The sequence below is a fragment of the Ailuropoda melanoleuca genome, chromosome 2 (genome assembly GCF_002007445.2).
Source record: "Ailuropoda melanoleuca isolate Jingjing chromosome 2, ASM200744v2, whole genome shotgun sequence".
Taxonomy (NCBI): Eukaryota; Metazoa; Chordata; class Mammalia; order Carnivora; family Ursidae; genus Ailuropoda; species Ailuropoda melanoleuca.
In genome coordinates, this window is record NC_048219.1 from 65679266 (window position 1) to 65823444 (window position 144179).

Here is a 144179-nt window from a genome sequence, read left to right on the forward strand (position 1 = left end):
GTCCTTATTCTTTTTTTTTTTTCTTTTTTGTCAGTGTGCCTACAGTTCAAAATACTACTGGAGTTTATCCCATTTGAATTCTTAGTCATACAATAATCAAAACTTAAACCATCATGTTCCTTTTGCTATTTTTTTCTGTCTTATTCTCAGGGCCACTTTAATTCCCTAGTTTGACATTTAAACATTTTATGATAGCTATCACCAAAATATATGTTTAAGACTATGTCCCTGCAAACACTAACAATTTAACTCACTTTTTGTAATCTACTCCACCATGATCTGATTACCATATGTCAGTTTCTCCTGGCTCCAGAGAAATTTGAGATGGTGATTATGATCACAGAGATAATGTGTATTCGCTTTTGTTTAATATTTTGCAGTTCACAAAGTGCACTTGGGAGCATAAGAAATAGTAGTCCCAGTTGGGGATGAAAAGGAGAAAAAGGAAAGATTATTAAACAGCATTTATGAATGATCCTTCATATCAGTCAATCCTTAGGTTATCAGCCTGAAGATGAAGGATGAGAGGTCTTCGTGAGGGGCTGAGCCTAATGTTATCAGCCTTCCATGTTGGAAGAGATCTCAAAAAAAGAGACACAACACTGTCCCTCGGAAAGGGGTCAATGAAGGGACAGCAACCATTTCAAGCAGAAAACAAAATCATAGAGTTCTTCATATCAAGATCAATCATAAATAAAATTATTTTTCAAGGAGACAAAGTTGGTTTCCACATTTTTTTTTAAAGATTTTATTTATTTATTCGATAGAGATAGAGACAGCCAGAGAGAGAGGGAACACAAGCAGGGGGAGTGGGAGAGGAAGAAGCAGGCTCATAGTGGAGGAGCCTGATGTGGGGCTCGATCCCATAACGCAGGGATCACGCCCTGAGCCGAAGGCAGACGCTTTAACCGCTGTGCCACCCAGGCACCCCTGGTTTCCACATTTTAACTCAAACTCTCATTGTGGCAGTTTCTTCTCTGAGCCCATCGAAACTGTTTGACTTATTAATACAACCTTGAAGCTTACACTTCACGATCTTGCCCAGCTAATAAGATTGGATCCTACATGTGACAGAAGTCCGGAAGAAGACCCCACTAAAATATCTGTCACCAAACCAAATAGAGAAATCCTGATTTCTTTGGCTTAAGGCTTTGTTTGTCTGTTAAAATGCAAATATCCTGGGGCGCCTGGGTGGCACAGCGGTTAAGCCTCTGCCATCAGCTCAGGGCGTGATTCCGGCGTTATGGGATCGAGCCCCACATCAGGTTCTTCTGCTGAGCCTGCTTATTCCTCTCCCACTCCCCCTGCTTGTGTTTCCTCTCCCGCTGGCTGTCTCTATCTCTGTTGAATAAATAAATAAAATCTTTTAAAAAAATAAAAATGAATAAAATGCAAATATCCTTATGGAAGATAACATTTTGTTAATCACTTACATTTTATTATTAATGGTATTATCAGATCTTTACCTAATAACAAATATTAAGACACAGGTCTTAGAAGCCCATGGCGGAGAATATCTCAGAAAAATGAAGAATGTGTCACCAAACTGGGGAAGGAAGATAGGGGTAGCAGAGGATAGTGAGAAAGTTATAACAAAAGAAAGCTAGTGACACTGAAAACTCATTTCTTTGCTCATCATTATGCCCTGAGCTGTCCCTACCTGAAGTTGCAACTGCGGAACAGGTATTTCTAAAACAATAAACAACTATCGCTAAAATAAACAGTTTTCTGTATGTACTCTCCATTTGATTCAAAACTGAAAACAGGCACTAATTACTGTTTCCCCAGCATGGGACATTATGCCCAGAGGTATGGAGCACGGGGTGAAAATGCAGATTTCTCTTCTTGTGGTGTTTATAAGGAATGCTGGATTCCCTCTGTCTGTCTCCTTGTTCTTAGTCCCCTCCTATTTTCTACAGCAGATCAATTTATCATCAGATGGCAAATTACTGATTAAACCAGTCTTAGAATCAGTTTAAGTCTGAGTCCTCTAGAGACAGAATATGGCATTTGAAGGGCTATGGGTCTCATTCTCTCTCTCTTCCCCCAATCATTTTAAACAACTGAGAACATAAAGTTCTTAGAATAATGCTGCAAGTAACTTGAATTATTCACAAAACATTATTTCTCTATACTATTTTAATGCTTTTTTGCAACTCCATTTTTTTAATTAATTGTGCATAATTTGCTTTTCTTCTGACATTATTGAGGATTATGTAATACTTTATATCAATAATACCATATAAAAATAAAATGCCATTTCAAAGTGTCTGCATTAAATTAAATTGCCTGAGCAGTCTGGTAAAGAGGATGAGAACTGGATCTGTAAATCAAAGTGGACCCAGTCCCAGTTCTGCCCTCCCTTGGCAAGTCTCACAGCCTATCTAGGACCCAGTGTCCTCTTCTGTAAGATAAAAGGGCTGGACCTTTTTGCATCAACAAAATTGTTCCATTTCATCTGCCAACTCAGACCAGTTTGCTAGTTGACTATCTGAACTGCTGTGTTGGGGCGCTTGAGTGGCTCAGTCGTTAAGCATCTGCCTTGGCTCCGGGCGTGATCCCGGCGTTCTGGGATCGAGCCCCGCATCGGGCTCCTCCGCTGGGAGCCTGCTTCTTCCTCTCCCACTCCCCCTGCTTGTGTTCCCCCTCTCGCTGGCTGTCTCTCTCTTGCTCTGTCAAATAAATAAATAAAATCTTTTAAAAAAAATAAAAAATGAACTGCTGTGTTAAGAAGGACTATGATTCCCAGTCCTAGCTCTTCCGTTGATTGGCAATATCTGTCAGAAGCAAAGTAGTAGAGGGTAGCAGGACCTGGACCAAATTCTGCCACCCTGGAACTAGACGATCTTAAAATGTTCCTCTTACTTCTGGAATCTCCATTCTCAACTACAGAATAATTTACTTTTGTTGTTAAAAAAAAAAAACTATACACAGGTATAAAACCGAAAATTATCAATTTATATTTTAAAGAAAGCTGAAAATTATCAATAAATTACCTATTTAAAAGTTAAACAAGCTGTTAATAGGGTCAGGTAAGCTTTATTGTAGCCTTGAGCACATAGTGTATTTACATAAAAATTTGTCTTAGTATCTGCAGATTCTGCCCCATTATTTTAAACTATTTTGTCAATCCCCAGTGCTTAAAATAAAAAAGTCCTAGAGTTCACTTCTCTTTCTCAGTGCTGATGGCACTGTGGTGAAGTAATTCCATCTGAAAAAAACATATTTGTGTAATTTTAAGTAGCCTCATGTGTTTTCAGATGAACCATACTTTTCACCTAAAAGTACATGGTAATTGTCAGGAATTATGACAGGCAACGTGTAAGTCTCATTTTATACCAGCATATTCAATATGAAAAGATTATCATCTTGTGGTTGATATTAAATTAGGAAATCCCATGTGATCACACCATATCACAAGTTGGGAATGACTTTATGTTTAAGGGAACTTAATTATCATCTTGTCTTTCTTTTTTTAAAGGAAAAAAAAAAAGTCTTCTCTTTTCCTTAATCGGCAAAATACCCTGTAAATAATGTTGTTCCCTTCACACTGAAAACCATTTAATTCCCCATTATCTCACTTCATTAGCCAAATGTCCTGTTTAGGCAAACTCTGAATATAAAGCACATTATAATGTAGTAGGAAAATAATATTTAGAAACAGCCTTTAACTGAAAAGAAAAACCCAGAAAAACAGAAGTCAATGCAGATGATATGTATTCATTACATTCCAGGCTATTTCAGAGATCTAGCTCTATTATGATTGACCTTGAAAATCAACTGGGGAAATTTCCACATGTACTAAGTTAACAATGAATTCTGGGACAGGCAAAAGTAAGAAAAGTTAGAAATTAATTTTCAGTAAAGATTTTGAATATATGTAAGACCTTGGACCAAACTAGAAGGGCTTATGGACCAGGAAAATCTTGTTTCACCAGCCCATATCTCCATCCATCACTGCCCTCTCCCCAGCAAAATATCCTTTGAAATGTAAGGAAATAGGAATAAGGAGTACCTTTAACAGGAAAAATAGTTACAAAGAAGGGGCTGCACTGTGTGTATAAAGAAAGAAGGTGATCCCCAAAAAGGAGGTATGGGAGAGGCAAACATAAACACTTCAGACGTATGTTAGCCTTTGCTGACAAAACCACTTCCTTCATCCTCTCAGATTTCCATTCTCAGTTCACTGCTCACTCACTACATCAGGAGCCTTGCCCTAAAATAATGGGACCTAAGTCTACCTAACAGAAACGAGCCCTCACTGTCAAACTCAGGTAGGCCCCTTAAATAGGAGCAGAGTTGCAAACAACTGCTTTCCTCTGGAGGCTCAGAGAATGAGAGATAGCAAATGTCAGGTAGACCTTCCAGGTTCAGTTACTCCTCCTTCACACGAACTTGAAGGAGCTGTTTCAGCTGCTTTTCAGAGATGAAAAAAGATCACTGGAAAGTACAAACCCATACATACTATGAAATAACTCCATTTTTTACTTAGTACTGTCGTAGATGATACCCTAGTATCCTCCTCATAATGCTGCTTCTTTCTTGCTAGGCCTACCTTTAAAGGAGGACTAGACCTCTGATCCCACTGATGTCAGACTTAGTCACGTCTTCTTTGGCCAATGAGTGAGAAGTGGAAGTGTCAGTGCCATTTCTGAGTAAAAGATTTAAAAGCCTTCAAGAGGTCACATCATTTTTCTTCTTCTCTATATATGGTCCTGGCAAAGTGTTGCCAGAGGAAAAAAAAATCACCAAACAAACAAGCAAACAAAAACAAAGCATAGGACATGCAGTTAAATTTGAATTACATAAACACCAAATAGCTTTTTTGTATATGTATACCCCAAATACTGCATGGAACATGCTTGCACTAAAAAAAATCATTTATTGTTTATCTGAAATTCAAATTCAAATGGGTGTTTTATATTATCATTTGCTATATTTAGCAATCCTTGTTCTGCAGGATCCCGGATATCAGGTGCTCTATTGGTCTGTATTCCAGAATGAAGAGCAGGCGCAATAAGACCTCACTGGACTTGCAGCCAACCAGAAATGTGGTCAAGCTTTGTGGTCTCAAGCCACTTAGAGTTGGAGGTCACAGTTACTGAAGTGCAACCTAGAGAAATATAACTGATAAAATCATCATACATTCCTCACGAAGATAGTAGCAAAGCCCTTAACTAGGAGAAGCTAGGGAATGTCCCTCTGGTTCAAGTTTGAATCCCTTCAATGCTACTCTTCACATTAGCTTCTATGTTCACTGCTTATCTGCACTGGTCCAGTCCAATGCTCTTCCTTGTTGGTTTGCTCACTTCTTGTTATCAGAACCCCTTGTTAATGGCAGTTCTCAGTCTTCCTACCTGCAACTACTGGTAAATTTCGTCTCCATGGCACAGAGGTTTTATTCCCCTGACTATATGCATTTCATCAACGGTATTTCTAATACTTTACTAATGTCGATCAATCCCTAGTTGCCACTACAGAAACTAGATACAAATTCTGGACATGCTAGAAAGTGCGTGCAGTATCTGCAGAAATACTCACTACAAAATGTATTCTGGTTATGCATTGGTGGTTCCCACTAGCAGTTGAATTCCACTGGACAGAGAGCCAGGGACTGGCTTTTCTGTGATGAACAGAGCAGACGTGATAATTGGCCTCATGGAATTTATAGTCTAGAGGGCTAGAAAATGCACAGACTTCTTTTGATTTAGGAAAAATAGATAAATATCTTTTTTAACGGTTTTTTATTATATTATGTTAGTCACCATACAGTACATCCCCAGATTCCGATGTAAAGTTCGATGCTTCATTAGTTGCGTATAACACCCAGTGCACCATGCAATATGTGCCCTCCTTACTACCCATCACTGGTCTATCCCATTCCCCAACCTCCCTCCCCTCAGAGGCCCTCAGTTTGTTTCTCATAGTCCATAGTCTCTCATGCCTCATTCCCTCTTCCGATTACCCCCCCTTTTCTTTATCCCTTTCTTCCCCTACCGATCATCCTAGTTCTTATATTCCATAGATGAGAGAAATCATATGATAATTGTCTTTCTCTGCTTGACTGATTTTACTTAGCATTAGGAAAAATAGATAAATATCTTAAGTAAGGTTTGGATATTTTCTCCTCTTTAACCTCATTCCTCCCACTTTACTCACATGCTCTCTTACTTTCAGATTTATATCTGAAATTTCAAATGTCCCTGTATCTGTAGTAGCTACTGGTTAAACTTTTTTACCTTCTACTAATATGAACTTTTTAATTTAATTATTAATGCCCCTTTAAGTAAAATTTATAATCGGTTCCCTTAGGGAATATACCACATTTTATTCTTGTATGTTTTACTTCAAAAAAAGCATTCTACCAAATGCTCACTTTCAGTGGACACCGGGCAGGAGGAGGGTGCAGCTAAAAAAAAAAAAAAAAAAAATCGAAAGACACAGTCTCTACCTTCAAAGAGCTTACACTCCCAGAAAGAATTAAAACTAATACCTCAAAAACAGTTAATTAACTATATATGGCACAAATAGTAAAAGTTAAGAAAATGATTACAATAACAGCTACAAGATGCCAGAGAATGAAGAGCGCTCTGTGGGCTCAAGAACTTGGGAGGTGGAAATTAAATGTGGCAAGGGAAGGATAAGTAAGAGTTTCACTGGGCACAGAGATAGAGGGCAGGGCCTTGTAGGCAGGAAACATGGCAAAAGAACTTGGGTGAGAATCAGCAAAGAGGAACTTTACAGAAATGATGAAGAGTCCTTGCCAAAGGTATCCTAGGGGCAGCTTGTAATAGATCTGGAACACCAGACTCAAGAGTTTACATTCTAATGACAATGGGATACAAATAAACATTTTAAAGCAAATAATAAATAGCAAATATTAATTTGCCTCTTCTTAACAATTATGATATTTGTGGCCTTTATTTTTTATATAGGATAGAGTCTAGACCACATATTTTAGCATCTGTGTGGGGGTGTATGTGTGTGTGCACAGAGATAAGTGACTGTTTAACCATTCATGGCCCTCAGACTTGTTTCTATTCAAAACTACATTTTTCTCCCATGGATCTGCAAAGGCAGAAGGTATTCATGATACATATTTTAATTGGAAGTGGCAAAAAAAAAAAAAACCACAACAACTTGAAAGGCTTATAGAAACAGGAGGATTTATTGGGAGAATAATGAGATATCCCATGGAATTCAACAAAAATCTCCCATGGAAATGTCAATAATGTCGCAGGATTCAGGCATTACCAAAATTACCAGGGAATAGAAGACCATCTCCAATCAATGTACCTTTTTATTCATCTTTCCATTTCTCTTTCTCTTTGTATACACCAGCTGGTTCCACGGCATGGCATAAAATTGGCCACTGAAGGAGCTCTCAGGTTAATTGACGTTTAACATCTTTAATTACAAGAGAGATTGCCAGAACTCTCACCCTAAAATTCAGAATTTCACTAAGTAAAAAAAGTCAGAGAAAGACAAATACCATATGAATGCACTTACATGTGGAATCTAAAAAACAAAACAAATGAACAAACAAAAAGCCAAAACAGACCTATAAATACAGACAACAAATTGATAGTTGTCAGAGGGGAAAAGGGTGGAGGGATGGGCAAAATGGGCGAAGAGGAGTGGGAGGTACAGGTTTCCAGCTGTGGAATGGATAAGTCATGGGGATACTAGGTACAGCACAGGGAATACAGTCAATAGTACTATAATAGCATTCTATGGTAACAGATGGTAGCTACACTTATGGTGTAGCACAGCATAACATATAGACTTGATGAATATATTGTACACCTGAAACTAATGTAATATTGTGTGTTAATTACATCTCAATTAAAAAATTAATTAATTAAAACTCAAAAATTCTAAATTTCAGGGAAGAGGTTCAGTGGCCCAGTTTGGATAGGATTCTAACTATTGAGTCAATCAACTGTGGCACTCAAGGGCAAAGTCATATTGTATAAAATGGCCATTCTCATAAAAAGTGTGGATGCCAAGAGGAATGTCCCTAGAAAAGTTGGAGATAGGCCACATATACACAAAAAGAGTCTTATCACAGAAGTGATAATTACAACCATCTTTTTACACACAGAGAATGTATGACTTTCAACTAAAAAGACACCTATCACACAGGAATACTAAATCACTACTCAAAACTTGAACCAAACTGAAGTAAGTCTATAGACCACCAGAGTTTCAGTCCTGCTACACTACTACATTTAAGGGTCTGGGCTTCATCTCTAATATGAAAACAAAAAAGTAAACCCAGAAGACAGGACGCTGATCTGGAGAGGTGACTTGTGACTAAATAACCTCTGAATAAATACTGGTGTGCCCAACAGTTTCTGAAAAACTAGAAGGGTCCCCTCAAAATGGCCCTAGCCACATGTTCAGTATGAGCATGTACTATAATCACCCTTCTAATCTGCAAAGAGCAGATGGTGACATCAGCTACTACTACACAAGGTTTGCTGCCATTGCAAAATTGGTTGCTGTAACAAGCACACATGGGAAAGAACAGTGTTGAGATTATCACAAATGGGATTTTAAAGTCTTTTCAAACTATCATTAAGATTTACCATTAAACTAGAATTTTGAGGGGATGTATCATCTCAGGAATTTGAAGTGCAAAATGTCAAGTTTCTAAATGTACCAATTTGCATGTATAGGTACTCTTGCACTAAATTTTTAGTTTACTGCAATGTGCATTTCAACTGAAATACAAACTCTAAAAGTAAGGGCCCTATCTAAAACTTCTTTGGCTACAAATCCCCTTCTCTCCATGTCTCACCTCACTATTTCTATGTAGCAATTATGCCTAGAATATTGCCTTGTCCCAGGAATTGTTCAATTAATATTTATTGGTAGATTCATGACATAAAACACTGTAGAATCCCCAGATGGTTGTGTGCAAGATAGGTTGGGTAGTAGATAGAAAAAAAGACTAGATATGGCAAAATAAATTTGGCATGGCTTATTAGTCTACATACATACACTATAGTGTGATGGCAATGAATATGAAAAGAAATATTTTTTTTCAAAAAATATTATGAAGAAAAGGAATTGATAGCATTTAGAAAATGGAAAACAACATAAGAAATAAAAAGAAATAAGAAGAGGGCAATGTGAGTTTTTAAACTAGGAAAATCATCAAGTTAGATGAATCTGGAGGGGAATTTGGGGAAAGGATAATTTTTAGAAGGTAAAGAAATATTTAAATAAAAATATCTAATAATATTTTATTGCTTATGGTCATAACATCTTCCAAAAGGAAGCAACACATTGAATATGCGTTGAACTGAATACAGGATCAAATTGAGGCAAATTGTCATCTGAGATAATAAAGCCATAAGGTTTTATGCTTAAAAAATCTGAAGCAAATTTTATCTTCACTGTCACTTTCCTTTAAATTTACAAATACAAATGCGGTTGGAAAAAGTTCCATGTATAACTCATAATCTACCATAGTAAATAGACCTACAGTGGGTCTAGGGGGAAAAAATCTGGAATTGGAGTTCAAGTTTGGATTCTTATCTCTGCCACTAAATAGCTACATGATGTTGGTCAAGTCATACGACCTTGCTAGATTCATTGTCCATCTATAAAAAAGAGGATGTTTGCATAGATGTTCTTCAAATTTCCTTCCAGCTCTAAAATTCTAAGATTCTGCTTTCTATCTGGACTTGTAGACTTGGCTTTTAAGGGTTGCCATTCTATTTTCACGTAATAGAAGCTGCTGATTCAGTCTGACATCTAGAGGTATTACGGAATAAGGATTCAATTCATAAACAGAATAAACAACTTTGGCAAGGATGGTTTAGTAATTATATTTTTGCCTACGGTAATCCAAAATGGCTATCAATTTGACCCAGCCTGTCATGAGCAGAACAATAGATGATTTTGCAATATATCTTGATGTTCTACCTACAATAGTCTATGTTGGTATGACAATCGGTATGAGACATTTGGCAAAGTCTGGAGATAGTTTTGGTTGTCACAACTGGGAATGGGTGCCACTAGCATCTTATGGGGCAGAGGCAGGTATTCTGCTAAATATCCTACAATACCCAGAAGAACCAGCCCCACCCCACCTGCAACAAACAATTACCCACTCAAAGTGGCAATAATGCTGAGGTTAAGAAATCATTTCTCTTTTTCATCTTTTGTAAGTCCATTCCAAATTAACGGAAACCTCATACAATATAGCCATTTCATGGATGTCCTGCTCACAGTCTTCTTACATTTCCAGCCTTACAAAGTTGAAGGCACACAACCCTGTTTTTCCTAATCTCTGGGAGATGAAGAGGGAAGGAATTAAGAAATGGACCTGCAAGATGATTTTACAGTTGTGTCTATACTCACAAACTAAGTGATTAAATTATATTTGCAAAAGAAGTTTGGTGTCAGTAACATAACAGGCTTCATTTTTTTATTCTCTACTGAATTTTTCACTTTTGATCAGGTTATTTTGGCAAACAGAAACCAAGACCTGTAGGGGAAGCTAATGAATTTATTCAGGAAGCACAATGTAAATTAAGTGGCAGAGTTTTAAAAAATTATTGCCTCTTAGAAGAGGCTTATAAAAATTGATTAACAAGCTAGCAGTGACTATTGAAAGAACATGCTTTCACATCTTTTAGAAAACTGCTTTAAATTATTATGAAAGCATATACATATTCTGCATTAACATATATTTAAGTATTTCAGTGTTCTTTTTTCTCCTAATGTCCCACTTTCAGTTTCTTCACATTTGATTCACAATTATATTATCTGGAAAACAGAAAAAAGTGTGCAACAGCAAACTTCGGCTGGTGTTAAAGCAATCTGTGTTACATGGCTCCATTTTTTTCCTTTTTGTTATTGTTTATTGGTATTTTGCCTGTGGCAAAACACAGGCTTTAAATGTGGACTTCACGGTGTTGTGAGTCAATCTAGAGAAAGCAAGGTATTTCAAGGGCAACACAAAAGATAAGTATTTCTGAATTTTAAGCATTTAGCATATTTGTGCAATGGAGGTTTATTTATTGAATTTGAAAAATTAATTCCTTACAGCCTTGAGTGTATTTTGCTTTGTCTGCCCCTGGGTTTGTACATATTGGTGTTTTCTTTTTTCCTTTTTAATATTTCAACAGGTGAGGTTACCAAGACGGCTGATGATGCTGTTTTATACCTAGAGGTCTTACGGAACCAGGACTGCATCTGTAAGCGGAACAAACAACTTTGGGAGATAGTTTAATAATTGCCTATGGAAGGACTTGTCTCACATTCATTAAAAAGTCTAGGTGAGGCTGCTTCCTTGATCTTCATTTCTTTTCATTTGCCAAGCAAACAAAAATTCTTTCCTGAGAGTTGTTTAGTTATCTAACCTAGAATATCTTTGACTAGGGTAGAAGTTACACATCTCAAATATCTCCACGTTTAGATGTTGGAACTTGGCAGACATTTGCTGGAATGCGTGACTAATCTGCTTTTCTTGCTTTGGAAAGCATTTAAAGTAGTTTAGAATTTTAACCTTTATAGAATACCATCATATAACAGTTTTCAATCTTAAAAATATTTTTGTTTCCTCCTCTTGTGAATAAAAAATATCATGTTGCCTAATTATCTTTGATGTAGGAAATGACTAGAGAATCATTGATATAAAAGATCATGATTTTTATTATTTAGGAAACGATAAGGGAATACTAAAGTTCTCTGGTTTATAATTACAGATACTTGAACTCATCTATCTTCTTTCCTCATTTAGTTTTATAACTAACTCTGAACTTAGGCTTGTAAAAGTGAGAATATATACGAAGCCCACAGAAATGTATCTTGTATAGAAAGTAGACAGCAAGTATTCACTTTTGCCTGTCAAGGAAATGCCCATAAGAATTGTTGGTAGGCGTCTAAACGTGGAGGTAAGTAATAAGCAGGTATTGACTTCTGTTGAGATCAATATCAAGATTTGTTGACCCAAAGAGGTTAAAATTGACTGAAGAGTGGGACAATAAATCTTGTTATTGACTAGAAAGCAGAAGTCAATATATGTATTATTATAAACATTCTTCTTTTACTGTGGATGATAGAGGTGGAGTCATCTTTAAGACCTCAAATGCATATAGCCACATGTTGTTTATACCATGGTGGTGGCCAACATAGGCTCCTTGGCTTACTAAAAATGTGTTTACTCAGATGACATCAATAACAGTCTTAGATCATTGTTCGTGGTGTCAACCATTCTTCTCCCTGTACTTCAGGTACTTTCATCCTGATTAATTTCAAATTGAAATGTGGAATGCCCAAACCCGTATGATGTAAATTTGTTTGAAAGGGAAAAAAGCAGGAAAAAACACTTAATTTTTTTTTCTCTAGAGAGTAGTTCAGGTGCTCTCCAGATCTTTGGTTATCGCTCCCAGTGTGTGTGTGTGTGTGTGTGTGTGTGTGTGTGTACATGCACACATGTTTTTGTGGACACATGCACATGTTCTGTGTACCCACTTAATATTCATATATTTTCAGGTAATAGAAAGACTTCCTTCCAGGTTGCCCATTGCTAAGATGACTCGCTCTTCAAATGAGACATTATATTTACAAGATAATCTTAAAAGCATGTCAAGATAAAGACACTTTTAAAAAGGTATATTTAAAATAAAGTTTTCTGAAACCACAAAATATATGCAAACGGGGTGTTACCAGGTCATTTTTGAGTTTCTTATTCACACCAACCACCCACTCATACATAACCCAAATAGAGATTTTATATTACCATAGTTGAGAGAAGTGGAAATGGAAAACAATTTTCCATTGTTCCAAATAGCTCTCATGTTGATAAGAAATCAAACTCTGCACATCCAAGCTGAACAGAGCGTGCTGGGTTACACTAAGTCTCTGTTTGTCTAGTAGCTTTGCCTGAACTGAGGTCTGTACACATGGATCACGAATGCATGAAATCCTGGAGGAATATTCGGCCAGGACATTGATTTCAGACTACTAACCCAAAATTCTCTCATGCGATATGAATCCACCCTCAAACCCCTGTCCCCAGCCTCAAGGTAATAACAAAGGAAAAACACATAAAGTTTCTTTCCTTTCTAACCAGCTCCCAAAAGATGGTACTTCATAAGGAATATTCAAATCCATAAATGCTCTGTAATCTGCAAGTTAGGAAAGAAACATGAGAGATGCCTTCAATGTCTCACACTATGGGATGCCTCCAATTCCTCAATACACCCCATTGTGCCTCACGGCTGGAGAAAGCTCTGCACAACCCATTTCCTCCTTTAACTGTGAATTTCCTCGCTTCTATGGGTTTAGATTTTAATGGTTGAATTACATTTACATCTACTTGTGCATTTGCCATCAGAAACCAAGTTCCTGCCTAAAGCCTTTACTAACTTTGAGAACAAGTTTCTCATAAACAGCCTCATTTAGTTTATCTATATAAATTCACATAAGAGTTCTTAACTCCTAGGAAGCTCTGTGACACCTCTCTGTACTAAATGGCAGGTCTTCTTGGCTATCTATTGGTTTTAAGTACTTTACAATGAATTATAGCTCAAGACAAATCATTAATTATCCTGAAATGATTCCAATGCCACTGGAAATGTGGCAAAATGTTGGTTAGCCAGATGTACTGATCCACTAAATTAAGTCGTAGGACTCGTGGTCTTTAGTGAGAAGGAAATAGTTCTACAATGAGAACACACACAAATGGTACTGAAGGGTCATCTAATATAAAATAGTATATCAATAATACTATAGAAACACATCCATGTTCATATACCAAAATGTCTGCATTCCACCATAAATATGAGAAAGCACAGCATGAGGCAAGCATGTAGTTAGGGCATGGCTCTGAGTTACCACCCCACAAAAAATTATATTTTTAAGGGCTCCTTGGTGGCTCAGTCAGTTAAGCATCCAACTCAGGTCATGATCTCATGGGTTGTGGGATGGAGCCCCATGTCAGGCTCCCCCAGCTCACTGTGGAGTTTGCTTGAAGATTCTCTCCCTCTGACCCACCCCCCACTCTCATGCATGTGTGCTCTCTCTCTCTCTCTCAAATAAATTTTTTAAGTTATATTTTTAATCTAACAAACCCTGTTATACAAATTCTATGTATCTCCATATGTATGTGAATTTTCTACAAAAATTAATAAATTTCATTTTGACTCCTTACTAGTTGTAATTATTGTGATAATACACAATCTTGCCCTATGCCTCACACATATTCTGCACATAAAGATGTCAATAACTTAAGCCCTTTGTCTTTCTTGTGGTGACAGGTTTACAGGAGCCACCTGAACTTTCTCATTTGTCCTACTATTTAGTAACTTAGGTGGGGTAACAGACGTCCTTGAGTAGATGAAGGTCAAGGATATTCAGGTTATGAGACCAACTTTTTTTTTAAGTTTTGATGCCCATGACAATTATGACTATGACTAGGGCTCTACATATCTCATTTGATCCCTGGAAATGATTCATTCAATTGGCTAACCCATATCTGTTGATACTATGCTTATAGTTTTGACTAAGAAATTATCCCCCATCACTGCCTAAGATGATTTAATTGTTTCATTGGTAGATAAGCATTTTTTTAACTTGGAAGTTTAGAATTAATTTCAGAAATACTTAAGAGAACCATAGACATAGTGTTAATATTTATGTGTTAAGGAAGCATGATTAACTTTTGAGTATTTATAATGTTTAAGATATTTTAGTTTATTAGAGAACAGGTAAAATTTGCAATTCAACTTAAAATGCGTAATTAAGCAATTGATTTAGGCCTGTGAATTTAAGTAGAAATTTAATTTAGTTTATATAGTAATTACAGTAAGTATATAAAGTATTAAAACATTTAAGAGAACTTGAGGTTCACAGTATTTCTAGGTCTAATTTATTAGAGCCATTAGAGGTATTTTAAGTATTCTGGAAAGTTTGTTTTAATCACACATTTGAAGTATCTAAATAAGAAGTCACATATATTTAATTTATAAATTTAGTTTAAAATGTTTGAAGGAGTTTAATTAACTTAGTTTATACATGGGTCTAAACATTAATCAAAGGCTTCATAAAAGTGATTGCTAAATTTGCTAGACTTACAAACACAAGATTATGGAAGAGCTAAGTTTTCAAATTTTTACAACTAAAATTCAAATATATTTTTAACTAAACTCAACCTTTGAATAATCTTTCCTGTGCACAAAATCTGCCCTTGGAAATACGGACATTGACAAAGCAAAATAGGCATGAAAGAAGCAAAAAATCGACATTGACAAAGGTAGCATGTAAGAAGATAAAGAAGCATTAAATTATTGTACTATCCTACAACTACTGCCTACCACAAATCTCTTCAATACTCTCAATTTCTGGCAAGTTTGATGGTATTAGTACTGAGAAGCAGAACAGAGCAGTGGTCACAAGCTCAGGTCCTGGACTCACATCTGTGTGGTTTGTACCCAAGCTGCTCTGTGTACTGGCCGTGAAATTCTGGGTGAGTGTTAAACTTTCTAAGATTCACTTTCCTTATTTGAAAACTGAAAATATCAATACTGCATAGTTATAAATTATTGAGAGACTTGAAGGAGGTAATGCTTGCAAGTACTCAGCAGAGTACCCGGCATCAAAATAAAGGCTAAATAAATGTTAATTAGCACTAGGAGGAGGAATCTTCTCCTATAGGAACTACTCTCACTCTGGTTTTTAAACAGATGCCCTTAGAAACAATTCACGATAATTGCAAATTCAGTGAAAACCTTTCTAGAAATTTATGTACCTGGTAGTGTATACAGAGAGGAAAGAACAACTTTTATTTACTTACTTATTTATTTATTTATTTATTTATTTATTTATTTATTCTGTTGAATAGAAACCACAATAATCAAGAATTAAAAAGGATACTGTTTATCAACAATAAGCAACTTTTGTATTCTGATAAAAACTTACATATTCTTATAGCTTTTTAAGTGCACCCAACAAGTTTATGACCTATTTAGTTTAGACCCTGCCCAAGTGTACCATTATAAAATGAACTGAGAAAAGAATCATATCAGTACTAAAAATTGTACATTTAAAAATATTTAATGCTGTACTGTTTATAAATATAGGAAAGAATGGGAACCAACTTACCTTTATAACAATAACTAATTTACTAAATAAAGGATAATACCTCTATAAAAGGGTATACTATTCAGCTTTTAAGATCAATTATGGAAATGTATTTATGTTATCAGGGTAATGCATTTAGAATATACTAATGAATGAATTTTACAAACAAGTTGCAAAGCAATGTATATAAAATAGTTCATTTTTGTTAAAAAAAAAGCGGGAGAACTACCCCTATTTTACCTACGTATACCATAAATATCTGTAAAATATATAAATACATAGAAACAATCTAGTTCTATATGGTTACATGCATTGTTGGCAAAAGATCTTAATATCCATGTCTGAGGTTGTGAAAAAGGTCTCCCCTACATAATTTGCTAATAAAGGAATCACTACAACCAAACAAAAAAGTAACAGAACAGTTTCCACTGAAATGTTAAATGAGGAATCCTATTCTTAAGACTCTAAATAAATAAAAGTGCTAGCATATACAGAGAGATATATACTTTCAGTCTTTTTATCTGTTGACTAAAAGGGGGAACAGTTTAGATGCTCATTAGTGATACCACAGAAATGATGCTGTGAAACATCCATGGCTATGTCATAAAAGACAGTGAATCCTCTGCCTTGTTCTCTGTTGGATTACTCACCCAGGGGAAAGCCAATTGCCAGGTCATAAAGATACTAAAAAAAAACGTAAGCAGAAGTCAAAGTGTAAAGAAATAGAGGCCTCTTTCCAACAGCCAGCAAGAAGAGGTCTCCAGCTAATAGCCAGCTGCTTTGGAAACAGATCCTCCCACCTCAGTCAAGCTTCCAGATGACTGTAGCCCCAACCAACACCTTGACTGCAGCTTCCTGAGAAACCCTAAGACAGAATGACCCAACTAAGCTACTCCTAGATTCCTGACACTCAAACTGTGAGATAGTTATTATTTTAAGCCTCTATAAAATTTGTGCATGGTCATACAAACATTATAGTTTGTAACTAAAAAAGAATGATTTAGATATATAGATTATACTGTTAATTGAAAAGGAATGATTTTGGTATATGCATATGTATGTATATTAACATATTTAAATTTAACATAATAGTATCAAAAATATGATTAATAATTCATAGAGTATGATTCAAAATTTGTTTAGAAAATCTAATGTTATCTACTTTCTTGTCTATTATTTGTTTGAGTACAGAGGAAAGTACCAAACAACTCATACCCAACTACTAATATTGATTAACTTCAGTAATGTGTGAAAGAGAAGATTATAAGCTTTTTCTTAATATACGTTAGTGCTATTCACATCATATGAAGATGATATGTTACTTTTACAATTTTTAAAAATATAATAAACTAAAGAAAAGTGGGGGGAAATATCAGTAGCTGTATCTGGGTGCTAGGATTTTGAATTTTTTAAATTACTTTTCTTTCTCTTTGCGTCTAACTTTTGCCATGACCATAAATAAATTAGATAAATTTAGTTTTTAAATGTTTTAAATAAATTTTAAAAATCCCAAGTCCACTATGAAAGAACTTTGAAATGTAAACAAGAAAGCACTGCTCTCAGTGGAGCTTCACTTGCTAACCTCATTGTAAAGTTTGCTCACAGATCCATTTAAAATGGGAAACTCATCAGATGCGTTTCATCAGAAGAGTGCAGAGTGCTTCTAGTCTATGAAATGATTAATATTTAAAGCATTTTTTTATTTCTGAAGTGGGCTTGATGGGGAAAATAGTGAAGTACTATCCCTGGGAAATGCAGTCACAGAGAAGTGAAAAGCATCACCCAGGGCTATCCAACAAACTGGGANATTTCTGAAGTGGGCTTGATGGGGAAAATAGTCAAGTACTATCCCTGGGAAATGCAGTCACAGAGAAGTGAAAAGCATCACCCAGGGCTATCCAACAAACTGGGAATAGGGCACATCTCTCCATGTCTGTGCCATCCATTGACATCTTATTCCTACCAACACAGATTGGTACAGTTGAAAGAGGTATGTGTACACTTAAACACATCTGGGATAAAACAAACAAACACAAAACCTCACTGGTCACTTTACATCAGTTAATTTTTTGTAGTTTGGCAGACAATATGCACAAGGTCCAGCAGCCATTACTTTGACAACAGGATGATGAGCCAGAATTGGCTTATTCCATGGCAAACTACAGCTTTTACCTAGCAAACCACATGACGGGACTTAGTTGTCTCATGTTTCTATTTTCTGTCTTCGCAAAATTAGATTTCTTCTAGTCAACTTAAAGTGCCAAACTGAACTTTAAAGATATAAGTATATTTGCATTTCTTTTTTTTTTGAATACTTTAAAAAAATTTTATTTATTTGAGAGAAAGAGAGAGAGCGAGCATGAGTGGGGAAAGGGGCAGAGGGAGAAGCAGACTCCCTGATGAGCTATGAGCCCAGACCCCCCCCCGGGGGGGGAGTCTCAGGACCCTGGGATCATGACCTGAGCTGAAGGCAGATGCTTAACCAACTGAGCCACCCAGGCACCCCAATATACTTGCATTTCTTACATGAAAAATTTGTTTTGAAGAAGGTGAGAAGAGAGAATCATTAACCCTGATTATCTCTTCTGAGCCAAGATGTTTAAATCACAGCAGCAGCCACTAAAGTTAGGAGAAAGATATGAATAAGAAGGAAATGCATATATACCAATCTCACTGTAAAAATGTTTTTGAAATATCATGTCCCTAACAAATAAATATACCTTTAATGAAATCTTTTAATTTTTTTTCTAAAAATAGGAAGAAATCTGCTTTATTTCCTTTTTAATGGGTTCATTGCTGAGAATGATCCAAACTCATGTTCTTCTTAGGTTTTAATTGAAAATCCTTTTTTGCTTTAGATGACAAATCACTTCCACATTTGTGATCTGTCTAATTCTCACAATAACATTTTAAAGTCAGTTATCAGCCCTCTTTAACAGAGGCAGGAGATCAAGTGCAAAGAAACAGAGTGATTGACTCATAATGGCCATTGATGCCATTGACAGGACTCAAAATTAGGTCCTCTCTCACTCTCTAAATGCTATATACTTTTTCTCCTCTGCATCTGCCTTCCATGCTACAGCCTCTGTTGCAGGCTTTGAAAGCTTCACAAGAATACCTCAGCAGCCCTATTTTGCTTCTAAACACCACCTTCAAATCCTAAAATGGAAAAGCCAACACATCAGAATTAGTGATTCAAATAAACATTGGGCTATAACACTGATTATTGGCAACCTGCCCACATCTTTGATATGTGAGCAATTATTCAGTCTACACCCGTCACCTAAGAGAGGGGCTCATGGGAAACTGGTGACTCACTCCATGACGAGTTTTGGCAAAGAGAAAGGCCGAGGAACCACCTGCACATAATAATCAGGAGGTATTGACTTCTGCTGAGGTCAGGAACAAGATTTATTAACCTAAGAGATAAATATTGACTGAAAATTTGGACAGTTCCTCTTTTTCTTCCCAGAGACCTGGTAAATTACTCAGACTGCCACTCAGACACTAAAAACTTAAAGTTTTCCTCCAGTTTTATGTCTATCCTTAGATATAGACCTCCTGGGGGAGGAAAATCTTTTACTATATTTTAGAGAGATATTTAAAATCCTGCTAATTATTGCTTCATATTTATCTATTCTAAGACTCACTGGCCAGAAGCCTTTTATTATACAGTAATAGGTTTTCACATCCTTAGGGCTTCTTTTCGATGGTCTTCAGTGTCTGGCTGTGAGTCCAAATTTCTATTCATCTCATATGAAACCTTCTATTCTTTCCCCCTCTAGTTTTCTCTCATTCCTAAGAAGTGGTTTGCCCCCTGTGGAAACCCCTCCTAGGCCTGCTAATTGTGCAAATGATGCCTTGGGAAAGTTGTGTTCTGGAAGCCCCTTGTTGTCACATGTTTATCACTAAGTCAGAGCAAACTCTTTCCTCCTCAGATAAGTTATTCACAGATGCCTCAACCCAGAAGGCCTGGTTTGAACTGTCAAATATCCAGGTTTCTGTCCTTTTGCCCCATGGCTTGGAGTAGTTTGCATGTGTCTTCAGAAGTTGGTCAGATTTATTCTCTTCTCATTTTTGAGAGTGCATAACAGTCACCTCAGATAACCTGCTTTCCTTTTCAGACCCTTTTCCTCAATATTTCTTTTCTTTTCTTGGAGATCTTTTCCTTTCAGGAAATTTAGAGGTACATCCCCACATTATATTAAAAGCTTCAAATTATAAATCTGTGAGGCTTCAAAAATGTACTCTCCTCATTTAAATATACTCCTTCTTGATCAGAAAAATCAACACCTTCCACAGACTGTTCTTGCTAAGAATGAGTATGTCTAAAGCTCTTATCTCCTTGACTCCAATAAATTACTAAAAGTATTCATTCTACTTTGAAATATCTTAGAAACATTTGTGGCATTAACACAGTGTACTGCAGATCTTGAAATTTTATTGCTTTTCAGTTCTTTTTATTATTATATATTTAAACTCTAATCCCCTTTCTTTTCTTGAGATGACTGTGTTTGACAAAAACCTGCATAGAAGTATGCCTATCTTCATATACATTTTCCTCCCCCATCTCATTTCTTCGGAGACTGTTATGGATTTATAACTGCAGATTTACTAACATACTTTCTAATTCTTTCTGAGAGTTTCTACCATGCTTTGACATGACTGAAACCCACAAGGCACCGAATCCAGTGTGACGCCCAGGTAGGAGGTGGGAAATCTTGAGCAAGATCCTCTTCCTAGTAGCTACACATTTTCTCAGCAAGTAACATTTGAGTAAGTGACGACCATGCTGTGTCCTAAAATAGGTTTTAAGTTGCGTTGAGCTGAGGCTTATACAGCATTCTTTCTTGCTTCAATACTTTACATCATGCTTGTGGCTACTAAGGTTGGAAAAACAGAGCTGAAGAATCGGGTAAACTGGGGCCACCAGCTATAATGTACTTAATGTGCTCTCCTAAACTTGTGAATGGAGAATATCCTTGACACAAAGAGAGATGATTCTCAGGGCTAAATTCACATAGGAGTCCTTGCCTCAGGACAGAGTTGGGGATAATCAACAGCAAGAAAGCCCTTGAAATTCTCCCCAAATCTAAAGAGGCTGAAAATCAACCAGCAGCCACAAGGTGGCGTAATCACATTGATGTCCTTCTTACTGCTCTGATTTCCCCATAGAAACCTTTTAATGTCAACTATCTGAGGACAAAGGTATCATTTTTACATTTAAATAAAAACCACTTATCACGAAGATTTACAAACCATTTCAGTGCATCCAGACAACTATCTGCGTATACTGGATAGTGTATAAATAGGTAAGGTTGAGGCTGCTGAATAAAAAGAGAACCTGAGCTTTCCCCACATTTGATGACCATTTTTTTTCTGGATGTAGTCGATTTCATATGATACAGCATCCCATGAAAAATGTAATTTAAAGATTAAGAATGGAAAACCTTTAGAATATATTTTAGAGCATATCAGAAAACTTTTGTAAAGTGCAATTTACCTTAGATACAGGGTGAGCATGAACAAGGATGCAGATATTAGAGAAAATGTCTTAAGTGCCATCACAGGAGGAAAAAACGGCAGCATCTGGATGCAGTCACGGCCATGTATCCTGCTGTTACTGTTCACTGGGGCATGGGTTCTGTTCTGACTGGTGTTTTCAAATCCTGGCACATTCACTTGTATTCTTGGGGATTTCATTAAACTCTCTGTGCAACAATTGCCTCATATTTGAAAATATTTGAAAACTGTACTCCAAAGCACTGCTGTGGGGATGAAATGGATGAATTCATATAAACAGAGCTGCTAGTAGCCAGGAGCACATCGTGGAAATTAGATAAACGTGCCCTTCAGGGTGAACACATCCCCTCTCTAGGATGCACAGCATGGCAAAAAAGCTCCTGCTAGATTTCAGCCTACTCTCCCCCTTACCTGGCCACTCTTGCTTGGGAAACACTTTGTACAACTGTTATGTCGAGGTTCTGCACGTAAAGCACTTAAAATGAGGGCTGGTCCAAGTAACATAAACCCTTTAAAAATGTTTGCTGTTGGGGCACTTTCGTGGTTCAGTTGGTTAAGCATCTGACTCTTGGTTTCGACTCAGATCATGACGTCAGGGTCGTGGGATTGAGCCCCATGTCAGGCTCTGTGCTCAGTGCGGAGTCTGCTGGAGATTCTCTCCCTCTCTCCTGACTTGTGTTCTCTCTCTAGTAAAGCAATTTAAAAGATAAAGATGCTTGCTGTCATCGTCATCACCATCATTATGATCTCCCCTATGGCCTTCTTTTAGCCTTACTATGTCTAGTTTATTCTACAGATACATCAGAAATGTACCTATAGGTGGGCTAAGGTGGGGGAGCAATATTTATTAATGACTTTATAAACTTACTTGTTGACCTGATGGTGAAAACTGTAATGAATCAAACTTAATAGTGGGAGTAGTGTGGGAGAAAGACCATGAAAGAATACAGAAGTCCCAAGGGGTAGGACTTGATTCCCCAATTACACCAGAGTATAGATCTCCCTTCCAGCTCTAGTTCCCTGCCTAGCTTAAAGCTCACTCCAATGGGTATTGAGACTTGGCTACTCTTTTAAAATAGGCTTTTTGCTGTATTTACAGTGCTTTTGGGAACACCAGACCTCTCGGACCCAATACCACCACATGACCTCCTAGGTGATACCCATTCTACAGGGTCTGATGTGTCAGCTTGCCCAGATCAGTTTAGAATGACAACTACACTAACTGGTGGAGGATTACATGGCATCCCTGACTATCATTAGTGAGTATGCAGAGGATACTGGGCAAGGAACCAGTTGGCAGAATCAAGCTCTGACAAGCCACGGGGTTTCAAGGTGCCTTTTTATTAAAAGAGCATTGTTATTTGCTTTAACTGTGGCATTAGGAGCAGTGCCAATAATTTGCATTCAAGAGAGTGCATAATATAGGCGAGGTGCCTGACCAGGGATCTTTCAGTCTAAATAAAGCAAGTATTAACATAGGGGAGGTGAAGAATGAGATAATTTTGCTCTTACAGTTTGCATCCAGTTCAGAGGACCTTGGCCCCCTTTCAGAAGAGGAATAAAGAGTATTCATGCCACGTCATAGGCCACTTGACATTAATCTTGTTTTACTGATTTATTCTCAGAATGCAGTTGGTGATAATATGTATATTTATATTGCAAAATGAGAATTTCTAAAATATTGGTAGAACCTTATATGGGGGAAGGGGTTAGCTTAGAACTTAAACATGAATAATATGTTTTAGTAATATAACAATTAAGTCAGTTTTGTTGTTTTGGAAGTGCTAATTTTCTACTCATTCAAGGGAGAAGGGGGCTTTTGTTTTCTAAAACAAAAATTTTCAAACTGTCAGGTTTTATGCTACAAGCTGCAAGCCCTTTTGACATTATCTTTTTGTGAGGCACTTCTGAAGTAAATATGTTATTAGTACAAGAAAATTATGACTATTGTAAACAAACAATAACTACTAGTTTTTGTTGTGTTTGTCAGACACACGGTTATGGAGTTGTGGCAGCACTAAGTCACTTGAAAAGTCATTGATCCAAAGCACAGTATTTTCAGGGCAGCTATTGCAAATTCTTCCATAACAGAGTCATATTGGGTAGTTTACGACAAGCCCTGAAGCAGTCACTGGTTACAACCTGGAAACATTCACAGGGAAAAGGAGACATTATATAGGAGTCCCATCCACAGGGACAGCATGGGACCAATATGAAGCTGTGCTGGGGGATCTCTCAGAGAGCTGGTGGGGCCTCCACATCAGCCCAGGGAACTGCTGACATGGTGCCTTAGTGACATGGTGCTCACTCTACACGGAATAGCAGCTTGGAGAGTAAGAGGGTAGATGAAGTGAACTTCCAGGATCTCCACCCAAACTTCAGAATAAGCAGATGTGAACATCTGTTTTACATACTGGACTTCTGAGCAAGACTAGGTTTAAAGGAACTAATTATTTTTTAAACTGTTGTTTTATTTTTTAACTGATTTAATAGAAAAGGTTAGTGCTGGGAAAACAGAGAAACAGAGCTGAAGGGAGAATGAAATTAGGTCAAAACAAGAGGCATAATTCACAGTGAGTTCTTGGGGTATCGTTCCTGAGAAGTGGATGAGGATGGGGTGTAGAAGCCGGGTCAGAATGTCTTAACAGCTTTGCTGGGCTCAAGGACGGAATTAATTTGGATGATGAAGAGCAGGAACAGAAAGAAAAACATAACAAAACAAAATCTCTCCTGAATGGAACCTTTAATTCTAGATATACCAAGCTAAGAATATAGGTTATCTATTTTTTTTTCTTAGCAGAAACATTTAGTTTATTTCAGTTGACATGGCTAATTTGATGTGTTAACTTGGCTAGGCTATGATGTCCAGATGTTTGGCCAAACACTCATCTAGATATTACTGTGAAGGTATTTTGCAGATAGGATTAATACTTGCAATCAGCTGACCTTACGTAAAGCAAATCAGCCCCCATAATGTAGATGGTTCTCATCCAATTAGTTGAAGGACCCATTATTAGCAAAAAACTGAAGTTTTCAGATGAAGAAATTCTGCCTCAGTAACAGAAATCCTGCCTCAGTTTCCAGCCTACAAGTCTGCCCTACAAATTTCAGAGTTGCCAGCCCCCCTTATAAATACACAGACACATACGCACATAAATAAACATAAATCCTATTTGTTCTGTTTCTCTGGAGAACCCTAACACACCAGTCATCCTATTGAGGTTCTCATTACACTCTAGCCTTATACTAAGAGATAGGGGCATGACTTCAGGGGCCACACTGCCCAGATTCAAATCCCAGCTCTGCTAAATACTACCAAATTTCTATATAAGTTACTCAATCTTGGAATGCCTGGCGGGCTCAGTCAGCGGAGCATGCAACTCTTGGTCTTAGAGTTAAGTTCGAGCCCCACATTGGATACAGAGATTACTTAAAAAATAAATAAATAAAATCTTTAAGTTACTCAATCTCTTTTATCCCCAACTATAAAATATCAGTCATGTTCCTTATCTTCCTGGTATTGCTCTTATGAGAATTAAATGGGAAAATACCCATGAAAATAGACAAAACAAGATTTGGCATTTAGTAGATAATCATAAATGGCAAAAATGTGGATTATCTATTTTATCTAATATACTGAAAAAACATTCAGACTGCTTTACCAGCTATTCAGGTCTAAGAATACTAATCCTATCTCAGTCCCTACTTCTAAACATAGTCAATTAAAAATATCCTTAAGTATATATAAAAATGTCCTAATTTGGATTCCATGAAACAATAGTGCCATGAAATTATTGAAGAAAAAAGGGTCCCAGATTCAGATAAGAGCAACAGCCTGCACACTATAACACCTTTGGGAGATTTGCATTTTACATTAGTATATTAAAGACTGAGAAATTCTGCAGTCTCATTTAACTTAGTGTAATCTAATTACAGTAGTCATTAGGCCTGTTTACAAATATCCAAGTTTCCCTCTACTTTCCTAGGAGCATGGTAAGTTTTACTTCTACACTCTGAAATTAGATGTGGTCATATGACTTATTTTGGTTAAAAAAGTCTCAGTGGAGTGACATGTAACACTTCTGGGTGGACTGATCAAAGTGACTTCCCTTTTTCCATGGACACTGCAGAAACATGAATGAGATGGAACTTCAAGCAGTCTGTTGCTGAGTGACGACAAGAAGCAGTGCGCCCCTCTCTGCTGATCTGCTTTAGACATGGTACACATGACTGAGAAATCAATTTTTTTTGCTCTAAGCCAAATTTTGAGGTTGTTTGTTGCTGCAGTGTAAGTTGGCTGATCTCATGTCAAACAGGATTTTGGGGGGAAAAATGTTAGGTGTTGCTGTAAGAAAACCATAAAATATATGGCATGTGTTAGTAGTTAGGTTGCAAGTATTAATAAAACTGTTAGCACAATCTGAAAGGACAGCAAAATGTTTTGCAATATCAGAATGTATATGACCACGGAATCATTTGTCCTGGAATCTCTATTAGTTAACATACTTCAGAAAATGCTAATCCAGAACGGTTCAGGGCAATCCTTTCCTTTCTCTTTGCATGTGAATTCTCACATCTGCAGAGTAATAGCAGTTTGTCCCTGTTAACCAATTCTATCCCAAGTGACCCTCTCCTCCAGCCAAGGTTCCTGGGCTAGAAATGGGCTACTGGATACAACTGAGACAATCAATGATCTTCCTATCTTATTCTTTGACCTTACTTGATTTTTTCAGATATGATTGATCAGTTCCTTAACCAAGCTGAGTAAGAAAAAGAAAGTCAGGGAAACTGTCAGTCCTTTACTATGTAACTGGGAACTGTCAGCCCTACGTGTTCTGCAATGTGCACCAATTATTCAATCAAAGCCTATCTGCAGAGATAAAATACATACTAGAAAGGAGCAGATTCAATGCACTTGGCAGGCCCAGCTGTGCCCCTACCCTGAACTCCATAAGACACCCAGTCCATAAGACATCTTATGATAATTATGAATTCCCCCATTCTGCTTAAGCCAACCTGGTGGATTTCAGTCACTTGCAATAAAAATAATTTGACTCAAGACCTCAGGTGGATCTTGGTGATGATCTGAAGATGCAATGTTAAGAAAATTGGCTGAAAACCAGAGGGGTTTAGAGAAATAGGACAAATGGTGAGATACTGAAAAAGTAACATGGCTTAGGAAGTTATGGTCCAGACATGGAGTAAGTGTCCTTTTATACTGCACCTGACATGGTAACAGACTTTCTGAGCAGGTAGAGTTGTTAGAAAATATGGTTCTGAACTGATCAATAGCACATTGTCATGTTTTCACGGGGGTCTCCCCTGGGTTAAGAAGGAGTTGGAATGGGTAAGATGTTTACTGTGACAGCCGATGACAGCATAAATGGTAAAGGGTAGCAGAATATGCCACCCCAAAATATTCTACTTTGGCGTAAGAATTATTATGAGCTGAAGGTAACTGAAAAAAAGTACATAGAAGCAAAGCCCTCTGTACTCCCCCTAATTGCCCCTCTAAGCAGCACATAATTTTGTAAAGCTTTCTCCCACTCTCCTCTCTACCAGGAAGGATAAAAATTAATCACCAGAGACCACTCTAGATTCTTATCTGCCCAGAGATAGCACCAAAGAAATCTAGATACTGAACTTTACTAACTAGCCCTTATCTTCCATTAGTTCCCCCGTATCTGATTGCCTTCCCGTAATTTTCTGAAATTCAAAGTCCTTTTCCATTGTGTTTTGTCATTTGTCTAAAAATGCATTGTTCTTTTGTTAAGATACTATATAAGCCCAAGTTCTAACCACCTCTTTGAGTTACTCCTTGCTAAGTGCTCCCACATTTATGAGAGATGCGTATATTAATGAGCTTCTGTTTGTTTTTCTCTTGTCAATCTTTTGTCAGTCTAATTTATAGCACCCCAAGCAGAGAACCTAAAATGGGTAGAGGAAAGGATTTTTCCCTTTTCCTACAGTTTAGACAGAATTTGAACTATGGTTGAGAAAGTTATTCCATTAAGTGGAATGGAGATGAGGTGAGGCAATAAATAAAAAGATCACAGATTTAAATATGCAAGTGAGAAGACAGGGGAACTCCTTATGCAATTTGTTACTATAAATATTTCAGAGCTAACAGCATGGATGGGTAATACCAGGTTGGCAGCTGTTCATAATTTTGTTCTGTAGTTCACACTTTTTAAACCACATGTCATAATGGTTAAGAGCTTGGAGACCAGAGTCCCACTGCCTAGGTTCAAATCCCAGGTGTGCTACTTTCAGCTTTGGAACCACTGGCTAGTTATTATACCACTCAGTACCTCAGTTCCTCATTTATAAAATGAGTGTGTAACTTAGTCATGGCTATGTAATATAACAAACTCACTGGCCTGAGACAAACATTCATTTTTGCCCACAGCTATATGGCTTAGTTGGATTTTTTTTATGGTCTCAAACTTAGTGTTTCTTCTGATCTCAGCTGGACTATTCATGAATCTGACTCCAGTGTCCATGTTCTTAAACCATATGCTATTTGGCTTCACAACCATAAACCATATAATCTGCTGATCTTGGCTTGGTTCTCTCACATATTAGATGAAAGCTAACCTAGGATGGCATTTGTTGGCACAGATCTCCTGTTTGTAATTTCTCACCCTTTAGTGGGCTACCTCAGGCTTGTGCACATGATTCTGGCAGGGTTCTGAGAGAGACAGCAGAAATGTGCAAGGCCACTGAGTCCTGCACTCAGAAATGCCATAACATCACTCCCAATGCATTCTACTGACCAAAGCAAATCACAAAATTAACACAAATTCAGAGGGTAAAAATACAGAATTTACCACTTGACAAAAGAATCTGCAATGCCATATTATAAGGGATGTTTACAAAGAAGGATTGAGAGCATATTTTGCATTCAGTCTAACACAATGGGGATAATAGTATCTACTAGACAGTGTTACTGTAAGGATTAAATGAGTTTAGCACAGTACTTGTCCAATGATCAGTGCTACATAAATGTTAACTTTTATTATTATCTTAATACATGAAAGGAACCAGACAGAACAACACATATGCCACCTTCATAGCAAGGGACAACAATGCTATGATTATGGGGTTTTTTAAATCAGATTTTTAAGTTTAAGTCAAAGTGTGTATCCATTATTGAACAGAGTAATTTTCTCTCAGTGTTTAAAACTGTAGGAGGCAAGAGGTCTAATCTCCATTTCCATTTTTGCCATTGCTTTACTGTGACTTTGGGCAGGATACCACAAATGCCCAGGCTTCCACGCCTTTCAGTTGTAATGTGAGAGTTTTGGACTGGATAAATCTTAAGTATCTCTGTAACTGTTGATGAATTCTTCTAAGGATATTCTCCCCAATTTTATTCCAAAAACTAACGGGAAGGATGGGTTTTCCTATTGCATCAATGGCTTTTAACAAGAGAGAAAGCCAGAGGGAAATGGGCTGCTGAGAGTAACCAAGAGCCCAAAGTGAATTGTCAAAAACAAATTGACCTAAAACAATTTTCTCAAAGTCAAATTGTTGCAAAGGATAAATTGGTCAAAAAGTATTATCTGATATGGATTTTTCATCTTAGTAATTTTGATGCACTTGAAGAAGCTTGTGAGTTTTCATGAGCTATTAAAGCCTTTTTGTCATTTTTTAAAAAATTTTTGGGAGGGAACAAAAGTTTCTTTTCTTCCTCATTCCTAACTCACGTACAGTCAATTATGTGTGTTCTGCTCATTTGTCTGAAACATAATTGTTCAAAAATCAATGTTTCCAACTACCAGTTAACATTTTATAACTTTTTGAAACTTGGTATAATTTTTACAGCTTTTATCCATATTTTTGATTAAAAATCTTACTTTTTTCTATATAATTTTGCTTTTTAAAATGTTTAGGTTCATTTTTTAGCCAGTGATGTTAACTTCATTTACTCACCCTTATTTTGTGCTCCGTTTTGGTTGTACATCTTATGTATTTTAGCAAATTTTACAGAAAAGTATTTTTATTACTCAATGCTGCTGTCAGAATTAGAAGCTATAATGAAAAATATGCAGAGTCTCAATGTGGTTTCTCAGACAGCTTTAAGGTTAGGTTTAAATTTATCAACCTAACAATGTATAAAGTGATGTATGAATAAAACTCTTGATAGCAGATGACTCTGAGCTACTGATATCTTCACTACAGAAGGGAGAGAAGAGAAATACATGCTAGCTTTTCTAACCCAGTTAATCCTTACATTATTCTGATAAAAAGACTTTAAGATTGAAATAAAAAACTAAGAATATTCTAGGTGAATAAAGTGAATACAAACTTCAATGACATCCAATAACTTTATTTTCCACAACCAACCTTTACTATATCATGTCTTTAATTCTGCAGCTTCCCTGGGGTATATAATAATAGAACAAATGACTAATTAAAATAGATTTTAGACTTGCTTGTTTTGGACAATTTGGTATAAAATTGTTAAAGGTTTGTTAAGAAAAGCAAACATGATTGGATGAAAATGAATTAAAAATAAAAGTTTAAAGACTGGAGAAAAACCCCCAAAATTCTGAAAAATGTTTTATTACATTAAAATTCTAAAGACCTTCTCCAATGTTTCAACACTAATAATATACAAGTAACCAACTACAAAAAGAGTCATGTTTAATGATTTTTACCAGTTTGGTTTTAGGCAAATTGTTTTCACCAAGATGGTTGGTAACAAATAGAACTAGTGATCAAAGCCAGGACCCTTCAAATGTGGCTTGAGCTAGTTAGTTCATGGTGCTGCTTCCAACAAGGCACAATTTGGTCTGAATTTGTTGACATAGTTTCTCTCTAAGTCCTCAACTTCCTGCCCTCTGGTTCATAGAGTTTTCGGTTCTGACTTCCCCCATGTGTCTGATCTTGGGATTCTGGTCCTAGTCTGTTCCTTAATTTACATTATTTAGAACTAGGTCTTGTGCTCAGCTCTCTGCTTTTACCCTTAGTTTTGTTTATTGACTCCTTTTCTTTTTTGGGGAACTAAAATGGGCCAAGATGCTCACCAAGATTTCTCCTCTGGGTTATTTGTAGTCATCACCCTGTCTATAAAGCTACTGTCTCAGGGGTTCCCTCAATTCCCTCTGCCTCCTATAATCAAACCTGGGCCACAGCATCCTGGTCTCCAGGATCTGTCTGCCAGCTTCCAGTGGGCCTGATATTCTTACCTCTTCCTCCAGAGGCACAACAGTGAGCCAACCAGCAGCCATGTTTGTATGAGATGAACCACCTTTCTTAATCATACTTTATTGGACCAGGAATGAGCACTTTAAAAAAAACTGGGTCAGATTTCTAGAAATTCGGAAGATTATTATAGTCTTTTTAGGTGATTAAAATATATAAAGTCAGATGTTGAGGATGAGAGAACATTTTACATTATGTCAACAAGCAAATCAGAGAAAGCAGGGTTTTTGGGGTTTTTTTTCCCCACCTCATTCTTTATTAAGCAATATCCCTTCACCAAAAATCAATGCTGGACAATTTAACATTTATTGCTATCCACCACAGGCTGGCTTTCATTCAATTGTATGCAGTATGTGTTGACTACTTAGCATCATTTTCCTGCTTAGTAAATCCATGTGCACTATTACCAGACAAATTAAATTACCCATGATCATTTACTTTTTAAGAATTGTGGTTAAATATGCATAATATAAAATTTATCATCTTAACCATATTTAAGTGTACACTTCAGTAGTGTTAAGTACCTTCACACTGTTGTGTGACCAATCTTCAGAATTCTTCGTGTTACAAAACTAAAACTCTATACCCATTAAATAACAATTCCCCATTTTCCTCCTCCTCCTCCCAGCCCTGGCAAAATCATTTTAGTTTCTGTCCTTATGATTTGACTACTCCAGGTACCTCATATAAGTGAAAACATAAAGTATTTCTCTTTTGTGACTGACTTATTTCACTCAATATAATGTTCTCAAAGCTCATCCTTGTTGTATTACATGTCTCAATTTCCTTCCTTTTAGGGCTGAATAATATGCCACTGTATATTGTATGTACCAAATTTTCTTTATTCTCTCACCCGTTGATAGACACTTGGTTTGCTTCTCCTTTTTTTCTATTGTAAAAATGCTATGAACACGGAACACAAATAGAAACCCAGCTTTAAAATGAAGAGAAGTTTAAAAAAAAAAACATGCAGAGAAAATAAGAGACAATAAACAGAGGTTTCTCATACCTTTCTTATTCCTGATTCTTATTATCTTGGGTTACATGAGTCACCTCTATCCTTTTACAATAAATTCTCCTTTTTCACTTAAAATAGCTCAAGCTACTTTCTGTTATTTACAACCAAAGAGTATTGACTAATATACGGGTGGGAGAATTAAATAAAGACAAGTTCAAGTCATAACATATATTCCTTTCATTCGGTAAATAAAAAATACAAGAAAATTTCAGTATTGACAAAGGCATTAAAAACTCTAAATATCAGTATAAGTCAAAACACCAGTGAACTTCCAGACCTTTAGTAAACAACTTAAATGAAGGAAAAGTTTCTAGATGAAACCTAAAAAGGAAGGTCAATGAAATTTGAGATTTTACTATTAGTTTTTGTTGTGTTTTTGCTTTAATTTTTCACTGTTTGTCTGCAAAGCCAGAACAATCCAACAGGGATGGAATTCTCTGTGAGTAGTTTGTCCTTCATGAACTTCACAAATAAATGAACCATCAAAAGAAAAGCAGATGATACTATCACTTCTGCAAGTTTGAAACAGTTCTCCCAAATAGTTATTGTATCCCTAATTTTTGTTAATCCCTTAACTTCATCAATTTTGTAATTGCTGCTATAAAAGTTAAATAAAACATACTATTAATGTCCATGGTGCCCAAACAGAAAAGCTGCTCTCATCCCACATCTCACAGAAACAGGTGAAACAAAAACAAACAAATCTCAACACAGACTCTCACTCCTGTCTTGTGGTTTTTATAACTCCGTTAGCTTGGAAATTTTATCGAGTCTGAAAAATGCTGAGTCTCTTCCCAAAAATGGCAGTAAATTTTCCTCTTCAAGAGAAAATTAATTTCTGTATGTATTTGGCACAATCTTCTATCCATTTTCTCCAAAGTAATTTCAGTATTCAGACCTTGACTCCCCACCCCCACAAAATTCTTGATGTTTCCGCCTCTTGCTTTCCCATCACTCCTCTAATTTTCTCAGATGACCAGCTTCTTTTTCTCATCATACTTTGGCCTTGTATTTTCTTTAGCTTTTTTTTTTTTTTCATTTTTTCCACACTGTCTGTATAGCTTCCTTTCAAAGACTTGATTTCTAAGAGACAGTGCTAAAAAAAGTATATATAACATAGAGAGGGGAAAGAGACAAATTTTTTAATGTTTCTAAGTGCTCATGCTGGTATTCTCTCTCTATGCTGAGATGCAGCAACTTGAATTTATGGCATGTTTAGAGTTTTATATTGAGAAAGTATAAAGACCTTTGAAAATCATCCCAAAGGTCACCTGAAGAAATCCATTCATGCTGACATAGTTGAGCAGCCAGAGATCTAGGAGAACTGGACTCTTGCAAATTTTCTTCAAGTTGCAACCCTTGTCTGACTAAATTTCTTATATAAAATCAATGTTAGAAAATGCAACACAGAATTGAATAACTTCTCTTAAATGACTGTTCCCTAAAATAGCCACTGAAGAATTACTAAAGTTAAATCTACTTTTGGCCTTACAGAGATTACTTTAATTCAACAAATAAATGTCCTAGTTAGTTATATTTTCATATATATTCATGCTCTCTGAAGGCCAGGAGGAAAAAAAGAGTCTTGTGTAGATTTAAAACACAGATGCCTAAACAAAAGCAAAAATAAACAATGGGGTTACATCAAACTAAACTTCAGCAAAGGAAACAATCAACAAGATGAAAAGGCAACCTATGCAGACCACAATGCTTTGAAACTCAAACTCAATCACAAGAGGAAAGTTGGAAAGAACTCAAATACAGGGAGGCTAAAGGCATCCTACTAAAGAATGAATGGGTCAACCAGGAAATTAAAGAAGAATTAAAAAATTCATGGAAACAAATGAAAATGAAAACACAACTATCCAAAATCTTTGGGATACAGCAAAGGCAGTCCTAAGAGGAAAGTATATAGCACTACAAGCCTTTCTCAAGAACAAAGAAAGGTCTCAAATACACAACCCTACACCTAAAGAAGCTGCAGAAAGAACAGCAAATAAATCCTAAAACCAGCAGAAGAAGAGAAATAATAAAGATCAGAGCAGAAATCGATGAAATAGAAACCAAAAGAACAGTAGAACAGATCAATGAAACTAGGAGCTGGTTCTTTGAAAGAATTAATAAGATGGATAAATCCCTGGCCAGACTTATAAAAAGAAAAGAGAAAGGACCCAAATAAATAAAATCATGAATGAAAGAGGAAACATCACAACCAACACCAAAGAAATACAATTATAAGAACATATTATGAGCAACTATATGCCAACAAATTAGACAATCTGTTTGAAATGGATGCATCCCTAGAGATATATAAACTACCAAAACTGAACCAGGAAGAAATAGAAAACCTGAGCAGACCCATAACCAGCAAGGAAATTGAAGGAGTAATCAAAAATCTCCCAACAAACAAGAGCCCAGAGCCAGATGGCCTCCCAGGGGAATTCTAGCAAACATTTAAAGAATTAATACCAATTCTTCTGAAACCTTTCCAAAAAATAGAAATGGAAGGAAAACTTTCAAACTCATTTTATGCGTTACCTTGATCCCAAAACCGACAAAGATCCCATCAAAAAGGTGAATTACAGACCAATATCCCTGATATACATGGATGCAAAAATTCTCACCAAAATACAAGCCAATAGGATCCAACAGTACATTAAAAGGATTATTCACCATGACCAAGTGGGATTTATTCCTGGGCTGCAACGTTGGTTCAACATCTGCAAATCAATCAATGTGATACACTACATTAATAAAAGAAAGAACAAGAACCATATGATACTCTCAATAGATGCAGAAAAAGTATTTGACAAAGTACAGCATTCTTTCTTGATTAAAACTCTTCACAGGGTAGGGACAGAGGGTACATACCTCAATATCATAAAAGCCATCTATGAAAAACACACAGAGGATATCATTCTCAATGAGGAAAAACTGACAGCTTTTCCCCTAAGGTCAGGAACACGGTAGGGATGTCCACTATCACTAATGCTATTCAACATAGTACTAGAAGTCCTAGCCTCAGCAGTCAGACAACAAAAAGAAATAAAAGGCATCCGAATTGGGAAAGAAGAAGTCAAACTCTTACTCTTTGCAGATGATATGATACTTTATGTGGAAAACCCGAAAGACCCCACTCCAAAACTGTTAGAACTCATACAGGAATTTAGTACAGTGGCAGAATATAAAATGCACAGAACTCGGTTACATTTCTATACACCAAAAACAAGACAGAAGGGAGATAAATTAAGTAGTTGATCATATTTACAATTGCACCCAAAACCATAAGATAACTAAGAATAAATCTAAACAAAGAGGCAAAGAATCTGTACTCAGAAAACTACAGAATACTCATGAAAGAGATTAAGACACAAAGAAATGGAAAAACATCCCATGACCATGGACTGGAAGAACAAATATTGTAAAAATGTCTATGCTACCTAGAGCAATCTACACATTTAATGCAATCCCTATCAGAATACCATCAACCTTTTTCACAGAAATGGAACAAATAATCCTAAAATTTGTATGGAACCAGAAAAGACCCCAAATAAATAGCCAGAGGAATGCTGAAAAATAAAACCAAAGCTGGTGGCATCACAATTCCAGACTTCAAGCTCTATTACAAAGCTGTAATCATCAAAGACAGTACGGTACTGGCACAAAAACAGACACATAGATCAATGGAACAGAACAGAGAGCCCAGAAATGGACCCTCAACTCTATGGTCAACTAATCTTTGACAAAGCAGGAAAGAATGTCCAATGGAAAAAAGTCTCTTCAACAAATGGTGTTGGGAAAATTGGACAACTACATGCAGAAGAATGAAACTGGACCATTTCCTTACACCACACATAAAAATAGACTCAAAATGGATGAAAGACCTAAATGTGAGACAGGAATCCATCAAAATCCTTAAGAAGAACATAGGCAGCAACCTCTTCAACCTCAGCTGCAGCAACTTCTTCCTAGACACATCGCCAAAGGCAAGGGAAACAAAGGCAAAAATGAACTATTGGGACTTCATCAAGGTAAGAAGCTTTTGCACAGCAAAGGAAACAGTCAACAAAACCAAACTACGACCAACAGAATGGGAGAAGATATTTGCAGATGACATATCAGATAAAGGGCTAGTATCCAAAATCTATAAAGAATTTNCTACAACCGACAGAATGGGAGAAGATATTTGCAGATGACATATCAGATAAAGGGCTAGTATCCAAAATCTATAAAGAATTTATCAAACTCAACACCCGAAGAACAAATAATCCGATCAAGACATGGGCAGAAGACATGAACAGACATTTCTGCAAAGAAGACATCCAAATGGCCAACAGACGCATGAAAAAGTGGTCAACATCACTCGGCATCAGGGAAATACAAATCAAAACCACAATGAGATACCACCTCACACCGGTCAGAATGGCGAAAATTAACAAGTCAGGAAATGACAGATGTTGGTGAGGATGCAGAGAAAGGGGAACCCTCTTACACTGTTGGTGGGAATGCAAGCTGATGCAGCCGCTCCGGAAAACAGTATGGAGGTTCCTCAAAAAGTTGAAAATAGAGCTACCCTATGATCCAGCAATTGCACTACTGGGTATTTATCCCAAAGATACAAATGTAGTGATCCAAAGGGGCACCTGCACCCCAATGTTTATAGCAGCAATGTCCAAAATAGCCAAACTATGGAAAGAGCATAGACGTCCACTGACAGAGGAATGGATAAAGAAGATGTGGTATACACACACACACACACACACACAATGGAATATTATGCCATCAAAATGAAATCTTGCCATTTGCAATGATGTGGATGGAACTAGAGGGTATTATGCTAAGCAAAATAAGTCAATCAGAGAAATACAATTATCATATGATTACACTGATATGTGGAAGTTGAGAAACAAGGCAGAGGATCATAGGAGAAGAGAGGAAAAAATGAAATGAGATGAAACTAGAAAGGGAGACAAACCATGAGAGACTCTTAATTTCAGGAAACAAACTGAGGCTTACTGGAGTGGAGGGAGGTGGAAGGGATGGGGTGGCTGGGTGATAGACATTGTGGAGGGTATCTGCTATGGTGAGCACTGGGAATTGTACGACTGATGAATCACAGACCTGTACTCCTGAAACAAGTAATACCTTATAGGTTAATAAAAAAAAGGGGGGGGGCACCCAGGTGGCTCAGTCTGTTGAGTGTCTGCCTTCAGCTCAGGTCAGGATCTCAGGGTCCTGGGATCAAGCCCCACATTGCCCCCCCTGCTCAGTGGAGAGCCTGCTTCCCCCTCTCCCTCTGCTGCACCCAATCTCTCTCTGGCAAACAAATAAATAAAATCTTTAAAAAAATAGACATGATTTTTAAAAAAAGAAAGAAAAGGCAACCTATGGAATGGGAGATATTTGCAAACCACATATCCAATAAGCTGTTAACATCCAAAATGTATAAGAAACTCATAACTCAAAGCACAAAAACAACAAGCTAATGGGCAAAGGACCTAGCTAGACATTTTTCCACAGAAGATACACAAATGGGCAACAAGTAGATGAAGAGATGCTCAACATCACTATCATCAGGGAACTGCAAATCAAAACCACGAGATATCATAGCTATTATCAGAAAGGCAAAAGATAAATACTGGTGAGAATATGGAGAAAAGGGAACCCTTGCGCCCTACTGGTAGAATTTAAACTGATACAGCCAATATGGAAAATAGAATGGAGGTTCCACAAGAAATTAAAAAGTAGAACTGCCATATGATTCAGCAATCCCACATATGGACAGACACCAAAAGGAAACAAAACCATTATCTTAAAGAAAGGAGATATCTGTATTCCCATGTTAATTCACTGTTATTCATAATAGGCAAAATATGGAAACAACCTAATTGTCCATCAATAGGGAAATGGATAAAGAAAATGTGGTATATACAGATATAGATATATGGATACAATGAGATACTGTCCTAAAAAAGAAGAAAATCCTGCCATTTGCCACTAAATGGATGAACCTGGAGGGCATTATCCTAAATTATATAAGCCAGACAAATACTGCATGATTTCATTTTTATAAGTAGAATAAAAAAAAATGCAAACTCATAGAAACAGAGTAGAAAAGTGGTTGCCACAGTATGGGGGGTTGGAGAAATAGGAAGAGGTTGGTAAAAGGGTATAAACTTTCAGTTATAAAATAACTATATGGTCTTAGGATCTAATGTATAACTAGTAGGCAACTAGTTGATAACACTGTACTGTATAACTGAATTTGCTCAAATGCTATAACTTAAAGTTCTCACCAAAAAAGGGGGCAGAGGAGGGAGTAAAGAAATGAAGAGATGGATACGTTAATTAGCCTGAGGGCAGGAGAAATCCTTTAACAATGTATATGTAGAACAAATCATCACATTGCACACTTTAAATATGTTACAATTTGGCAATTATAGCTCAATAAATATGAAAAAAACTGCAGCCTAAGCCATATAAAAATTACTTTGATTTTTAAAAAATCATTACATATTGGTAATATATAATAACAATAATACATAGGAAATCATAGCATAACATCGTAATACAAAACAATACTAATACATAGCAATTAATATGATAGCATACTATCTAAGCTATATTTCCTATTTTAGTATGAACATGTAAAAGCAAATGCTGAATCTCAGGCATCACAGCCTCTATCAAAGCTAAAATGCACAGTAAATACATGAAATTTGTTATTTAATCAAATTTTTATCAATACCTATTATGGGCATTGTAGGGAAGAGATCCATACAAGACATGGGCAACTTCCCTCAAGGGACTCATTAGCCTAGTTGGAGAGACAACGTACATACACAAAAAAATTATTTAAAATACAATGTATAAACTGATAAATTTTAAAATTTCAAATGAAAATTATGGACAAAATTCTTAGAGAGATCCAGACAAAGGAAATATTCACTGACATGGATGGCATGGAAAGTTCCACACAAGGTGGAGGCTAAGCTTACTTTGGAAGAGTTTGTAGGGATCAAGAAGTAAAAACTTGGAGTTACTGAATTATAGGGACATAGCTACAGGATGGATAATATCAGTGATGACAAAAGCAAAATCATTCCCAGCCTGTTCAGGGGAGGAAAAAATAAAAGAATAGAGCAATGTGTTGAGACAACAGAGTTTTCAAGGGAAAGAAAGAAATCCGACTTCAATAAAGGAGAAAAAAACCTTTTCAACAAGTGAACTAGTTACAGAGGTACAAGTGTTCTAGCTTGATTCTGTTTTATTCAGAGAATGAAACAGGTATCTAACTAAAGCAATCTTAATGACTTCCAACAAATATTTCAGTCACTTCTACATTCACAGTTTCTAAGCCAAGAGATCATTTAATGGGAAAGGCACTTAACAAAAAATCAAAATAAAGCAAATTTCTCTGTAGTATATCTGTGGATATTTTTTTAACATAATATACATATATTACCATGAAAAAAAAAACACATACAGACGCACTCACATGCATATATGTTTAAATTAAATACTAATAAAGATCATATTGCTCGTATCTTATTTGCTTCTTTATAAGTAAAAGACTGAGATCTGTGAAAAGAACTTAAGGGTTTAAAAATCAAGAAGCAAAATTTAATCAGTAAGAAAGTTGAAAAATATTTCTTGTGCATCTTCATTAATGATTAGACATCAGACTTCCCTTATAGAGCATAAAGAAGATTATTACCTGGGCCTGATGTACTTTATTTTTATAGAGGTCTTCTCAGATTGGATTATGTGCACACATCAGGGTATGTGGTCGTGTGCTAGGTGCACAATGACATGAGATAAATGCAGTGCACCTTCCTAGAATAACAATTTTATCTGATGATTTAGAAGTAGGGTGGGCCAAGTAATTTAATAATAAATAACTGAAAACATAGTTTTTACATTAAAGCACATACAGAAAAATTATAGTGCAGAATGCAAAATGCTCCTGAAACTTCATGAAAAAAATATGAGGCATCAAATAAATTATCTCCATATTTGGTTGCATAAGCTATTTCCCCAAATGGCAAGAGGAGCAAAAAAGCTACTTAGAGGGGTTGAGGGCACGTTTATTCTCTTTAGAAGTTCTTTGGGAGAAACTTTTACAGTATCATTGCTCTAATTCCTTATTTCCCCCATACATATGTATCTTACTTTTTACTTAATATTATTGGAAGAGTAGAAAGATGATAGGCAAGTAAGGCTGTTTCCAGATTTTAAGGACAAGTATAGTAGCCCGTTCTATGTTTAGCAAGGTCCTTTAGTTCTTTTTACAAGGCCTCTGGAGCTGGAGGTTGGTGACAATCCCTCCAACTCTATCTCCATCCTGTTTAGATGGTCCTGGGTCCCAAACTCTGTTCTCTGGGGCCGTGGGTAATGCCAGACAATCAGTTCAGTCTGCACCATTAACCTACAGGGATTAGTAGCTCTCTGTGCAATTGAATGTTCCCAGATTAGTCCCTGTGGTGAGCCACCTGCCAGGACTCAGCACATCACAGGCAAGCTAAGAAGCTGGTAAAAGATTTAAAGCTCAAACTTGAGCTGAGCAATCAGGATATTTTTCTCCTACAATTTACAGCCACTGTGGCATGACCTAATTTTTCATTCCCAGTTTGACTTTTTTCTTTAAATTTTGTAGCCTGATTTACCTGATAGAATTTGTTAAAGGAAATTAATGGAAGTAATTTCACCATCAGAAAATTGGAAAACATACTACAATCCAACATATCCTTTAACCTTCATTAAGTTCCCATTGTGAATACTTGATATGTATTAAAATAAGGGTTCTTAGCCTCATGCAAGTTAAGGGCTAGCCTTTCTTTTGTGAGATAGAGACACTCAACCAATAACAGAAAAACGTGTAGGGAGCTCTGAGTCTGCAGAGTGTATCCAAAGTTACAAATCATAAAACTCAGGCTTGACTTGCCACTGCTGATACATTGATATGAAGTGGCATAAGTTTATCAATTTGCATGCTTAAAAAAGGATAACTGTTTTGCTATCAAATGAAATAGAGTAGGGAACAGATGTACTCTACTCCTGCCTGAAATAATGAAAATAAAATAGACAAAATATATAATAAAGCAGTTTTCATTATATTAGGCAATGAAAGGCAATAAATTCTGAGAGATGTAAAACAAGCAAGGAGTACACTGTGATTTCCCCAGCTTACTGCCTGAAGTGTCCTGAGACCACAGTTCACAAAGACTCTCAAGTAAAGCCTACAATTTCTCTGAGTAGAGTAGACAGAACTGGAAATTTGGGGTGAACAAAGTAGCTAGTTTTGCCAGACAGAATCCTGGAGAAGAGACAGCTTACACAGAGAGAAAATCCCAGAGACTTACAGCATCCTCCTCAGCTACTGATCAGTGCTACTGATGTGTGGAGGAACTCCCCAATGCTGGACAGAATCATCTCAGAGGAACAGAGGGAACTATGCTCAGTGAAAAGGGATAGCGCCTCTTTCTATCACACAAACCAGAAAACTTAATTCATGGCACATTGGGTAGAATGTTCAAAAGGGTCTAGCCTCAGCAGTGAGGAATAATTAGCCCTAGACTAAATGTTGCTCTGTTTCTACATTTAACGAGATACAGATCTTTTAAAAATCTTAAAAGAAAGACCAAGCTGGATCAAACTATTTCTTAGTAACCGAACTGTTTCAGAATAAAGCTCATGAATAGTTACAGGAATATAAAAATATCTAGCACTTGACAAAGGAACAGTCATAGCAGTCATGCAGAGGCAGGAAAATATGGAATCATAATGAAGAGGAAAATCAGTCTATTGAAACCAATTCAGAACAGAGCTATCACAATTAACCAACAATGACATTAAAACCATAATTATAGCCATATTGCAGATGTTAAAGAGACACAAATTGAACATCCAAAGATGAAAACTACAAGATCTGATATGAACAATACTCTGGTTGGGATTAATAGCAGATTAAATATTACAGAAGAAAATATTGGTGAACCTGAAGACATAGCAAGAGAAACTACCAAAATGAAACTAAGAGAGTACTATATGAAAGAGCATCAGTGATCTGTGTAACAACTTCTAACAGCCTAATATAAATGTTACTGGAGTTTCCAGAACACAGTAAAAGTATTTGAAGAAATAATGGCTAAAAGTATTCCAAATTGATTTAAAAACATTACACACACACACACACACGTGGAAAGAGGCGCTATTCCATGCGTGGAATAAACTCAAATACACACCATAAACTCAAATCCAAGAAGCTCAATGCATCCCAAGCATAAGACACATGAAGAAAACAATTTCAAAGTACTTCATAATCAAATTGTAAAAAAATAATAATAAAGAAAAATAACTTAAAAACGACTAGGGAAAAAAAGGCACATTAAATACAGAGGACTTAAGATAACAGATTCCTCATCAAAAACAAGGCAAGAGAGGAGTGGAGCAACATCATTAAAGTAGTCACAACAGAAAAAAAAAAAACTTGTTTACTCAAGAACTTTTTTCCTAGAAAAAATATCTTTCAAAACTGATGTGGAAAAAAAAATGAAATGAAGAATTTGTTTTCAGGCATACAAAAGCCGAAAGAATTCATTACTAGTGGATTCACACCAAAAGATATGTTAAAGAAAATACTCTAGGCAGAAAGAAAATAACATCAATTCAAAATATCTATTTACATAAAGGAATGAAGAGAACCAGAAATAGTGATGACATGGGTAAGTACAAAAGTTTTTTTTCTTTTTTTAATTTCATTTTTATTTATATTTTGCTTTATTTTATTTTAATTCCAGTATCATTAACATGCAGTGTTATATTAGTTTCAGTTATACAAATAGAGATTCAATAATTCCATACAACACTCAGTGCTCATCATGACAAATGCACTTCTTAATCCCCATTACCTATTTAATCCATCCCCCTGCCTTCCTCCCTTCTGGTAACCATAAATTTGCTCTCCGTAGTTAAGAATCTGTTTCTTGACTTTTCTCTCTCTCTCTCTCTCTCTCTCTCACCTCAGTTGCTAGGTTTTTTAAATTGCACCTATGAGTGAAATCATATGGTATTTGACTTTGACTGACTTATTTCACTTAGCATTACACTCTCTAGCTCTATCCATGTTGCTGCAAATGGCAAGATTTCATTCCTTTTTATTGTTGTATATATTGCTTACAGGAATGCAAAATGGTACAACCACTTTGGAAGATAGTTTGGTTGTTACTTATAAAACAAAACATACTCTACCATATCATCTACAATCATGTTCCTTGGTATTTATCCAAAAGAGTTCAAGATTCATGTCCACACAGAAACTGTACAGAGATATTTATAGTACCTTTATTTATAATTGCCCAAACTGGAAGCAACCAAGATGTCCTTCAGTAGGTGAATGGATAAACTGTGGTACATCTAGACAATAAAATATAATTCAGTGCTAAAAAAAGTGAGATATCAAGCCATGAAAAGAAATAGAGGAAACTTACTAAGTTAAGGGCCATCTGAAAAGGCTACATAAATTCCAACTACATAACATTCTGGAAAAGGGCAAACTATGGAGACAACAAAAAGATCCAGGGTTGGGGTAGGGAGGAGAGATGAATAGGCAGAGCACAAAGGATTTTTAAGAAAGTGAAAATACTTTCATGATTTTATAGTGATGGATATATGCCATTACACTTTTGTCCAAACCCACAGAATATAACACCAAGAGTGAACCCCAAGGTTAATTATGACTTTGAGTGATTATGAAATGTCAATGTAGATTCATCCTGGTTAAAAAAAAAATGCACCATTCTGGTGAGTGGTGTTGATAAAGGAGGAGGCTATGTATGTGTGGGGGCAGGGGGTACTTGGGAAATCTCTGTACCAGCCTCTCAATTTTTTGTAAACCTGAAACTGCTTTTAAAAATAAAGTCCCTTAAAAAAAAAAAAAGGTAATCATACTGGGAGAAAATATTTGCAAAGCCAGAACATACAAAGAATTCTCAAAACTCACAAGTAAGAAAACAACCCAATAAACAAGTGGGCAAAAGATTTGAATGGATACTTCTCCAAAGAAAATATAAAGACATATGGATGGCAAATAAGTAGACAGACACATATATAGCATTAGTCATTAGGGAAATGGAAATTAAACCACAATGTCATACCACCATTAGACACCTCTTAGAATGACTAAAATTAAGAGGACAGACCATAGCAAGTATTGATAAGAACTTGGAGAAAATGAGACTCAGACACTTTGCTGGTGGGAATTTTAAATGACATCACCACTTTGGAAAACAATTTGGCAGTTACTTAAAAAGTCAAACATCCAGTTTCTATATGGTCCAGCTATTCTACTCCTGAGTAGTAACTTAAGAGAAAAGAAAAGTACATGTCCTTACAAAGACTTATATACAAATAAACAACCCCAAAATTCCCATCAAAAGGTGAATGGACAAACAAATCATACTATATCCTTACAATGGAATACTATTCAGTAATAATTAGGCTGAATGAAAAAAGCCTGACTAAAAAAGAATACATTTTACATGATGCCATTTATGTAAAACCATAAAACATGAAAACTAATCTATAGTAATAATGGATTAGCAGTTTGTTGAGGAAGGGCAGAAAGAGTGGCAGTAGAGAGGAATTAAAAAGGGCATGAGAAAACTTTCACAGGTAAAGAATATGTTCATTATCTTATCTTGGTGATGGTTTCATGGGTTTATACATATGTCAAAACAAAATATGTTCAGTGTACTTACTGTATGTCAATTATAAAGCTCGTTATTTTTAAAGGGAGATAAATCATCCCTATGAAAAGTATACTCCTACCTATTTAACATATATTTTTCTATCCTTGAATGTATGAATCAAATAACAATCATTTATATCTGTCACAGTTGGTTCCCTAAAACCATCTACATAGTTCACCCAATAAAGTATATTCATATACATGCCAACTGTCCACAGGTTGAGGATTTAGATTTTTAGGTTGTCCCTTAATCTAACCTACTTTACACTCCTGAATATAAACCTCGATGCTTGTTTCTTTTTTATTTTTAGTTGACCTCCTCAAATTTCAGTTTGAAGTCTGTTCTTCTAGTTGTAACTGTAGCTCATCTCCAGACAATGATTTTGGGTCTTTATCTCAGCTACATTTCCATAAACCCCCTTAGATCAAGTCTTCTGGTCACCCACAACTTCTACATTGGTGGTCTACTCCCATTTGATCACTGACTCCAGGAGCAGAATCATGAAACCTTTGTCCTATAAGAACTTAAGGGAGAGAGTTAAATGACACAGGCAGGAATATGAAATGGTGGAACCACATGCTTGTTCCCCTAAAGGATTTTTAAAAGACTGAAAAAATTATTTAAAGAAACTATTCTTAAATAGTGATGAAGCATCAGAACCAATATGTTGATATCCTGAGAGACATGCCCATTTTATGAGATTACAGAGTCTTAAAAGCTGAAACAAATGGAAGTATCTGCTATCTAGAAAGCATAGTTCATGGGAACTGCCACCACTTAGAGCCATTACAGGCAATGGCCGAGGATGCTCTGGAGCCCAGACTATGGAAGCAACAGACCTGATGACTAACTGGGCAAATAGATCTGTTTGGGAGGAGAGTCCATTCTCTTTTTAAACTAGCAATCACTCAATATGACTTACTCATGAGTCCTGAGTCTGATGGCTTAAATTTCATTCTACTACTCAGAGAAGTAAGAACAACGGTTTCCTTTCAGGAGATCTGATGAAAATGAAAACCCTGACACTGTGATTTGGGTCTCAAGTCAGTAATGATTCTAAATTTATAACCAGGCCCTTAAAATCCCAGTGGAAGGTATGGCCCAGAAAGAGAGGACCCTTTAAAGACACTTAGGAATGTAATTGTCCCCCACAGGCCACTTCAGTGGCCTTATGGATCAAAATATACTCAACCATTCATCTAAGGTAACTAAGACATGAAGTCAAAAAAACTCAAAATATACTCAACCATTCATCTAAGGTAACTAAGACATGAAGTCAAAAAAACTTTCTAAGGACAAATATGAACCTGTGCTAAAAAATAAGCTATGAAATTATTAACTCGTAGATATTTGGGTTTCACTGAAGCCCCATGCCCACATATAAAAAAAGTAGCAAACATAGGAAATATGAAACAACTTAAATACAATAACAACGTTAAATAATGGATTTGACTGTATTTGGCTAGTTTTAGTTTAAATGACTACATTGATTACTTGACTTGGCAGCTTGGACAAGGAAAATAGACTGGGGTTATGGTTGCAGATTATGCAAAAAAAATCTTGATATAGAGTTAATGTTTTTAACAATGTATTATAGACTTCAAAACAAAAATTCAAATAATTGCTTTTAATTTTTCTCTGGTATACAGTAACACTAAAGTTAGATCAATTAAGAATCAACTTAGGGGGTATCCAGGTGGCTCAGTAGGTTAAGTGTCTGGCCTTGGTCATGATCTCAGGGTCCTGGGGTCAAGCCCCACATCACACTGGGCTTCCTGCTCAGCAGGGAACCTGCTTCTCCCTCTCCCTCTGCCCCTCACCCTGCTCATGCTCTTGTTCCTGCTTTCTTCTCTCAATAAAATCTCAGAAAAAAAAAAAAAGATCAACTTAGATTTTCCTTTATATACACAGTACTTGATCTATTTTTGCTCTGTGAGGCAGAAGGGGCAAAGAAGTAACAGAATGAGGGAAAGGTGGATAGTTAAACTAGCAAATTGTGGGTTACTGATTCCATGTGAAGGGACAGAGACAGAACAACCCAGTGCCATATACTTATTATCCAATTCTAAGTAGAACACATATACCTACAGCACATTTTTCCATGCTGTAAGTATAAATTCCACTAACTTCCACAGGTTTTTATTTTCCAAAAGAAAAATTTTAGGAAATATGAATAGCTGTTGGCTTTATCTTAGTGGATTTTTTAAAGAATACATGGCAGTACACTAGGGCAACACCTGCCAGGATAGCAAAGGCCAAAAGCTTAATTTGAGTCACCAAAGTAGTGTGAGAAATTTCAACAATCTATCCACAATGCAAGAGGCATTCACTGCCCTTTGCAGGGTAATAAATTGATTTTGCTCCCTTTAAAAGAAGACGTTTTACTTAAATTGTGCAAACACAATTTACAACAATTAGCAGCAGTGTGATTCTTAGACAGTGGGGCCACCTCAAAATGGGCAACTCACAAACCACAATTTTTTTTTCAAATCTATAACTTGTTTATTTGTAGGGAAGATCTTTTCCTTAGGAATGGTCACTAAATACATTTTAGACTTCAAAAATAGCTCATGGCAAGAGGAAAGTTTTGCAGGATATTAACATTTTTTTAACGATTTTTTATTATATTATGTTAGTCACCATACAGTACATCCCCGGTTTCCGATGTAAAGTTCGATGTTTCATTAGTTGCGTATAACACCCAGTGGCACCATGCAATACGTGCCCTTACTACCCATCACCAGTCTATCCCATTCCCTATCCCCCTCCCCTCTGAAGTCTTCAGTTTGTTTCTCATAGTCCATAGTCTCTCATGTTTCATTCCCCCTTCTGATTACCCCCCCTTCCTTATCCCTTTCTTCCCCTACCGATCATCCTAGTTCTTATGTTCCATAGATGAGAGAAATCATAGGATAATTGTCTTTCTCTGCTTGACTTATTTCACTTAGCATTATCTCCTCCAGTGCTGTCNGCAGCAAATGTTGAGAATTCGTTCTTTCTGATAGCTGAGTAATATTCCATTGTATATATGGACCACAGCTTCTTAATCCAGTCATCTGTTGAAGGGCATCTCGGCTCCTTCCATGATTTGGCTATTGTGGACAATGCAGCTATGAACATTGGGGTGCATATGGCCCTTCTCTTTACTACGTCTGTATCTTTGGGGTAAACACCCAGTAGTGCAATGGCTGGGTCATAGGGTAGTTCAATTTTTAACTTTTTAAGGGACCTCCACACTGTTTTAGAGTAGCTGTACCAACTTGCATTCCCACCAACAATGTAGGAGGGATCCCCTTTCTCCACATCCTCTCCAACAATTGTTAAAAACCACAATTTCTAACCCAGCAGATGGAAAATGATCCAAAATTTTATATATGCTTTTATACCCTTTGTTTTTTTCCTAACATATATAATGCAAAAATGTTTTAATATAAAAAATTAAAAATAAAAACACTGTCCTAATATATATGAAATATATATATTTGAAAAAACTGTCAATATTTAAACTATTATTTTGGGTATTAATTGTAACACACTTACTTTTCCTTCCTTTTATTACACTCCTGGAATGTTAATGGCAGAGATAGGCTCTGATACGCTCTGGCATTGCAAAAGACATTACCCAGAGCATTTTGCTCAACTATGGCACCCCTCACATCGATGGAAGAAAATCAAAGCCTCTGATCCCCTGTGCACTGTCCTCTCTCTCCTTCTCCTTCCTCTCTCCATGGTCAGGGCTCCCTCCCTTCCACAGCACCCACAATCCTTTTCTCCCCCAAATCACATCTCCATACCTCCTACCTTCCATGATGTGGCCTCTTCTTTCCCTCTAGCTGTGTAGTTTGTTCTCTCAGTCCTCAGATTGATTTCTTGGGTATTCAGAATGATTTGATTTTTATCTAGCTTTGTTCCAGGGATAAGGCAACCATAGGGTCCTCCTACTATTTCACCGTCTTAACTCTCCTTGTCTTGTAATTTTTTTAAAAGCCAGACATGAGGCACAGAGTAATAGGAACTAAAGTAAATAGGCCTTTAGTGTGAGATTTTATGTTCATCTGACTGTAGGTATAGGTTCCACAGGCTTTAAATTCATCTAGCATTTTTGTTTTTGTCTCCTTCCTTGACCTAGGTCTTCTCTGAACACTTCTCAGACACCATCTGTGTCTCACAGCTCTTTCACTTGTAATTCAGGATATATTAAATCAAAGCCCCATTGGTGTGGTGCTAAGGTGTGGGGAAGGGAAAGAAAGCATTCTATAATTTTATGATTAAATCTCAGCTGGCTCACATACCTGGCCCATGACCATCACAAGTGTTTCTTAGGTTACTTTTCCCTCTGCTTAGGTGAGACAGGAGGGCTAGAGGGACAGGAATGAGAAAAATGTCCCTCAAGTGAAATGAGGTTCTGGTAGTATTTTCTTTTGGAGAATAGACCCTTGTTATGGAGAACATGCTGGGCATACCATGTTATAATGCTTACTCCAACCTTGCCAGAGTTACAAGGAGGAGATCTTCAGATCTGCACAGGGAGAACTTGGTGGGGTTTCTGGAGGTAAAACCCTCGAAACTCTGGGTGTCTCCTAACACTGCAGTCTCAGGAGTTTCTCACAGTCACACTTGCCCACACTTACCTTAACAATTCATCAAAATATGGCTCCTGTGGCTTCTGCTCCCAAAAGGCAAATCTCATCTCTGACTCTAATCTCACCTAGCTGAAACAGATTTAAGGATACAGTTCGCCCTGTGACCTTGGATTTCCAGTGAATCAAGAAAAGTTAATTTTCAGTTTGTTCAACTTGTTCTTCTTTTAAGAATGGGAATGAGGATTTCCAAGCTCTTTTTATGTTGGGGTAGATTCCAGATGTCTACATAAGGTAATATTTTAAAAAGCAATGTTCTAAAAGAAATAACATGATAAATCCCTATAATTAACATGCACTGGGAAATGTATTATGTCCTTTATATGTGGTCTATTATTTAAAAGATATAAAAAAAACTTTAAGATAGTTTTCAGAAGATCTAGTTTCCAGTATTGTATGCTTTCCACGAATTTACGTTGCCTTGTGTTTCAGAAACCTTGGTCACTCACATTTAAATGGAAAAAATTATGGGAAAATGTTTTATTCAGTAAAAACTATTTTGTTCAGCAGTATTAAACTGTATTAATTACTGAAACACTGTTTGACAAGCAGACTCCATGTTGAGAAAAGGCCTTGAGGCTTCTATCAAACCCTCTTTTTTCTTCTGTTTGGTCTTTAAATGAATTACAATTTATTCATACACCTTTAGAATAAGAATAGGATATATTTTTTACAAAATGAAATGGCTGGGGAATGGGGAAATTCTGAGAATGGGAAAAACTTGCTTCTTTAAAAATATTTTCCAAATAAAGGGAATTTTGATAGGACAATTGTCAGGACAGACAAATCCTTAATAACATATGAGAACTATGGGAAAAAAATGTTGCAACATATGGCACTGTATTTTCTTTAGGAAAGCAAGCCTCCTGGGACCCAATTCTTTGATACTAATCACAGCAGTAATTAGAGATGATGTTGGTTAGTGTTCACGACTGTTCTCCACGTTAAGCGCAAATATACAACCAAAGTATCTTCCTTCTCCCACCCAGCTGGTGGCCTGACAAGTCCACCTCTAAGACTGGTTTCACTATCGCTGATTCCGGAAACTTGTCACACACATTTCCAAGGATGAAACCAGAAAACCACTCATTTGGAGGCAAGTGAAAGCTTTTCTTTAATTATAGTTGTTTATCCTCTAAATAATAGTTCTGAGATTTAAGGGAAAATAAAGGAAATAGGAGGCAGTCCTAAAGCAAATTTGAGCATGTAAAATTAGGTTTATCAAGTAAGCATTCCAGTAAAAGAACGCACATTGAGTCTCACAGAATTTTTTACCATTGTTATTTATGTGAATTGCGTCGTAAATTTAAGAGAGAGGAGAACATCTAAGCTAAAAAATTATATTAAGAAACACTGCTATTACAATGTTACATAGAATAAGCCTACATTGTGACCAGGTTGTTTTCAAGTGCCATGGAAAGATTTTTAATCAGGACAGCATGGGCAGTATTGCTGGCAGAATTTTGCGCTGGAAATACAGAGGCCTGTCTAAGCAGGCTAATGGCACAAAATGTGGAAATAAATTAGAAATAAAGAAACAAAGAGGGGCAATTTCTCTAATATTTCCTTTTTACTTTCTTTTTTTTTTTTTTTAAGAGAGAGAAGGAGAGAGGGCATAAGCGGGAGGGGATGGGAGCATGACAAAGGGAAAGGGAGAGAGAGGATCTTTTTTTTTTTTTTTTGAAGATTTTATTTATTTAATTGAAAGAGAGAGGGAGAGAGCACAAGCAGGGGGAGCAGCAGAGGCAAAGGGAGAAGCAGACTCTGCACTGAGCTAGGAGCCTGATGTGGGACTCGATCCCAGGACGCTGGGATCATGACCTGAGCCGAAGGCAGACACTTAACTGACTGAGCCACCCAGGCACCCCAGGGAGAGAGAGAATCTTAAGCGGACTTCACACCAGTGTACAGCCCAATGTGGGGCCCGATTCACTACTCTGACATCATGACCTGAGCCAAAATCAAGAGTCGGATGCTTAACTGACTGAGCCACCCAGGCACCCCTCTAATATTTCTAATGGAGGGTGGGACTGGGGGAAAAGCAGCATTAAATACACAGTATTTTTTTAATTAGGAGGTTTATTTGTAGTAATTTCTTTTGGGAGGTCTGTAGTATTCTTCTTATCCCTATCATTATTCACCTGTGAGAAGGTTAATGTCGCTTCTGAGTTTTATATGGAAGGCAGGAGCTGCAGAAGTTTCCCCCGCTTAATACAAGGAAGGCTAGCAAGTCATGGGGAAACTCACTAGCTAAGTTGTGGAACAAACTCACAGCGCTACTCTGACCACTGGGTTGAGCAGTCTCTGAGGAACAGGGTCAAACATACAGAAAAAGGAGACTTCTGTTGAATCACAAGGTTGAGCAAGCTGCAGGGTAGGCAAAATGAGTGCTACAAACAAGGACAAAAGGAGCCTATGGGAAAGGTGTACGTCAAAACTTCTAAAGGTTGCTTGTAATTTTTCTCCACTGGAGAAATCATGTTTCTAACATTTACAGAAGGTGAAATTTTAGCCTGGTTAAACATGCTTCTTTCCTTTCCTAGCTGTCACCAGGCATTTATAACTAGCATCAAAACAAAATAAGTTCACAAGAAACTTTCTGAAATATCTCTTATTATGGATGTTCCTCAGCACGTTGATTATTGTGAAGCTAGAAACATACTCAGGGTTGATTCTTGATTAGACACACTAACAGAGAGACAGGGAATAAACAATCTAAACCACAGAAATGCTTTCTTTGATATTCTCCAGAATACACACTTTTATAATTTCACAGTTTTCCTCCTTAAAAGCCTTTCAATTGTTCCTATAACCTATTGGATACAGTCCAAAATCCCTAGCATGGCCTTTGTGATCTGTGACCTTTGTTTCCATAGGTCTCTGTTCTCCAATCACACCAAATTATTTGCAGTTCTTTTCATCTCTGTAGTCTTTGTATCTATGGGCTAAAGTGTAGCTGAAATTCCCTACTCTTTTTCCACTTGGCAAATTTTTACTCTCCCTACCATCATAAACTCAGACTCTCCTCTGAATATTTTTCCTCCTTCTGACTCAATTCACTGGAAGATACTAATGAGCTCTACTCTCCATTCTCTCAGAATTTGGTCGCCACCTCAGAATTCATGGCACCATAGAATAATTACCTACATACGTAGACAAAAGACTGAGATACTTAAGGCCAGGAACCAGTCAGAATTCCCAGGGATCCCAAATAGCAATATGATGAATGGTAAATGACTGAGGGACTGAGTTATAAAAGAAAATGTAGATCAGAAGACTGCAGGAAGAGAGATAACTCTGGGATTAGTCTTTTACAGGAGATAATCCACACAGTACAAAATTTCCCCAGAATTAATTTATAATTAACATTTCATATGTGCACGTCCCCCATCCCCTAGACTCATGGAGACCAGAGAGAACATTTATACAAGTATTCTGCCCAAACAGAGTTCATTTTTCCAACACACTTGACAAGTGACTTCCAGAAAGGAAGAATTCACTGTCTCACAAGGAAGACATTCCTTGTCTTAAATGCTTCTGTTAGAAAGATTTTGTTTTTTACTCTAAATATCAAACTAAAATCTTTTTTCTGTTAATCTAGCTCTTCTCTCTCTTCAGAGTTAGAATTTGCACTGAAAGGCACAAATAATAAAGTTAACATAATTTCACATATAAAACAATCATGAAATATTTGAAGTCTGAGATCTGAGGAAGTTATCTATACTCCCTGAGACTCAGGTTTTTTTGTTTCTTTTTTACATCTTTCAATGGAACCATTATAGCACAACCTTACAGGGTTATAGTGAAGATCAAATGAAATAAGACAATGAAATATGGAATGCAGCTATTTTGTTATTATGATTTTGTTATTATTTGAATATTCCTATTATATCCCCTTCTCTTTCTCCGTTAAATAGCTCCTGATTCTTTCAAACATTAATCATATAAAACTTCCTCCAGCATCCTGACTGCCCTCTTCTTGATGCACTCCTGTTTATAAAAATCCCTCTGGTAATAGTGTCCACAATAGTACACATTATGACAAATGTGGATAGACCCGCACAGACTCCAGTGGGATTATTTCAATCCCTGATGAGACACCATTCTTCCACAGGAGCCACATTTACATTAGCTTTTTGGCAGCTCCACTAACACTATTGATTTATATTGAGTTAACAGTTGACTAAAACTCCTCAGCCACTTGTGAATGAAATGCTCTAACCCAGGTCTCTACCACTCTGATCTTGTACAGTCAGTCATTTTGAACAAATGTGTCAAATTTTAATTTTGATCCACTTATATTTCAGGATCTCTTTGTTAATCTCCTCAAAGTACAAGTTCAACATAACAATAGCTATCATTTTGTACTTTTGCTGAGAAACTAAAATATAAAATAAAGAAAATGAAATTCTGACCTGGGTTGTAGAAAGGATTAAATGACGCAACATATATAAAATTTCAATCATATTACCTAGAACATAGTAAGCACTTAATAAAATATACTTTCCCTTTATGTCATATTCAAATTTGATAATCGACATCTTATATATTCCAGGATAGGACCAAAATAGACTACTTCTCAGCAATAAAAATGAAACAGATATTAGTCAACCATTAATACTATTCGGGGATGGCTTTACAATCACCTACATGTCCATTTAATTATATTATTACACGTACTTTCTTATTATCTTACACTGACATAACTACCTTTGATTATGCTTTCCTTTACAAAATGGTTCACCAACAGTGAAGGTGTATTTTATGAGCTCCCCTGCTTTCACTGATGATACTGTTTGTGTGTGTGTGTGTGTGTGCGTGTGTGTGTGTGCATGTACACGTGCACATGTTTCCCAAATGACTGTCCAAGGCTACAAGCATTGGGAGAATGCATTCCTCTAAAGAATTGATTTTCTTCAGGCTCCTCTCCTCTCTGCAGGACCTCTGTCTTCTCCTTAAGCTTCTCTTTCAGTTTAAATTATGCCACTTTTCTATAAGACATTGCTTTGGGTGACATATACTGATTCTGTTAAACAGATTCAGGTTTTAATTCTTCTGAAAATATTTTCACTTTAATAAAAGACCACTGAATCTTTCATGATTCAAAACATCGATGATAATTTAACAGGACTCCAGGTGGCTTAACTTTAGCAAGGTCTTCCTTGCCGCATCCAAAAGAGCACCATAGATCTAACAGTGTATTGAGAGAACGAATAAAGGCAAACTATCCACCACATTAATTCATGCATTCAACAAATGCTTACTGATTACATACTACGTGTGCCAGGCACTAAAGATAAATGATAAACAAGACAGATATGGCCCCTATCTCATTATGCTCGCAACCTATTGAGGAAGATGGACCATAAACAAATTAGCCCAACACCGGTTGTGATGATACTTTGTAGGATAATATTTTAAGGTATTAGTCTTTTTTAACATTTTCCTTCCTCATTAGTGTCCTGGGGAAGTTTGTGGCAGGAAGAAAAGCTAAAACTAGGCTAATTTCTAGCTTTTGTTTCTAAACGCCAAGTGTAATTGAGAAAACTATACTAGGTGTTCTAAAAAGAAGGTCATTTTGTTTGAAAATAAAAGCAATACCTAGAGATTCAAGGCCGAGAAGAATATAGGCTCCAGGAGGAGTAGAGACAGGAACCTGCCCCTGGCAGCACCTTGGGAAGGAAGCTAGTCCTCAGAGAGGAGAGGCCATTTAGTCTTCCCACCTCTGGAATGAGAAATGGAGCAAATGGTTTGCCATGATGGCACGGCCTCCAGAGTACCTTGCATCTTTCCATTAACCTGAGGGAACAAGGCCCCAAGACTGACTGAGTTTACAATCCCCTCCATCCTAGGAAAATGACACCTTAAAATTAAAATGCATAGTTCAGGCATGTTCAAATTCTTATAACAAAATGAATAATTCTTTAAATACTCTAAATAAAATAAATAGGGTATTATGACAGAAAGTAAGTGGTCAGAATACACCTCTCTGGGAACATTTTTAATCCTAGATCTGAAGGATATGAATGAGTCAGCTAAATAAAGAGCTGGACGTAGAAAGAGTAAGCACAGGACCATCAAATAAAAAAGAGCTGGGCACATTAAAGCACCTGAAAAAAGACCAGTGTGGCCAAGACACAGTGAGTTAAGGAGAAAGTGGCAAGAGGTGAAGAGGCAAAGATCAATCTATGCAGGGCTTTCTAGACCGTGTCAAGGAATTTGGATTTTACTCTGAATGCAATGGCAAGCCATGGGGTATTTTATGCATGAGACTAGTTTTATCTAGTTTTCCTTTGAAAACTACCATTCTGACTGTTGTATGAGACTGAATTAATATACGGTTGGTAAGTGTGAAGAGATACAGATAAGAGCAATAGTCTAGATGAGAAATGAAAGTAGCCTAGACTACGAAGGTAGCAGTGGAGGGGGTATATTTGAAATATATGGAGGAGAAAGAATCAACAGTATTTACTAGTGGGTTGGACAGGGAGTGGAGGATATAACATATCTAGGGGATTTATGGATATCTCCTGGTTTCTGGCTAGTGAGCAGGGTGAACACTGGTGCCAGTTACTGAAATGGGGAAGACCAGAGGACGGATAGGATTGAAGGAGAAGAATAAAAATCTCTGCAATTTGCTACGTCAGGTTTAGAAACTCAGAGGCAGCTCTAGGGTGTTTGTATATATGAACTGATTCTATCCACTTCTGGCCCTGGCAGCTTATTGCTACAAATCCTTAAAGAGTTTTCTATGTCAGTGAAGGGCACAATATCATACAGGTTCAACATTTTAAGCTGCTCATTATGAAAATACATAAAACTCATAGCTAGCTGAGTGGGGGCAGCAGAGACACAAGCGCCAGTCTCTTCTCTGATAAACATACTAGCACTGTTTAACTTAAATATACATAAACCTTCAAATAATTGGGTGGAAATAGCAGAATTAACATGTTCACTAAACAAATATAAGACTGACATAACTGGGTTCAGTAAGCATAAAAACCTTATGTTTTCACAGCTCAGTGACACCTGCTCTTACCATGGGAACACAAAAAGTCCCTTCACTCTACTAATGCTAGAAGATCAAGCCTTTAGCCTCTAGTCTGAGGCTCTGGACCTGAGTCTGCTGAGAATCTCATACCTATCCTAATCTGCACTGGATCAGGAGCCCACCAGCAAGGGAGAGAGCACCCATACCCACAACAACAAAGGTCAGATGCCCACCCAGAGGCACTATACTTGTGTATATTAATAGAAAGGTTTGCTTTAGATATATTATATCACATTATATAAGTTTGCATTTGAAGTCTTTTATTGTGGGAACTAATTCTTCAATAAATAGAAGTAATGCGATCAGCTTCCAAATTATCACATCTATGCTGATGGAGATTATGTAAACTGTTCATTTTAGGTCTCAGACAACCCTGAGACCTATTTTGGCCAATTAGAGATGTCATAAAACACTTAAATACATGAGATTGAAATTCACTTTCTTATAGATGAAGGAGCAGATTCACAGAGACGTTAAGTCACACCTACTTGTAAATAGTCAATTTTCTAGTTTTTACTTTGGGAATTTGTTTTATAGATGTTTATTAGAATATTAGGGAAGGAGAAAGAGAAGGATGTAAGGAGAAAGAAAGGAAAAAGAGGAGGAAAAAAGGGCCTTTCATATCCAATAATGAGAGTCAGGAGCCAAATATATCATATCAAAGGAAATTGATATGTCATCTGGAAAGTATTAAAAATTTTAGGGTTAGTGTATGAGAATCATGTTAATGCAATTATGCCATGTCTTTAATACCTCATTTGAAATTGAAATTATTTTTAATTAGCATATCCACAACCACAAATTCAATTAGCTTCTATAAGCCAATGACTCACAAAAACTGTATCTCCTGTCCAAAATTCGCTCTAATAGCTTGTTGGGCTCCTTAATCTGTATGTGGAAAGAATGACACACAGTAGTCTGGGGCTTAATAGGGGTTGTATTTCATATCCTGCCACCTACTGGTTTTATCATCTTATTTAACTTCTTAAAAATAATTTATTTGCCCTTTAAAATCTACTTTGATTTCTATATTCCCTTATATATTTAAGAGGATTATTACCCTCTGTCAGATCCGGAAACCTCTCTCGTAAAAACATATGTCGCTAACATCTACTGGTTTCATTTCCTAAATACACATCATATGCCTACCATTTCCTCTCTTTCTCAATGACTTATTTCAAAATTAGTAAATAAAATTAAACTGATTTGGCAATTTTATTGAAAAATCTCAAAAGACTTTTGCAACAGAACTGGGAGAACATAGATACTATCTATATCTCTATCATCAATCTATATAAATAAATGATGACAAAAATCCACAAAAATGGGTGAGCTATTTTAAAATTTAAATCTAAACATTTTGTCTTATTGTCAGTAAGACTATTTTATTAAGGTATAATATAAACATTTTTCTCTACTTTTCATCATATTAAACTTATAATGAAAAAAATTTGAGAGACTACACAGAGAATAATCAAAATATGAATTATAACACATTATAAAACAAAAATTATTTATTAAACAGATTATGATTCATCAGTGTTTCCATTACAGCAAGAAAGACATTTAAGCATCAAGTTAGAGTGTAATGAAACACCTTCATTGTTGTGGTAACAATGAAAATATAAACAAAATAAAAAGCATGCATTTCTATGGGGGTTGCAAAGAATGGTAAGTTCAAGAAAGTCTTGATGAACTAAATTCCAAATGCCATATACTTGGGAACAATTACCTGTTCTCTGTACAACTGGATGATGGAACAGGCTTGCTATTAACGGACATACACTAATGGGACAAGGAAACAAGATTAGACAGCGAACTTGAACAACTTTTCTGTAGGAAAAACGTACAGATTGCATGTGAAATGACCTAGCCAAGAGCAGAGAAGTTTGGGGGGGGGGATTACACACCTTTCTGGGGGAGCAGAAGACGGCACAGATATAAATAGGATTTGGCAAAATATTATGATGTAAGCAGCAAGGGAGATGGGCGTACAAGAAACACAACTCCACTATTTACAAGTAGGTGTGTGACTTAACTTCTCTGTTCTGCTCCTTCCTCTATAAAAAAATCCCCACAAAATTGTTGTGAAGACTAAATGACCTAATTATTAATTAATCTAATCATCACAAAACATCAGGCAATCCCAAATTGAACAATATTCTAACAAAAACCTGACTTGTCCTCTTCAAAAATATAGGTTATGAAAGACAAAGAAAGACTGGGTACTATTCCAGATTTAAAGAAATTAAAGAAACAGGACAGGGGTGCCTGGGTGGCTCAGTCAGTTAAATGTCTGACTCTTGATTTTGGCTCAGGTCATGATATCAGGGTCGTGGAATCGAGCCCTGTGTCGCCCTCCATGCTCAGCAGGAATCAGCTTGAGATTCTCTCTCTCCTTCCTTCCCCCCACCACTCTTTCTCTTTCTCAAATAAATAAATAAATGAATCTCAAAAAAAAAAAAATGACAAAGACATGGAATGGATTCTGGATCAGAAAAATGTTTTTTGTTTCTTTTGCTTTAAAAAGCACCACTGGAACAATTCACAATAGTTGAAGAGCTACAGATTTTATAATAATATTGTATCATCATTAAAGTCTTGATTTTGAACCTGTACTGTAGTTATATAAAACAATGTTCTTGTTTTTAGGAAATACACACTGACTTACATAACGGTAAAGGTTTTTGATTACCAAGCTCCTCTCAAACAGTAAAATTTAATATGTATATTATACTTAAAATCTACAGTTAACAGTTCTTTTTTTTAAAAGTTAACATTTCTACACTTCTGAATGATACATGTTTCAGAAATCTTAAACTCCAGTAATTCCAATTCTATCTTGTCTGTCATTGTTAGCAATTATCATTTTTAGCCCCCAAAGTGGAGATTACCATTGCCGTTTACACGATTATTTGTTTAGAATGATCTACTCATTTTTTTTAACATTTATTCACCATTCTTTCTTTCACTTTACATCATTTTGCAGGGATCATTTTCTTTTTTGCCTTAACTACCACCTTGAGAATTTCCTCTAATCAGTATATAGCAAATTCTTGTCTGAAAATGTCTTCATCTCAACCACATTCTGGAACGATAGTTTTGCACAATGTAGATAATCTTACATTGACGGTAATTGTCTCCCAGATATTATTTCCCTTTTGTATGACTTTTGATAACTATAAGAAAGTCAGCTTCTACTATAATTGTTCTTTCTTGTTTAGATTATTTCTCTTTTTCTCTCTGTGGCTAATTCTAAGATTTTCTAATGTCGTCACTCCTCTACAGTTTCACTCTAGTGTATCCAAATGTGAATCTCCTTTTATTTATCTTCTTTGGGTTTCATTTTTGATTTTTGATTCTGATCATTCAATCTGTAATCAGCCCCTATGACTTCATTACTATCTTGCCTCCACTCTCTCTTCTCTTTTCTTTTGGAAATCCAAATAGAGGTAGCTTGGAGTAACTACTCTTATCTCCATGCCTCTTACATCCCTCTCATATTTTCCATCCCCTTTATTTCTCTACTTTATTTGGCAATTTTTTCTGGTCTAGCTGTTATTTAACTAATTTGTTCTTCAACTATCTCTAACTGCTGTCTAAACCACTGATTTCATGTTCAGTTTCAATTATTATATATACTTTTTCATTTCCAGGAGTTCCATTTGATACCTTTTACAAAGGTATTGCCTAATCATTTTTATAGTCTTTTAATCATTACTCATATTTTGGGCCCACATTTAGCCTCTTGAATAATTTTTAATATTATCACTTTGTGTTCTTTATTTAATTATTCAAAAATCTGAACTTTGGAGGTTTAGTTCTCTTTTATATGTTTTTCTTGAACTTTCTCTTACCTGGTTTCCCCACATAATTTTAATTTTGGTTTGTATAAGTGACTTTAATCTACAAGTATCCAGAGGAGCGTGAATTGAAGTATAACCCGCTAAAGAGGGTATGTGCTTCTTCCTGCCAGGCATTCTAGGCATGAAAAACCTAAGAACACTTTAAAATTATTTTTTTACTTGAAATTTATTTTATCACCCAGGCATTGTAAGTTCAAATGCCACAGCTTCATAAGTATAGGACTATGGCTACAGATTCTTTTTTTGCAGGTGAATGGATTTTTGTAGCCCTCATTTTCACCAAAGTTTTTGACTTCCAAGGGTTCGGATTTCAAGAGTTCCTACACTGTACTTAGGTGGGTCCAAGGCCTTGCCTCCTTTACATTTTTTAAATTATTTTTAAAGATTTTATTTACTTATTTGAGAGAGAGACAGCAGGAGCAGGGGAGCAGAGGGACAGGGAGAAGCAGGCTCCCTGCTGAGCAGGGAGCTTGACGTGGGGCTCTAGCCCAGGACCTCGGAATCATGACCTGTGCTGAAGGCAAACGCTTAAAAGACTGAACCACCCAGGGGCCCCTCCTTTACATTTTTTTAAACCTCAAAATATTTCTCTCCTAGCATTAATTTATGCTTATCACACTAGTGGCCATTTCTCTCCACAGAATTTGCCTGCTGTACTTTTTCTGCAAACTCAGCTAGAATATTTAACTTTTCACTCTAGTACTTTTAGCTGTTGGTAATAAAACTTTTTCAAAATATCTAAACCACCTTATTATTAGAAGCACAATTCAGAATTGTTTTAATTGCAGTTATACTTATATTAGGTATAGAGAACTTTTTCTCTTCAACTAGTTCATGATTGTCTTAGTTAATTTGGGATAATACAGCAAATTACCATAGACTGGGTGCCTCAAACAACAAATAATATTTATTTCTCATGATTCTGGAGGCTGGAAGTCTGAGATCTGGGTATCAATACGGTTGGGTTCTTGATGACAGCCCTCATTCTGGCTATAGCCTCTCATAGTGAAGAGAGAGATCATTTCTCTCATGTCTCTTCCTATTTATAAGGGCACTAATCCCAATTATGAGGGTTCCACCCTTAAAATCAAATTATTTCCCGAAGTCTCACCTCCAAATACCATCACAGTGGGAATTAGGGCTTCAACATATAAATTTGGCAGGAGGAGTGCAGGGGACACAAAATCCAGTCTATAGCAATGATCCAATACCATCATTTTCCAGCAAAGGACCCTCTTTAGAGTTCTTATTTATTTATTTTTCATTTATTTATTTATCTACCTATCTCCTTTCATTCTCTATCTGCACTTCAATTTTCTTCTTTCCTAATGGCCGTTCATTTTAAAGTGTTTACCGTATAATCTTTCATCTTTAGGTGTACTTGTAAAACATGCAACATTATTTTACATGCATATGTTTTAACTGACATTAATGCTATTATACTCAATGGACTTGATTTTTACTGTCAACCCAAGCTGTTTTTATGGTCTATCATGTCAGTATACTTCCATCTGTTCCTTTGCCTCCAATTGCTGAGAAGCATTTTACAGTGAGCACTATTAGTAGCATTTACCTAGATTGCCTTCAACTCCCTGTTACCACAAACAATATTGTAGTGAATACTCTAGCGCATGTTTTTTAATGGACACATTTGAGAATTTCCCTGAAATGTATATTTAGGGGGGACACTGCTGGGTCACATTTATTTATATTTACAACTAACAGATTGCTCTTTAGAATGCCTGCACAAGTCTACACTCCCAGAATGTGTATCTTTACACCTTCAAAGATTTGAGGGAAGCATCTTGTCTTATTCATCTTTCTATCTCTTACAATTTGCTCAGCACCTGTCATATAGTCTTAGTACAATATGTTTATAAACTTCAACCAGAAACCTTATCTGTAGAAATATGAAAAAATTTGTTTCTAAATGTTTAATACCAATGCCAATATTTAAGACTAATACTAAAGTAACACTTTTCATAAAATAAGAACATAGTACGAGCATTATTGCAGTTTTATTTCCTTTTAAGATTAATAGTTCTGTTTTAGCTTACATTCTAATGTAGAAAAACTTCTATCACTATTGCTTTCTTCCCTCTATCATATTTCTATGGATGAATTACTGACACAAAGAAAGTGTTTTTCATATTATATCCAGTTAAAAATAGTCTTAAGTCAATAATTCAGTTCAGTTTTCAAACTACCCATGGCTCCTACTAATCTTTATGTTTCATTATGATGCCTTAGTCTTCAAAGAACTTTGTTTTCCTCACTGGAACCAGGTGTATTGAAGTTGAAATTTTGTTATGTAAGAAGAAACATTTTAAATACAACTTATTAACAATGTAATTCTAATCTTTTTTTAAAGATTTTATTTATTATTTATTTGACAGAGAAAGAGTGAGAACACAAGCAGGGGGAGCAGCAGGCAAAGGGAGAGGGAGAAGCAGGCTCCCCACTGTGCAAGGAGCCCAATGCGGAACTCTATCCCAGGACCCTGGGATCATAACCTGAGCCGAAGGCAGACGCTTAACCAACTGAGCCACCCAGGCATCCCAAACAATGTAACCTCTAATCTTGACAGCATTTCCTGAAATACTGTACTTTGGAAAATCTGTAGCTTCAACTGGGAAAGCTAATGTTTTCCCCTCTCCAGACTAGTACATCATATCCCAGGTTTGGGGCAATAAGCATATACATCCCTGTTTCAAAGATATTGTTGCTATTGTGAATTGATGTTTAATAAGATGTTCTGTATTCAAATATCCCATCTTATAAAGTTTCAGATCACAATGCTCCTAACAGTAATGTGTGATTGAGATAGGTAGAGAAAATCTGTAGAACGAGCAGTTTACCATTCACTTCTATTTCCTTTAAGATACATGCTTTTACTTTGCTTCTAGATGAATTTTTTCTGCATAATTGCTACAGTCATCTTCAATTTTACAATCTTTGTCACAAAGTAAATCCATTATGATATCTTGTGCTTTTATGTATGTGGTACTTTTAGAGCTTTTCATAAACATGAACTAATCTATACCCCTGTGCTTAATAGCTGATTCTTATTCAAACTACCTGATTAAGTCTTTGTTGGTAAAATAATATTTTTGTTGATCATAGCTTTATCCCCAGCTTAAAAATGATAAATAATCATTTCAACAAAACCAAGAGATCAAAAATGCTTGCCTGAAATTACTCAAGTGTTTCTTTTCCAATATAAAGAAGAGATCTCTCTCTACCTTGTTGCCATTGCTTTAAGTATGTCAGAGCATATAATGATATTGAAAAAGGTTAGATGGACCACTGAATTAGGATATAGATTCAGTTACTAGACTAGAAAGCCAAAATAAAAGTTATTTAAACATGACAGAACTTTACTTCTCTCTCATGTAACAAACTAGACTGAAGCATTCCAATGATGATATGAAAGCTCAACAGTGTCAGAGACCAGAATTCTATCGTGTTGCTCTGCCACCCCTAAAATCTTGCTTTCATCCACGTAATCCAAGAGTAAGCACCATGATATCTACATTCCAACTGGCAGAAGAGGGAAAAGAAAGAGGAAGGAGGGAAAAGGCATGCATCTTCCTCTGAAGGTCATGATTCAGAGGCTGAATATATCCAATCAAATCCCTTTGACCAAATATAGTCATGTGGCCACACATAACTCCAAGACAGAATGAAAATATAGTCTTTATTCTGTGTGGTCATCAACCCAGTTAAAATTCAAGCACTCTATTAAGATAGAAAAAGGGAAGAATTGATACTGGGAAGTAAGCACCCATATTTTCTATACACTGTAACTTAATTTCAATTTATATTCCCCATTCAGAATGGATAGCACTTAAAGATGTATGAAAACAATCCTAACATTTTATTTACAAATGATTAAATAATGAGCTTTCCATTTATGTGAAGATGCCATTTGTCAGTCACACACCTTACAGATTTCCTATATAAGAGTAAACAGAGACAAGTTTTCTATCAGTGGAAGAATAGTGGATTCAAAACTCTCAATTTCTATCTTCCAGTGTTATCTTTACATTATCTAAAAAGGGGGGTCTCTACCTTTAAAATATAATTGTTGTGCTATTCCTTATTTGAGGATGAAACAGCTTCTGTTTTGTGCCCAATGAGCATGATGCAGAAAAGGAAGTCTAGGTGTTTCTAGACAAGTCTTGAGCACGAGTAAAGCTCAAAAATGCAATTGGCATAATGGGAGAGGTAAGCTGAGTTCTAACCATATAGTAGAATTCCCATCTCAGGTTCTGCTTCTAAAGAAGCCAAATGAAGAATTTTTCTTTAAGTAGGCTTAATTTTCTGTTAATGTGAGATGTAATCAGACAGACACAGATACCATGCTCAATCCATGTCATCACCAACTACCATTCTGAAGAGACACATCCACATATTTTCACTAATGATTTGCTCATTCATAATGATTGATGTTCATAATCCATTGATGTTCACATCAATGGATGTGAACATTACAGTACAGATAAACATAGCTTATTTAATTTTTACAATAAATATTTTTAGCCATAAAAGATGTAGTTATAGGCCTAACACTAGTCAATAAATAACACTGATAAATATAAACAATAAAATTTTACCACAGTGTTATTAGGAGAAAAAATTAATTACATAAAATGCACAGTCATGTTTTCATGAGGCTAATGAAATAACACAGATGAGCCTACTACCAAGAAGAGGGGCTAATCTCTGATTATGCTACTATATATCCAAATTTGTATTATTGGAAGGTTTATTATTACAAGTTGCCACTCTGTGTGACTGCTTGAATATTCTTCAGGTCTACAAGATAAATTTGGTCCTGGAAATTCTCAATTCTGACTCTTACATTACATCTAACGTTCAGTGTCAAGTTTACCAGTTTTATAGGGAAAAAATGTATTTTTCAAAAGCCTGTAAGATGTAAAAATTCCTCAGAGTTTAACCACATAGTCCACAATTTTTGAATAATTCTATGAAATATATACATATTTATAAAATGCTATTCTGTACTTTTTATGGGCATTTTTAATTTTAAATAAAATCCATTTCACTTGAAACTAAGTCATACCGATTCAACAGATACTTAATTATTGAGATTTACAGTCCAAAGGCAAACACAAGAATGTAAAGTATGATTCTGGTCACTACTCACATCTCTCTTAAATGTCATATTTTCCTGTCACTACACACCGGAAACCTCATCTACTTCTTGGTTTTGTGTTCCATCTCTATGTTTTTGACTCTCATGCCATTTGTACAGCTTCCTTTTTTGTCTGCAACGTTAACATATTTACTCATTTGTTCAATCCTATAATATATAAGAAATAATTTCAGAATTGCTATACCCATAGCATTACCAAAAACAAACCGCATCAGCAAAGTTCATAATTTCTCTGCAATTCTCTTTATCCTTAGAGTATATCCCTCTGATGACATATAGTCAGAATACAGCATTCCAAAGTTACGTGGATTATTTTTTCTTCTTTGTGGTTAATGAGATACAAAGTTTATTTGGCTCTGCTTGTCTTCAGTACCAGGTTTCTTCTCCTCAACTTTTGTTCTTTTTTTTTTTTAATTTGCAAAAATACATGGCTCAAAATCAAAACTATATAAAATACATACTCAGAGAAATCACAAATCCTTATTCCTTCCACTTAAATCATGTGATAATCAATTCATTACTTTCTGGTTCATTATTCCTGTATTTGTTTTGGCAAAACTAAACTTATATACACATATGTATATACCCATATATATATGTGTATATAAGTGTATGTATATATACATATGTGTAGATATGTGTATGTGTATATATAAGCAAATATACATTTATTTATATTTGATATAAAATATTAATAAAATATATTTAGGTATCTTTACTTACATTTAAGCATATATGTATGCACATTACATATATATATATGTATATCTATATAATTCTAAATTCTCCTTAATTCTTAAAGGAAAGGTAGCATATTATACATATGCATTTGCACCTTGTTTTTTCCTTATAATAATATAAACTAGAAATTACTCCATGTCACTTTAAAGAGATCTTTATCATTATTTTTATTAATTTTTGGACAGTTACATAATGCTACAATGTGAATGTGCCAGAACATATTTAACTTTCTACATGGCATTCAAGTTTCCAATTTTTGGCTAATGTCACAATGAATAATTGAGTGTATGTTCACTTGTATTCCTGGGATTGTATCTTCAGACTGAATTCCCAGAAATGTGATTGCTGGATCAAAAAGTAAATGAATATATAATTTTTAAAAATAATCCCAAATTCCTCCTCATTGTGGTTATATCATTTTGCATTCCCACTAGTAATGTATGGAAGTGCCCTTCTCTACTCATCTCGAACAGTCTGTGGTCAATCTTTGGGTCAGCAATTTCATAAGTAAAAATTGATACATCACATGAATTAAGTGGAAGGAATAGGGATCTGTGATTTCTCTGAGTATGTATTTTATATAGTTTTTATTTTGAGCCATGTATTTTTGCAAATTCAAAAAAAAGAACAAAAGTTGAGGAGAAAAAACCTGGTACTGAAGACAAGCAGAACCAAATAAACTTTGTATCTCATTAACCACAAAGAAGATGTATCAATTGTTTTTCCCTTAATACGAGTGATATAGCACTTTTTTCCATATATTAAAGAGTCATTTGTATATCATTTTGTATACACTGTTCATGATTTTGTCTATTTTTTCCCTTTTATTCTCCATTTTAAGAGTTCTTTATGCATTAAGTCAATTTTTCCTTTATGGTTGATGTATTATTTTCCTAGCCCTATGTCAACACTGTCTAAGAAAACTTTGTTCAGAGATGGACATGTTCTATAACTTCATTGTTCAGTGCACTCACTGCTAGCCGCATATAACTAATTGAGCACTTGAAATGTGGCTAGTGCAATTAAGGAACTGAATTTTTTATTTTAACTTCAGTTAACTTAAAAATAAATAGCCACATTAATGAATGGCTACCTTACTAGGCAACATCATTCTACATAGATACTTAAATCTTTATCTTTTGAATTTATACGTATATCTACGAGGAATTTATTTATAAGTGTGTGGTACCAGTCAGTTTTATTTTTTTCCATATGGACAATCAATTGATACAGCATCATTTATTGAAAAGACACTATTTTGCAAGATTATATTATAATAAATCCAGGAACCAGGAATATATAGTTTTGTTCCTGAACTGTTCTGATCCACTAACATATATTTCAATCCTTGTACCATTAACACACTGGTGTAGAGTGGATTTATAATAATCTTCATATATGGACATATAAATCTTCCAACTTTATTATCTATAAGATACTATTTTTGGCCCTTTAATTTTTCACATAATTTCTTAAGTCATATTGTCACTTCACACAATTGGGAAATTTTAATCTTTACAACAATGTAGAGAGAATCAGCAACTTAAAGCACTGAAATCATCTAATCTGTGAACATGGCATACCCTTCTATTTATTAGTTTTCTTTAACTTCACTGAGCAATATTTTGTAGTTTTCTATATCTTGCACACCATTTTTAGATTTATTAATAGATATTTAAAATATTTTTATACTCAGTAAACAGTATCATTTTAAAATATCTTGTTTCTAATTATTTATTGCTGTTAGCTAGAAATACAACTGATTTTTGTATACTGACTCCACATTTTTAATATTTGCCAAACTCACTTATTAATTTAAGTAGTATATCCATAGATTTGTGTTTGCTTTCTTCAGTGAACTCAATCATGTCATATATGAATAATAAAATTTCTTTTTCTTTCCAATCCCTAGCTTTTATTTCTCTTTCTTGATTTATTTCATTAGCTAGAAACTTCTGTATTGTTGATTAGAAGTGGCAATGGGCATTTCAGGGGAAATATTTCTATATTTTACTATTAAGTACAATATTTGCTCCAATTATTTGTAGACAGCCTTCACCAAATTAAAAAAAATCCATTTATTCCTAGTTTACAATAGCTTTTATTATGAATGAAATTTGAATTTTATCAATAATTTTTTCTATGTATTGAGATGATCTTGAGACTTTGTTCTTTCATTCTGTTAATGATGGGAAGTATACTATCTGGTATTTTCAACCAGGTAATTCCTACATATACTCTTTAATGAGATTCACCAATCGTTTACAATTCTCCCCATTCATTCTATTATTTTTTTACTTTCTCACTTATTCTAGCATATATATATGTAATATATATGTGTTTTTTTTTCTGAACCACTTGAGAGTAAGTTGGAGACATTATGTTCCTTTACCACTAAAAATTCAGTCTACATTTCCTAAGAACAAAGACATTCTCATATATAACCAAGTAAAGTTAACAATGCACATTAAAGTGAACACATCAATTGTCCAAATAATGATTTTACCTCTTCCTTTCCTGGTAAAAAATTAAATGAATAATCCTAAACACATTGTTAATCTTAAATGCACTGCATTTAGTTAAAGTCTCTTTGTATATTTTAATTTACAAATGCACCTACATCTTTGATTTTCCTGACCTAGATATTTTTGGAGAATCTGACTAGTTATTTCATAAAATGCTCCACAACTAAGGTTTGTCTAATATTTTCTCATGATGAGATTCATACTATGCACTTTTGGTGAGAATACCAGAAAGTGATACTGTGTTCTTCTCAATACAATGGGAGATACATGATGTAACAGATGATACATAATGTCTGTCCTAATAACAGTGACATTAATTTCGATTACTTTGTTAAAATGGAGTTTGTGAGGTTTTACTACCGTAAAATTAGAATTTCATTGATTTTGTTACTACTAAACAAAATATACATTTCTGTAAGAGCTCCAACAAGGTAGTAATATATTATTATAATTTATATACATTGCTGAATCTGACATTCTAATATCATTTTAAGATACTTAACCCATGTTCATAACAAAGATTGGCAACTTCTGGTTTTATCAAATTTTGTATCAAGGTTATGCTGGTCTCAAAGATTAGTCAGAAGTTGTTCTTTCTCTTGTATTTTTTGAAGAAATGTTTTATAGATATGATTCTGATTTCATTTTATCTAAACTTTCAACTTGGGGGACAAAAAGTGTTTATAATATTTATTGATTACGTTTTAATGGTTTGTAGGGTTTACTGTAATGTACCCCCAATCATTCCTAATATTACTCATTTATCCCTTTTTATTTTTTTTTGTAATCTTGCTATTTAGTAATTTTTGTCACTTGGAAATAACAACTTTTGGTTTTGCTGATTTTCTCTGTTTCTTTTTTTTTTTAATTTTTTATTATGTTATGTTAGTCACCATACAGTACATCCTTAGTTTTTGATGTAGTGTTCCATGATTCATTGTTTGTGTATAACACCCAGTGCTCCATGCAATATGTGCCCTCCTTTTTTTTAAAAAAAGTTTTTTTTTTATTTACTCATTTGACAGAAATAGAGATAGCCAGCCAGAGAGGGAACACAAGCAGGGAGAGTGGGAGAGGAAGAAGCAGGCTCCCGGAGAAGCCTGATGTGGGGCTTGATCCCAGGATGCTGGGATCACGCTCTGAACCAAAGGCAGAAGCTTAACGACTGAGCCACCCAGGCACCCCAATATGTGCCCTCCTTAACACCCATCACTGGCCTATCCCAATTCCCCCACCCCTTTCCCCTCTGAAGCCCTCAGTTTGTTTCCCAGAGTCCATAGTTTCTCGTGGTTCATTCCCCCTTTTGTTTACACCCCCTTCATTCTTCCCTTCCTTTTCCTACCATTTCCCTGCTATTTCTTATGTTCCATAAATGAGTGAAACCATATGATAACTATCTTTCTCTGCTTGACTTATTTCATTTAGCATGATCTCCTCCACACCCGTCCATGTTGCTGCAAAAAGTGGGTAATCGTTCTTTCTGATGGCTGTGTAATATTCCATTGTATATATGGACCACATCTTCTTTATCCATTCGTCTGTTGAAGGGCATCTCAACTCCTTCCACAATTTAGCTATTGTGGACAATGCTGCTATGAACATTGGGGTGCATATGGCCCTTCTCTTCACTACCTCTGTATCTTTGGGGTAAATACCCAATAGTGCAATTGCTGGGTCATAGGGTAACTCAATTTTTAACTTTTTGAGGGGTCTCTGTTTCTTTTTTATTTCATTAAATTCTTTTATTATTTCCCTCATTCTACTTTATGTAGATTTAAATTGCTGCTTTTTTGCTTGCTTCTTCTGATAGATCCATATAGATAATTAATTAGTTTCAAGCCTTCAAATATATACACTGAAGGCTAAAAATATTTGTCTTTAAAGATGGCTTTAGCTCCATACCACAAATATTATATATTCTCTTTTCATCACATTTTAACTGAAAATCTCAAAATATTTTCAAATATTTTATTGACAATTCTTTTACTTATAGCCTATTTTTCTTTTTTAAAATTATGCTAAGCAAAATAAGTCAGAGAAAGGCAAATACCAATATGATTTTACTCATGTGGAATTTCGGGTTATTTAATTTTCAAGCTTTAAGGAAATTTTCTAATTATTTCTGATTCAAACTTAATCAAACTTAGTTCAAACTTAACTGATTTCAAACTTAAACCTATTGTAGTCAGAAAACACATTCTGCATTATTTTAATTATTGAAATTTGTTGAAATTGCTTTATGTAGTCGAGCATACAAAAATTTTGTAAAATATTCTATGTGCACTTAAGCATATTTGTATTATGTATATTTATATGCTCTCTAATTACCAATTAGAGCAAAGTTTAATAATATTTCTTTTCACATATTCTATTTTTATTGTTTTTGCCTGCTCTTTCTATAACTTTCTGGAAATTTTGTGTTAAAGATTTTTCCTGTGATAGTGGATTATTTATTAATTCTTTCAGTTTTTGTTTTATAAGCTATATAATTTAGGTGCATACAAATTTAACATTGCTATACATTCCTGGTAAATTGACCCTTTTTTACCATTATGAAATGCCTTTCTTTACCTCCAGGAATGCTTCCTGTCTTAAAGCGTGTCTATTATGTTTGATAATGGCATAGTTTACATAAAGTTTATTTTAGTTGCTGTTTCAATGTTACACCGTTTTTCATTTACTTTACTTTCCAACTTCTTGTGTCTCTATATTTATTTTCATCTCTTGTAAGTAGCATATAATTGCATTAATTGTCCATACTGACAATCTTTGATTATTAATTAGATAACTGAATAACTTTATTATTAATTAATTACTGATATATTTGGGTTTAAATCTACCATCTTAATATTTTGTTCTACTTATACTACATGTTCAAGCTTTCCTTTTCTCTCCTTTCTTGCCTTCTTTTGGGTTTATCAAGTATCTTTTAATCATATTTTTCTTCTCTTTTAAATTATAGACTCATTAACCTTTAAAAATTCGTCTTTTTGGTTGTTCTTCTATGGATTCCCTCACTTCCTAAGTCTTATATATATTTGCATTCCCAGACAATGCAAAAATATTAAAACACTTTAACTCCACTTATCCCTTCCCACTTTTGTGTTATTCTTGTCATGTACTTTGATTAAATGCCACAGTATACAATTATTATTGATTTGTATAGTCACTATTTATTTGAATGTATTCACATTTTCACCACTTAAATTGTTTTCCTTTCCTTTCTTTAATTCCACTCCACCCTATGACATGATATTCCTTATACTGAAGCAAATCTTGTAGCATTCCTCCTAGTGACATTCTGCTGGTATAAAATATTTTGTTTTTGTTTGTAAGCAAATCTATTTTGTCAATTTTAAATGGCTATTTCCACTAAAGGAAGAATTCTTTTTTTTTTTTTTTTCAGCATTTAAAGTTTTCATGTCAGCCTCCTCTGGCTTCCATTGTTTTGCTTAAGAAATAAGTTAAGAATTGTACAACTGTTCCTTTCAAAGTAAGTTGTCTTTTTCTCTATTTCCAAAATATTTTCCTTTGTCATTACTTTTCATTAATTTTACCACAATGTGCCTGAGTCTTCTCTGTTCGCATCTGGTTTAGGCTTCATACTGACTAGGCTTCATACCGTTTAGGCTTCATACTGTTTCAGGTCTGTCTTCCAGTCCTAAGAGTCTATTTGTCACAAGTACAGACTCTCTGTATATTAGGTATCTCTTCTTCTCTTTTCTGTATTTTCAGTCCTTTTGGATGTTTACTGACTTACCTTTCAGAATCATTAATCCTTTCTCTTGCACCTCTTGGTAGCCAGTAAGTGTGGAAGCTGATCACCTTAATGCAATTAGAAATTGAGCTATTTGTAAATGTTTTTAGGCTTGGTCTTCTAATTTGCTATTATTCCTAGTATACATTCCTTCAGGAAACAATAAATGCCTAGAAGGTTTAATGTAATCTTCCCCCTTGCTTGACTTTTAACTCCATTTTTTCATCTCCAAATATCATTAAAATTCTCTTTCTTTTTGCATCTGTCTGCTTTTAGCTTCAGAGCCTTTCCACCCACATTGCATATGCATTAACTAATGACTCAAAGGAAAAGGCTGCCAAGAATAACACACTTAACTAGTCTTCCTTCTCTCTGGAATCCAAGGTCTCCCAAGTTTTGTTTGCTTTGATTGCTTTCTGATGTGTTCCAACAACTTTAAAATTTTATCCAGCTTTTAATTTTCCTCTCAGTGGAAGGGTAGTCTGCAATGAACTAGTTCTTCTTAGCTGAAGTACAAAGTTCTAGATATTTTTATAAGTCTGTGTTAATAATAACTCCTTCATGAAACTTTTTTCTTATCATCTCATCAGAGATAATCTCTCCCTCCACTAAATTCCTGTGAATGTAGTGGTTAATAGGACAGAATCTGGGGTCATTTGAATCAACCTCCACCATGACTTTGGCAAGTTATATATTTCTTTTTGCCTTAGTTTTCTTATTTATAAGATGAAGATAAAATATGTATTTATGTCACAGTGTTGTTATAAAGATTAAACAAGATAATATATGTAAAACACATAGTAAGCACATAGCAAGCATTACATAAGTAATACTCTAATATTATTAGTAATATGATGGCACCTTTCTTAAATACTTGTTATTTGAGTGCATATATACCTGACTAGACTGCACATTCCCTGATAGAGAACAATGTCTTCCTCACATTCATTTATTTCCCAGGCTTAGGATTTTCCCAAATAAAATATCTATTCACTGCCTTAATGAATGAATGTAAAATTAATTGAATACACCCAGATTGGCTAATTCAATGAAATGAAATGGTAATTCATTTTGGAAGACCCATGGCAGGAGGAAGAAGTTTAGCTACTGCAAATGAGAACTGGATTTATAGATTTTCCATATCCATTTTAATATTTCTTTAGCTCCCTGAAAGATTAAAATTGTTTTTATTTCATGTCTCCATCTCAGCACTTAGTTCAATCTTGGTTAATTTGACAATCAGTGTTTATTGAATGACTGAAAAAAATGATCATTTGGTCATATTTATTACTACTGATTATCTAAAATTGTCTTTACAAATACTTGTTTAAGTTTCAATTTATCATATCTTCTCTAAAATGTAAAAAAAAAGTTCTAATTTTTTCTTTTAAAAGCCCATTTTCTTTCTCTTTTTCAGTAAGTTGTATTTTCCACTGACTTTATTTTTAAAGCGTCTTGTAAATGATCCATGTCAGACAGGTATGTTTCTGTTATGCTGAACTCTTAAAATGTAAGTGTGGTGCAGAAGTCCATAAACCAGCACACCAAATAATTTAAATACCTATTATGCTACAGGAGGCAATGAAAGATTCTCTATATTTTTCGTTTAAGCTGAAATTATCCTTTTAAACTTTTGATCCTAATCTTTATTTTTCATAACATTAGCCAAAATCTCGTGGATTTTATTTTCTATACGTTGCTTTCCCAGATGTCCTTTGATGAAGAGAAGAAAATGTTCAAAGAGTCAATCTGGACAAGAGAGCACCACACAGCTGTGCTGTACCTTTTTTCCCCCTCTGCCTTGACCTTACCCTGAAGAAAGTACTCCTCTAGGCTCAAACTCCTGAAATTAGGATATACTTAGGATATACTTCAGTCATAGAAAAAAAAAAACTTATTTAAATTCCATTCCAGGTACAACCTCTCTTTATTTTATAGATTAAAGTGGAACGTACCATTGGGAAGGGAAAGGGGATCATGAGTATTTAAAGTTTATCACAAATGAGAAGTTTGTGAACAAAGCCTGCCCATGAGACTGGGGTTTGCATTACATCACCTCTTGAAATCAATCTGCAAAAAGGAGTGTGCACCAATTATACCAAAAAAGAAAAATCCAGTACATGCCTCATTATCACCCTGAGAAACGCCAACACCAATGGTCTTTTTTAACCTCTTGATCACCTTTTGACATTTTTCCTTTAAGTCACATAGGCTTTGGTGGCTCACACAACAGAAAAATTATTTTTTTAGTCAATTATAATTGATTTCTGTTTTCTTTCTCACAGGTTTTTTTAAATGAAGAAAATACAAGAGAAAGAAATTTCTTATATGAAGACAAGGCAAAGGAAATACTGGCATAAAATGACTCATTGCCAATGTTATTAGTTTACTAGAAAGGAGAACCAGTAGCTTTTGAACAAAATTTTATAATAATAATGTTAACCATTTATCTATCAACAAAAATTAATTAAAATATGCTATGTGCCAGACACCACAAAATGGTAATTGAATTTCTACTTGCCATGATGCCAAGTTTCTATAGTCACATACCAAGCTCTAATCAGCATCCAAACCATAAAACAATGCTATTGGGTGATATTATATAAACCCTATAGCACAACTCCACTCCCAAGTATTCCTCACTTACACTGCTTTCACAATACTACACACTCAAATCATGGTGTCTACGGGTGAATAAATGACATCTAATCCATTGTTCTAAACATCACTGAAAACATGGGATCCATTCAATAACTGATTTATTTAATCAACAAACATTGTAATGCAAGGACAACCTACATGAATCACATTCCATTTCAGCATACTCCATATTGTTGAAGTTACAGGATCTAAGACAGGGATCAGTGCACTTTCTATAAAAGACCAGGAAGTAAATATCTGAGTGCTGCAGGTCACACACATCTCTCCAGCAGGTACTGCTGTACCTTCTTTTTCTTCTTCACCACCCCTTTCCCCAACCCCTACTTCTTCCTCCACCTCCTCAACTCTTTAAATATATAAAAATCATTTTCAGTTCATTAGTTTTACAAAAATCAGGCCTTGGGTTGGATTTGGCCAGCAGACCATGGTTGGCCGGCTCCTGGTCTAGGGAAATGTCTTCATTAGGCTACCCAGGTTAGTTTAACACTCTTACTCTCAGCCTCTTTAGGATCCTCGGTCACCATGAGGGGAATATTGGCCTGCATATTTCTCTTCCCATCATTAGGCTTTTGCCTCAGTCCTCAGAGAGTAACTGATTAAACAAAGAAACACACATATATTTATATTTTGAAGTCATTTTTCTAGTGAAACATAATCACCATGGTTGCAATTCCACTCAAACTGAAGACTCCTTCAAAATTATCATGCAGTATGGTTTTTCTCCCATTGATTCAAATCTCTCTAACAAAATCTAGAATTTTTATTTCCTTTTCAGCAATAGAAAGTCCATTAAGGTGACCAAAATACAATTCTCAAAAAACAAAGCACTGTGGTTTTTAAACGTCAATGCCTAAGCTCTAGACTCTGTTCTCCAAGATTCCAACATAGTCTCAAGTCTAGGCTTGGAAAATATAGTCATACACAGACACACAGGCAGACTAAGAAAACATACATGCACAGAGAGAGAGAGAACCTCATATATTGTGACAATGAAGAAATTAGGCTGAATTTTGTATTATGGTTCTTAGAATCAGTATCATTTGTTTAGTGTTATATCTAATATGTGTATATATAGGTATGCCGTATTACATTAGAATTAGGAATACTAAATGACTGTATTAATGGGGATACATAGTTATATGTAATAGAACCCAAAATAACAACGGTTTAAACAAGACAGGCATTTATTTTGTTCTCACATAAAAGTCCTGATATAATTAGTTTCATGACTGATAATGGCAGCTCCATAGATATCTAGGACCTAGGTAATATCTGTCCTGCTCTTTATCCTCTGGATGAGTCCCTCAACCTCATGGTCCAAGACATGGCTTCACCTCACAAAGGACAGAAGAAAGCCCATATCCCTTTCATTAAGAAGAAATTCCAGAAACAGCATATTATCATAAGTCTCTCACATCTCTGAGGCCAAAACCTAAATCTTAAAGCTACAGAGTGGGCTGAGAAATACAGTGTTGTGAAAGGCATGAAAATGATGTGTTCAAGAAGAGAAGAGATACTGAGAAGCAAACTAACTGTGATCAGAAAGTTTTAAGACCATTTAGGGACATTTAAAACTAATGTAATTATGATGAAGTAGGTGAAGGGGATTAAGGGTACACTTACCATGTGATGAGCAGTGATCAATGTATAGAATTGTTGAATCACTATATTGTACATGTAAAACTAATATAATACTGTATGTTAATTTAACTTTAAAAATAATTTACCACTTTTTAGGGGCGCCTGGGTGGCACAGCGGTTAAGCGTCTGCCTTCGGCTCAGGGCGTGATCCTGGCGTTATGGGATCGAAGCCCCACATCAGGCTCCTCTGCTATGAGCCTGCTTCTTCCTCTCCCACTCCCCCTGCTTGTGTTCCCTCTCTCGCTGGCTGTCTCTATCTCTGTCTAAAAAATAAAAAAAAAATAATAATAATAATAATAATAATTTACCACTTTTTAAAAATTAATGTTTTGGGGCGCCTGGGTGGCACAGCGGTTAAGCGTCTGCCTTCGGCTCAGGGCGTGATCCTGGCGTTATGGGATCGAGCCCCACATCAGGCTCCTCTGCTATGAGCCTGCTTCTTCCTCTCCCACTCCCCCTGCTTGTGTTCCCTCTCTCGCTGGCTGTCTCTATCTCTGTCGTAAATAAATAAAATCTTTAAAAAAAAAAAAAATAAAATAAAATAAAAAATAAAAATTAATGTTTTATAATAAAAAAGATGGAATTATCTATAAAGAAGAAAACCTAAAGAAACTTCCAACACAATAAGTAGAATAAACATCCCATTAAAAGCTATTTGCAAATATTCAGTAAAGACTTAAGAACCTTAATTAGAAGACACTAAATATTTGGCAAATAAAATCATATATTTTTACATCGGGACCATTTGTGATATTTTTAGCATTAAGAAGAGGGGATAATTGTAACTTTGGAGTGTCCCCTCCATTCTCTTTTTGTCTAGTGAATAGCATGCCTAGTTTCCTTTGGAAGACTCACTTCTACTCCACTGTGTGCAGTTTCGGTGTAACCACCAATAGGTGCTTTGCCCAATTGATGGGTGTGGGAACTCAGTTAAGCTTATGCGGTTCTCTTTTGGGACACTGAAACCCAATTAAAATGACACCAAGTTGGGAAAAGAGGTTGGATTGGTTCATTCCTGTGACCTTCTGATGACCTGTTGACCCCATAGCTTCCCCAGTTCCTCTCTATTTGGATCTTACATCTATATACCAATTTCTTTATTTCATTGAGCCACCCCAAATCATTCCAAGTAATTTTGTTTCTGCTTGTGCTAGAAAGCATTATAACCTGCTACTTACAGACAAGAACAACAAAAATCTAGCTATATCTGAACAACAAATTCTATACTGGGGGGAGTATCTCTCTCTCTTTCTCTCACACACACACAAACACACACACACTAGAACTCATGAAAAAAAGGACAGAATTTACTGTAATTCTTTCTCTTTTATGTGTTCTTAGTCTAGTTTGTATTTCTGGACATATATGCTGAAGGATGAGATATCCTACTCTAATCATATGAGAAATAACTGGAGGAAATATTGATAGCTAGGAGAGAAAGCATATGCTTTGGTGGATGGGAAAAGGTAAAATGAAGCATTTTTAGGCCAGATGGAATATCTACTCAGCAGCTTAATGATCTCAATAAAGTGATTTTTCTAGGTTATATACAAGCCTAATATTTTTAAGGATCTTGTTCCTAAGGATAAAATCATGCAATACAAATGAAAACACAATGTATGTATTAAATGTCTCTGGTCATATGAATATTGAGGGCTTTTTTAATACGTATGTGTGTGTGTGTGTGTGTGTGTGTGTGTGTGTGTGTGTGTGTTTATTATTGCTCTTCTATTGTCATTTCAAAAAAGGAATTCTAACGGAGCCCTCCTAAAAGGTACTTCAGGCTTAATGGCTATAGCATTTGTGAAAGTGTTCACAGGGTCAAACTGATTCAATTATTTTCATTTGGATAGAAGGAACAAACATTTTTGAGAGTCTACTATGTTGGTTCTTAACCTGGGTTGAAATATTAGATTTACCAGGGAGTTTTTTAAAATGCAGATTTCCAGAATATTTAAAGCCCTCCTCCCCATCTCTATGATTTTTATACATCTAGTGAGTATGCACAAAGGATTGCGCTATATACTTTATACATAACATCACACGGGTAGTTCAGCAATTAAGCAGCCAGGCTGTAGACCAAGATTACATTCAAATCCTGCTTAATCACAAATTGGCTACATAACTTTGGGCAATTTACTTAACCTCATTGTGTTTCCAGTTCTTCTGGTATAAAATGAGGACAGTATTAGTACTGTCTTCTTCTATGTAGTTAGCATTCATTAATGTGAATTACATAATGACTGATTTTAAATTCTTATAAAAACCTACTGAGGGGTGCCCTGAAGGCACAGTCGGTTAAGCATTTGACTCTTGTTTTTGGCTCAGGTCCTGAACTCACAGTTGTGGGATCAAGCTCCATGTCAGACTCCAAACTGAGCTTGAATTTCTCTCTTCTTCTCCCTCTGCCCCTCCCCATCTCCCACACACACACACTGTGTCTCTAAAAAATAAATAAATAAGTCTTTTTAAAAAGATTGAAATGACTATTATTTTCACTTTACATATAGGGAAACTAAGGCTTAGAGATGAAAAATAACTTTCCCAAGGTCATCTAGTTGCCACCAAGCTAAAATATGATGTGTTTAGCAATGATGGAGAATATATGATAAAAAATTACTGGGGGTAGTTTTGGTCATGGTGACTTTGAAATGGTTATAGAGCAGCTAGGTGGAAATACCTAGTAATAAGTTAATTGCGTAACATGGCTCTAAGCCTCAACAGAGTGGTCATGGCACAGGAATATTAACTACGGGTCTTTGATATATAAATTGTTTCAAATCCATGAGTAGGAATGAGCCCAGGCAGGAATATATATGAAGAATAGCAGAAGGTTTAGGGCATAGCCCTTGAGAACTCCAGCATTTTATAGGACAAGTAGTCATGTCGAGATTAAAGGAAGACTAAGAAGCCAGAGGCAATAGTAAACTCTGAGAAAGTGTTAACATTTAGAGAGAAAAGAGTTTCAGAAAGGAAGTGTTGGTTAAAAGTGTTAAATAACCTGACAGTTCAAGGGAAAAAAGGTGTCATATGGCTTGGGAAAGGGACCTAAGGCACACAGTTTCATTAGAATAAACAAGTGGACATATAAAGTATGCACTCCCCTTATAAAGTTTGGTGTTAAAGGGAAAGAAAGAGAATTATATATAGAAAAGAACATAAGGTAGAGGGTTTTCAGTGGAAAATAAAGGTAATGGATCTGGGGCTAAATGACCTTAATTTTCTCCAGCCACTTATTTTGAATTGAACCACTTCTGAATAAGTATGCCATATGTGCATGTGTGTGTACATGCATACACATGTCAGAGGTATACATATTTTGAGGACTTTTGTTCAATGGGCTTATAAAACTTAACCTCCTCGAGTCATAAAATTATTCAAGTCAAATGACTCAAAGTCAAAACTGAGTTGGAAGATACTTAAGATATGACAATCATTACCAAGTAAAAACAAAGGAAATTTATATTTTCATTTTAAAGTTAACTGTACACAGGAGAAAACTGAGCTTTTTCTTTTTATTTAATTCCCAATAGACTAAGAATCAAACAAATTTTGGCAAGAAACTGCTGTCATCTTACAATGTCTTCAAGTACCTTTCCTTCATTATGGTGTTTTTGGAGATAGTTTTAAAAATTCAATAATAGTATATTAATATACCAAACATTCAAATTTCTAAATAGACAATGAATGATTCTTTTTCCAAAATGAATGTATGGAAGTGAAAGCAAAAAGAATTACTGTTTGAAGAATATTTATAAAGTTTTAAAGATCATATATCATACTTCAAAGACATATGAAGATCCCGGCTTCCTTACTCTTAAAAGTAGTACCAAAGTGTCACATGTAAAAAATTCCTTTTACATGTAATCTTTTTTTTTTTTAAGATTTTATTTATTTATTTGACAGAGAGACAGCCAGCGAGAGAGGGAACACAGCAAGGGGAGTGGGAGAGGAAGAAGCAGGCTCATAGCGGAGGAGCCCGATGTGGGACTTGATTCCGAAACGCTGGGATCACGCCCTGAGCCGAAGGCAGACACTTAACGACTGCGCTACCCGGGCGCCCCTACATGTAATCTTTTTTATTTTAAAAACATATCCCTATGAGACATGACTTTGTGGAAATAGAACTCAACATAGACTTTCTATTTTAAGATATGTTAGAATCATTGTATTTCCTTTCAGTTCTGTGAATCATTTTAATCCAAATGTGGTGAAGCTGGATTTGATACTTCAACTATTTCTTTAAGGGAAAGTTTTAACTGTGAGCCAAACATACTGCTTCATGCATCATATCACAAAGTTTTATTATCACAATGTTAAGAGAACCCAATTACTTAAGTGTTTCTTGAATAAATTTAAAAAGCAGTCAAAGTCTCTTTGTAGATGAACAACTACGAATGACCTCCAGTGAAAAACATAACACCTAAAGGTGGAGTAATGAAAATGATATGGCTATCAATCCTATTACTACATGCCAAGGCACAGTGGGGTGGGAAGCCTCTGGAACAGTTTCACAGAGTAGAAGCTGCCTGGCTCCCCAAATGAGATAACACTGAAGAAGTTGCAAGTAAATTAAAGGAAACAATCTACCAAAATGGATGTAACTTCATCTCATAGAACATGTGTGTAAAAGAAAACATTTTATGCAGGAATATCTGAATGACTGGATCAAACAAATATTTGTCAATGGCCTCCTACTCAAGGACAATGGTTGTGACTAAGTACTTGGTAAGAGACAAATACAAAGCTCAATGCAACTACAGAGATGAATACAAATATAAAACTGAACTTCTGGCATCCTTCTATTGAGCTGCATATCCTCTGAGGGCAGAAACTGCCTCATCCTTGTATTCACTGAAGTGCTCAGAAAGTTCCTTGTTAATATTCCATTTGGGGAAATGTGGGCATTGTAAGCATACAATCTCAAACAGTGTCTATCTTGACCTCACTAAACACTAGACCTGTGAGTATTAGCAAGTTCCTTCAGCATTCTGAGGTCAATTTCCTTCATTTCCAAATAACAATATATAGACTAAAAGTTTGTCATAAGAAGTAAATATATAACAATTGTGATACAATGCCTTAGCATCTCTTGGCAGAATGTTTAAGATTCATAGTGCTGAATAAACACTAGTTCTACCCTTTTTCCCCCTTTATGATTCCTTTTTATACTCAATTCTTGATTGCCTCTGAAAACTCAGAAACTTTCATTAATAGCTCTCTTCTCTGATTCTATCCCAGGACAATCCTCTGTTATAATTCTTGGTTTCTGACTCCTGGCCCTGCCTAACCTTGTTGTCTCACATAGTTCCTGTGCACACATGATCCACTGCCCCGAGCCCCCACCATCAGGTCCCTCATTTCCAGGACCACTCACTCCAGGAGTTCTTACACCACTCTATCATCACTTGCCCCACACTCCTCTACAGTCTTGACCTAACCCTGTGGGTACTGACCAATAACTCCAGTCCTGTTTAATACCTTATCCCATATCATACCCCACCCCCGGGAATGTCTTTCTTCACCATCAACTCCATTCCACATCCATAACTTTCCTCAAAGTGCAGTTCAAATAATACGTCTTCCAGAAAGTCTACTCTGATCTTAGAAACAAGGAGCAATTTAATCCTAAATTGTAATCTGGAGGGTGCTCCATTCTCAAGTCTTATGTTGTCAGTTTTAACTCTGACAGGCTGCATTGCATTGGAGAGACAGCATAACCCAATGATGATCCATATGGTTTTTGAATGCTGGAAGATTTCGGATTGGATCCAGAATCAGCAAACCTGTGTAACACTGGGCTAGTTACTTCACCTCTTAGTGCCTTAGTTTCCTTATAACTAAAATGGAATTAACACTTACCTCAAAGGGTGTCTCTGAGGATTAGGTGAGGTAAGGCATTAAGCCAAGTTCCTGGAATATAACAAGTCTTTATTCAATGGCTATTGCTGTTAATGGGTATGTGCATGTGTGTGTATGTTGTATTACTTTTTGTATTACCTTGTAGCTGTCTGTGATGTTTAATGAATGTTCAACTTCTCATAATTTCTCAAAAACTAAGACTCTGTGTCTTATTTGTAAATCCAACTCTTGACTTTACTGATTAAATACCTAATATGTTGCCATGCATATGTTAAAGCTGAGTGAATGATTCAGCTGACATCTATGAATGAAATTATAGCCATGTCTAAGTACTACCACTTAGGGCTCATAAAATATACAACTACTCAAACTAAGTACTGAATCTGGAGACAATATGAAGATATTGTCTGTATTTACTTCACCAATATTTTACTTGTTGACATTTCAAAGCACTTTATAACTATTTTTAATAAATAATTTTTAAAAAATTTGTAAGTTAGATTAAACATTTATAAAACTTTATATATATACACACATATACACAACATATACATATATTTGCAATAATATTTTGAATTTATTCATTTTTTCATTTGAATCCAGCTTCATCCAAACACCTGTTAAAAATGTAAAAGGACACTGACATATACACACATTATCACTGGGCAATAGGTAGAAAAACAAAAGGAGCAGTAATTTTCCTCATATATTCCACCAATCCCATCTGTTGTACAGAGACATTCAGAAAAATGAGCTTTAGCATTCAGGTGCTGATGTTTTAGTAGGAAAAGCTGTAAGTTTCTTGACGCAGAAAATAGAGATAGTGGGTTTTCTACATAGCGTGCATATCAACACATTATGTGTATCTTAGCTCCACTGTTGTTCTTGGGTTAGTTGTTGGTGAATGACCATATACCTTTTATCCATTTTTACTAGATCAATATCTCCTATTTCACACTCTGAACTCCTAAAGTCAAAGCATGGAACTATATGACAGGTAATAACCAAACTGAATTTTTATTGTAGTAAAAACGAAAAAGGGAGAAATACTAAAATGATTGATACATCTTGTAATTGTTTATTATGTGAATCGAAATTGTAAAATAATGGATGTTAAATACTAAGCAGCAAAGAACAAGCAACCATAAGCATAGTTCTCACTATACCTTAGATTTGTAAGAATTTTAGGTCATATAATTAGGCTCATTTGGTGGGGAACAGCCTGTCCTTGCAATTGAATATTTAAAATTGGCCTTCACCCCAAAGACATGACCTGTTCAAATGAGAAGCTAGTAATTCTTAAGCATCCACACAGTTCAACCATGGACTCAAACTTCTTTACCCAAATACTGCTCTTTTTTATGCCCCTTCTACTACAAATCTCCCCCATAATCGATCTCTGTCTTCACTCTTTTCTTAAAGGTTCCAGTAGCTTCTGAGTTAAGAGCCCTACCTACAGGTATTTTCATCTTGTCACTTGTCTTATCAAAGGGAAGCTATCTATAATCTTTGTCTCCTGAGGAGTCTTAGACAGCAGGTCTGGTCACTTGACTATGATTATGTATTTGATGGAATACCCAAGTGTCCCAATTGGCAATTGTATCTAAGGAAGACTAATACTAATTATTGCAATTTATCTAAATGTCTTAGAATCTATACCTAATCACTATGCAAGACAATGACATTTATGCATATATTTAAGCATGTCAGATTAATTTTATTAGACATCTGGTTTACTATTAATATTGAATGCAGATCATGCTCATTTTATCTTTATGGTTTGTACCCATCTAGCTCAGCACAGAATTTGAAACAATTAAAAGTGAACAATGATTAAGAGACCAGAGCTCTGCTCTGAGCTCTATCAGTAGGTAACTGTTGACCTTGGCCAGAGCACTTAATTTCTTTGAGCATCAGCTTCCACAGTTGTGAAAAATAAATAAGACCTTGCCCACATAATTCACAATACTGTTATAAGTTAAAGTACCAACACAGATATCATAGCTTTATACAAATTGTTGTACAAGTAAAAGTACCCTGTAGCATAAAAAATTTGAGACTCAGAATTAATTAACTTATTCAATCAAAAATTTAGCTAAAACTCATCTTGTCAATGTTTCGAACCACTAAAATAATGTTTGATTATTGCATCTTGCACAAAGCACTTTTATTGCTGGATCTAATTCCCTTACTGAATTATATTACACTGGATGTTGTCTGCAGATACTAATCATATATATGGAGCTGTGTCATCATTAAATTACCCATGTGAAATGTTTCAACATTGCCAAAGGCTGACTAGATAGAGTTTTCCATGGTTCCATAGCAGGACAATAACATACTGTTAATCTTTTTGAAATATGTCAGAACCACCAAAGAAAACCATTTCAAGTTAGTTCCTCAAGAAACTGATAAGACAAAAAATACTGACATCATTCCATAATACAGCCTCACACAATGGGTAACTGCCATTAGAGAAACAACATTCAGTACTGGTTTCAATTAATGCTGAAGTGCTACAATAATAAAAATTTATAAAATCTACCAGGAAAGTTTTGGATTTCATACCTGCTAAATTATTTGACTTGGAAGTTTGATCCTAAAGAGCAAATTCTTGTGAATCATCTTTCCTTCTTAAAAATGTATTTTACTGATTGATAAAACAAAGCATCACCTGAGAGATGCAATTTTCTCCACGTGCTGTTAAATTATGAAAAGTTAAAAATATTTATTGCACAAAATATATCTACACTTGGCATACAAATGTATACTCATAGTTGGCATATACTTCTGTAAGTCCATGCTCCAAGACAGAAAAAAAAACGGGTTCCTAAAGAAAATTCTTTTTTTAGTCCTCTGAAGTTTTTCCACCATTTAACCTTTCTGAGCCTCCATTTTCCAATCTGTAAAATGAAAGTATCTATTTACTATGTTATGCTCTTAAATTTAATCAAGCAATACATGTAAAGCATCTAGTATCCTCTCTGGCACATACTTGTAGTCTTTGATTATTAGTTTCATTCTTATTCATTTATCTCTGGGTTCCCCGTAAAAAATCAATTAGCTGAGTAAAGTCTTTCAAAATTCGAAAAACATTTATTCATTCACCCAGAAATGTTCATTAGTTCTCCAAGGATGAAATCACTATATTAACATTGCCTAGATTCAACCGTAAGTGAAACACATTATAATTCTTAGGAGAACTTAGAAACAAAAGAGGACATAGAAATTGCTGTAAAATATTTTTAGCTACCACTTGATATAGGGTATAAACTATGCACACAGACTGGTCATGATTTACAAGCATTCTGTGCTTCATAAATTTCGTGGCAATATCAATAATTACATCTGAGAATACATTTTCTAAAAGAAATATTAAGTATGGAGGTTGAGGCCACACACCAATTTCCATGGGCTTAATTATTTCATTCATTTTTTTCAACAAACATTTAATAAGTATCTACTATGTGTAAGGCAACAGGTAGCCTCTCCAATACAAATGTGAAAAAAATGAAATATGAAAAAGTGAGCCATTATATAAATTAACCTATAGAGCCACTAATTCATACGTAAGTACACACTGTAATAAACCCAATAGAGGAAATACAACAGTGTGCTAAGAGTGAAGACAGTTGAAGCTTTTTATAATTTTGTATTAAAGCTTTAGGAAAACTTCCTTGGGGAAATAACATTGTGAGCCATGAAACAAAAGATGAGTTAGCCAGTTGAAGAATTAGGAGGTATGAGATATCTTTGCCGGCCCCATTCACCTTCTCTCCATTCTGGGCAGAAGGCTGAGCCACTGGACTGCATTAGTGGGCTCCCTTATCCGCTGGCTTCTGGTTTGGTTAGGGCAATGGGAAAGAAGATATTATAAAATGGGAGAGAATGAGTTTAGGTATTTATTTTCCTAGTTTTTTCCTCTGTTGAATTACAGTGAATGACTGTGTCCCTCTGCTAAAGACTATAGCTCTTGCCGGTTACCTTCTCTATACAACCCTTTCTAGTTCTAGTAACCATTCCCTTCCATTGACTTTTCACGCTTAGGAGTAGTAATAGCCTTCCACTTTTAGTAGCCTCCAGGTACTTACTTAATACGGTGGCATGGGAGGAAGTACAACAGGAGAACAGACATTGGGAGAACAAATGACTGTGTTAGTTGATTACAGTGACATCAATAATGATTATAATGATTATGAGATCAGCTGGATGCTTCAGATGACCCCACAGAGATTACCCAGGGAAAAAAAAATTGACAGTCATGAATTTCTAATTCAGAATCAGGACTGAAAATCATAAAGCCCTAATGATAGCTCTGAAGGGTCTTTCATCTTCTGTAGTCTCAGGGGAGAATGGATGTAAACTAAACCCAAAGCCTGGCTATAAGGGTTGTAAAATGGCAGTACAGATTGAGTGCTTAAATGTCCTGTGCTAAAATCAGGGTACTGGTGGGAAGGAGTAGAAACTCTGAGTGAAATCTATTATGGTAGAAAATGACAAATGAAAACCCATGGAACTCCCAGCCTTCCTCCACATCTGTCAAAAAAAGTAAACCAAAAGCAATTTTGCATTCTCAGAGTCATTATAGAGGTTAGTAAAACCATCAAAGACTTTAAATATTCCTATAATATCCCAATTTCTTACAGCTGTATGTGTAGTTCACAAACCAAATGGGTCGTGGAAAATGAAAGTAGATTATCACAGACTTAATCAGGTGGAGATACCAATCACAGGTGCATTTCTAGATGTGATATCTTTAATGGAGCAAATCAACCCAGCCCCTGGCAGCTAGCATGCAGCAATTGACCTGATTGACCTGGCTTTTTTTTTCTTATACCCTTCAGCAAAGATAATCAGAAGCAGTTTGCCTTCACAGGTACAACAGTATACTTTTATGGTCTTGCATTAGGGTTATGTCAACTCCTGTGCTGTCATAATATAGTCTTGAGGCCCCCTGATCAGATATCCCATAGAACATGACACTGGTTCATTACATTTGTGACATTATGCTAACTGGATCTAATGAACAGGAAGCAGCAAGTACTTCAGGTGCCTTAGTAAGACATATGCATATCAAGAGAGTAGGAAATAAGGCCTACAACAATTCAGGAATATACCATACTCTAGGGGTCGAATCATCTAGGGACTGTCAGGATATCCTCTCCACAGTAAAAAACAAGTTGCTGTAAATTGTATTTGCCACCATGAAGGAGTGTAACTTGCTGATTTTCTTTGTGTTTAGGGGAAAGAACATAAACCACATTTGGTAACCTATTAGGCTTCTCACTTTTTTCTGTGCAAAGTTGCCCTTTTCATTGGCATTCTAATCTTCTAGGCCCAATAGCTTTGGCAGGGTCTGTGGTGAACAGAGGTATCATATGAAGCTTTGACCAATTCCAATAGATGAGTTGCAGCTAAGACCACTAAGATTGGGAAGGAGGCAATGCCCTTAGCTAACCATTGTTCTTCTTTGGAAAAAGAGTTCTTGACTAGCTTGTGGGCCCTGATGTTGCCTGATCTTATATCTATGAAACCCAAGTGATTTGTAATCTATAAATTAGAAGTTATCTGATTCATTACACCATCAATTTAGATGTGCACTATAGCATTACACTGTAAAAAGAAATGATACACTCAGCTTGGTACCCAAACAGATTTGTAAGGCACAAGATAACTTCATTGGTTGGTGGTTCAGATTTCCAAGATATTTGCTGATACAGTTTCACTGACTATTCTACAACCCACACATGTAATCACATAGGACTTTCTTATGCTCAATCAATGGGGAAAGAAAAAGCAAGACCATAGTTTATAGATAAAACTGCTTAATATTGTCATTTACGCTAGAGTTGATAGTCACTTCAATATAGTCCAACTCAGGGGTTCCCTTAAAAGACAATAAGCAGTGAGGGTAAATATTTCCTGTGGGCAGAAATCGAGGTAGTACATCTGATTGTCCATTTTGCATGGAAGGAAAGCTAACCTTAAGTGCAGGTCTATACTGATTCATGAGCAGTGCCCAACAGATTGTCTAAATGGTCAGGAACATAGAAAGAATAAAGCTGTATGAGTGATGGTTTATGAGGGAGGTTTAGAGTACAAAGTGTGAATTTTTTTTCCCCACCAGAATAAATCCTCTGTGGAGAATGCTTTCAATAATCAGGTGTCCTTTCAATAAGCTGTCCTTTCCAGTGGCTATCAGTCAGCCTCTTTATCCAGCCATGCCAGTGCTTGCTCAAATGAGCCATGTCTAGAGTATTTGTGAGGGCAGGACTGAGGGCTATTCATGTGTTCAATAACACGAATTTCCCCTCATAAAGACTGGTCTTGCCACCACCACACCAAGTGGCCAATCTGCCACAAGCAGGTTGATATGACACCATTCCCTAGGAGACTGGTCCACTTCCTGGTGGCAGTTGATTACAATAAACATTTCTACTATAGAAAAGACAGTGATTTGTCCTCACAGACACAAACATATATTTCAGATCGAGAAATTCCTTTACTGTCCACAGCACTTTTGCCAATACCATCCTTCCAATTACCTTATCTACAGCCATCATTGTAATATAACCTTACAATGGGTGACACATATTACAGCCAAAGATGTGTGGCAATGGACTTACACCCACATAATTCACTGGCCTTACCATGACCCCCATCACGCAGAGAGCAGGTTGCTAAACAGAATAGTATGATGGCCTTTTAGCATGGCTATGGAGTTAGCTAGTAAACACGATGAGAAGGTGGGGTTCTAGCATAGAAGATGAAGTATATTCTTAAACCAGGAGCCAATACTTAGCACTTCTGTCCTATGGCCAGAATTAACAGATCCAGGGATCAAATCATACAGGTGAGGATGGTCTTTCTCAGTACTATACCAATAAATTACCAGAGGAAGTTTTTCTTCCCTTCAAATTTGCTTTTGGGAATGTTAGTATACGTAGAGGAATGCTGGTATCCAATAATGAAATTGTGTATCCACTACGATACAAAGTCATAGTCTTGTTAAAAGCTGAGATTGCTTTCTGAAATTTTTGGATCCTTGTGCCATGTAACAGACAAAAAGGGTATCACTGCATAGTCTGATGTCAGATCATGATTACAAGTGAAAATTGGGTTGCTGCTACCCAGTAGGTACAAACTATTACTGGAGGCAGAAAATTCACTACAGCATTTTAGTATTCCCTGAGCTCAATAATTTTGAGCTATAGAAAACTATGACAATCCAATAAAAATGGGATCACTAATGACTCAAATCCTACAGGAATAAAGGTTTGGGTCACCCCACCAGATAAAGAACACTTTTCAGCCAACACGGATAATAATGGGAACATAAAATGCATGTGGAATGCAGCAACCCAACTTAAGCTCCATGATTAGCTACAGAAGTAGAGTCTATAGCAGTTATGTTTTATGCTAGTTAATTGTTTCTCCTACACTGTTTCCACCTCTCCTCCCATTACCTTATATGAAGAACACTGGTGGTAACTAAACATTCCAAGTAAGATTTTGACTGAAGTAGGGGCGCCTCGGTGGCTCAGTCATTAAGCATCTGCCTTCAGCTCAGGTCATGATCCCAGCCGTTCAGGGATCGAGTCCCACATCTGGCTCTCTGCTCAGCGAGAAGCCTGCTTCTCCCTCTCCCACTCCCCCTGCTTGTGTTCCCTCTCTCACTGATTCTCTCTCTAATAAATAAAATGTTTAAAAAAAAAAAAGATTTTGACCAGATTAACATACTCCATGATCAGATATTGTATTAGTTCAGGGAACTTTGGGTATCCTCTGCAATGAGGAAACAAATATTTCACCTGGACAAATGACAAGAGGATGCCAAGAGACAAATGTGTGTGGCTGTGCTGGGTATCTTCCATATAACCTTCATATTCTTGCTTCACCTTTCTACCTGGGCTATGTCCCAGGAATGAACTGCATCAACAAGCTCCTTTGCTTTCTCTTTCCATTTGAATTTCAACTAGACAGGAATTTAAGGGGAAAGAAGAGGCAAAATTTAGGACTTTCCTTTTCTCTGTTTATTCCTTATTGTACGACAGCTTGTCAGGGGCTGTTTCTCTAAGACCATAGTTCATGCTCTGTGGTCTTTCCTATAGCTACAGCTCTCTCTCCAACTCCAGATTCTGTTCATCTTTCACTCCTTTGTTCCTTCACATCTATGGGTCACAGTAAATCTTATGCATTTGTGGACAATTGATTTAAGACATGTGAAGTATTGCTAAATCAAGGGAGAAAGATGCTTTCTCAATCACGTTTCATTAATTAAATATCTATAACAGAGAAAACATTTTCAAAACATATAACCAACGAAGGACTCTTACCTGAATATATTAAAACTCCTACAAAGCTAAGAAAAAAAGTAGATAACCCAATGGAAAAATAGGCAGGGGCCCAACAGGCACTTTTTTAAAAAGGCAATCTAAATGATAAATAATATAAAAAGGAGCTCAACTTTGCTGTGATAAATGCAAATTAAAACCATAATGTGATACCACTGTACACCAATTAGTATAACTAAAGATTTTTTTTTTTTAATGACAATACTAAGTTTTGGCAAGGAGACAGGGCAATGGAAAATACTGCTAATGGGAGCCTCAGCTGACTTAACCACATTGAAAATCCTTTGGCTTTACCAATGAAAGCTGAGCAGACACAAACCCTATATCCTGGCAGGTCATTCCTATGTATAAATCAGTACAACTATATGCTTGTGTGCAACAACACATGTTCAAGAACATTAAAAGCAGGGATTTTTATAATATTCAAAAAAATAATAATCAAATGTCCCTAAATAAACTGTGGTATAGTCTTTCAATGGAATAGTATACATCAATGAAATGAACAAACTACAGGTACAGGTATGAATTTTACAAACATAAAATTAAGAGAAACCAGACAAGAATATATTCTGTATGATTCCATTTGAAATTCACAGAACATTTAATATTAAACTATAGTCTTTAAAAATACAACTTTAAGGACGTGTTTGCCCTATGAGACATAACAATGATTACCTTTAAACGACAATGATTACCTTTAAAAAGTGGTATCACTACCAAACTTATAGAAATAAAAAGTACCACGAGGAAACAAAATAATCAATTGTACGCAAACAAACTAGACAATTTGTAGGAAATGGACAAATTCCTAGAAACAAATTACTGAACTGACTCAAAAGGAAACAGAAAATTTGAGATCTATAACAAATAAAGATTGATTGTAATTTTAAAACTTCCCACAAAGCCAAGCCCAGAACCAGAGGACTTCACTGATAAATTCTGACAAGCATTTAAATATGAAAACCCAATCTTCACAGACTTTTCAAAAAAAGAGGAAAAGACAACATTTTCCAATTCATTCTATAAGCCCAGTTACCCTGATACCAAAACCAAAGATGTCACAAGAAAACAAAACTAGCACACAAACTTTCATCCGCCAGATACCCACTAGTGGCCATCGCCGCCCCATCGAAGTCCTGAGCGGGAGCGCCAGCTGACGTCAGTGCGTCAGTGCGTCAGTTCGTGCTCTCCAGGCGCAAGGACTTCCCGGCTCTTCAGCCTGCCCCGCCTTCTCGCCCCGCCCTGTTCCCGCGTCAGCCTCACGTTCACGCCTCCGGTGCTGAGAACCCCAGTCCTGTGCACTCTCTGCGGCTTATAGGCCCCAGGAGCCTGTGTGAGAAAGTCAAACTGAGAAGTTACGGAGCTGCAGCGAGCAACTAAGGCCGATCAAGCTCACCATGGCCGCGCGAACAAGAGAGGTAAGGTAGTATGGACCAAAGCGGGCTTTCGTGGTTGTATAGTTTGACTGACTGCCTTATGTGGAGCGCGGAAGACCACCAGTGACTATGGCTTTGGAGGAGTATTTGGTTTGCCATAGCATACCGTGCTATACTTTGGGTGGTGATAACAGTCACCGAGGTCTCAATAAAAATCTTGGCTTTAGTTCTGAAGACGGAAGAGAATATTCCGTGCATTCCAGAAATTGGTAAACTGGTTACAGATGCTGGCTTAGTGTGAGTCACAAGTTTTCTCTAACCTTATACTCGGGAGAGCAACAATGCAAGGCAAATTCATAAGGGTTTACCTTTTTTTTTTCTTTTCAACTTTTTATTTAAATTCTAGTTGGTTAACATGTGTAATATTGGTTTCGGGAGTAGAATTTAGTGGTTTACCTTTTTTTTTGAAGTATTTGTTCATACTCCTCTGCATGTTTATTATGCAGAGATGTCAAAGGACTCAACAAAAAAGCACAGGGCTGGGGAAATTAAAGGTTTCACTGGAATTGATTCTGAATATTAAAAAAAAAACACGAGACCTCTTAATTGGTGCTAAAAACAGACTCCTGTGATGTAAATGACTGTGTCCAACAAGTTGTGGAACTTCTACAGGAACGGGATATTGTACCTGTGGATGCCACTTACTAAGTAAAAGAACTCTACGTGCCAGAAAATAAACTTAATTTGGCAAAAACAGATGCAGAAATATTACCAGCGTTGAAAATTAATAAAATGGAAATGCAGTGGGTGCAAGGTTTAGCAGAAGGCTGGGCAACCCCACTGAGTGGCTTCATGAGAGAGAGGGGGTCCTTGCAGTGCCTTCATTTTCATTGTCTTATGGATGGAGGTATCATTAACTTAGCATTGCCTAGAGTTCTGACAACTAGTCATGAAGGTAAAGAGAGGCTGGATGGCTGGTCTGCATTTGTTCTGATGTAGGAGGGCCGCTGTGTAGCTATTCTTCACAATCCAAAGTTTGTTGAGCACAGAAGGGAGGGTTATGGTGCCAGACAGTGGGGAACAACATGCGAGAACCACCCTTACATTAAGATGGTTATGGAACAAGGAGATGGGACGATTGGAGATCTTCAGGCCTTGGACTGAATTTATTGGGATAATGGTCTTGATAAGCATCGTTTTACTCCTATTGAGTTATAGTAGGTGTTTAAAAATATGAATGCTGATGCTGTCATTGCATTTCAGTTATGCAACCTAGTGCATGCTACGTTGGGTCTAACCTTGTGGTCTAGACATGCTCTATTAATGCAGGATACCTATAAGCAACTTCTAAAGGGTGGCTACAGGCACCCTGTCCTTCTTCACCCTCTTGGTGCCTGGACAAAGGATGATGATGTTCCTTTGATGTGGTGTATCAGCAGCGTCCTTCAGTGCTAGAGGAAGAAATTCCAAATCCTAAAACAATAGTAGTGGCCATCTTCCCATGTCCCACTATGTATGCAGGACCAATTGGAGCCCAGTGGCATTGGAGAGTGTGGATGGTCGCAGGAGACAATGTTAACATTGTTGGACAAGAGCCTGCTGGCATACCTCATTCAGAAACAGGGAGGATCTTTATGAGCCAACTCGTGGCACCAAAGGACTGACTATGGCCTCTGGCCTAATCACCTTGAAAATATTTCCCTTCTGAGTTGCAGCTTACAAGAAAAAGAAACATACAGACTACTGTGACCCTGAACACCACGAAGACTTTGAATTTATTTCAGGAACTGGAATGTGCAAACTTGCCGAAGAAGGCCAGAAACCTGAAGGTTTCATGGCTCCCAAGACCTGGACTGTGATGACGCAATACTACAAATCCTTAGAGAAAGCTTAAACTGTTAACCCAGTCACTCCACCTTTGACCTTCACTGTATTACAAGTGGGGCCCAGATAGTTACTGTTGGCATTTCTTTGAGGTAATGTCTGTCTGGATACACCTCCTAAAAAGAGACCATTTTCCTTAACTAATATTAGCTTTCTTCTGCCTTATGAGTTCTTTTTGAACCAGGGTAACACACTGATGGTTTTAATGTATCTTTTCCACTGCTTATAGGTAATATTCCTACAATAAAATTTTAAAATCTTGCCTTTTTATATTATGCTTCTATCTTATGATTTTTTCAAGCTGTTGTATTACCTGTAACCAATAATATATACATTGTATCTCACTTTTCTTCCCTTGAAAACAAAACAAAAAAAGTCCACTAAACAGTAAATTTGGCTAGAACTTGTTTGTTGAATTTTATAAGACATCTCTAACAATTAGTTTATTTTTCTACATTAGAAATATGAACTGTTTTCTTTCTTCCGTCTTTCTGATCAACTATTGATCTTTAGCTATTATAAAGTATTCTTATGACCTGAGGTAAGCCCCGAATGAGCTATTTTATTCAATAAAATTAAAATTTTGTCTTCTTAAAAAAGAAAAGAAGGAAGGGAGGGAGGGAAGAAGGAAGAAAACAAAGATCAATGTCCCATATGAATATAGATGCAAAATCCTCAACAAAGTACTAGTAAACTAAATACAGCAATAAATGAAAAGAATTATATACCATAACCAAATAGGATGTATCCTAAGAATGAAATGTTGTTTTAACATCAAAATCAATTAATGTAATACATCGCATTAATATCCTCAAGAGTGAGACCTGAGGTGTCCTAAAGTGAAAAGGTTCTCCTTTTCCTAGCTATTTGGTTCCATCTCCACAAATCTTTCCAATAATTCCCATTCTCTGATTTGTATCTTTCCGTTCTTGAAACCAAAGAATCTTTGAATAAGAATTAAGATATTTGTCCCTCTTTAGTCTCTCAAACTCAAAATATCCCTGTAGGACTTGTGATAGAAATATTTCAGTAACAAGTGACAAAAAAAACGAAATGAAATACAAAGCTCTAAATTCGAAATGACTTAAACAAAAAGGGTATATTGACTTATGTAACAGGAAAGTCTGAATGAGGCTTGATCTTGCACCTCAGCTGAGATCTCCAAGGACCTTCTTTCTCATATGCTCTCTATTCTGCTTCTCTCTGCTATTTCCCCCATGCTGCCCTCATAGCCCTCTGGGAGTTCCAGGTTCTTCTGGTAATTTCAGCAAACTGTTTTCAGCAATTCCAGACGTCATATCCTCATAGGAAGACACTCAGGAAAGTTAGAGTCTCTTACAGTAGCTGCTGTACATGTCCTAGGAATCAGTTCCTTTCATTGATTATTGGAACTCATGGCCTTCCCTGATCCAATCACTGTGACAAGGTTACAGTACTCTCTGAGTGGCTTTTAAACAGGAAAGATCCACCCCAAAGCAAGGCATGCATTCAGTCTCACCCAAACTGCAAGGCTGAGAAAATGGAGGGAGCAAATTTCCTCCCCAAGTATAAAAATATTCTTGGTTACAACAAACATACAAAGAAAAAGCCCAAGTGAGAGAGAGGTAAAATAGATGCCAGGTAGTCAATAAAAAATAATCTTCAAATTGGTTTCCAGGAAATATTCTATAACATGGTATCAAAATCATTCTATGTAGACCAGAAATTTCAAAAATTATTTTCAATTACTTTTCACCTTTGAATCAACAAAAAGTTAACATCAGAATAAAGCCTTCCAGGCTAAAACAAAAAGAAAGAAAGAAAAATAGTATTTTGTATTTTCCTGTATTGCATGATGGAGCAAAGGCTTGAAATTGTGGTGATGAATGTTACCATGCAAAGTCAGTACACTGAATATATCGTCTATTCCCATCTTTCATTCAAATTCTTTGCATATATTAGTGAGGGTCACTCAGAAGCACCTACGTTAATCAAAAAAGAAAAACTGTTGTTGCATGCTGCAAACAGCCTCTATTCCTGGATGAATTAATAACACTTAAAGTTGCTTGCCTTCCTTTATGTAGCCAATATCCTGCAGGTATTTTAAGGGAATAGTGTTCCTAAGACAGCCACAGAAAAATATTAACGAAAATTGGTGATGCATCTTATTAGTCTATGAAAAGATAGTTTTTGCATTTTCAAATTAGTAGAATATTTAAAGCTACCTCCAAATAAGTACATTAATGAAATTGCTTTGTTACTTAAAGGGGAAAAGAGTACAATTATGAATTATACCTTTATCTTCATTTTCTCTCTTCAAATACACAAATATTTATACCTGCCTCATGTATGCAATCAAATGAACAAAAAATCCCATGTTTGTAAAACCACAGACTATATAAAAATCAGTTTGACTTTTCAATCATGCTACAGTCAACTTTGTCATTAACAATTACACTAAAATACACAATCACCACGTTTTTGTTGGCAAAAGTATTTTGGCAAAATCTTCAGTTTTGTATTTATAAATGAGATCCTAAATCAAGAGGATTAAGAGTAATGTACATTGCTATAAATATTCTGTAATATTTTATTCCAAATCTAGAATTTGATATAAGTATATTTTAATTCATCATTTATATGAGTTTTTCAATGAGTTTTATTTTTAAAAATACACTCATTTTATTTTTTATTTATTTTTTTTTAAAGATTTTATTTATTTATATGACAGAGAGACAGCCAGCGAGAGAGGGAACACAGCAGGGGAGTGGGAGAGGAAGAAGCAGGCTCCCAGCGGAGGACCCCGATGTGGGACTCTATCCCCGGAACGCCAGGATCACGCCCTGAGCCGAAGGCAGACGCTTAACGACTGCGCTACCCAGGCGCCCCTTAAAAATAACACTCATTTTAAACACAAATTTTATTATTCTTTTAAAAGGTAAAACTAGGGGTGCCTGGGTGGCAGAGCGGTTAAGCGCCTGCCTTCGACTCAGGGCGTGATCCCGGCGTTACGGGTTCGAGCCCCACATCAGGCTCCTCCGCTATGGGCCTGCTTCTTCCTCTCCCACTCCCCTGCTTGTGTTCCCTCTCGCTGGCTGTCTCTTTCTCTGTCGAATAAATAAATAAAATCTTTAAAAAAAAAAAAATAAAAAAAAATAAAAGGTAAAACTAAATGCTACAACCCTTTTCCCCCTATTAGTTGAATGCACATTTCAAACTCATTTTCCCCATGTTTTAGAGGAAAAGAATACAATACCTGAGGTTTGAAGAATTCCACCTATTTAAATTCGGTTTTAAAATTACTTGGCTTGAGCTATGAAATGTTATTGATTCTTTGAACAACAGTATTTTACTCAAGGGAAGAATAAATGTGATCCACCAAGTCTTTGTATACAGAACATAGAAAAACCAGTTCAGGAAAAAACTAATAACAAAATTATTACATTAGTAAAAATTATTAAGCAATCCTAATGTTTCAGTTCATATTACCAAGTAAACAAATGATTGACGAAAATTTACACCTTTCCTTATTCTGAAGTTGTAAATATAATCTTTTATAATTTCCTCCAAAACATTTTAAACTATTGCTATCACATTAGATCTTTAATCCACACAGAATTACTTAATAGTGTTGGTTAGGGAAAGAGCTTCTCAGTTTTTGTTTTCTCCATATTGATAACCAAAGATCTGAACACTAATCAATAGCCCATCCTTCACTGGTAGGCAGTTCCGCCTCTGCCATATATCAGGTTTCCATGTGTGCATTGATCTATTTCAACTCTCTGTTCAGTTCCATTGGTCTATTTATCTTTCTTAGAACAATGCACAGTGCTTTTATTGTTCATAGCTTTATATTATTTATAGTTTGTAATAAGTATTTGTATATGGTAAGGAGGTCTCCTTATATTGTATTTGTTCAAAATTATCTTGGCTATTTAAGCCCTTTGCACTTCCATACGTTATATAATCGTCAAGTTCTGTAGAGTTAAAACAAAAAAAGAAAGAAAAACCTTTTGAGATTTTGATTGGAATTTTGTTTTATTTCACTGGCTTACATAGCTGGGTTTGATGGGTCTGGGGAGAGTGAGGCTTAGATGTTAAACATCAATTCATTTTCTTCAATAATTAAGGATTAGTGAGGTTTTTACTTTCTTCTCGAATTACTATTGGCTAGTTATATATTTCTAGAAAATGGAACATTTGTCTTAAGTTTTCAAATTTAATGACCTAGAATTGTTTATTATATCTTCTTTAAAAAAACATGTTTCTGGGGTTATGACACTACTCTTTTCACTGCCAATATTTTTCTTTAATGGATTCTTTATCTCTCTCTCTTTCTCTTTTTCTTGCCAGGGGCTTTCTATTTTATTAGACTTTTCAAAAACTGTTTGGCTTTGTGGATTGTCTCTTTTATCCTTTTTTTCTATTTAATTAATTTCTCCTCTTGTTATTTTCATTTAAATTTACTTTGAGTTTATTCTGTTATTCTTTTTATAACTCCTTTAATTTGGAAACTTAGATGATCAGTTTTCAAACTTTGTAAATCACAGGATGTTAAAAAATTTTAAGTAAAGCTCTACCTACATCCCCTAAATTTTAAAATGTAATGTTTTCATCAGTTTTCCATCCTAAATATTTTCTAATGTCCACTGCTCTTTGTATTTAGACCCAAAGATTATTTGGAAATGTCTTTTATTATAATTTCCAAATCAATTTTTAAATCAACATTTTTAATGATTTCTAAACGGGGTACATTTTAACAAAAAAATCACCTGTTTAACAACAATTCTTTCACTCTTTTTAATAGCTGCTTAATAGTATAGAATGTGAGTTCTAATAAAAGTTCCATGTATGCTTTCTCTAATTGTTGGATAGAGAGCCGTCTATATGTGCCCATTACATCAGACTTGCTGATTTTGTTGTTCAAATCCTCCATGTCTTTACTAGTGTTTTGTCTGCTTTCTCTATCGGGTACTATGAATGAGTTAAAAATTGCCTGTTATGCATGTTAACTTATAATTTTACTTTACAATTCTGTTAGTTTTGCTATATATGTATTAAAAACATAGTACATATATAAATATATACACATATAGAAAGACTATGCTTTTGGGTGCTTATAAATTTAGTTTTTAGTCTTTCTGTGAGAATTGGACCTTCTATCATTAAATATTATAATGTTTAATTAGATTGAATATTCTTCACCCCCCCAAAATTTTTGTACTTTAAAGTCAATTTTGTCTAATAGAGATAAACTTACATAGCTCTATTTACATATTTATAGAGATGTATTACCAAATTATTTTGTTTAGTGTTTGCCTAACATATTTATCCTTTAAGTTTCCACTTTTATGTGATAACTATTTAAGGTGTGTTTTGTCATTTATTCAAACTTGAGAATATTTGTATTTTGATTTGCATGTTTACTCTATTGACATTTATTGTGATTGCTAGTACATTTTCAGTTGGTTCTACAACTTTATGTTTTATATTTATCCTGCCTTTTCTTTGTTTCTTTGTATTTTCTCCTTTCTGCTTGCTTTTGAATTGATCAGGTTATTTACATTTATTTTCCCTTTACCAATGGCTAGAAAGTTATATATGTATTATGTAGGGCAAAACTAGCTTTTGTAATAAATCCCATATGTTAGTGGCTTCGTACAATGCTGTACAGCTTACCCAGAGCTGGAGCAAATAACTGGTGGGAACAGAAATGGCAATTGATAAGTTGCTGAAGACTGAGTGTGGAGTAGCTCAGGAGTTAAAACTCCTAGGAGACCAGTTTTAGGGAGGCCCCCTACACTTCCATGAGTTCTACTTCCGGTAGCCCAGATAAAAGAAGAACCCCCCTCCTGTTTTGGAAAGGCAAAAGGGAAGAGTAACTATTTTGAAATATACCCAGAGCATTCTGTTCTTCATAACAAAGTCCTGCCCTCAAGAGAAACTACTATAGTAAGCATAAACAGGGACATAATGTAATGATAAAGGAGTCAATTTTCCAAGAAGACCTACCAATATAAAGTGTGTATGCATTTATATACGTATGGGTATTCACACACAAATATGAATGTGTATGTGTGCATCTACTAATGTGTATGTGTACATACACACTCAGGTGGTTATGTGCATGTTCTTTTATATGTGTGTGTGTGTACATAGTATATCAAATTTGGTTTATCGGTCTTAACAGATGTAACGTACTAATGTAAAATGTTAATAATAGGAAACTAGAGTGAAGGTGAGAAAGAGTATATATAGGAGCTCTTTGTACTATTGCTCAATTTTTCTGTAAACCTAAAACTGTTCTAAAATATAAAGTCTATTAAAAAATCAACACTCTTAGCTTTCAGTCCTTACAAATTCAGGCAGCAGACAAGATTCGCCCTGCAAGCACTAGTTCCTCGACTTTTGATCTAAGAAATCATTCTGGTGTCTATCCCCATCTTCTTGAAGTCTTTTGGAAATGTCTTTGGTGAGGTATGACAAACTCCATTGGTGGTAAAATCTCATTTTCGTTTGTCAGAAAACATCTTGATTTTATTCTTTTTTCGAATAACAATTTAGCGGGAAATTTAATTTAGGTCAACAGCAAGTTCTCCAGACGTTTTAAAAGTAGTATATATCTGCCCTTTTTCATTCTTGAAAAATCTACTCTAGTTTTTCTATTCTTTCCGATTACTTTTAACACTTCCTGTTTGTCTCCAGTGTACTGCATTTTTGGGAATAGCCTAATTGTGTGTTCAGTGGATTTCTTGTCATTTCTCTGTGAGATTTGGGGAGGATTCTCAACTTTGCAGTTTTACATCTTTTAATAATTCTGGAAAATTCTCAACCATTATCTTTTGGAATATTTCCTTTATTCCATTTTCTCTGTTCATTTATTTTGGATTCCATTTAAATATATTTTAAAACTTCTCACTCTGAACTTGGTATTTCTTAACCTCTTTCATATTTTCTACCTTTGCATTGCATTTTGTGTAATTTTTTTATACTTATTTGATTGCACAAAATCTCTTTTTAGCTGTCTCTAATTTATTTAACTCATCTACTCAGACTTTGATATCTGGTTTTTTTTCCCCTCAAAGTTCTATTTAGCTTATTTTAAAATTCTGCTGGTTATCTATTTTCCTAATAGTACCATGCTTTTTAAAAATATTTTTATTGGGGCGCCTGGGTTGCACAGTCGTTAAGCGTCTGCCTTCAGCTCAGGGCATGATCCCGGCGTTATGGGATTGAGCCCCACGTCAGGCTCCTCTGCTATGAGCCTGCTTCTTCCTCTCCCACTCCCCCTGCTTGTGTTCCCTCTCTTGCTGGCTATCTCTATCTCTGTTAAATAAATAAAAAATCTTTAAAAAAAAATTAAAAAAATAAAAATAAAAATATTTTTATTGCAGCCTTTATTTCTTTAAATATTCTGAGCAGTCAAATTCTGATATTCCTGCTCATAACCCTTTGACATTCACCTCTATAAGCCAAAGTCTATTACCAGATGCCTGCAGCTCTCTGCCTGATTAATTTTTCCTGACCCCAGGAGCACACTCAGCCCACACACATGGCAAATCCAAAGGCTGGGAGAGTTAATGTTCCCAGAAGCTTCCTTCATCCAATGATGGATGAGAAGTCAGTGTCTAAATCAGCTTTCTTGCCTCTCTTTTGGAATAATACTGAGGTATGTTCTATCCTTTCTAGTGACACTGGGATCCAGTTGCCCAAAATAGAAACTGGTTTAGTAACATTTTGTCTACTAACTTTTTTCCCTTTTCTGTCTAATTTTCCCAATTTCCTACTGGTATATCCTGGGACCATCGATTACATAAGCTACTGCATTTGAATTCTTCCTGTAGAATCTGCTTTGGGTGGAGGTGGAGGTGGAGGGGTCTCAAAATTTTATATTTACCATTTGATATTCTCATTATGTGGAGCTCTTGAAGGATGCCTCTGCTGGGTTTTCTTTTCCATTCTTTTTCTCATGACTCATGAGAAAAAAATGAATTATGCAAAAATTATACCAAAAAAATTCCTATGATGATTTCTGTGTGTGTGTGTGTGTGTATTGCTTGTTATTGTTTGAATTGTGGACTTATGTCTTGCATGGTTTATCTGTGGGAATCTTACAAGATTTGGGTTATGGTCTCTTCTTTTAAGAGATTTGTTCTTGCCTCTACTACGGTTGGCAGAGTGTTATAAACCAATACTCAAATTATGATCATTTTTTAAATTGAATTTCCCAAACAATGCAGCATGGTTCTTTATTTGAATCCATAAGTGGTTGGAGGAGCCAGAGTGTCTCCTTGAGTGCAGTTGAGTTGGGCCTGGTCTCCAGAACTGCTGCAGCTTTCATGGAAAGCAAAGAATCCATTACAGATGCTAACAGATAAGACAGTGGCAACAACAGCTGATCCAACAGAGGCCACGGCTGAGGATCTCCATGATGGAGCAGGCTGAGGTCTCCAGAGATGTGAGAGGCCAACCAAATTTGAGAAGGCACATAAATTGTGTTCAATGCATTAGGTCTGTGATACAAATTGTCAGAAGGGACTTTCTTCTACCTTGAGCCCAGGCTAGCATAGACAACTTACTGTTTTTTTTTCCCCCTTCCTAGCTTACCTTTTTCATCAAGGGTAAGCGCTTTCACGTACTTTTCTTTATTAGGGATCTTAGTTCCAAGACTTCATTTTGCACAGATCTAGCACATTTTCTTCATTAGAAGTTATGCCATTATCACCCAACCCTGGCCTAACTATAGCCTTAGAATTAACACTAGCCTATAAACGTGTCTTTCATCTCTCTTCATATTTTATTTCTGGCAAATTCTGTCACTTTCTCAGACACTCTTTTATGGATTCCAAAAAGCTTTTAGCTAGCACTTTTAGCTATTGTACTGAGTCTTTCAGGTTTCTATCAGATTGCCAAGGAATGATAAGTATCTTTACTTTTGAAGAAACATTTATTTGCAGCTCAGCAAATCTTTGGGTTTCACTTGTTTTCCTTCTGTTAAATTGAATTAAAATTCAGTTCATAACATGTTATTAGAATGAATGTTATCATTGATTATCCTAATTTTCTTATATTTTTTATACTTCACAAATTTCCTATTATGAATATATCTTTATTGGGGCACCTGGGTGGCTCAGTCAGTTAAGCGTCTGCCTTTGGCTCAGGTATTATCCCAGGGTCCTCGGATGGAACCCTGTGTCGGGCTCCCTGCTTTTCCTTCTCCCTCTACATCTCCACCTGCTTTGCACTCGTTTTCTCTCATTCTGTCTCTCTCTCAAATAAATAAAATCTTTTAAAATGTATATATTTATCTATAATTCAAAAATATTTAGAAGTATAAATAAATATACAAATAACATATATATATGTCACCTAAGGACAATAAGCCAATTTACATTAATAATGGTTAACTTAATCTGAAATATTAATCTACATTAGTGGTTCTCAGCCTTGGCTGCACATTAGAATCAACTGGGGGAACTTACAAGAAATGGTAACATCAGGGTTTCATCTCCAGGGAGTGATTTTATTGGTGTGAGGTAAAGTCCACACATGGATCGTTTCATGAGCTCCTCAGGTGCTTCTAATGAGCACATATGGCTGAGAACCAATGATCTAGATCTGTTTAGAGAAAGACTTCTCTGTAAGGAGAGAGAGGGGACTAGACTTGGAAAGGTCAGATTCAGGTATGGTGGAGAATGTTCATAGCGTGAATGAGCATGCACATGCTGACTGTGAGATCCAGTGTTCCTCTATCTCTACAGCTTGTGGCTCTGTTCTCTAACTAGCACCACCAGTCTGAGCTTTGGAAGCTAGAACGACCTAGGTCCTGTGTCCCAGTTCAAGAGACCAGCTCCTTTCTTGCTTCTACAACTTAGCCTCCACTTTAACTTCCTATTCAAGGAAATAGATTTCTGTTACCAGCCCTTCAGATCAGTTTCCTGCCTTAATAACCAGGATTCCATCCTAGCTCTCTCCAACAGGGGCTCTTTTCCTCTTGCTGAATCCCTTGAGGGTTCCTGCTTTGTAGGTGTTAAGCGCTCTCAGTTCTGAAGTCTCGCCAACCTGAGCTTAAGTCTCAGTTCTGTCACACGCCATGACCTTCGGCAACTAACTTGCCTTCTTTAAGTTTTTGTCCATAAGATGGCTATGGTAATAGTGCCTGCATTACAGAGCTAATATGACAATGAAATGTAATAATGAATGTGGTGAAATATTCTTCTGTAACACCTGGCAAGCAATAAATTTATAATATCACCTTTGGTGATATTATTGTTATTATTTAGGGACTCCTTCAAAAACTCAATTTCTCCTGCTGCCTCACCTCAATCAGGGTGACTTCAAAGCCAGTCACTGCATACTCCTGCTTTAAGACACCCTGACACCATTCTCCTCCTGCCTGCTCTGGCACCACAAGGCACTCCCTGACTTAGACCACTCATTTCTTTATTCACCCATTATTTATTGAGTGCCTAATATGTGCTAGTACCTCTGCTGGAACTGAGGATACACTGACGAGCAAAAATTGTCACAGCTTAAAATGTCACTTACTACATCTTATGTTCTATAATAAAAGACAGAATTATGTGAATTTTTTAAATGTCCCCTAGTTATTGCTGAGTGATGCCTGCTCACTTTATCCCTCACCACACACACACACACACACACACACACACACACACACACACACACCATCAGGGATTATTGATCCAGCTGAACATTTTCTCCCATTCTCTTTGCTAACTCAGCTTCCAAATGCTGATTTCATTATAGTGAACAAGTCTTTCCTTACCATCGCCATCAGGCCCTTTTAAGATCTTCTGAGATTCTAGGCACATCATAGACATAATATCAAAAATACTAAAATATGCCCACAGAACACAATAAATGCATAATATAGTAACTCTATATAAATTGGACTGAGCTGAAGTTAGAGCCAAAATTATTTTTTCAAATCTCAAACTCTATCATAGTTCCTGAATTTTTGCACACCCGAGACACTGAGCCTACATGTCATTATCCTTGCCCCACTCACTTTACCATCCTCTCAATCCTCCTATTTTGACTGGCTCTCTGGAGAACATGGGAAAGAAGAACTGAGTAGACAAGGTATTCACATGGAAATTAGGAAGATTCAAATTTTTCCTCCTTTGCAATTTTGTCTAAGTCCCTGATAGTAACTGATATCAAATGCCTATATAAAAATAGCCAATTATATTTAGAAGGGGGAAAACCTACATTCTCTTTCTTAAATGAGTCCAATCTAGTGGGAGCAATTTTTAGCATTTATGTAGTGCTTGATATATACTGCAACCTCTCTTTCTTTTATTTTCCCAACGTTATAAACCAAATATAATTATAATCCCCTATTATAGATGGCACAATTGAAAATTGCAGGACTATAACTTGCCCAGGATAACACAGATAGTAAGGGAGAGAGCTAGGACCTGGATACATATGTGGTGTTTTGATACCCTGATTCTTTATTCTACAACCAACTTCCTGTGTAATATAGTGTTCCCTGGTGGAATAGGATACATCCCTCAGTGAGGCCAGGAACATATGCATGTATGCTCTCTAATAAGCCACTTCTGGCTTATTAGAGCTTTTCAAACATATCCCTAAAATGCGAGTGTCTGCTGGTTTTAAACCCTGAGTGGATGGAATTGCATACACATATGTCTGTTTAGTGCCAGGACATTCTTTTAATATGGCTCCCCTGTCTTTAGCAGCAATCTAAGAACAAGGACCTCCAATCCCATTTCAAATTTTCACTGCATCAAGGCCAGCCTTCCTCTTTTACCAAAGTCATAAATGCATCCTGTACAGTTTTAAACCAAATAATAACATCCCATACAGACTGGGTCTGACTTCAACATTATTGCTTTCTTTTTGCTTTTTTTTTTTTTTTAGGTCCATAACTGTCTTAAATTACTGTCCCCTCCAGCATTGGCAATGCTGTAAAAATTTCAGGGACAAGACTTTACTGCCTACACCGCTTCCCGCTTTATTGTCAGTGGCAATTTCAATTCATTTCTGTGTCACCGTCGCTCCAACTTCTATCTTCAGCTCTATGTGGTGTCCTAAAGTTCAGAGTTAATGTAGAAACCTTTGCTTTAATAGAAAAATAATGTTCTTTGACTTTTTCTGTAACATTAATAGAGAGCCAGCCAAGGCCAGTCTCCAAATTCAGCAAAAATAAAATTCTTTCCAAATGCCAAGGGGCTCTTCACTGTCTTTGTATGAGTTATAGTGAGGCAAGGATTGTCATTTACCTGCAACAAATAAGAAAACAGAAGATTTTGGGAAATCAGTGCACTCATTTTTCCAAGGCCTGGCTTCAGTTTCTTGTGTTATCACTGAATGGATGCACCTATGACTTCAGGTGAAGGTCTTAATCTTTCTAAGCTTCTCCCTCTCTTTTCCTCTCCCCCTGCCCCCTTGTAAAAATTGAGATACAGCTATTGCCATTTATTTTCCACTCAGAGATGCTTTAAGTTTGAGCCCAATAGAAAAAAGCATGGTACAAATTGTTACTGCTGACAATGGGTCTGATCTTGTATTGAGCTAAGATGAACAAAATGCTCTCTGGGGAAGAGAAAGGCTCACCTATATGAGGTAAATGAATTCCTCCGTGGCTAGAGGGAATGGCGTGATTGTTGTACAGTATACGGATGCCCCAAAGAGTTTATTATCTTCAGCCTATTTGTGGATAACTTGCCTGACTTGATATAGAACCAAGTCAATAATAATGTCTTTTTGGATTTACACAGAAAAATTTGATAATATGTGTAGTATTTTGTTTTTGTATCAATAAGTATCTTATATCAGAGGTATAAAAGAAGATGTGGCTATTTCTTAGACCCAACATCTGTCCCTACCCAGTTCCCCACCCCAGCCTAGATTTGTGGGATAACAGTACCTGAATTGGCACCTAAAATTGAAAAAAGGGGTGTGGAGAAAAGAAACAGAAAGCAGATAGGACTTAAATGTCTATAGCACAATTTCCCTGTGCCCAGTTCTCTGTCCCTTGCTTTTTCTCTCCATAGGGAAAATGCACTGGAAAGAAGGAAATCATAAACAAGGTGAGGGGATTTACAAAACTGTAGTTATTTCTGGGCAGCTGATAGAGTTTCTGGCAATAAACCATGGGCTGAATCATGTGACGTGTGGTCTTTACACTCTGTGATACTTGAATCACTGAGGTGAACTGAATGAATCAATCCATATTAGAAATAGGGTCTTTGCAGGAAAATACCACTGTATGACTCCCTTACCTCTTACCTGTATCCGAGAATGAACACTTATTAATCCTAGCTTCTACCTCTCTTTTCATGCAGCAAATGTGTTAAACAAATAATTATGTCTGCTAACAATAGGCTAGCCACTTTCCCAAGCACTTGGAAAATTATAAATTAGTTGTTGGTGAAAGGACTTTTACTAAGTGTTCCCCAAGTCTTCAAAGTTGTCCATTCTTCATTTAACCTATAAGCAAACAGCTTTTCTTTTCAGACTCCATAATTTCCACAATAAAATTTAAAAGCATGATGACATTTTTTTCTTCAGTCTTATAGATGTTATTTTGTTGTTAGTTCTTGATGTATGTTGAAATTGTAGATTTTCCCACTTTCTATCCCATTCATTTCAAAAGTGTGCCATTCCAAGATGAGACAGAAATGTATACTGCTTTACCTAAACAGATTTAAGTGTTCTTTTATTGTTTTTTGTTCTTAACTTTAAAATACATAGCAAAATAGGAAGAAAGAGCAGCTACTTAACATTTGGAAAATTGTTTTTCTATGAGCAATACTCTGCACTAAAAGTAAGCAAGTGTGAATTGTGACTGGAGCCAATCAGTTGGATTTTCTGGCTACAAATAACATAAAACCCCAAATGAAGTTATTATATCACTGAAAATTAATTATATCACAAAGCAAAAGTTTGGCAGTAAACTGTTCTAGACTTAATTCCCAAATCCACAGTCTCAGGTTTCTCTATGATTCTCTTGGATTTTGCTCATGTCACTAAATGGCTTCAATGGCTCCAAGTATCACATCCTTATACAACAAGATTCAAAAATGAAAACACAAGCTTCTATTAGACATTCCTGTTTCAGGGCAAGAAAAACTTTTCATGGTGCTTCCAAAGGACTTCCTCTTCTATATCATTGGCCAGGGCATCCTTATATGTCCGTGTCTTTTGCTAACGTAAGAATGAAATTTTGACCAACCTCAGCATTCATCCCTCTAGGTTTGGGAACTGACTCATGAAGAACTTGAGAACCCAGTGCTTGAATAAAATCAGAATGCTATTAGGAAGAATGAGGGTGGTTGCTATTTACCAAAGGAGAAGGTATGGTTGAGGAAAAGCATCAAGGGACGGGGCAGTACTCTGAAGCTGTTACCATGGCTGAGGCACAAAGAGGCAAGGGCACGAGAGAAAGGGCTATGAAGCATGGGCCACCTGGCAGGAGCTGTGGCCTTCCAGAGAGCAAGGCAGCCAGTTCACTGTAATCCTGCTGGGGGTAGCAGGGGAATAAATACATCAATCTAACTCTCTCCTCCCTCTGCAGTCTCTTCTATTGGCAGAACCTACCCAGAAGCCAGAGAGTATGGGAACCAATGACTTGTGCTATGTGTCAGCCTCCTGGGACACAGAGCAGCACTGTAGAGTACAAGGAGTCTAAAGTGTGGCTCAGGAGAGACAGAAGATATCTATCATAACTGTCATTAATGAAGCACTTATCCTGTGCCAAGCAGTATGATAAGTGATTTGTATGCATACAACAAGGATTTGGTAGGGCAGCATTAACTGAAATAAATACCCCCTTTACCATACACTCAGGAAAGAAATAGCAGCATTGTTTGTAAAAGACCCTCTGAGGGAAGATTATGTGACAAATGCCCAAGGTTGAGTGGATAGAGGTTACAAATTGTGAACCCAATAAGGGGGAATCCCCCAAGTCTGGGAAGGGTATGGACGTTTCAGCTGATTTTGCAAATAGTAAAGATCCATACCCAACTGTTTCAGCTTTCTCAGAAAATGTATTATAGACTTAAGAGTTCTCTCTCAGGACCTCAAAAGGGAATGGTTTATCCTATACCTAGGAGCAATGAAAGCCTAAGCTCCCAGCCTTAGCAAAACCCCCACACCCAAGCTTGACACAGAGATGACAGAACCTCTCATATTTGAGTGAATCATATGGACCTGGATAGTGAGCATCCAAATAGCAATGACAATGGGTTGAGGAGTTAAGACTTTTCTTCTTTCCAGCCACAAAATACAACTAAGACTCTTAGGCAGTCTTTATCTGTGACTAGAAGCAGAGAAGAACAAATATGAATGATGACTGCCTCAACATCCTGGTGGTTACTCAGAGATTTAATTTTCATTTTAAAAACACTTCTTATACACAGGTGTGGTGGAGTAAATCAATATCCTCAAATCTGGAATCATCCATTTCATCAAATCAACTTTGTGAAGGAAGCATGACTATCTCCCCTTTATCAATAATAGATAAAGGTGGTTTAAAGAGTTCCAATAACTTGTCCATGATCATACCACCAATAAGTGGCTGTCCTAGGGCTTGTACTTGGGTCAATGTGCTCCAGGGTCTCTGCTGTCAGTGACTTCTATTTCACACAAAATTGACTGGGATGGAAATGTGCTCATCATATCCAGGCATCATGAAGCATTCTGCACAACACACCAGATAATTCCATTGGATAAATACTCACTGCAACTGTGCTTTACATAAATAACAATCCAAGAGAGTTTCACTGAATCTTTATAACCACCATCCCTCTTGATCATTACGTTTTGTTCCTGCAAGGCAGCCAAAACATTACCGCCACCATCACCACCCATCCCCATTTTATAGATGAGGAAACCAAAGTTTAAAAAAGGAAAGGAGGAAGGAAGAGAAGAAGGAAAGGAGGAAGAAAATCTGCCTAACTTGAGGAACCAGGACAAGAACCAAAACTCTTTGACTCCTGGTTCTTTATTCTAACCCCTCTCTGTTTCAAACACAACAAATTTTAAAAATCAAAAAACAAAACATTGGTTCTCCATCCCAGAATACAGATAGTGATTTAGTGTTTGTGCAATGAGACTGAAAAGGCAAAGAGGTCTGGATGTATCAGCCTGGGAATGCCAATAGATTGCTAATGGAAGCTGCAGAGAATGGGTAAATGTCAGACAAGGATCAGTGACTCTTTGAGGATCACTTACCTTTTCAGTATGGATCAAAATCCTTAGTACGAACTGTTAATATGCCACATCTGTCATATTACCCCTCACTTCCAACCACAATATCAACAGGTGGCAGATCTCCCAGTCCTGCTAGGACTACAACTCCAGCCTTAAATACTGTATCTGTGACATAAGATTTTTTTTCTGGGCCATATTATTTCAGCCCAAGAAATCTTTCCTTCTCTCCATCTCTGTTCTTTTTCTTCTTGGATTGATTGATCTTGATTGAGGCCATCATAATTCCCTCAGTTTCCCAAGAACAAATTTGAGTAATCGGCCTTGAAACTATTTTTCATGATTCTTCAGAGCCATTGTAAGCTCTATACTATTTCTAAAATGCCGGTTAAATCTTATTCTTTCCCCACCACCATCCTCTTAGTCCAGTCTTATACCTTCTTTTGCATGACCCCTGCCCAACCTTTCTCTGATCTCTTTACCAGAAGTCTCTTCCACTCCACTTTCTTATAGTTGATTTCATTAAAAACAAATAAAGAAACAAACCTTTTTTTTATCACTTCAGTCCCCTGCTTAAAAATGTATTCAGTGATAATCACCTAGGTGTTAAAACCTAAGTTCCTCAGACTGGCCCACAAGACCTTCACAATCTGATGCCAACTTCCCTCACCAGTCCCATCTCATCCCATTCTACCTCCTCTGCTTATATTCTCATCCTACTAAATTTCCCTTAAGTCCCTGATTATATCATTCTATGCCTTTGCATATGCCATTCCATCTGCCTTTACTTCCCTCTCTTAAATTCTTAAGTTCCCTACCTCAAATTCTCCATCTTATCTTTTGAAACAAGCCAAAGTATCATCTTCCCCATGAAATCTCATCTAACTCCTTAAGCATGGTGTATCAGTCCTGTGTCAGGATTATAATAGTACTTTGGCATGGAACTGGGGGTCACAGCTGGAGCTTAAGCTGTTTTATAGTGGGATCCAGCTATATCTAGGCAAAGCTGGCAGCTTGGAGGGAAAAGCTTTGTGGAACCCCTTTTCATGAGGAGCCAGGTGCCTTGTAAGTGTCAGACCCGAATACTAACCAGATCCAGTTTTGTGGGAGGTGATGCTGTACACACAGCACTGGGTCTGTTTCTCAGATTCTCCTCTCAAACCCCTGCTCCCTACCAGTCAACCACTACCCTAAAGTCCTGTCTAAATCCTTGGGAATGAAGGTTGCAAAAAATACAAAAATTTTTTCACTGATAGTTCTATGGACCACTAAAATTATGACTCACAGATTGTTTGATCATAGCCATGAAAAACAAAAGGAGTTTTCCTTAGGGTTGTATGGAAATAGCTCCATGACCTATATGGATTTGTTGACCTAACTCTAGAAAGCTAGAAGCAGCTTTGAAAATGGGAATGCTAGAAGTGTCCATTGCCTGCCTCCCTGTGGTAAGGGGTACGGGGTAGAGGGAGAGAAGAGATGGGCTGCAAAAACCCATCCCGTGTAGCTGTAGGACAAGAAGAGTTTTCAGCCAAGGGTGTCCCTGAGGGGGACTGAAGCAAGAGAAATGTGGTGATTGCCACAAGATAGTTTTAAAAAATATATTGATGAACCCAAATAAGATACACCGTAGAGACTTTCATGCATTAATTTAACCCTTATTCATGAGAGTCTACTGTGTGCATTCATGGTACCAGATGCTGAGGACATGGAAGAGAACGAGACAGGCACAGGTAATAAACAAGTCCACTATGAAAGGAAAAGGCCATTGCAGTTATCAATAAGTGCAATGAAAAACCAAAATAAGCTGATGTGATAAAGTTGGGGATAAGGTTAGGTCTTGTTGAGGAGGTGTCACTTGCACTGAGACCTGAGAAACATAAAAGAATCAGCCATGTAAGATCCTGGGAGAAGAACATTCCAAGTACAGTGAATAGCTGGTGCAGAGGACTTAAGAGAGTAATAAGCTTGGCATTGCAAAGACCTGAAAGAAGGTCATTGTGAAACCACAGTGAGCAGTGAGAGTGGTAGGAGATGATTTGTGGAGATAAACAGTCATTGAGTCATGTAGGAAGTTTTAGAACCTGCTCAGCAGTTTGGACTATATTCTGTGTGTAATGGGAAGCTATTGGAGGTTTTAGCTAGGAATTGATATGATCTGAATTTTGTTTTTAAAGCTTCACCATAGCTGCTCTGCAGAGAGTGGAAGGTGGAGGGAAGGGGCAGCAGAGAGGCCAGTTTAGAGGCTATTGCAGTATTTCAGGCAAGTACTAGTGGGTGTTCAGACAAAGAAAGTAGCAGTGGAAAGAGGGAAAATGTGGCTGACTTGGAATGTATTTTTGCAGGTATAATGGACAGGATTTGCTGACATATGGGATATTAGGGTAAAGAAGAGAGCAGAATTAGAAAACACTACATGGTTTCTGGCTAGAACAACCCTTACAGAAATAGCTGTTGAAAAGGGGAGAACTAAGAACAGGTGTGTGTTGGGGTCAGGGGAGCAATGGGCTATTAATTTCATGCCCTATTAAAAATCTAGTGGATTTGTCAGGCAGGCAGTTGGATAAAAATTCTAGAGGTCAGGAGAAAGGTCATGGTTACAGAATTAAATTGAGGAGACATCAGAAAACTGTGGGTGTTTAAAATAGTGGGAGCAGTTCTGGAAAACAGCAGGAGAGCTTTGAGGAAACAAATTGAGGTCCCACAATCTTATATGGAAGTGTTATTTGTTAGGAAATAATAACATTCTTCTTAATAAGGGAGTGTTCCTCAAGAATGGAATGAGCTGCAGGAGGCACCAAGCCAAAAGGACAGAGGTCTGAAGCCAGAAAAACACTTGTCAAATCTCCATTGATATTCTTTTTCCTTTCTTTTGCTTCCCTAACCTATCATTTTAATAGCTTCTAAATATCATACATGCCTTTCCTTGAAGATGCATAACTTCCTTTGGTCTTTGAACTCCTGTGCCATCTTCTTTTGTGATTATAGTAATATCTGGGTAGAGCTGGAAAAATTCATGTTTTCTAATTTAATGAACAATATTTATGTCATTTGAGAAAGATATATATATATAAAATGGCAAAGTGTCTTCCTAAAGGACTAGTTTCTAGAGTCAAATAAGGGCAAAATTTCAATTACTCTTGAAAATCTTTTAAATTGTCCATATAAAGCAAAAATACATGATATCAAACCTATACAGAAACAGATCTCTCAGGAAGTCCAAAGCATCCTGCTTTTCTTCTAGTAATAACAGACTGCTGCTTCTGAGGTTGAGTACTAACTAGATGAAGCTGTGAATTGTACTGGAAAATAGTAGCCAGTAGAGATGAATTTGTGAATGTTCAAAAGATGTATGAAATGTCTCCATGTTATATCTAATACTGGTCTAGACATCTCCAGGGCCAGATATCCAGATTATAAAGGAGGTAATAATGGAGGGGAGCTTTATACACTAAGGTGTCAAGAGTGCCAAGCACCCAAAAATGAGTCTGCTGAGAATATGTCTCTGATTCAAGACCAAAAATTGAACTTGCTTAATACAGAACACAGATGTGCTTAGGTTTGAGAATGTGTAAGCCACAGCACAGTAGTCAGGTCACATTTGCTCATAATTTTCTAAAACAAATTTTATACTTTGAGTTCCCACTGGCAAAAAATTCGATCTTCCTTATCACTGAGGCTGCTATGCAAAAGACTCGGGGATTCTGTGTGGCCAGACTCTCTGTGAGGACCTTCTGGTTTCCTGCTCAGGAGGTTCGCTGCCCATTTGCTTATTGTTTAAGAGAGAAGAATCTCTCGAGAGTTGGGGCGCCAATACATCTCTGTCAAGCACAAAGCATCCACGTTCCTGGATGCACCCGGGAGTGATTCTTCTCAGTTTTCTACCACCACCATAGGCAGGTACTGTATACAGTTCTCAAAAGTGCAAAGTTNGGACCTGACCTCTCCCTGTGCCCTTCCCTACTCCAGAATGGTGCCTCTACTTGTTTTTTTTTTTTAAAGATTTTATTTATTTATTTTAGAGAGCGCACGTGCACAAGCAGGGGGAGAGCAGCAGAGGGCAAGGGAGCCTGCCATGGGACTCAATCCCAGGACCCGGAGATCATGACCTGAGCCAAAGGCAGACACTTTACCTACTGAGCCACCCAGGTATCCTAAGAGTGCTTCTACTTTTAAGACCCACTCTTAACTCCATCTGTATTACTGACCCCTCCAGGGAAGATCCAGCAAAGTCTCATTTAGGTTGAACATTTTAAAAACAAAGAAACTTTTCCTGTGTCCACAATACAAAAGAAACTCTGACAGGGAATTACAAAGCCTTGATATATAGGGAGGAAAATTCATAAATTATCCTACTGCCATGTTTATGGTAGAGAGAAACGGCTTTACTGAATGGGGATTGCAAAGTATTTTATAAATACTGACAAAGGATATAATCTATTAAAACTACAAACACTACAAATCCAACAGCATTCTCCAAATTTAGTCCTTTGAGTCAGGCTCGAATTGGCAAATTTCCTGTTCCAACTCCTAAAGAGTACCACCCAAGTCAGAAATTCTGCTAAGCCTAGGCAAGTTAGAATGGCCTTGCTCTCACTACACTACCCTGGAAACAAAGAGGGCCTTCAGATACTAAATGCTGGTGCTAGCAAGAATCTAAGCCCATTTTTATACTGAATTTGGTGAAAAACAGGATGCATTCCAGCCTGCATGCAATGCGGTGGGACAAACAGATTTGCAGATAGGACATGTACTATGTTGCCGCATATTTTATCTGTCTGCAACCCTGTCTGTCCCACCAGACTATAATAACTTCCTGTAGACTTAGACTAACAGCCAGGCATACAGAGGACATTTAGTAAGTGAAACACATTGCCATGACTGGGAAAAGGCTTTTCCCGCTTACTTTTCTATTTATTTGTCATGACAGGACACTCCTCCTGTAACTTGAGGCCCTCACTTATTTCTTAGATTCTGTGATCCATTTACCTACCTATCTGGTGGGGCAATTTCTTTGGAACTTTCCATGACAAAGTCAGTCACGCCTCAGCCCCTTCGCCTTTCTCACTGCAGGGCTATTCCAGAAGCTATAGAGGATACTTTTTTATCTTAGGTCCACTGCTGTTCTCTGGTTGACTCTGGTTTAAGAATGTTCCTATAATGTACTGTTGGATTCTATTAGCAAGGATCTTGTTGAGGATTTTGGCATCCATATTCATTAGAGAAATCGGTCTGTAATTCTCCTTTTTGAGGGGGTTATCCATCATGACCAAGTGGGATTCATACCTGGGATGCAAGCATGGTTCAACACTCGCAAATCAATCAATGTGATACATCATATCAACAAGAAAAGACTCAGGAACCATATGATCCTCTCAATTGATGCAGAAAAAGCATTTGACAAAATACAGCATCCTTTCCTGATTAAAACCCTTCAGAGTGTAGGAATAGAGGGTACATTTCTCAATCTCATAAAAGCCATCTATGAAAAGCCTACTGCAAGCATTATTCTCAATGGGGAAAAGCTGGAAGCCTTTCCCTTAAGATCAGGAACACGACAAGGATGCCCACTCTCGCCACTATTATTCAACATAGTACTAGAAGTCCTTGCAACAGCAATCAGAAGACAAAAAGGGATCAAAGGTATCCAAATCGGCAAAGAAGAAGTCAAACTGTCTCTCTTTGCAGATGACATGATACTCTATATGGAAAACCCAAAGGAATCCACTCCCAAACTATTAGAAGTTATAGAACAATTCAGTAAGGTGGCAGGATACAAAATCAATGCCCAGAAATCAGTTGCATTTCTATACACGAATAACGAGACTGAAGAAAGAGAAATTAGGGAATCCATCCCATTTACAATAACACCAAAAACCATACGTTACCTTGGAATTAACTTAACCAGAGACGTAAAGGACCTATATCCTAGAAACTATAGATCACTTTTGAAAGATATTGAGGAAGACATAAAAAGATGGAAAAATATTCCATGCTCATGGATTGGAAGAATTAACATAGTTAAAATGTCCATACTACCCAGAGCAATCTACACTTTCAATGCTATCCCGATCAAAATACCGAGGACATTTTTCAAAGAACTGGAACAAATAGTCCTTAAATTTGTATGGAACCAGAAAAGGCCCCGAATCTCCAAGGAACTGTTGAAAAGGAAAAACAAAGCTGGGGGCATCACAATGCCGGATTTCGAGCTGTACTACAAAGCTGTGATCACAAAGACAGCATGGTACTGGCACAAAAACAGACACATCGACCAATGGAACAGAATAGAGAACCCAGAAATGGACCCTCGGCTCTTTGGGCAACTAATCTTTGATAAAGCAGGAAAAAACATCCGGTGGAAAAAAGACAGTCTCTTCAATAAATGGTGCTGGGAAAATTGGACAGCTACATGCAAAAGAATGAAACTTGACCACTCTCTCACACCATACACAAAAATAAACTCCAAATGGATGAAAGACCTCAATGTGAGACAGGAATCCATCAAAATTCTAGAGGAGAACATAGGCAACAACTTCTATGACATCGGCCAGAGCAACCTTTTTCACGACACATCTCCAAAGGCAAGAGAAATAAAAGATAAAATGAACTTATGGGACTTTATCAGGATAAAGAGCTTCTGCACAGCCAAGGAAACAGTCAAAAAAACTAAGAGACAGCCCACGGAATGGGAGAATATATTTGCAAAGGACACCACAGATAAAGGACTGGTATCCAAGATCTACAAAGAACTTCTCAAACTCAATACACGAGAAACAAATAAACAAATCATAAAATGGGCAGAAGATATGAACAGACACTTTTCCAATGAAGACATACAAATGGCTAACAGACACATGAAAAAATGTTCAAAATCATTAGCCATCAGGGAAATTCAAATCAAAACCACACTGAGATACCACCTTACGCCAGTTAGAATGGCAAAGATAGACAAGGCAAGAAACAACAATTGTTGGAGAGGATGTGGAGAAAGGGGATCCCTCCTACATTGTTGGTGGGAATGCAAGTTGGTACAGCCACTCTGGAAAACAGTGTGGAGGTCCCTTAAAAAGTTAAAAATTGAACTACCCTATGACCCAGCCATTGCACTACTGGGTGTTTACCCCAAAGATACAGACGTAGTAAAGAGAAGGGCCATATGCACCCCAATGTTCATAGCTGCATTGTCCACAATAGCCAAATCATGGAAGGAGCCGAGATGCCCTTCAACAGATGACTGGATTAAGAAGCTGTGGTCCATATATACAATGGAATATTACTCAGCTATCAGAAAGAACGAATTCTCAACATTTGCTGCAACATGGACGGCACTGGAGGAGATAATGCTAAGTGAAATAAGTCAAGCAGAGAAAGACAATTATCATATGGTTTCTCTCATCTATGGAACATAAGAACTAGGATGATCGGTAGGGGAAGAAAGGGATAAAGAAAAGGGGGGTAATCAGAAGGGGGAATGAAACATGAGAGACTATGGACTATGAGAAACAAACTGAAGACTTCAGAGGGGAGGGGGTGGGGGAATGGGATAGACTGGTGATGGGTAGTAAGGAGGGTACGTATTGCATGGTGCACTGGGTGTTATACGCAACTAATGAGGCATCAAACTTTACATCGGAATCTGGGGATGTACTGTATGGTGATTAACATAATATAATAAAATAAAAGAAAAGAAAAAAAAGAAAAAAAAAAGAATGTTCCTATAATCCCATTAGGATCAGCTCTACTCCCTGGGTTCTTTATCACAAATCACTGTTAGGGGGAAGATAAGAAATCCTATCACTTTGGTTAACTGGGTCACTAAGAACTATGGCATTCCTATGTTCCTGCCCTGAAAGCGTAATTAAAGCGTTGACTAATTAGTATTAAAGTAACCTTAATTAACTAACCCAACTTACCACTAATCAAGGGAATGGGTCTTCTGAGGGACTGTGGATCATTTTCCAGTCAGTATGCAATATAAGGTAATATACATATATACCCCTAGGGATGCACTCATTTAAAAAAAATTAAAACTCTTCATTATTAGCATTGTAAGTTGGAGGTTACTTGCTTACTTGCTTATTTATTTATACTCTGCCTCTTCCCACAAAGAACTGGCTCAGAGGACTTCAGCTTGCATTTGTACTGCAGAGCTCTTGCCATAATTATGAGACAAGAAGGTATTTAGCATGCTCCTTACTTGCTCTGGGTTATTAGTAAGCCCATGATAATTATTTTAGCCGAGTAACGCAGAGGCTACTATATCTGATTTCCACATTACAGATTCTTACTAGTTATCTATGTGACTTAGCACACATGTCATTTCACTTCCCTGGACCTCAGCCTCCCTGCCTATAAAATGAGGCCAATATATTAAGACTCCTGCCAACTTGAACAAGGTCTGTTCCATGAGAGTAAATTCTCTTTTGATCCCTAAGTCCTCTGTCTTACAAACCAAATAGATGAGATGTCTATTCTGCAACACACAGTCATTTGTGTATGTGTGACTACTCACAATCATGGCTCCTCTTGAAAGTTTTCCAAACTTTCCAAAACTGCTTAGTGAGAAGGCAAAATAACAAACTGCCTCTATCAAGTGATTTCAGGAACACAGGAGAGGATCCACCAACATACTTACCTTACTCAGCTCTAATGTCTGAAGTTCTACATTTCATTTCTATAGTGTAAGGCTCTATGCATCTATCAATCATCTGGCATTGACATGAATGAGTTTCCAAAACCATTTCCTTAACCCAGACTTGGAGTTAGAGGGGGCCAAAGAAACAAAACAAAACAGAAACAAAAACAAAACACATTATGATGTTGGTTTGGAGATAGCAGTGAAAGAGTAAGAACAGGGGAACCAGCATCATCAGCTTCTTAATATTTCTCAAGTGGGCACCATAGTTTCGCCCCAGGCCAGCCCTGCTTTTTCCATGATAAGAATCTATTATCTGTTGTTGACACTTAGGAACTTGTAGTGGAAAAAGTAGCACTAAGCACTAGATCTAATATATAAAAGGAGGCTATGAAATCTCTTGTCCTAAATAGGCTTAAGAATAAATTAGCTTTCTTTCAGTCTGGGATTGTTTGAAAGAAACCTGCAAAAAGCCTGGGGGTGGAGATGCCTATAGGCATCCCTGCCAGCACAGTGTTTCTCTGTTCCTTGACTGCTGAAAGCATCAGCTGCTGATTCATCATCTGATAGCTACAAATAATACCTAAAAACATACCCATCCCATCTGTGAAAATAGATTCCACAAAATCTTCAAGTTGTTTCATTATGTTTTAGTCTTTGTCACCTGTTTGTAGGAACATAAATGAATGAATGAAAAAGTAAGTGAATAAATGAATGACCAGGTAAATTAAAATGGTTTCTTCCTTTTCATCGGAGTAATTATATGTTTCACTCATCTGTGTAATAAACATGAAAAATAGACAAGAAAAGCCTTTTTTTTCAGGCACCACTGTCTAAGTGATTATCAAATTTTAGTGTCTGTAAGTATCACTCAGAAAACTTATCAAATATGCAGATTCTTGGTCCCTCACAACTAGAGATTTTGAGTCAATAGATAGGCATGAGCACAGGAATATAGGAATATAAAGAGTAAATCACACACACATACACACTCACACTTCAAGTTTGTTTTTGATATGAGTGGTCCACAGGCCACACTTGGAGGAGAACTGCTGCATAAGGACTGCACATCCTCTGGTCTGTCACACTGATATCAGAATCTTTAAAAATTGTGAGTTGCAACCATCCCACCTTTGGGACCAGGGTCAAATGGATGCAAGCAACACCCAAATAAGAAAATTCCAGAAACTTGCCAAAGTGCAAATGGGCATTACAAATCTAACTTTAAGACTTACTATAAAGATACAGTAACAAGAAAGCATGGCATTTTCACAAAGATAGATTACTAGATCAATAGAAAAGAATGGAGTCAAGAAATAGATCCATACATATATGGGTTATTGATTTTCATCAAAGGTGATATGAACTCATTAATGAACGAATAGTCTTTTCAACAAATGGTGCTTGAATAATCAGGGATCTGTATATAAAATATGTACTTCTATCCACCATATTAAAAAAAAAACTCAAGATGGATAGTAAACTTAAGTGTTAACTGAAAGCTCCAGAAACTTCAGAAAAAAACGATAGAAGAAAATCTTTGTGATCTTGTGTTAAGCAAAGAATTCTTAGATGCAATACCAAAAACACAATCCAAAAAGTGAAAGCTGGTACAATGGATTTTTCCAAAATTAAGATCTTCTCTTCTTTGAACAACACTTTAAAAAAGTGAAAAAATGAACCGCAGACCGAAAGATAATAATTGCAATCACAAACAAAATGATATTTGCCAATTACTAATCTGATAAAGCACTTGTATCCACAATATATAAATAACTTTAAAAACTCAGTAATAAAAATTTTTTTTTCAAATGGACAAAAGATTTAAATAGATAGTTTACCAGCAAATATATATGGATAGCAAATAAGCCCATGAGAAGATGCTGAGCATCATTAGTCATTAAGAAAGTACATATTAATCACAAAGAGACCACAGCATGATTGGAATGATTATAATTTAAAGGACTGAATAAATCAAATATTCTCAAGATTATGGAGAAACTGGAATACTACTCCACAATAAAAGGAATGAATTTTTACTACATGCAACATAGATAAGTTATAATTATACTAAGTGACAAAAACCAGACCAAAAAAAGTACAGATTGTAAAATTCCATTTATACAAATTCTAGAAAATGAAATTCAATCTATAGTGACAGAAAGTAGATTAGTAATTTCCTGAGAAGTAGGGAAGGGAATGATGGGAGGGAGGAAGGGATTAAGGGGGGTAAGTGATACTTGGAAGTTGATGGATATGTTCATTATCTTTTTTTGTGACCTCATTTCATAGGTCTGTGATATATATGTCAAAGCTTATCAAATTATACACTTAATGTGCAAATCACTGTACACCAATTATATCTTAATAAGACTTTTAAAAGTGAAAGGTAAATATTTAGAAAGATAAGGAAAAGGAGTAATTGAGGAAATGGTAATCTTCAAAAAATTCAAAAGTAATGCAAGAAAGAAGTTATAATCACAGCATACTGCAGATCTTCCTCAACTTATGGTGGAGTTGCATCCTGATAAACCCATCGTAAGTTGAAAATATTGTGAGTTGAAAATGCATCTAATACACCCAACTTACCAAACACCATAGCTTAGTCTAGCCTACCTTAAATGTGCTCAGGGAACACTTACATTTGCCTAGAGTTGGACAAAATCATTTGACATGAAGCCTATTTTATAATGAAGTGTTGAAGATCTCATGTAATTTATTGAACACTGTACTAAAAATGAAAAACAGAACAGTTGTATGGGTACAGAATGGTTGTCAGCATGTCAGTTATGTACCTTCGCATGGTCACATGGCTGACTGGGAACTCTGGCTAACTGCTGCCCAGTATCCCAAGAGAGCACTGTACAACGTATTGCTAGCTGAAGAAGAAATCAAAATTCAAAACTCAAAGTACAGCTTCTATTGAACACATATCGCTTTCACATTATCATAATATTGAAAAATCATAAGTAGAATGATCGTAAGTTTGGGACCATCTGTATTTGACTAACCAGTGAATAATATTCCTAGAGTTATGGCCATGTAAACACTGAATATTTATTTTATCCAAATTATGATATAACTTTATCCCGAAGAAAGAAAAAGGAAATATAAGGTGAGGGGCAGGGTGGAGGAGCATGTAGCAGTGTCAATTGTCTTGCTCTACTGTAATAAGAAGTCAGGAGATAATGGATAAAGTTATTATATCCGGAAATGTGGGATATGCAGATTATATAGATATATGGAGGTAAATATCAGAAAAAACAACTAGAAAAAGAAAAAAAAACAACTAGGAGAGTTAAAAAAACATTTACTTCTTAGGGGTAGTACTGGGGGGACAGGAAGAAGTAAGACAGAAGACTGCTGGTTTTATACGCACATGTATAACTTATGGTGCCATTTTACCATTGACTTAAACAATTGTTGGCAGGCAATGTTCCATGAATATTTTCATATTTCTGCACAGCCTAGACTTTATAGTTGAATGGAAAACATGCCTTGAAAGTTAGAGAAAGTAAATTGCTCTGGATCAGATTTAGAGATTTATCTCCCCTAAAGCCATTTGCTTATATTCTAAGAGTAATAAAATCCGGAGACAAATTTCCCGTCATCCAGAGATATTTGCTTACAATATAGGATATTCTTCTCCTCTCCTCTGGGAGGATTTGTTTACATTAGGCATAAAGTGCTGTCTTTCTGTCAGAAAGAGAGGAAAAGTAGATATGCATCTGCCCAATATAATTTTCAAGTCTCCTAATTTGGGGGTTCCTTTCCTATGGTGCAAAACCTCCATACACATGTCAGTGTTCTGGTAAACATCTAGGCTACATTGACTTGCCTTATGGTACATTGGGGTATGGATAACCATCTTAACCATGGATAATATCCTTTATGAATAGTATATATATAATAGTGTGTGTATATATATAGTGTATATATAATAAATATATTTAATTAATAATAAATAATATTATATAATATAATAAATATATATTTATTATATATATATATACTGTATGCTATCTGGTATGTGTATGTATACACACACACACACCAGATCCCTGGACCAGAGTACACACACATAGAGAAATATGCATATGCATACATATAAATGAAACTATGGTAGGCCACTTCTTATAAGCTAACTTCTTAGCTTGCAAGTAGAATAACATATTACATCTTTCACAGTTTGGGGACTTAATGTGAATGTATTATTTCTATATAGTAATTTGGAAAATTTAAATTTTAGATAAAATGACAAAAATTTTTTTAAAAAGTCAGACAATATAGTTGCTAATAACAATGTGTGAGAACTAGAACTCTCATTTTCTTCTGGTTGGAGTAAACATTCTTATAATTACTGTGATTGTCTTGAAAAGCGTGAAGTGTGGGTGTGGTTAGCTAGGTCCCCTGCTCAAGGTCTCACTGGTTGAAATCAAGGCTTCAGTTCAGGGCTGCAGTTCAGGGTCCTCTTCCAGGATCACTGGTTGTTGACAGCATCGAACTACTTGTGGTTGCATTGCTGAAGCCCCATTTTCTGGCTGATTAGTAGCCAAGAGCTACTATCAGTTTCTGGGGGCTTCCTGAAAGCTCTTTCTATATGACCTCATCCATAAGCACTTCACCACATGGGCATTTGTTTCTTCAATGCCAGCAGGAAAATCTCCTTTATGCTTCAAATCTCTTTTCAAGAAGGGCCCAGTCCCTTTTAAGGATTCACCTAATGAAGTTAAGTCCACCCAAGATAGTCCCCTTTTTATTAACTCAAATTCAGTTGATTTTAACTACATTTGAAAAATTATTTCATCTTTGTCATATAATGTGTCCTAATTATGGGAATGAAATCCATCCCATTCATAGTGTTGTCTGTACCCAAGGGAGAGGACTATACAGGCTATGCACACTAGGGGACAAGGAACTTGGAAGTCATCTTAGAATTCTGTCTACCACATTATTACCCATCATACCCAAAGACAGGTGCAAGTACAAGGATGCTCATCACAGTATTGTTGGTAATATGATAATTTATTGCCTACTATTCAAATGTCCAAAATAGAGAATGTATAGATAAAATGAGTAATACTCTTAAATTGAAATAAAAGGTCAGCAATAAAAAATGAATAGGTAGGTAATAAAATATATGCATCTTAACATGTATGTTCCTTCTTTCACTGAATAAGATGGTGAGTGGAAAAATAAAGTTAGATGTGTAAGTTTTAAAATACACACATTATATCTTATTTATGGATACACATCATGCTTTTTTATTTCTGTATTTCTAATGCTTTGACATCAAAGGCCTTGCAGAACCTAGAGACACTGCCCCACCTAGGGTTGGGCAATTCCTAAGAGATAGTAAATGACTATGACCTGCCTTTTCATAGTCTCTCATGGTTCATCTCCTCCTCTGAGAACTCCCCCTTCATTTTTCCCTTCCTTCTCCTAATGTCCTCCATACTATTCCTTATGTTCCACAAATAAGTGAAACCATATGATAATTGTCTTTCCCTACTTGACTTCTTTCACTTAGCATAATCTCCTCCAGTTCCATCCACACTGATGCAAATGTTGGGTGATCATCCTTTCTGATGGCTGAGTAATATTCTATTGTATATATGGACCACATCTTCTTTATCCATTCGTCTGTTGAAGGGCATCTCTGCTCTTTCCACAGTTTGGCTATTGTGGACATTGCTGCTATGAACATTGGGTTGCATGTGGCCCTTCTTTCACTACATCTGTATCTTTGGGGTAAATACTCAGTAGTGCAATTGCTGGGTCATAGGATAACTTTATTTTTAACTTTTTGAGGAACCTCCACATTGTTTTCCAAAGTGGCTGTACCAACTTGCATTCCCACCAACAGTGTAAGAGGGTTCCCCTTTATGCACATCCTCTCCAACATTTGTTGTTTCTTGCCTTGTCAATTTTTGCCATTCTAGCTGGTGTAAGGTGGTATCTTAATGTGGTTTTGATTTGAATTTCCCTGATGGCTAAGGACATAGAACATTTTTTCATGTGTCTGTTAGCCATTCATGTGTCATCTTTGGAAAAGTGTCTGTTTGTATCTTCTTCCCATTTTTTGACTTGATTATTTGTTTTTTGGGTGTTGAGTTTGAGAAGTTCTTTATAGATCTAGGATACCAGCCCTTTATCTGTAGTGTCATTTGCAAATATGTTCTCCCATTCCATGGGTTGCCTCTTTGTTTTGTTGGCTGTTTCCTTTGCTGTGCAGAAATTTTTTATCTTGATGAAGTCCCAAAAGTTCATTTTCACTTTTGTCTCCCTTGCCTTTGGAGGCAAGTTGCTGTGGCCGATGTCGAAGAGGTTACTGCCTATGCTCTCCTCTATGATTTTGGTGGATTCTTGTCTCATATCGAGGTCTTTCATCCATTTAGAGTTTATCTTTGTGTATGGTGTGAGAGAGTGGTCAAGTTTCATTCTTCTGTATATATCTGTCCAATTTTCCCAGCACCATTTATCGAAAAGACTGTCTTTTTTCCACTGGATGTTTTTTCCTGCTTTACCAAAGATTAGTTGACCATAGACTTGAGGGTCCCTATCTGGGCTCTCTATTCTGTTCCATTGATCTATGTGTCTGTATTTGTTCCAGTACCATGCTGTCTTGGTGATCACAGCTTTGTAATAAAGCTTGAAATCAGGCAATGTAACGCCCCCAGCTTTGTTTTCTTTTTCAACATTTCCTTGGCGATTCAGGGTCTTTTCTGGTTCCATATGAATTTTAGGATTGTTTGTTCCAGCACTTTGAAAAATGGTGTTGTTATTTTGATGGAGGTGACACTGAAAATATAGATTGCTCTGGGTAGCGCAAACCAACCAATTCTGAACCCACATCTCAACTATACCCTCTATTGGTCCCTCACACCCAGGGCCACTATTTCCCTGCTCTAATCACCCCAGGTCCAGGTACCAGGCAGCTAAGGACTATCCCAATACTCTTAAGCCTGCTGAAAGTATTCAAACTACCCAATCTTAAACCCACTTACCCTGCCTTTCCCTTTCCTTTACATGGAAGTCAAAATAAAAGCACTTGTCTATATTTTCCCCTCCTTCCTTCTGACTCCTGACCAACCCTGGTGCTTCCCTGTGTGGCCCTGTATGGCCCTGTATGGCCCAGGTGTGATGTGCCTCTTCCTCTTGGTAGCTGTGATGAACTGTCTTTTCAGTGACTACTGTTTCCTGATCTGTTGGCTTCACCATAGCTGAATAATAAAACCTACCTTTTAAAATTCTTTTATGAATATATATGTATGTTAAAATATTTTTTTAGAAACTTGGTAGTATATACACTAAATCCATCAAAAGACTGCCTCTAGGAATGAGGAGGGGAATGAGATCCAGGGAGTTGGGATATCAGAGGTTCGTAACTTCATAAGAAGCAGCACTCTATCGTAAAGTAAGAGACCTGAAGCAAATACACGAAAATGTTTAAAACTATCCATTCTATGTGGTTTATTATATGATTTTTTAAATCTTTTTTTTAGTTTTTAGAGTTTGAGAATAAAAATTACTTTAAGGGGCGCCTGGGTGGCACAGCGGTTAAGCGTCTGCCTTCGGCTCAGGGCGTGATTCCGGCGTTATGGGATCGAGCCCCACATCAGGCTCCTCTGCTATGAGCCTACTTCTTCCTCTCCCACTCCCCCTGCTTGTGTTCCCTCTCTCGCTGGCTGTCTCTATCTCTGTCAAATAAATTAAAAAAATCTTTAAAAAATTACTTTAAAAAATTAATATTACATATAATATTCAAAAGAGGTTAAAATACTAAATAAGGAGCAAAGGTAGTAGTCAGGAGGCTTGTTTACAAATTGGGATGAAATTTATAAAACAATACAAAGTTCAGGGAGGGGACACAAGAACAGGTGTCTATAAGTAAGTAATGGTGTGCCAGACACTTCAATTTATTTATTAATGGCTTGTTCGGCATCCCTTCTGAGCAGAGTTAATATATCAGCTATTTATCACCACAGTAATATATGTACCAACAACAGAAAACACAAGACCTCAATGGCTTAGCAATAAACACTTATTGCTTACAAGTTGTGTTGGTCTGAGCTGGGCTCAGCAAGACTTACTCATGTGTTTATGGCTAACTGTAGGTCAATTAAATGCTGACCAAGACTGGGTTCTCTCCATGTCTGTACCATCTCAGCTCTGTTGTACATGGCTATTCTCCAGCAAGCTAGCCCAGCCTTATTCTTAGGAGAGGACAGAGGAGCAAGAGAGAGAAAGAGGAAGCACACAGGGCTTCTTAAGACCTATGCTAAAAACTGGCACACTCAACCCCCACATTATATTTCCCAAAGCAAGTATAGACAGCCTTCTTGATGGAAGGAGTAAAAAAAAAAAAAAAAGTCAAGTCCACTACTATGATCAGTCTACCATGGTTAGGTAAGTACTATCCTGTGTATAGTTTCTCCAGTCTACTTCATTCATTGTGAGAATTTAGGAGTTGCTGGACAGAGTGGGGATTAGCTCTGGTGAAGGTTTTGTTTTGTTTTGTTTTTTAAATGGATCCTTATGTGTTCCTGCTTAAGACAATACCTTAACATGTCAATATCTTTACCTTTCCAGAGTATTTTAACTTAAAAACAACATTAGGCTCAGATTCTTCAGAAATACAGTCTGGAAAAAAAGGCTAACATCTCTGAATATCTGTCAAAGAAAGGACAGGATTACATGCAAAAGAGATTAAAGTTTGTGAAAGCCAACTTCAGGCCATGATGACCATTATTTCCTGTCAGAATGCCTGTAAAAGGAACTGCTTATGAACACATGCTCTCCCCCCATGTATCCTATCCCAATGTATAGTCAAATGATTGACTCTTTCAACCAGCAAGCAAGGACAAACCAAAGAACTGTGGAAAAAGATGGTGCGAAAACCTGCATATGACCATATTCCCTTCTTGGGAAGTCACAATGTACATTAGTTTTAGACACTGCTGGTTGCTAGCCCAGAATCCATTCCCTCTTCTTTTTCTTACTAATAAATTCCTGATGGTGCTTGGAATCACAAAGCATCAGTTAAAAACACTCATTGTTCTAGACGCCTGTATAGGTATGGATAGCCCCATGACCTACTAACTGCCAGTGAGATATAAGCACAAGTTAAGCAAGTGGACAACTGAGAAAAACATTCTTCTCTGAAATAAAGGGACTTATTTTGCTCTCATCCAACTTTGTCCCTTGACTAATCCCTATTCTACCTACATAGAAAGCAAATAAGATGCCTAGAAGTACAGCAGCCACCATGTGAGCATGTGTGTGAGGAAGAAATCCCCACACTGTGCTAAGGAGAGTGGAGGGGAATGAGGGAAGAAGTCTGACTGCTAGTGGCGGCCCAAACTACCATCCCATTCTGGATGCCTATCTCTGCATTTGTTTTTCCTGCATGAGAAAAATAAGCCCCTGCTTATTTATTTATTTTTTTGTTTATTTATTTATTTGAGAGAGAGAGAAAATGCATTTAAATACATGTGTCGATCTTTCTCAAACTTATTTCCACACAACACTTTTTTTTAATGTTTTCATTTCAAATAACCTTCCACAACACAGTGTTCCACAGAATACTTGTTCTTTTTTTTTTTTTTAAGATTTTATTTATTTATTTGACACAGAGAGAGGCAGCCATCGAGAGAAGGAACACAAGCAGGGGGAGTGGGAGAGGAAGAAGCAGGCTCCCAGCAGAGGAGCCTGATGTGGGACTCGATCCCAGGACTCTGAGATCATGCCCTGGGCTGAAGGCAGACGCTTAATGACTGTGCCACCCAGGCGCCCCAGAATACTTGTTCTGTTTTGAAAAATACTTTTATAATAACCTGTTTCATTGCTTAAAGTACTGAATACTTTTATAATAACCTGTTTCATTGCTTAAAGTACTGAATGAATGAGGTCAAGGCATACAACTAACTGGTCTCTATATGGGCAAACTAGTTTCACCTTGTTACACTAGCTATCTTAGAAATGACGCTATTGGCTCACCCATGAGTCCATTCATCACAAAAATATTTACTGGTCACCTCATGGGTTCCAAGATCTCTGCTAGGTTCTGCAGAAACAAAGATAATTTAATCTTGTTCCTAATCTTGGTTAGCTTAAATCTAATAAATGTGACTATGAAAATTATAGTGTAACATATCTAACATTCTGTTAATACAATTTAAGGAAAATTCCAAACATCCAGAACACGTAGTCATAATTCTTCTGAATCATGAATATTGACCTACACATTGTCAGGCTCATGGGAAAACTGAGTTCCTCTATTAGGAAGGGATCTGAAGCAACTATCCAGCACTGACATTTTAACTCTACTTTGATTTTCTTTAATTGTCCTCAGACACACAATGACTCATGTCAAAAGACTAAAATGTCAATTCTTTGTGAGTTCTGTAAACTAACAGTTGATGCCGCTGATAGAAGTACAAATACCTGATATGGTTAAAAGAGGAGAAGGATGTGATTATAACTAAAAGGAGATGTTTAAGTTAAAGGGATGGATCACTTAATAGGATGAGGGACATATAAGCATGTTTATTCATGCAGGGGAGTTTTTAGTGGAAAAAGCAGATGAAGGAGCCAAAAAGAGGGGTTCGTTAATGAAGCAGAGTTTCATAGGAGTTAGGAGGGTTTGGAATAAAGAACATTGTATTAACTTGAACAGAAAGAAAACCTTTTCCTGTGATACAAAAGGAGGGGAGTAAGATGAGAATATAGGAAGTATGTCGATAGAAGAGGGATTGTTATAAGTTGAGTTGTGTTCCCCCAAAATGTGTGTTGAAGTCCTTACCTTACATACTACCTAAGAATGTGACCTTATCTAGAAATAGGGCCATTGCAGATATAATTAGTTAAGATGAGACCACACTGGAGTAGGGTGGGCCCCTAATCCAGTTACAACTGGAGTCCTTATAGAGGGAAATAGGGAAATTAGGAGACAGACACATAGAGAAGGAAGATAGCCATGTGACAACCAAGACAGAGATGGGTGTAATGCATCTATAAATCAAGGAACACCAGGGATTGCCAAGAACTCCAAAAGCTAGCAAGAGGCAATGAATGATTCTTGTCTATAGGTTTCAGAGGGAGCATGGCCCTGCTGATGACTTGATTGTAGAGTTCTAGTCTCCAGAACTGTGAGACAATAAATTTCTACTGTCATAAGCCACCAAGTTTGTGGTACTTTATTTCAGCAGCCATACAAAATTAATACAGGGATGCTGGAAAAATCCCACTGTGGCCTTATCTTATTGATGAAGAGGGAGTTAAGGGAGTAGCATGAAGGTTTAGAAGGGGGCATTGAGCTGTAGTGAAGTTCTAATACCTGAAGGGAATAGAAATGGAAGCCAAGCATGAAGATATAAAAATGAGTAATAAGAACCTGGCTGAAGTCAGTGACTATGAATTTATGGCAACACTAATATGATAAAAACCCCAGACACAAATATGAATTTAGCATATGATAAAGGTGATATTTCAAGTCAATGAATAAATGATGGATCCAGTACAATACAAGTGACAATTTGGAGGAAATAATAAGGTTAAATACAGACAGAATTGCCTGTTCTCTTGAATCTAAACAATGATCTTAAAGAGTTACTTATAATAATAGTGAAAACAGAAAAAGGAAAAAAAGCCTAAATAGTCAATGACTAAAAATAGCATACAAATGATATTTGGTTGTTAACAAATTTTCCATAGTGAGAATATATTATTTTTGTACCTAAAAATGTCAATACATATTATTTTCAACTATTCTTACAGTCTATATGTACATGTTATGTATATAGAAAACAGTGGAATCCTATAAAAAATAAATGGTGAAACTATAATACAATGTTGTAACTGTTATTTCTAAATGATGGAACTATAGGCTTTCTTTATAATTTTCTTATTTTTCAAATTACACAATAAAGCGTGGCTTTCGTCATTTGTAACTTTATTTAGAAAAGAAAGGACTAAAACAATTATGATTCCAGAATCTTAGGGTCTTTTTTTTTTTTTTAAGATTTTATTTATTTACTCGACAGAGATAGAGACAGCCAGCGAGAGAGGGAACACAAGCAGGGGGAGTGGGAGAGGAAGAAGCAGGCTCATAGCGGAGGAGCCTGATGTGGGGCTCGATCCCATAACGCCGGGATCACGCCCTGAGCCGAAGGCAGACGCTTAACCGCTGTGCCACCCAGGCGCCCCCAGAATCTTAGGGTCTTATTTACGATTGTGAGTTTGTACGCATGAGACCCAGTTGCTGCCTCAGAAAATGGTGGCTTCCATTTCCTCTGCATAATATGAAACACTTGAGAAAAGTTAATGAGAAAAATAATTTGCCTGAAAGGAATATATGTATATTTGTGTGTATTTATAAACATACATCTATACATGCATATTCAAGTGCAGCATCTATAAGAACGTTAAAAACAAATTCACATCTATTATATGTCACTTTCAAATCCCCAGACTCAATGAAAATAGAAGTTCTGCTGAAAATAAAATGTTCTGAAAAGAAGCGGGTCAGCTTAAGAACAATTAGGCTCAAAAAAAGTTGAGTATTATCTTCCTGGTGGGAAGTTGTGTAATATAGTCGAGAAAAAGCACAAGTTTGTAGAATATTCTCAGAGATGAGTTTTTGAGATGTTTTATTTTAGTGCTTTCATTTTCTATAATGAAATGAGATAATAAATCCCTATTTGTGTCTGAGTATTCCAAAATAGCTTATAAGAATAGAAAAATCTGACAGTTGCTGAGAAAAAAGAAAAAAAAACATGAAAATAGCTGAATCTGTCCAATCTTGTATTTATCCATTCAGGCTAAAAATGGTGTTATTGTTGAAAAGAAGTTAAGAAATTTTCTTCAGAAAAAAAAAACTTTTTGTGGAGAAAAATGGCGTTTGTTGCTCTCTAAATACAATGTGCAAAATTAATTTGATTCTCTTTTATTGATAACTAAGTAAAAACATAATAGTGGGTTATCATTCATTCATTCTGCAAATCTTACAAATCCCAGCCTGGGCTAGACCCAAGGCACAGTACTGATGAAAATGAACTCCAGGAGGAATAAAATGTTGTCTCTTCCTACAAAGAACCTTATAATCTTCACAAATTAAAATCATGACAAAGGGCATGAACAGGCAATTCACAAAAGAAGAAAAACTAATTGTCTAGAAACATGTAAAATATTCATCTCCACTAGTAATCAAGAAATGCAACTTTAAAATAAAAATGAAATTCTGTTTTTCATCAACCAACTTAGAAAAGACTTTCTAACAATAATACACAAGATTGGTGCAAAAAAAAATAGGCCCTCTAATTAATTATTAGTTGAATGTAGATTTGAAAATCTTTCTGGAATATAATCTGGCACCATGTAGCAAAAGAATTAAAAATATTCATATTGTATGACACAAATCCAGCCAGGAATTTCAACTGAGGGAAAAGATTATTGAAGTTCTCATAAATGGAAATGAGAATGTTTATCGTACAGTTTTTAATAGTTTTTGATAGCTAAAAACAATAACAAACACCTCTCCCAAAAAACATTAACAACATGGAAGATTTGTTAAAAAATATGGCACCTTCTCATCATATAATACTACACCGCTATTAAAAATTAAACAGGGGGCACCTGGGTGGTACAGTCAGTTAAGTGTCCAACTCTTGGTTTTGGCTCAGGTCATGATCTCAGGGTCGTGAGATTGAGCCCCATGTTGGGCTCCACACTCAGCATGGAGCCTGCTTAAGATTTTCTCCCTCCCTTTCCCTCTGTCCCTCTGGCTCACGCTTGCTCGTTCTCTCTAAAATAAATAAACAAATCTTTCAAGAATTAAACAGTAGAATAATACTGACACCAAGAATTTTATAGTATAATCAGTGAAAAAATAAAACACAAAAACTGGGTACAGGATGATGCCATTGCACATAATGCATATGTATATATTTTAAAAAGACATAGACACAGTTGGTGGGATACACACCAAAAAAGATAGATTAGTTATAACATGAAATAAGATTATAGGTAATTTTTATGTTTCTTTGAACATACTAATTTTTTATACTGAACACATAGCCTTTTTTCTGTTCAAAATTCACTTTTAAATAAACAACTTTAAGCTGTCTAAGGTTTGGACCCAAACCTTATGTGCTTTCTCAGATTCCACTGACGGCTTCTTTTTCTCTCTCAGTTGACTACCCATCTTCATCAAATTTCCCTCCACTTTTACATTTGGATGAAACACCATATAGTGGAATGTGAGATTTAGCTTCCTGAGAAGCTACTGAGGAGCCAAGTGAAAAATTAGTTATTTCCCATAGGATATGGGCCCATTGGCCTTGTCCAGTAATAAATAAGAGATGAGAGAAAGTCTGACAAATTAATTCTCTTTTCTTCCTCTCATCCATACATCACTCTGAGTCTTGGTTCCTCTTTGAAATCTGTCTGGTGAAGTCTCAAGTGCCAAGTACACATGTGAGCTGAGAAATCTGCTGTCTCTCATTATGAAGTTGTGGATTCACATTAACGTATCTTTCCTTGCTTGTCTTCTCTTTCTCTTCATTTTTGACTGCCTTAGGGCTGCAAATATCAACACCTTTAAATTTTCTCCAGATTCTCTTTTCTAGAGAACTCAAGCTATTATAGTCAAAATAGGGAAAAAGGGAATTGTATAAAGGAAAAAGGGAATTATATAAAGATACATATGAATTTGGGTAAGAGGTGCTAATTGAGTATTAGAGCAAATATGGTAAGAAGAGGTCGCTCCCAATTGGGATTTTGAGAAATTCTCTAAAAAAAGATCACATAAGTTGGACCTTACAACATGAGTATAATTTTTGACAATGGAAGTGCATGTAATGACAAGTAAGGGATTGCACTGAGCCAGACCATCATATAACCAAAGTTAGGATTTTTCATTCAGCTGCATGTAAAAGAAAAATAAAATAGCAATTACTTACCTAAATAGAGATAGATGCTTCCTATTAAGTTTGCAAGTAGATAGTTTCTGGCATTAGGATTGAGTGGTTCAAGGATTAAGAGCCAAGATATCAGCAATTCTCTTGGACTTTCCTTTGTAGTAAAAAGATGGTAACTGCAGCTCCAGCTATTATATCATATTCCAAGAAGGTTGTGGTGGGTGCAAAATGGCTTATCTTTACTAAACTATCCACATTTTAGGAAACTTTACTCAAAGCTCCATCTAACAACATCCAACCTTCATTTATTTCTGACCAATAAAGTGACATGTGGCCATTCATTTATGGAAGTGGAACTTTGAAATGAAGGTTGTTTTTTTTTAAGAGTTCGTTTATTTTAGAGAGAGAAAGAGAGAGAGCATGACTGGGGAGAGAGGCAGAGACTGAGGGAGAGGAAAGGGAGAGAATCTCAAGCAGCTTCCACACTGAGCACAGAACCCAACACGGGGCTTGATCTCGCAATCCTAAGATCAAGACCTGAGCTGAAACCAAGATTCAGATGCTTAACAATCTGCACCACTCAGGCACACCTCTATATATAAAAGGATGAATTTTGTCATATGTGAATTATATCTCAATAAAACTATTACTTTAAAAATGTTGTTACTGAGGGGCGCCTGGGTGGCACAGCGGTTGGGCGTTTGCCTTCGGCTCGGGGCGTGGTCCCGGCGTTGTGGGATCGAGCCCCACGTCGGGCTCCTCCGCTATGAGCCTGCTTCTTCCTCTCCCACTCCCCCTGCTTGTGTTCCCTTTCTCGCTGGCTGTCTCTATCTCTGTCAAATACATAAATAAAATCTTAAAAAAAAAAAAATGTTGTTACTGAGAGAATAGATCTTAAAAGTTCTCATCATAAGAAAAAATTGTAACTGTGTGGTGATAGCTATTCACTAGACTGATTGAGGTGATCATTTCATGATATATACATTTATTGAGTCATTCTGTTGTACTCCTGAAACTAATATAATGTTGTATATTAATTACACCTCTATTTTTAAAAAGTTGATATTAAAAATGTTGTGAAGACCAAATGTGGTTATCTCTATAAAGTGCTGGATATGATGTCTGGTATATAGTCAGCAGTCAATAAATATTAGCTATTACTATTTTAGATTGGTTGAATTTATGAAGCTTTGTGTGCCAATAAAGTCATTGGGGAAAAAGTATCAGATGAGTCAGTTGCTTTTGTAAATGAGAAAGAGATCACAATCATGGTATGGAGTCCTGTGTTCTATTTTGGCCATAACAGCTATGAAATCCCATCTCCCTGAGGCCAGCTGAGGTGGACAATGTCTTAGTAGCAGAGTGTGGGACAGGGTCAGGGTACAGACTTTGAACATTTCAGGCCTGTGTCTGTCAGGTATGAACAAGACTTTCCAGTGACTTAAGGCTGCAACAGAGAACAAAGTCCTCACCAGAACCAATCTTGATGATGAGAAATTACAAATGAGGGGAAAATTTCCCACAGAACATCAGATGTTTTGACCGATGTCATGAACACAATTTCTACTACTAAAAGAGGCAGGTGGGATTTAAGCAGAGAAGAACTACATTAAAGCTGAGCTTTCCACACAGTCTGGATCTATGTAATCCAGTAAAGGGGTTTAATGTTTTTGCAGTGTGTTCTGGAGGAGCCACTTTACTGTGACAAGATGGTCTATTACTTACATACATAGGGCCCGGTAGGTGCGCACAACTGAGGATTAGTTAGCTGTTAGATGTGTTCTTTTACTGATTTTTCTTTTTGAAATAAGGGGAGAATACCTGAAGAATGACCTGTAATAGAGACAATTATCAAAAATCCGCATATATTTTTTTACCTCAGATGCTCCAAATCCACTCTTAAGAAATGCCCTGTTGAATTTTAACATTTAAAAATCCAAACCATTTAGGAGTGCCTGGGTGGCTCAGTCAGCTAAGCATCCAACTCTTGATTTTGGCTCAGGGCATGATCTCAGGGTGATGACATCGAGCCCTGAGTCAGAACTTGCTTAAGACTCTTTCTCTCCCTCTCCTTTTGCCCCTCCCCCATATCTTTCTCTAAAAAAAAAAAAAAAAAAAAAAATCCAAATCATTTAAAACTCTTAAGCAGCACAATAAGGACCAAATATTTACCTAGCATTCCCAATGTTCCTTTCATTGTGAAAATCCTTAAAAATGTGGAAAAACTAACTTCTAAAGTACTCTACAAAAATTCAGTCCTAGGATTTATATCAGAAATGGGGTTTTCCTAACCTAAATCTCTCTTATTCAATTAAATCAATTGTAAGCATGATCCGAAGGTATGTTGTTAAAAGTACCCTAAAAATATCAAAAGTCTGTAATAGTAAAGATGTATTAGAATGATATTAATAATAATAGACAGTGCTACCTTTTCACTTTGAATTTTGGGGATTGATGATAATGCGTGTCTAAAGACCACATAGCATTTAAGTTCTAGATAGAGATCATTTAAATTGCACTGAGCATACACAAATACACACGTGGATTTATTACATATCTACATATGTATTCAACGCCAGTGTATACTCCCAATTGTTTCACTCTTTGTTGCATTCAGCCAACCTTTATGGAAGCCTACTATACACTTGTCGCTGGGCTAAGCATTAGGGAAAATAGAGAGATCTTGAGCACATGATGCCAGATGTCAAGAACTGGCAATCTCACAGCGAAATTACAAGAAGAGTACTAACCTTACCATTCTGAAGCCCAGTGCCAATGCCAATAATAAAAGGAAGAGTTATAGGGACATTGACAAAGACTAGTTGTTGAAGAGGATATTAGTGAAGAGCTCAGAGGAAAGCAGGCATTTGAGCAGACTTTGTTGTAGTGAAAATGATGGTGAGCTGAGACGAAAAAGAAAAAAAATAGCTCCGGTTCTCTATTCTAAGAGAATCTGTCTTCACTCTCATCTTCCAAAATGGTGATTCTATGTTGTCTTGTTTATATCCATGATTGGACCAGAGCTGTACATGTGACTCAAGGTGGACCAATGAGCTCTTCTCTCTAGATTTTGTTCTAAGAAATACAGAGGTCAAGCAGGTCCAGACTGCAGTCATTGGTCCTGTAAATTGAGAACAGAAAGCCATTTTTAGGCAAGAGCACACTGAGAAATATAGAGACAATGTCTATGGAGAGAAGCATGAGAATTACTAACTTGGTGGAGGAAGCAAGGACAAAGGTCCATGTAGGCTGAATGAGAAAGCGAGGTTGTTTTTGACTTCCCAGTTCCCAGTCTGGACTCAGTTCTATTCCTGGTTATTGAATTCCTTGAGTTTGGGTTCATCATATCCTCAGGTGGTATGAATTAATATCTGCTCCTTGAAACCAAACCATTACTAATTCCAGCAAAGCCTCATAGATTGAGGCTTTATCTGCAGATGGCCTCTCCTAAGAAAACTTAGAAATTTGATGTAACTAGAGTTTTGCCAAGAAGCACTCACCGCATTCTCACTGAGAAACTACATTCCAGCCACATTGAAAAACATCCAATATCTCACCTCACCTTCTGGGTACTAAAAGACAGGTGGGACAGCCTGCCCCCAGAAGTGGGTACTTCTCATCTTTCTGAGGCAGTCTAGCGTAGTAAGTAAGAATGGAAAGCTACCTGAATTTGTATCCCAGTTCTAACTCTTGGCTGTGTTATTGAGGTCAAGTGCTGTAACCCCTTTGTGCCTACGATTGTTCATCTGAAAATGGGGTAATAGTGGTACCTACCCCATAGACTGTGTAAAGATGAGATGAGATTATGTTTGTACTACAGTTAAACAGCTCTTCATGTAGGCAAGTACTCAAGAAATATTAGTCATTATAATTTTCTGATTATTATTTATAACTCTTCATTTCTCACCAACCACTATGTCCCTTTAATTCTACTTCCAAGATTCCTTAATTCTACTACCAAGATTGCCACTATACTAGCCCAGGTTGCTGTTAGCACTTTCTACTCTCCGTAAGTAGTTACACGTATCTGTTACCCCTGGTCTTAGTCTTACCTACTTCAAATGAATCTACATACAGAACTAGAGTGGTTTTCCTACAATTCAAATCAGTTAGTATCTCCCCCACTTACTGGCCTCAATGACTCCTTTTTGGCCTCAAAATGAATTTCTAAGGCCCTTCTTGATGTGAATGATGCTTAGCTGTCCAGCCTCATCTCTTGCCACTTACTCTCCCTGATCCAGTTTCTGGCTTTGAAGAGTTCTTTTATTGGGCTTTGGTACACTATGGAACACTCTTTCCCCTTTCTTCTCACCACGTTCTGCTTATCCTTAAGTTATCAGCTTAGATATCACTTCCTCTGAGAATAACTTTTGATACTACAAGACTTATCTTTATCCTCAACTACAGTGTAAGCAATTCAATTTTGGGCAAGGTATGACATTCCTCATTCTCTCCTTAACATTTAATATAGTGCTTGACACTATTTTTTTAAGTGAATGAATGGATGGATGAATGAATGAAAAAATGAATGCAACTTTGTAGCGCATGAAGCCAGTTGGAACACAGGAAGTCATATGCAGGAGAGAGGCCAACAACAAAGTCATGTTAATATATCTAAAACTGAGTTATCAGTCCTAGTAACCAACAGATTGAAGTCCAAGTAGGGGATTAAAGCAAGAGCTGAGTACTCCAGAAACTCCAAGGAGCAGGTGCATGGAGATACCGAGTAAGGATTCACAAGGTACAGTGGAGCCACTCATCATCACTTTTCAAGAGGTCCCTGAACTGCTTGACTGGTACATGGAGTTCATTTAAAAAGGGACTATAGAAGAGTGAACAGTAAGCAATGAGGAGATACTGACAAATATTAAAACAGAAAAATGACATGATCAACCTTGTTTTGGAGAAAGATGGAATTTTCAACATTATAGAAGGTAGCTTGAAGGAGCCGGACTATTGGTAGAGACACTAGTTAAGAGACCATTCTAAAAACCAAATGAAAGATTCTGAACCAAGGCAGTAAGGATGGGAAAAGGAAACAGATTGAAGCAACTGTGATCAAACACACATTTGAGCATGCTCAGAATATAATTAAGATTTAGCTTGCAGAAGAAATTGTGGAAAATACCTTTAAAAAAGCAAAGCAAATATTGGAAAGTATAGGATAATTGTGTATCTTCCATGAATTTTGAGTTTGGATTCAAAACGAGAAGCTAACCATCACTTCAACCTTACGGAACTACAATGCCAAGAGATTAAAACAAACACAAAATAAAAAGACTACCCTAGATGAATTTAGAAACAGGGTTTTCCTAGATTCATATCAGGCCTAGAACACTAGGGTAAATGTATTTGGCTTGAGACTTTCTGCCTTAAGACTTCCTACCAATCCCTTCTGACAGTCAGTTCCTGATGGCTATGGGCTCCTGTTGAAGCATAACAGCTCTGTCACCCACACACACAGTGTCATCCAGGACAGATTGTGAAAGCTGCCAGCTTCCCATTTCACTGAAGTCGGCATGCTTTTCATGCTACTGACAACAGTGCTGCCATTATGCCCTGGGTGAGGAGACACCTTACCCTGGAAAGTGATCAGTATAAGGAAAAATGTGCTTCAGTTGTCTCTGAAAAGCAAGGAGCTAATCAGCTTGCTTTTGTGGGACTTCCCTTTTCCAAATTTAAACAAATGATTTTTGATGGAAACACCAGTTGAGGTGTCACAGTTAAAATTCGTCCCCAGATTATCTAACACCTGTTGGGGAAATTATCTCAGAAGTTTACAGAGTGAGTCTTGAACTTAAAATATCAAATAACTGTTCACAGTTCCTGCTCTCTACCTCACACCCTCACACTCTTTCCTACCACCCTCTTCTTTAAAAAAAATGTCTTGAGGCTAGAACAGAGTATAATCACAGTTAGGTTTTTTAGTTTTTTGTTTTTTGTGGGTTTTGGGGGGGTTTTTTGTTTTTGTTTTTGTTTTTTGAGCCTGGGAAAAAAGGGTGCTGAGAAGGGGAAGCATGGCTCGAGCCCTCTGAGGTGTCACAGGACTTGTGCAAGGTGAGAAGCTGAGCTCTGAGAGCTTGTGCTAACCTGCCTGACAGCCAAGGTCTTGTTCCTTTCAAAGTAATCTCCCCTGAGCAGTCCAAGACAGGCTGGCTTAAGTGGGCTCAATCCAATTTAATGGATGATTTGACAACAGAAAATTGAGGAAAGAAGGAAATGATACATGCCAGATATCAGCCCAGATGAAACTGAAAAGGGTGTGATACCTGTCATTCATTTACCAAGTGGGAAGTGTCTGAATGAATAAGGGCTCAGTATGGGGGCAAATTCTAGCAGTCTCTGGGGAGAAGGAATGTCCATCCATCCTCTAATCCTCCTTCCTAGTATTCAGACTTTGGGGGCATTACCTGGCAATCTCTGACAGTCCAAATCTGTCCAACTTGGCACACTCCTTTTAGGACCTTCCTTTTCCCAGGCCAATATGAGAGCATCTGTAATTGTGGCCTCAGCTCTAATCTGTCCTCATTGCTAGATGTCTCTCTTGCTAGCTAGCCCTCCTCCTCCCTCTATACTTCTGTTTATGTTTATCACCATCCAGCTCTAACTCCCAGTTGATAATTCCCAGGTTCCATTGGTAATGAATGATCATTAAATTGGCTGCCTTGGAGCCTCTACTCGTGAGGTATTCTCAGAGGCATCCGTTCTGGGCATAGTACAACCCAAGGGGACTCAATGCAATCCCCTTCTTATATATTTCTTATTATACACATTTCAGTTGGCATTACAGTCTGCCAGTGTATTAACATGAATAGAGAAGGAAATGAATTAACTAGTTGTAGCTTTCACTGTTTTTTATCACTTTTACATTATTGCTTACTGCCATTCTTCAAGGGTAGAACAGATGTCAGTGTTTGCTTTTAAGAACTAGATCTCCCAGGGAAGGTCAGCATAGTGCCCTGGGAAGCTTCTGGATTCATTTTAGAGGTCCTAATGATTTCTTTCATGGTGCTTTTAAATTACTCCTCTCAAACCTATCATCCTATACCTCTTGCTTTCATGGGCAGCATTGTAGGACCTCTTGGCGTTATTTATTGTGCTTCAGTGGTATCAAAGGGAAGAGGATCCAGTTTCCCTTCAGAAAGATGATCATTCATCTTTAAAGGCCCTAAGGCTTGTGTTTGAACAACTCCCTTCCCTATCTACAGTTGGAATGCTGGTTAGAAAAAGACCAATCTACAGTCCAGCTGAGAATATAGTCAAAAGGACAATTCTCCACTCCACTTCATAGAATGCAATTTATAGAATAGGTAATAACAGAATCTATCATTAACAAGCACTTATTATATGCTAAACAGCTAGTTGGTTTACATAGATTATCTCATTGAATCCTCACATTTAAATTAGTAAATAGATGTTATAATTATCCCTAATTTATATCTTTTCTTTTTTTTTCTTTTTTTTTAATTTTTTAAATTCAATTTAGTTAACATATACTGTGTTATGGTTTCAGTGGTAGAATTTAGTGATTCATCAGTTATGTATAACATCCAGTGCTCATTATATCAAGTGCCCTCCTTAATGCCCATCACCCAATTACCCCATCCTTCCACCCACTTCCCTTCCAGGACCCTCAGTTTGTTTCCTATAGTTAAGAGGCTCTTAGGGTTTGCCTCCCTCTCTGTTTTCGTCTTATTTTATGTTTCCTCCCCTTCCCCTATGTTCATCTGTTTTGTTTCTTAAATTCCACATATGAGTTTGAAATCATATGGTATTTGTCCTTCTCTGACTGACTTATTTCACTTAGCATAATACCCTCTAGTCCCACCCACATCGTTGCAAATAGCAAGATTTCATTCTTTTTGATGGCTGAGTAATAATCCATGTGTGTACACACACACATACACACACTGTGTCTACTATTCTACCATTTATTTATTTATTTATTTTAGAACGTGGGTGGGGGGAAGTGTAGAGGGAAAGGGAGAAAGATCTTAAGCAGACTCCACACCCAGCCTGGAGCCTGAGACAGGGTTCAATTTCATGACCCTGAGATCATGACCTGAGCCAAAATCAAAAGTCAGACGCCTAACTGACATAATATGACATAAATAACCATATATATATACATATATATATATATGTATATGTATATATATATATACACCACTTCTTCTTTATCCATTCATCTTTCTATGGACATCTGGGCTCTTTCCATAATTTGGCTATTGTTGATAATGCTGCTATGAACATTGGGATGCATGTGCCCCCTTTGAATCACTATATTTATATCTTCTGGATAATATCTAGTAGGGCAATTGTTGGGTCATAGGGTAGTTCTATATTTAACTTTTTGAGGAACCTCCATACTGTTTTCCAGAGTGGCCGCACCACTTTGCATTACCACCAACGGTGCAAGAGGGTTCCCCTTTCTCCACATCCTTGCCAACATCTGTCATTTTCTGACATTAATTTTCGCCATTCTGACTGGTGTGAGGTGGTATCTCATTGTGGTTTTGATTTGTATCTCCCTGATGCCAAGTGGTGTTGAGCATTTTTTTCACGTGTGTATTAGCCATATCCTTAACTTATATTTAAAGGACCTGAGCACCTAAATAATTTTCCCAAAATCAGATAGCAAGTAAGTCAGAGGACTCAAATCTAAGTCCTGTCTGTTTCCGGAGCCCCCCGTTATACTTCCCCAAAAGTATCCATTCCATTTACAGGAGACAGAGAGATGCTTTCCCTTTCAGCCTCAGCCACCACCCCTGACTTTGCATTCCTGGTTTTCCACTCCAGTAAGTTTTCCTCTGTTCTCCTCATGCCAAAGTTGTCTCAGGAATTGTAGTTGCCTATTTCCCGAGGAGTTTCTGTCATGCTGCAAAGGCCTGAATTTTAAATTAGGTTGTCAGATTTCTAAAAGTGATGAATCAGACTTGAAATCATGTAAAAAGTTTAGGTGTCACTTCTACGTGATGATCACTATCAGATACTTTTCTATTTTTATATCATGTCTCACTCAGTTCCTGTCACTATCATGGATTGTGACCCCAAAGCAAGAAACGTGTTGGAGTATGTCTTTTATTGTTGCTGTTACCTGAAGGCTAGGAGGAGAAAATGAATAAAGAATGACTCTTAATATCTAATTTAGCACGGTTCAACTCGGCCACTTTTTTTACTCTGTGTCTGTGATATGCAAGACATGGTGCTTTATACTGGTCCAAATCCACAGAGAACAAGAACACACACAGCTTCAGCTCACAGCAGCTGAGAACTACTGGGGAAAAATATATACCCACACATATTAATAGAAATCACCTTGGGTAAGTTGCTCCATAGTAAGATATCAATTTACATTCTAGAAAATTATGGCTAAAATGTGCAAGTGGCACACTCTCCAGAAACTTATTCATTCTTATTCTACAGCAAGATATATTATGAATAGAAAAAATTTTGAGGAGGAAAAGTAATCCAAACTCAACAATGTAGTTTACATTTGTCCTTTCAAGTAAATAATATCAATTTCTACTGCAAACTCCTTAGGCACATTAAGCAAACACTAACCCTTATTCATAAGCTACGGGGAAATCTACTTATTTGTGTTTTCTCACTTTGATTATTTGTGATTTCTTCCTAATGACCAATTCTAAATGTTTCTTAAGCCATATTATTAATGGTAATGGTAATTTGAGCTCTAAACATCTCTTTAGCAAGATTCACTAAATTTCATCAGTCTTTACATTACAATATGACCATTAAAACTTTTATATTTAAGTTTTGTGGTGCTTTAGAAAATATGCATACTTGAAAGTAGTTAGGTTGGCTTGGAGTTGCATTATGATTAACTGCAAAAGCAATAATTACATTACAGAGATAAAATCCAGTAAATGATGTAATTTTTTATGTGACATAAATAACCATATTTATAAGTACAGTATGTAGAACAAGGCTTTTCTAATAGGAGAGATATGAAACGATCCTCAAGATTTCGCATTAAGCCACTAAACAGGGTACATAACTGTGTCTACTATTCTACCATTTATTTATTTATTTATTTATTTATTTATTTATTTATTTATTTATTTTAGAACGTGGGTGGGGGAAAGTGTAGAGGGAAAGGGAGAGAGAGAGATCTTAAGCAGACTCCACACCTAGCCTGGAGCCTGAGACAGGGTTCAGTCTTATGACCCTGAGATCATGACCTGAGCCAAAATCAAAAGTCGGATGCCTAACTGACTGAGCCACCCAGACACCCCTCTACCACTTAATTTAAATAAAAAATATAGATACATTTAATATATATGTG

The 144179-nt window shown here is 36.5% G+C and overlaps 1 pseudogene; it reads left to right on the forward strand.

The window, feature by feature from the left end:
* Positions 1-8413: 8413 nt before the first annotated feature.
* Positions 8414-94148, forward strand: LOC100467048 (annotated as a pseudogene).
* The last annotated feature ends 50031 nt before the right edge of the window (positions 94149-144179 follow it).